Below are 144,179 nucleotides of genomic sequence, written 5' to 3' on the forward strand. Positions count from 1 at the left end.
TCACTTTATCAGCGTTTTTTTCCTTTATTTAATGGATTGAATTTCTTTTACTTGAGTGAAAACTCTAGTTTCACTTAAGTATACTAGATCTTGATTTGACACTCCAAATTGAGAAACTTCCTGCTAGTATTGATGAAAAAGTTTTTTATAAAACTTGGGCAAAATCAAACAAATTAAGTTTAATATTTATATGAATGACAACTTGAAGTCAACTTTTCCTAAATTTGATGATGCTAAGGAATTTAAGAAATTTGTTGAAGAATGTGTTCTTGGGATGACAAAATTAGTAGCAAAATTAAAGAATTTGGGAATAAATGCGCATGATTACTTCTTAGTATAATTCATGTACCATGCATTAGGAGCCAAACAATGATAATCCAATTGTTTAAGGGATAGAATGCAATTTGTGGAAGGTAGATTTGGGTCTAATTGCACATAGAGTGAATACCTCGAGATATATGTGATATATCAAATATCTTAAGTTTAGATATTTGAAAAATGAGGATAGTTAAAGCTCAGTTAATATTTATTAAATAATTATGCCTAATGTGTAATTAGATTAGCCCATGGGCTCAACTATATAAAGAGTTGGATTAGTATTTTGATTTGTCTCTTATAAATAGACATTTATCATAATCCACATAACATAACACAATACAACAATTAGAGAGTTTGTGAAACCCTAGCCGCCTAACCTAAAGAGAATGACTTCCCTCAAACCTTTCATTATTCATTCATCAATCTTCGGTGATCTAGCAATTACTTATGCCGCAAACAAACCTTTATATTGTCGTATGTTTGTGGTTGTGGTTGCTTTCATGTGGATGAGTAGAGATAGAGGTGTACAAAACTAGTTAATTGGTTTTGTAAATTGAACTGAATTTTTAGTTTCATCAAAGTTTCGAATCGAAATTGAACTAATTTATACATTAATCAATTTATAAGTGAAACAAATTTATCGAATAACCAAACTAAATTTTCAGTTACCTAATTTTGAATCGAATTTTAATATTAATATTTCAAATTTTCAATTAAGTTTCTAATATTCAATAACTTCGCAATGTTGTTACAAGAATAAAGAAGAGAAGATTAAAAACCAAAGAAGAGGAAAAACTAGAGAAGAGAAGATGAAGTTTGCTGCGGTGAACGTTGTTACAAGAATAGAGAAGGGAAGATGAAAAACCACATGTTGAGTGTAGGTATGACAATTTCGACACAAATTTAGAGCCCCCAACCCCGACGAGGAAAAGGAATGGAACAAAAAAAATGCCCACAATTAGGGACGAGGATATATGTGTTCTCTCGTTGTCCCGCCTAGCCTCGTCACCATTCTCATCCTTTTTTATTAATATATTTATTTAAAATACTAACATATTTTTATGATTTTAGATTATTTATGTTTTTCAAATTTATTTAGGTTTTTATTATGTATATTAAAGTGGTTAATATATTATATTTGTAACATTTAAAATAGTAAGTTGCTTTTAATTTTACTTAATTTTGTTATTTAATATATTTATGTTGAATTTAGAGAGTATAGGAAGGAGATTTTTTCCCACGGGTATGGGAAGGAGATTTTTCCCCAAAAGGATAGGGAAAAAATTTTTCCCCAAAGGGATAGGGAAAAAATTTTTCTTTACCATATTGGACAAAAAATCTTTCTCATTCCCGTAATGGGGATAGAGATTGATATCCCCTACAGGGATAGAGATAAGGATTGAGATCCCCTCCCCACCTTTCCCTGTTGCCATCCTTAGTTAAGTGTTAGTTGCTTACTGCAAGTTTGTTGTAGCAACACTGTAATGTTCAATCTATACATTAGGCTGGCTAAAGGCATATAAAGGAAGGAAAAAAGAAAAAACATGTTTTCGTAAATAATCAGTTGACTTTTATGTTAACATTAAAAGACATGCTTTAATTTTTATTATAATTTTTTAATTATTTTTTAATTTGAAAACCAAACTGGTTATTGGGCAACCAATTTTCAAATTTTAAGTAAACCGAATCAAATTTTTTATTTTCATAATATTCTAACCTAGTAACCGAACCGATTTTATAGGTATCATATTTTTTAGTTCAGATATAGATTCAGATATTAGTTTGGATACTGGTTCAGATATCGATTAAGTTTGGTTTTTGAAAAATTTTAAACACCCCTAAGTAGAGGCCTTACTATGTTGTAAGAAGTAATGAAAGTGTTGGGGTAGATTTCGATTTGAAGGATCCATCAAACACAGTTTGCAATCCGAAACTCTCTTTTTATATGTATAAGAACCCAACCCCTAGATCTTGAGAATAAGGTTTAGTGGTACAAAAGTTTTATTTTTCATCTTAGGTCACAACCAATATAAATTATAATTTGGAGTGAAGTTTTGTTTTTGCTTAATTTCATGTATTTTGAGTGAGAATTTGATAATGAAACTGTTGAGATTGGAAGTTTTTTTGTTAGAGTTTTCGTAAATATTGAAAGTTTTGGGTTGAAGAAAACTTGTTCTTAACTTATTATTTGAGATATTTGACTATACCTAAATAACCCGAAGTGTTAGTTAAAATCGTCTCTACCTCTCAAATATAATTATTTTAACTTATTACCCTTATAAACAATACTTTATAACAATCTTTACAAGACCAATTGAAGCGAATTTTTTTATTATGTTCTATGAGACAATCAAACCATAATATATATATATATATATATATATATATATATATATATATATTGTGGAGTTTTGATGAAGTCTATTTTTTAAGTTGTCATACTTGATTTTAAAAATCAACGTGTGTTTGATGCTTTAAACATATGTTGTATTTATTTTTCTAAATGGACTATAGTCTAATTACGGTCGACATGTTTAAGGGGTTGGGTCAAGAATATGACCTATAAAAAATATAAAATAATTAAAATATAATAAGAAATAAAGTATATATAATATAATATATAGACCCATTAAATACTCATGTAGGCATGACCTAGGAGGCTTGAATTTTGTTTCGAGTCTTGTCATATTGTGGGTTGGTTCACTTGACAAAATTTGTCCTTTGATAGACCATGATACGACACAACTCATGGATACAATGGACCACATCGAATATAACCCATCATGACCACTCTAAATTAGGGTTAAAAGTAAATTTCTAAACTAGGGTTAAAAGTAATTTATGGTTAAAATTTTCTGTTATTTTATTAAAAAAATGTTGACCTCGCCAGATATCAAGCCATATCAATGTTGAATTAAATATTCAATCTCAGCATATGTAACACAAGGGGATTTTATGAATACAAGTATAATTTGGTTGGACAACAGTCACACCCACAAATTAAATGATACAAAAATAAAAGATTTTAAAATCCTCGTAATCATAAACTTTTAAGTGAGGGAAGCTCCCATTTTTTCCGTTCAAGTATGTGATTACTAATTAAATCCTCACTTTGGTAGTGGAAATATCATAAGCAAATGATACAAAAAATTTAAAACATGGAATTGAAAAATAAAACTAATTGATACACAATAAAACTCTTTTCCTTAAAAAGATTTTATAGAGAAAAGCTACAATGACAATGAATAGGTATGCTATTTATTTGTAAGTCAAATTAAAAGATAGATAGAAGACAGAAAGTCGACTTCTCATCTTCTATAAAATTATTTTTATATAATAATAGTAATTATTATTATTACTATTATTATTATAATTTTACAATTCAAATATGAACTATTTATATAGATCAACATAAAGATAAGTGTGATAACGAAAAGACATCCTAAGAGACTTTGGAATTTCATTAAAGATCTTAAATTTATAATATATTTTTTGTAATCATTATCAATACTCTACTTAGTTATTTTCACGTAGATAAATATTATAATTGTAGACATAGACTCCTGAATAGGGATTTGAATCACATTAAAAACGTTGTTATCATTACTATTTGCCCATGTGACATCTCATATATAATCATATATCTCATACATAATTATTATTTATGATAAATAACAAAATTATTCCGTATCATTATTTTTCTTGCACAAGACTAACATATTACGTATTGTGCAAAAAATCACATTAACATTGAGTAACAATACACAATGATAATTATAGGCCACCAAGGTTTTAATGAGAGAGTTTAAACACATCTAATCCCACTTTACAGAATATTAAATAATTATGTTTTTTCACTTTGGTCTTTTCTGTTAAGTTTTTTCTTAATGGTTAATGTAATTATTAGTAAATGATTATTACGTAATTAGATTTCCCTACCCATGAAGCTATCTGTTTTGGGTGGAAAATTTGAGAGGCCATTAATAATGGGCGGTGAGATTTTCCCTATATAAAGGCTCCACCCATCTTGCAATTGGACACACAGTCATCAATTTCATGTAATTATGTAATTAGATTTCCCGACCCATGTAGCTATCTGTTTTGGGTGGAAAATTTGAGAGGCCATTAATTATGGGCGGTGAGATTTTCCCTATGTAAAGGCTCCACCCATCTTGCATTTGGACACACACAGTCATCAATTTCATCTTGCTACCATATTGATTCACTTTGTTATTATATTAATCTTAGTTCTCCTTATTCTATTCTCGCAAGGTTTCTATTTTATTTATAGTACATTATTAGCACAATTCGCTTAGGTATCTCTTAATATCACTAATATTTCAATTATGTTGTTATCTTATTTATGTGACATAAATATAAATATTTCAATTAAGATATTATCTTATCTACAAAATATAAACCATAGATTTTTTTTAATTATTATTATGTTAATTAATTTTTATTTTCCCTTTTGCAAAAGCAAATGATGGTTGTCATCGTTGGTTCGCTAAAGTAAATTGTAGTTGCATGTTTACGTTTATGTTGTTATTATTATCCTTTTTAATTTCTATTTTTCCCATTTGCAAAAACAAATAATGGTTGTTATCGCTAGTTTGCTAAAGCAAATTGTGATTGCATGTTTACATTTATATTGTTATTATTATCATGTTTAATTTCTATTTTCCCATTTACAAAAGCAAAAAAACAGTTGTCATCGCTGGTTTGCAATAGCAAATTGTGGTTACATGTTTACCTTTATGTTGTTATTATTATCCTACTTAATTTTTATTTTCCCGTTTGCAAAAGCAAACAATAGTTGTCATTGCCACCTGTTTGTTAAAGTAAATTATGGTTGCATGTTTACATTTATGTTATTATTATTATCCTACTTAATTTCCATTTTCCTGTCGCAAAAGCAAACAATGATTGTCATTGCTGGTATGCTTAAACAAATTGTGGTTACATGTTTACATTTATGTTGTTATTATTATCTCGTTTAATTTCTATTTTTGTCGTCACCGGTTTGCTAAAGCAAATTGTCGTTGTTTATAATTATGTTAATTTTTAAAATTATTTCTCACGTATAAGTGTAATTTATGATTGTATCTTATTTGAATTCCAAAGTTTACAAAAAACATGAAAAATATGGATTCGAAAATCCCAAATATAATCGGAACTAAAAATTTAAATATTTTAATTTAAAACTTAATATTCTGAATGTTAATTACGAAACTAGAAATTCTGTGAACATGGACAAATATGAACCTAAAGTTTTGATACAATTTTTCTTCATTATATCACTAATATTTGTTACTTTCATCAACCTATAATTGGTGAAAATGTCAAATCTTGTAAAACTTTAATATGTTGCCTTACAATTGGATGGGGAAAACTATATTGAATAGGCTCTTGATATAGTTCTCCATTTAGAATTTATGAACCTGGGAGAAATAATTAAAGAAGAAAATAAAGCGTCCTAGTAGGACAAATCAAAGGCTACTATTTTTCTCCAATACCACATTCACAAATGATTGCGAGCCAAATATATGGATATTAGAATTATGGAGAAACCAGAAAGAAAGATTTGAACATTCAAGGTCAATAACATTACTAATGGCCTAATACCAATAGACTTACTTACGCTTACAAGATTATAAATTTATAAGTGAGTATAGCTCTACTCTATTCTAAATAGCCTCTCGATTGAGGTTATGTGGGAAAAAAAAATCCAAAAAAAAAATGTTAGAAACAACTTTCTCCACATTTCATTGCTTAAATATGTTCATGTGGTAACAATATCAAAAAAGAAACTTTAAGAAATATTCTGAATTAATATTTTGTTTGTTGGTGGTTGAACAAAATAATTAATTATTATTAAGAAACCATCAAACATGCCTCACTGGCACTGCGTCGTTCCTTGAAGTGAATGTAATTACTAGTAATAGTTCTTATCAACGTAGACAAGGTCCTAGACAAAATCAATGTTGATCCAAAGGTAGTCAAAATAGAAAATCTCACTACCATAAATGGACTAGAGATGAAACAAAACTAGACAAAAGATAGATGATGTAGAGTAAACAACAAAATTATGAAAGCAAATGTTATAGATATGGTTTTAAAGGCTATTAGTCATATACTTGTCGTACGCCTATACATTTGATGGATCTACATCAAGCATCCATTAAAAGTAATGAGAAAAAGATATAATCAAATTTTGTTGATGGTTTAGATCTTATAGATCCAACCAAACTTGATGATTCAAATTTCTTTGAAGAATAAAATGCCCAAAATCCAAATATCAGTATTGAATTTTCCCCCTCAGTTTAAAAATCTAACAATTTTCCCCCACCTAAAGTTTGAAAAATGGTAATTTCCCCCTAGGATTTTGAAACCGTTGCCAGAGATAACGAAGTTTGTTGTCTTCAGCTATGTTGACTCTCCCTCATAGCTTATCTCTATCTACCAACTTGTTACTACCTACCAATGATAGTGATTTCCTCTGACGAATATGAAATCATCTTCGTTGGAGTGTCTTTGTCTTAAATGAAGATGTCATCTTCATCTGAAATCGTCTTCATCTCAAATAAAGATAAAATCGTCTTCATCTGAGATAAAGACACTCCAACAACGACAATTTCATTTTTGTCAGAAATAATTAAGCATATACTTCATTACTTATATGAGACTAGAGATTTAAATTATTTTATTTAGTTAAATCCCTTAAAAATCTTAATTTGGTTAGATATGCAGACGTCAACTATCTTTTTAACCCTCATAAAGCCCACTTGTAGATGGAATATGTTTTCACTTATAATGATATAACAATATCATAGCGCTTCACCAAACAGACTTTTGTTGCAATATCTTCAAATCATTTAGATATTTTAGCTCTTCACGAAGCCAATAGAGAATATCTATGGTTAAGATCTGTCATCCATCACGTTTGAAATACATGCAATCTTTCTTTTACAACAGACACTTCTTCCATGTTATATGAAGAAAATGCAACTTTATTGCCCAGATTCAAAGTGGATACATTTAAAGAGACAGAACCAAATATATCTCATGAAGTTCTTTTACACTCATGAGTTCTAATAGAGCAGAAAAATTGATATCAAACAAATATGATCTAATGACAATCTTGTAGATTTGTTCACTAAGACATTACCGATATCAATATTTGAAGAGATATTGCATAATATCGGTATGTTATAGCTCAGTAAGCAACTAAATTAATCTTATTACAAGGAGGGGGAACATTCATTAGGAGGAGCAATAACACATTAGAGAAAATGTGCATCGTACTCTTTTTTCCTTGACTAGGTTTTGTTCCACTAGGTTTTCTTAACAAAGTTTTTAATGAGATAGTTTAAGCATGTTTAATCCTATTTTATAGGATATAAAATAATTATATTCTTTTGTTTTGATTTTTATCCCATTGATTTTTTTTTAGCATTGTTAATATAATTATTAGTAAATGATGAAACTCTAAAAGGGAAAATTATGTACTTAGATTTTCCCACCCCCGAAGCGATTTGTTTTTGATGGAGAATTTGGGCGGCCATTAATTACGGGGGGTGAGATTTTCCCTACATAAAGGTTCCACCCACCTTGCATTCAGACACACACAATTATCAATTTCATCTTACAGCTATATTGATTCACTTTGCTATTATATTAATCTTAATTCTCCTTATTCTACTCTCGCAAGTAGGCACGTCAATTGGGCCGGGTCGAATGGAGGCCCGGCCCGAAGCACGAAAAAAAGCCCAGGCACGACAAAGCCCGGTTCAGTACTGTAGCGTGCCGGGCCAAGCCCATGGGCTTATCAGGCCGGGCCTTGGGCTTTAATATTAAACCCATGGGTTGGCCCGGCCCGGCCCGACACGACACTGTTTATATATATATATATATATATATATATATATATATATATATATATATATATTAATTTTTTTCGCGTATCAGGCCGCATGGCCGAAGCTAATTCTGCCAAATGGCAGAATCAAGCTTCTGCCTGGTAGAAGCCCAGGCAGAACGGCTTCTGCCTGGCAGAAGCCGTTGGCAACGGCTACTAGCGCCAGTAGCCGTTGCCAAACTTTTTAAAAAAAATTTTTTTAATTAATTTATTTTTTCCTATAAAAACCTATTCAATTTTTCATTTTCACTCTCAATTACAATTACAAATTTCTCAACCTCTCAAACTCTCAATCTCTCAAACTCCCAATCTCTCAAACTCTCAATCTCAACTATTTATTATATTTTTAATCTCATTTTATTTTAATTTTATCATTACAAAATATTACAAATGGATCCAATGTCAAATGAATTCAATCCATTTGAATATTATCATGTTGGCGCTGATGATATTATTGATGATGCACAAGGTGGAATAGGTGGAGCACCAACAGGTGAAAGTGGTACGGGTGCATGTTCGCATTATTCGACAGACAGAAAAAGAAAACAAACGTCAATGGTATGGGAACACTTTGATAGAATAGAGGAAACAATAGAGGGGAAATTAATTCGTCGAGCAGTATGCAAACATTGCGGTTCTTGTTTAACATGTGCAAGTACAAGTGGGACGGGACATCTTTGCCGACATGTTACTGATTACTGTAAAAAAATTCCACATGAACTTAGAGGACAAAAACAAATTGCATTCACCAGATCGCGATCTGTTGGTCCAGGTGCCACTTCAGCAGGAGGTTCGAGCGGTTCTGGACATATGGGAGAAATGTCGACTTTTACGTACGATCAAATGAAGGTGCGAGATTACATGGCCAAGTATGTCGTTGCTTTTGATCAACCTTTTAGTTATGCAGAAGATGAAATTTTAGAATGGATGATGCAAAATAGTATTCAACCAACATTTAGAAGAATTCCTAGGTCAACTCTTAGGTCATATATATTGAGAAATTATGAATTAATGAAAATAAAAATTATTGGAGAATTAAGTAATTTTAATGGTGTTATTTCAATAACTTCTGACTTATGGACTGCTACAAATCAACATATAGGGTATCTTTGGGCAACTGCTCATTATATTAATTCTGATTGGCAATTATACAAAAAAGTTATTGCATTTAGAAATTTAGAATATCCACATAGTGGTCTTGCAATTTATCGTATATTAGCAAATATTTTTGAGGAATATAAAATTAATAATTCTATTTTTTCAATTACTTTTGATAATGTTAAAAATAATAATAAAGTTATTGAATATATGTATAATCATTTATCTCCTCCATTTAATGGAAAATTATTTCATGTTAGATGTGCATGTCATATTATTAATTTAATCGCTCAAGATGGCTTGAGTTTGGCAAAAAAACATTTAGAAGTAATTAGACATGTCATTGCATATATTTCATCATCCCCATCACGGATACAAGCATATCATCAGTTATGTAGATCAATGGGGTTAAGAAGGAAAAAATTAAAAATAGATATTAGCACTAGGTGGAATTCAACATATCTCATGTTAAAAGTATGCAAAGGGTATGAAGTTCCTATAACACGATACTTCAATACCCAACCAATGGATTCGCAAGATCCTATTTTTTTGACAGATCAAGATTGGGAAATAGCTATGGCTTTAATGAACTTGTTAGAGCCATTGAAAACAGTCACAGATCATTGCTCAGGTGTGTATTATCCAACAACTTGTTCTATAATATATAATATGGTAGAAATAAGTGATATTTTTAAAGAACATAGGTATCGTCACTCTCATAATGCTTTTCAAAATATATGTATGCAAATGGAACAAAAATTTAAAAAATATTGGAGTGAAATTCCTTTATTTATTCTGCAGCTACTATTTTAGATCCTAGGGCAAAAACTAATGGATTGCAAAATTTATTTGATATTATTAATGAAAATTTGTCAATTAATAGCAATGTAAATTCTGTTGAATATGTTTAAGAATTTTTATTTGATATGTATAGTATTTATGAACAAAAATATGGAAAAACTGGACAAAGTTCTGCACTAGAGGTAAGTTCTGGTAGTTCAGGTAAAAAAAAGTCACGCATATGGTCTTTATTGCGCAAAGGTAAACAAACTATTAGTCAAAGTACAAATTATAGTCAATTTTACAATTATATAAATATTGACCATTATCCTGAAATTGTTCAAAGATATAATGCTGAAAAACTAGATGTTTTGACATGGTGGAAAGACAAGACAGAAACTTTTCCTGTGCTTGCAGCCATGGCTCGAGATCTACTAACACCTCCGGTGTCAACTGTAGCATCGGAATCCGCTTTTAGTGCAGGGGGATGCGTGTTGGATGATAGACAATCCAATTTACATCCAAATATGGTCGAAGCTATAATGTGCATGAAAGATTGGATCAAAGCTGATTTTAAATTATAGAATCGTGTGACAGAAGATGTCTTTGAAGAATTCAAAGATTTGGATGTAGAAGATGAATAGATAAATATTATATAGTAGATAAATTTTATTTATGTTTTGTAATTTATACAATATGTAAATTAATTTATTTGTATTTTATTAACAATTTATAATATTTTTTATCATGTAACCACGGTATTCCTCCGCCATAAGTGAGGGATTATAAATAAAATATTCGGGGTACTGTCCTCGATTTTAATAATTGAAAAATAATTTGTGTTTAAAAATTTTAATTAAAACTTTTTTTTAAATATTTAATAAGGCCCAGCCCGACCCATTTAATAAAACCCGGCCCGGCCCATTTAATAAGGCCCGACCCGACCCATTTAAAGTCCGTTAGTATATGGGCCAGGCTTTGGGCCTTTATATTTTAAAGGGCCCGGCCCATTACTGTTTGGGCCTCGGGCCCGACCCGACCCATTAGCCCAACGGGCCGAGCTGGAGTCGGCCCAGCCCGGCCCATTGACGTCTCTGCTCGCAAGGTTTCCATTTTATTTATAACAAATTGCAACAAAGATTATCTTTGTAAACAAAGCTACAAAGATAAACATAATGGATCAAAGGTGCCTATCAACCTAACTTATCAAATAGCCCTTTAAATTCATCGATATTACAGCAGTAGCCACTCCATTTATTAGAATTAAGGCAAATATATCATTTTAACTTAAGATATGATATAATAATAAAAATAATTTTATAGCTTCTGAAATAACAAAAATACTTTTACCCTTGACGAACCGTTAGTAATTCATTAAAATATTTATTAATATATTCTCAAATTATTCTCTACCACTTAAAATTTAACGATAGGTCATTCTTCTTAACAATAAAATCTTCGAATTTTTTCATTATTTTATCATATTAAATAGGAATGACCGTATTTACCTTTTTAACTATCAAAACCCTCATTTTCCTCCAATTTTTATATACTGTTTAGAGGGAAATCCTTGGACAATGATTCATCGTAATATAACTTTAAAATAATTAAGATATCTCTCTAAGCTGCTCAAGACTAGAAGAAAATGATAGTAAAAGACTAGGGAAGTCTCCAATTCTCTTCAGAATTCTAATTAAAATTAGTATCAAAATAAATTAAGTATGGCGACAGCTGCTCACAAGCGCATAGTTAGGAGACTCGAGTTGCATATATGCATAACCATGATTAGCATAAATGTTTTTAAAATCGAATCAAATATCGATCTAACAGAGGAGATGATCTTATAGTGATTGAATCGGTTGAATGATGATCAAATTAGTTAATTGTTGAAAAAATAATATTCAAACAAATTTTGTATAATTTATGATTAGATATATAATTTGACTAATTTAACATTAAAATAAATTTACTTTAACAATATATATATTCAAATATATTAAATAAGGCCTTGGTTGAAGTTTTTATGATGAATTTTTCAAAAAAAATTCAATTTTTTATATTGACCAATTCAAACTTGATTTTATACATTGTCCATCGATTTAGTTAGTGATTAACAGTACAATCAGTTGGACTAATTGGTTTGATTCGGTTTTCAAACCCATGACTCGTATGAAAATAAACAATAAAATTATGTGTACACAAAATAGATACTGATATGATGTTGTATTATGTTATTAGATAATTTCAAATTACAAATAAATTAACATCTAATCATATGAAAATATGTTATCTGTATACACAATTGTATACTAAAAAATGTATATACATAACACTACTTATTCTAAACTTAGGGCAAGAAAGTCTTTTTTAATATTTAACATATTTTTTTAAAGATATATAAAAAAATAATTCATGCTTAATAAGTACAAATAATAATACAAATATGGGTCAGTTGTGATTGTAGTTAGTTAGTGATGAAGGCAGCCCAACTAATCTAAAGTTATTAATTACAATTTGCAAAAATTATTTCAGAGAGAAGTAATATTAATATGCTATTGTTATATATATATTTTAACAATAAGTTGACAATTAAAAAAGAGAATTTAAATAATAATTTATATAATAATCTTTTAAATAATTTAAATTTATAATAATATTTTATTTTTAATAATAAATTATTATCCAAACCAAATACAACAAACATAATGTGGTCCATTATTTAGTTTTAACTTAGTGACATTCGAGATACTGTAATATTATAAATATGTCCTTTGGATTGTTAGGGCTAAAAGAGTCATCATCTTTTAATGACTTTGTATTTTTCCCTCTTATATTTTGGTTAATCTAGTGTTTGAAATAATTTAAAATCACTTCCATTAATAGCATAACGCTGATGAATAAAGTTTTTCTTTTAATTAGCACATTTTTCATTTATAAAGAGCAAATTTTCAAAAAGAAATCGTTAACATCAAGTTTTTTTAATGAGAAATCTTATTTGGATCAAACCTCTCCTTCAAGAGAGAGCGTGCTAATAGCATTTGAGTTACCTTTGGGAGCATCGTTAACATCAAGTTTATATATCATTTCTGACTAAATTTTGACACAAGGTTTAAGGAGTATGGATAAATTTGTTTGTTTGTAGATGCTTTGACAACAAGACAGAAAGTCGCTAAAAATCAAAACTTATGTGCTTAGTGGAGACCCTTTTCCAAGTACCCTAATCCCTGTAAGGTATAAATTTTTGCATTCAAATTCACCAACTTCAATTAAATTTTCCAAGTGTATTTAGCTTGTAGGTAATGGTAAACAGTTGTAGCATAAATATATAGAAGAGTTTATGTAACTCAACATAATGAATATTCATTTAATACGAGCAAATGGTATAATAATACAGGAATTGTGGCACATCAGTTTATATACTTAATTTGTACATGTCGCATGTTGATTAATATTTTTATCATAGGTCAAACTGATTAATTAAATACAAAAATAAGTGGGGGAGTGAATTACATAAGTCAACTTGATTAATTAAATATGAACAAGTTGTCATTTAAGAAACACTCAAATTGACCACCAACTTTTACATCTGAACGTACAAGTAAAATAATTGATAAAGTTAAATTCAATTAAAAACATATGTTGGGTAATTTAGTCGCTGTGGAAGTAATACTTGAAACGCAATGGGGAAACCTAATAAATTATGCTGCTCTTGTATCTTTGGATTGTACATCTTCTTTCTCTATAATTTTTTAACATCTTATGTTGTAATATACAGTACATATTTTATGATACATGATATAGATAAAAAATAATACGTATCATAAAATATATCAAATTGATACAATATGATAAGTGCATCGTATAATAAGATGTATATGATACGATAAGATATATATTATAAATACAATATATATTACTGATATATATGAATATACTTTTTTGAAAAAGTAATGACATGGTAAGAGTGTATTTGAGAAACTTTAAAATTTTAAGATATGTTTATAATATTTTATAAAATAATGACATTGTATTTAGAATTTTTTTTATAATTTAATTATTATTATTATTTAAAAAAATATACCACATAATAAGATACGATACAAAATACAAAAAAATTATGATTTCAATACACCTTATTCCTAGTTTCATGTATAATTCCTCTTTTTCAAGTATTATCTATACTTTCAAGTATACTAAATTCAATCATAACATCATTGATATCAAGTTCCTTGAATTATAAATTCAACATTTATAATTTGAAGTTTTATGTTATAAATTTCAATAGCTTTTTGTGTGTGTGTGTTTGTTTAAAGTGTTTTCTTGTTTAGGCTTCAAATCTATATTAAGGGTTTTTAAATCCAAATTTGATAGCTTCAAATCAAACCTTCTCGGGATCAAGTCATTTTGGTTTGAAGTTCAATGTTAATAATTGCAAGTTTTATATTGTCGAGGATTGTGCTCGTTTCTTCTTTCGATTTCTTTGTGAAATTTGAGTTTGTATTTCTTCAGGAAAACATGATATAATATAAATAAAATTACACAATAAATTACAATTCTTACAAGAATTGGAAAAGTAATTTTTAGTAGCAATTGTGTATCTCCATTTGCTTATAAATATGGGATATTGAGAACAGACTGGTTAATGGAAGAGAACTTTGGTTAATCAGTTTTATGACACCATTGGTTCGGGGTTTTTTATATAACAAAACTATGCGTACTTATTTTAAGTATACAAATAGATACATATTTGATATTTGTTATTATGTAATTGAGTGATTTTAAATTAAAAATAAAATAACATTAAATTATATGATGACTTATATAAGAGTTTACATATTTATATACTTAAAATGGGTGTGCATAATATTACTCTTTTTCATAGGTATCATATTTTGGTTAGCCTAATATACTAGTATTAGGAGATTGTTGTTGCTCCTTGAGAGATCAGATAGTATGTTGTACTCTTATATCTTTATGATAATAATATATTTTTCTCTCATTTGTGGATGTATGCAAGTTTTGTCGAACTATGTTAAATATTATGTTTTTTATGTGATTGATGATTTGTTTCACAAATTGTTAATCTTGAAATTTATTATGCTTCATCGGATTCCTAGCATATATCAGAATATTTGATTTTTATTTATATGTCTCAATATCAAACCATATGTTTCAAATTTATTGTTATTGGTATACAATTTTTTTTTTCTTCATGTTTTACTTATCATATTTCAATTAAGTTGTTTCAAGTTTCAAATCTATTTTTTAAACACAATCACAATTTCTATTTTTGCACTAATTTTCACAACTTCTATAACTATAATATTTATTCTGTTAATAAAAATGGTATATGATGATGTAAAATATAAATAAGATTATACAATTAATTTGCTCTTTGGATGACATTAATTAACGTTAAAAATACAAGAAAAATTAATTAAAATATGTAAATAATTTGCCGCCTATAATAATTTAGGCCAAAAATTTCGAGTTATACTTTTTTAAGCAAAACTCATAATTTGTATAAAAAATACCATTTCCACTATATTACCTTCTCTTTCACCATTTTCTTTTCAACCCACAACACAAACGATAATCACATTTGAAATAGACAGTGTTGCTTCTCCAACAAGATCATCACACTTCAAGTAAGCATCTTGACTCATATCTATATTAAGGAATAATTTTTATTTGTCTTTGTTAGTATTGTTAATTTCAAGCATTTGAGAATAAAGATCAAAGCATATTGATTTTTGAAAGAATGTGATGCTTTTTTTTGTTTTTTGAAACTTTAAACAATTATATAACTTGAGTATAAGCAATATTTGTTGCTTTTGTCAAAGTAGAATAATTATTGGTATCCAAATCAAAAGAAAACCAAAACTGCAATTTTCTCAATAAATGCAATGCGCGTGTGCATATGTGTGTGCACGCTTTGGACTGCAATAAAAATTTTCAAAATGTTTGTGGGTTAATAGGAAGAAATTGGCACTTAATTAATGTCTTTCATACGTGAAAAAGGTTGAGGTAATATATATATTCGGATATGATAGACAATGGATTGCTAGAGTTGATAACACTTTAAAATTCATTGGTGGGAATCAATTAACGAAAAAATAAATTATGATAGATTTATAAAAATAGTTTATTCTCGTTTAGATATTAACCAAAATTGCAATAATATAAAAATTTATACACAAAACTAAACACTTCTAATGATTTATTGTATCCAATGAAATTTATATATCAAAACCTAACCACTTTTAATGATTTGTTGTATCTAATGAAAGATGACTGCATTGTTCGATTTGTCATGAGGTTATCCAAAGTAAGAATTTGTTACTTCTTAATGTGGTTACAAGTCCTAAAAAAGTCAGAACTAACTACGAACTCTTTTATAAAACCAATTAATACTTTATACTAAACTTTGAACCTATGTGGAGTAAGTTTTAACTTGAAAATTTGTGAATTTTAATTTTAAACATGTGTGCCACTGTTTAAAATGCTAATACTTAGGGGTTAATTGATATTTTATAATAAACTAGAGGAGGGCTTTATAATTGTTTATCTGAAACTAATGTGTAGAGATCAATTGATATTTTTTATTTTTTGGATATTTTAAAATTTGAGTTGGAATATGAAGGATTTCGTTTAATTAACCAAATTTCTTTTATTTTCCTTCCTGTATAAATCAACATCCAAACGGAAAAGGGAAAAAGCCTCTGCTAAGGATATAAAAGGAAAAATATATTAATTTAGATATCAGGATCCACACAGCTAAAATTATTTTAGGCAATATCTCACTAAATTCTTTTCGAATTTAATTACTTAAATTTAGAAATTCATTTATTTTTTAATTTTCTATATTTGGAATGGCGGTAATCAATGTAACATATCTTACTTTTTCTGTTTATATCTTGATTTCCAAGTTCATAGGAGAAAATTTTTTCTATTTATTATTTTAATTTTAAATTTTATGTTAAAACAAAATCTTTTTTGTTTTTTGATGATGATGAAGATAAGATCAGAATACCATAAGTCAAAGTAAAGTAAATAATTTGACTCATTGCTCATATAAAATATTCAATTCACCTTATCATGAAAAAAATATATATATATATATTTATATAGAGTAGAACTCTTCTTTAAGAAACGAATTTTTAGTGGAAAGCTAAAAAGATAATGGCTGAAAGACTTATTCCCATCCAAGGATTAGTCAATTGTTAAAGTGATATTTGTAATTTTTTAAAATTTAAATATTTATTTGTTATTTTATTTCTATTAACATTTTTAATTAGTTATAAAAATAAAAATATTATTTAATTAATAATATTAAAAAATTATTTTATTTTTCTACACCCAACATAAGTTTTAAAAACTTATATTTTCGCCCCTTTCTTCTAGGGTTTATTCTTTTCTCTTCCTTCTTCGACCACCTCCCATACCTTCTTCTCTGTCAGTGTTCTCTCTTGCCTGCTTGTTAAAGACAAATCGAAAATGAAAGCCATGACCGAAGACAAATCAAAATATGGGTTGTGCACTTTGTCGATTCGTCAACCCATGCTTCGTTTGGGATTTTGATTTGACAAATGCTTTAAACAATGACATACTTTCATAGTTTGGAAGTCAATGAAGATAGGCGATGGCAGTCGAAGACAAATAAGAGGAAATCAGATTCGATTGAGTTTATCTCACTTGATTTTAGCCAGAAATCAACTAGTTTTTGCACCAAAAATATACTAGGAAGGGACAACGTGTTGACAATTGCTGCAAAGAGAGAATGTATTTTGTGAGGGTGTAATTACAATGTTTTGTAATATGAGGGGGTCGGCTGTTATTAACAAAATAATAAAATCCTAGAAAGTAAGGGGAAAATGTAAGTTTTCAAAAATGTTAGATGGGGAAAATTACTAATTTTTTAAAACTAAGGTAAAAAAATGAGATAAAATTTTATTTCTTTTAATATTACCAGTTAAATGATATTTTTATCTTTATAATTAATTAAAAATTTTAACAAAAGTTAGATAATAGATAAATATTTAGATTTTTAAAAATTAGCGAATATCACTATATCAATGGACTAAACGTCATTGGTAGGGCTGGACTCGAGTCGAGCCAGCTCGAGCTCGGCTTGGCTCGAGCCCGAAACGAGCCGGGCTCTACTCGGCTCGATCGAGCTCGAGCTAGCTCGGATTGGCTCAGTAGATTTTTTTTTAAATTTTTTATATAAAACGACGTCGTTTTGATCCATATATATATACAAAACGATGTCGTTTTGATATGAAAAACGAGCCGAGCCGAACTCGAGCCGACTATAAATAAATCGAGCCGAGCCTGAGCTGGCTGCGAGCCGAGCTCAGCTCCGCTCGAATCCAGCCCTAGTCACTGGGTGGGAATAAGTCTTTCGGCCGTTTATAAAACTCTTTTTCTATTAAATTAGATAACATAAACCATGTAATTATTACTATTATTTTACAATTAGAATATGATACCAACACAAACATAAAGGGCAAAAAGAAAAAGCATCCTAAGAGACCGGACCCGAAAAGATATCAAAAAGGAATCTTGTTAATCATAAATTCTTGGAACATATATATTATTTTTACCATATCTAAAAGGAATTACTGTATTTACCTTTTTTAAACTATCAAGCCCTCATTTTCCTCCAATTTTTTAAATAAATTACGACACAGATAGATGATATTTTTTGGATAAGGTAAATACGAGATCTCACCTCTACATAGTCATTAGTCTCATATAAAAATATCTAGGATATGTTTTCATGAAGACTATGTACATGCATTTGAATCCTTAATCATGCAACTTAGCTCACATCTCGCTTTCACCCTTTAAATCATGTCTTATTTATGCCTAACTCATATATATGATTTTGATATAATTTGATATTACTGTATACTTTATATGTCCCTAAATATAGATAGAATAACTTTACAAATGATTGTTAATCTTTTATGAATTCTTATTTGAAACTTTATTATATATGATCATCCGTCTTCTATAAATAAATGTTCACTTCTGACTTAATATGAATGATCTTTTCATTCATTCATGATCGTTCATGTCCTATCTAGTATGCACGAATTTATGTATCTTTAAATGGTTGTTTATGCTTGTGTCATGAATGTCCTCCAATCTCTTGTTCACAAACTTGCATTGCTTTAGGGTTAGTTTTCATCTTTTTACTCTCATGAATGGTTGTCACTATTTTACGCAAGTGTTCATCGTATTTTATCCTATGTGTCACAAACATTTGCACATGTCCTTTATACATTTTTTTGTCACAAATTGGTATTGCTATCTTAATTAATGAACGATTATATATATCCTCTATACAGCCGTTTTTATAGATATAAAACTCTAAATTATAGTATTACACAACCATTCCTATCCTTACAGTAGTCGTTCTCATGTGTCTAGAATGAAAAATCACAACTAACCCTGCCAAATTTTGCACCAAATCACCCATAAACAAATTCCGGCCTAACAAAATTTCAATATCAGGTCAAAATTCTACACCGTCCGTACATATATACCGATTTACAGATTATATACCACATGAAACCATCATTATTCTTACCAATAAGTCAAACCAAATTCCCATCTCCTGCTATCGATAGCATACAATCATGTGTATGTATGTATATATATATATATACAAACATATAAAGAATTCATTCTCTTGCCTGGATTCCGCTTGATGAGTTTGATGATCCTTTGTCATCGTCCAAGTTGCGTCAAATCGTTACAAAATAAAAAGAATTCAAGTCGTACACTTAAAGTGAACAGTTATTCATCAATTTAAAATAATATTAGGCGCCACGTTACTGAGGACGATATGAACTGGTGTAGTCTTTTTTTATGTATTAGTGTTCAACAGCTTTAGATTCTCATATTTAAAGAGTTAACCATTTTTCTTTTAATCAAAATGTCAACATAGAACATAAAAAGACATAATTAACCTTGTTTAGAAAAAATAATTAAGTGAGCTGGATGGCGTTCTTGTCATTCTCCCCACAAACCTATCTCGAAGACGGAAATCAAGTCATGATAGATAACAAAATGGATGAAGATGACACTAAACCTCTTCTCCTCAACATCAAGTGCTGAAGAATAAATTGCAAACTCCATAGGGAACAATCTTTCCATAGATTATTATTTGCTTATCAAAATATTTATGTTTCAGATCTATTGTGAGCTGTGTTCTAAATAATTAATTAGTAAATGTCTCTGTTGGTTACTGTATTTGATTCTACTTCAAAGTGCTCAGTAAAACGACATAACACATATCAAAATAAAACAATTTTTTTGTTTTTCTTTCATATATCTTCGATAAGAATCTCTTTGTTTAGCATGAAATAAAAGTGTCCTTTGTAGCATAAAAAGTTCTTTGCATTTAGTCAGTACAGTAGCCAACAATAACCCCGTGGCAAATTGAGAAGAGAATACGATTTGAAAGCAATGAGAGAGAAGTTGGGTGCTTAGTTGCGAATCGGATTAGATTCGATCCAAATTGAGTTCAAAATGGTTGTAGCTAAACTCAAATTCAATTTGAATTTGACTCGATTCATTTTGAACTTAAATTTTTAAATAATTTGTTATTAAACGACGTCTTTATATTGATCAAAATGATATTATTTTGTATTAAAATTTTTAATTTATAAATTTAACGAGTAGCTTAAACTCAAAAACTATTAGCTCGAGCTTGTCTAAGTATAACTTGTTTCGAGCTTGTTTTAACAAAACTCAAACTTAAACTTAAATGAACTTAATTCAAATCTAACCTTGAGAGATGCAAGGATAGACTCCTCCCAACTTAATTCGGAGGCTATTTTTGACAATTCGAATTCGTTAATTGTCTCCATCGGGCGAAATTTATAATTAATTAAACGAATGGATGTCAACTGCAGCAGGGGTTAATGAAAAAAGCAAAAACTTTGTAAGCTCTTAGCATGGAGAGCTTGACGGAGGAGTTCTTTCCTTATAGAATATTAGACGAACAAAGCGGCAGCCATTCTAGTTCTAACGAGAGTGGTAGTGCAACAGACGCCGTCATTTTTTTTGGTATAAGTTTGGTGCTTGGAATTGCTTCTAGGCATTTACTGCGTGGAACTAGAGTTCCTTATACTGTCGCTCTTCTCACCATTGGAATTGCTCTGGGCTCTCTTGGTCATATTCTTTCTATTTTTTTCTTCAGTTCCTTTTGTATTTTCTATTTTTCTTTATTTAAAATTCAACGATGATTTGTTTTTTTGTTTTTGTTCAGAATATGGAACAAGTCATAAATTGGGGAAGATTGGAAATGGAATTCGTCTTTGTAAGTTGTTCACTAATTTTATTGATAATAATCACTTGAAAGTTGTTTGTAGTTTCCTCTGTAGTGGAGTTGTTTTTGTTGTTAATATGCAGGGGCAAATATTGATCCTAATCTTCTGTTGGCCGTTTTTCTTCCTGCTCTTCTTTTTGAGAGTTCATTCGCTATGGAGTTGCACCAAATTAAGGTTTCTATCTACCTACTTACTTCGCTATTCTATATGATTATGGCATGCGTTTGATTTTGTGGAAGCTATTTTGTTTTCTTTTTTTCTTTCTTTTGTTTTGTTTTGTATTTTACTAAAATAAGAACTTTATTAATTATAGACTTTTTTTTTTTTTTGAAAACAATGAAATAGTTGGCTTTTAGACCCTCCCAAAATAGGCCTAATCAAATAAGAATACTGAGTTTTGACAACGAAATATTTTCTAACCTGTTTATGTAGATGCAAAAGAATTGAACTTCCGTTAATTAACGAGCTTGATGAGGGTGGTTGCAGTTCATTTCTATCCTTCTACAAGTAAACTCAGCTCTAGCTTGATAGATTAGTCCCATGATCATAGTGTTGCTAAAGACACTAGAATGAGAAATATAAGCCCTTGAATGATAGAAAATGTGTATACAAGATCCCTTGATTTAGTGTAAGTTCCATAATACATGGATCACAAAGTTCTCATAGATGATGTTTTGCAGATAACTAAGTAGCTCAGAATGTGTTTTGTAGATAACTAACTTTTTTAGAATGTTCTTTGACCCCTTCTCAATATTTATGCATTTTGAGCAATCTTGACAGTTGACATTCCATTTTAATACGTGAGAGTTGGAACTGTTCCAGTTAGAACACTTGTTGCCAACACTTTGTGATCATATAAATCACAATGCCCAAGCAATTACACATTCAAGCTTTGAGATTAATTTCACTTCAACATTGTTGCAACCTGTTTGACCAAGATTTTTATCAAATCCTAAAAACAAATCATTTTGTATCAAAATTACAACTATGTGTTTGTGCCACAGAGCCCCATATGCGTGTTTGTGTTATGGCCTACACCATGAACCCATTGAATCTTGGCCATACATGATACATGTGAGTGGCATGTTAGACTTTAACATAACCATCAGGCCCTTGTCCATTAGGCTTTAACCATATGGATAATTGAAAACTTTTGAGCTATCTGTAATTCATATTCTATAAGGAGCTTTCTCTGCTGGAGTAAGATCAGCCTTTTGCAAGTCATTAGTTATATGATTTGAAGTTTCTGAACTTGACATGAATCAACTGCCTTTTATTTATATATTTTTTCACTGTACAGAGGTGTATGGCACAAATGCTTCTCCTAGCAGGTCCAGGGGTTCTGATCTCAACCTTCTTTATTGGATCTGCTTTAAAGGTATCCTGCATCCCACAAACTATAAAGCTTCTTCTTCTCCCTTTTCTAGTATTTTTTTGGTTTAGATATAATACACAAATGCCACACTGCAGCTCACTTTTCCATATAACTGGAGTTGGAAAACATCATTGTTGCTTGGGGGACTTCTGAGTGCTACCGATCCTGTGGCTGTTGTTGCTTTACTGAAAGAGCTTGGTGCTAGCAAAAAACTGAATACAATAATTGAAGGGGAATCCTTGATGAATGATGGGTATTTTCTATTGTTGAGTTTTTGATATATATGTGTGTGTGTGTGTGTGTGTTGTCGAACTTGATGGTGGACATGATGCATTTTCATTTTAAATCAGCATGTTGCTATATACATTGATGTAGTTTTGTTGTACTGGACATATACTGTTATGACTTCTCTGTATTTGATGTTCTTTAAAGTACGCTTACTTTCCATTGTTCAGGACAGCGATTGTGGTTTATCAGCTGTTCTATCAAATGGTCATTGGAAAGAGCTTTAGTTGGGAGGCCATAATCAAATTTCTTGCTCAGGTCTCACTTGGAGCGTATGTATCTCTGACCTTGTTTGTGCATTTGTGACAGTCTTTACTCTTCTCATGAGACCTTTTTCTTGGTTCAGTGTAGCCATGGGTCTTGCTTTTGGGGCTGTATCTGTTTTGTGGCTTGGATTTATCTTCAATGACACAGTGATAGAGATTACATTGACACTTGCAGTGAGCTACATTGCTTTCTACACTGTAAGTTCCTTCTGAATTTTGGGATACACAATCATCGATTAATCCTGTTTTATTGATATGTTTAATATGTCAAATTCTCACATTTATGGAAATTATCAAGAAACATTTGTTTCCTTCAATAAAATTTATAAACAATTGTGAGTCTCAGCTTCTTGTCGATAGGGTTCAACTGAGAATATTTCCCTGGAAGAAAGTAAATGCTGGCTTGTGTCCTGGAATTTAAAATATTGAATTTAAGGCATCATGATTTACTGTTTGCAATGAGAACTTTTCACTAGGTTTTTAATGTTTATGCTTTTTTCAGACCATGCTAGATTTTCTAAATCTAGATGTATGCGTTGCTTTTTACCTTGGCAGTTTATTATTTGAAGGCATCAGCAAAGGAAATTAAATTTATATGATTTTTTTGTATCCAAGTGAAATCAATACTCTTTAGAGCATTTTTTTTTTGTCTAGAACAATTCCAAGTAAATAAACTTTCTTCTGCTATGCATGAAAAGCCTGACTAGTATTTTCGTATGGTAGGCTCAGGAAGGTGTTGATATATCTGGCGTGCTGACAGTAATGACTCTAGGAATGTAAGTAGAATTTACTTTAGTATTTTCCATGAAACTTGTGGGAAGGATATCTCTTGATATTATCTGTAAACAGGTTTTATGCTGCAGTTGGCAGAACAGCTTTCAAGGGTGAAAGTCAACAAAGCTTGCATTATTTTTGGTAAGCCAAGCTTTTTTTTTTTTTTTCTTTTTCCAATTCACATAACATTTTGTTTAATGACTTCAAAGATGAAAAACAGAGTTCTTTTATATCACATCTAACTAATCTGATTGAAAATTATAATCAAAGGAAATTCTAGACTAGCAGAGGATCAGAAGCTGGTGGACAGAAGTTATATAAAAATGTGTGATGTAGATCTTGAGATTTACTTGCTTGATTCTGGGTGTTAATGAGGATTGAAAGGTGGAAAAGACTTAGAATAAGGCACACATTTGAAATTCAGAAAGGTTCATCTTTTGCATCATATAAAGATGATGCAGGTAGGGAGAAAGTAGAAAATAATTAATGCTGAAACTAATTCTTGGGCAGAATCATTGACTTTGGACTTCTTGGTCGCATATGATTATGTAATATGATCAAGTATAAAAATTTTATCATATTTTCTTATTTTTTTATGAAGAAACTTATATTTTGGATATGAGTATTTGTTTAGCTAGCTTGCCATTCAAAAAGCAGTTTTATTACAAAAAATTGTTTGCTATTAGTGGTCCTTGTAGATTTTAAAATTGTTTCCTATTATATCAAATTGTGAATTAATGGAGAGTCATAATGGAGTCAGTTAGGCCCTAAGGTAATTTAGGCTCCCTGGGTAATTTAGGAATTTATTAAAATTAGGAATATTGTAATAGGAGTCCAATTAAGATTTAAATTGAATAAATAATATTGCCAATTATGATTAAGAGTTCAATTAGGGTTAGGTTTTTAATTCAATAAATAGTAGATTTTTTAAAGAAAAAAGGCATTAACTTTTGTGATGAAATATGAGATAAAAAATAATTCTGAATTTTTTATTCTGATTTTTGAATTGATATTACATAGTATTATATAGTAGATTACAAGAGAAAAAATAAGAAACTAAATCACTCCCAAATCTGAAAAATTGTTTAATCGTTCTATTCAAGGGATTTTAATTTGGGTACTTCCTATTCTAACTTAATCCCTCTATTTAAGGGATTTCAAATTAAACTTCCTAATCTTATTTACAACTCATTACTTCCTAATCTATTTACAACTCAACAACTTTTGATAAATTAATTTCATAGTAGCTTTGTAGTTTGAGGTGGAGCACCATCAGTAATTTCTTGGCAAAGTGTTGGAGATATTAGGTTTTCTATTGTAATGCTATCCTCAGCCAATAAAGTACTCAATTTATTTGCAATGATTATTTCAGTTGGTTCAAATTCAATTAATAAATACAAGCATGGGTTGCATCATTTGGTATTAGAGTTTCAGTTGCATATCCATGGCCAATACGAAAACGGAAAACAAAGTTGAATTGGTTGGGAAGGAAATCAAAGAATTGAAGGAACAATTCCAAAAAGTAGAGGAAAAACTCTTTGAACTTTAATTTCATAAGTTGGAGGAGAAAATTTTTGAGATTTTGATGTTGTGGGACATGTTGGCAACACTGGTTGAAAAATTGGCTGTTACTACTAAACAAGCAATAACCGATTCGGATCAAAGTCACATCAATCAAGTATCAAGCCAATTTAACTGACCTCAATTCAACCCACAAGTAACACCACACACATATCAAGCATCCAATCCATCCAAGCAACAACAAAATTTTGTTAACAATCCAATATCTAATCAACCGAAACCATATGTTCCATAAATCAATTGCCAATATATTTTTAACCTTCTTTTTGACCAAACCAAGCCACTTTAATGTTACCAACTTATTGAATTTATGAGAATCTATATTGTTCTCTCTAGCCTCAAGAATACATGAAAACATATATAAGTTGCTGGTTGAACCAATTTGTAATAAAATCCGTTTTCTATCTATACATCTAGATATTCACCCTAAAAAGAAAAGAAAAATCTTCTAAACTAGGAAAAACCCTTAAGATAAGGGAATTCCAATCAACCAAATTTCCTAAATAATATACAAGGAATAGAGAAAAATCTTCTAAAATCACGAGATAAAGAAAAAAATTCGGAAATCATGGGATTCGGCACTCCCTTTTGAGCTAGGGATATATGTCATCCCAAACTTGTTTTTTAGATTTTCAAAGGTAATCCGCGGTAAAGCCTTCGTGAGAATGTCTACAGTTTGTAGGTATGTAAACGTGTAATGTTCATGATCGCTTTGTTATCACTATATAACTTCACTAAACCTTTTTTTTCCACCCCTAATTCTTTTGTAACCAAATTCCTTCATAGATACCATGAGCCATTGCTTTGTATGCAACCTCTACACTGCTCCTTGCAACTACAGATTGTTTCTTATTATGCCATGTCACTGGGTTCCCCTACAAATAAGTACAGTAGCCAGTAGTTGATCGACATTTTGTTATTGAATCTGCCTAGTCCGCATCTGTGAAAGCCTTAACTTCTCTAGTTTGCCTGATTTTGAAATATAATCCTTCACCTGGCCTGCTCTTCAAATATTGTAATGTTTTATAGGTAGCATTCAAATGTTGTTGAGTAGGGTTATTCATAAATCTACTCATCATACTCATTGCAAAACCAATATCAGGCCGGGTATGAGAAAGATAAATTAGTTTTCCAACTAACCATCGATACCTCTCTTTGTCTACTAGAGTGTTTCTTTCTTTCCCTTGTTTATTTAAATGATCCATTGAGGTTTTAGTTGGTTTGTGCCCAAACATATCGGTCTCTTTTAATAGATCAAGAACATGTTCTCGGTGGGAAATAGAAATACCAGCTTTTGACCTAGCGACCTTTATTTCCAAGAAATACCTAAGATTTCCTAGGTCTTTAATTTCAAACTCTCTGGCAAGAAGTTTCTTAAGATCCTCCTTTCCTTTGTGCTCATCTCTGGTGATAATGATATCATCCACATAAACTATGAGAATAGTTATTTTTTTCATCTAAAAAGTGTTTAACAAATAGTGTATGATCTGTTTGGCACTGCTGAAACTTATGCTTTTTAACCACCTGTGTCAATCTATCAAACCAAGCCTGTAGAAATTACTTTAGCCTATACAACGACTTGTGAAGTTTGCACACTTTCCTAGTATTGAATGCTAATTCTAATTTAGGAGGAATATCCACATAGACTTCTTCCTCTAAGTCATTTAGGAAGTCATTTTTATTGTTAAGTTGATGAAGGGACCAATTCATATTAGTTGCTAGAGATAGAAGTACATGAATAGAGTTTGGCAACAAGGGCAAACGTCTCCATATAATCCACTCCATATGATTGAGTAAACCCCTTTGTAATGAGGCGAGCCTTGAATATGTTTATGATTCCGTCAGCATTGTGTTTGACAGTAAATATCCACTTACAGTCAACATAATGTTTCCCATTTAGAAGCTCTTGTATTTCCCATATACCATTCTTTTCTAAGGTCTGAACTTCTTCAAGGATTGTTGCTTTCCACTTGGGATGGCTTAAAGCCTTTTGTACATTGTTGGAAATTTTAATGTCTGTCAAGGTAGAGATAAAGGCTTGAAAACTTGAAGATAATCCTTCACAAGAGACAAAGTTATAGATAAGGTGTTGGGTGCTAGATTTTGCCCTTTTTTTTTGGGTTAACCTGGGGAACCTTTGCAGTAAACCTCAGGGGTCTATAGCTATGTAGACCTACAATTACGAACCGGGCAAATCAAGTGTAAATTTTATTGTGCTACATCAAGGTGGGGCACTAGAACCCTAAACGTTACAAATGACCCTTGACTCTTCACCATTTAAGCCCATCCTAAAGGTCAAATCTCAGCTTTTTTTCTCAAAACAATAGGTAGATCTAACTCATTAGAAAAATCAGATTAAGTGAGAGTGTTACTTATGTTAGGATCTAGCGTATTTGGATTCGATTCAGACTTTTGGTTATGTTCCAAATGTGTTTGATTTTTACTTCCCTTTGAATTGTCTTTCTCCTAAAATAAACAATCAAGTCTCTTGCGGGATTGTCTCGTACATCTTTCAAAAAATGAGAGATAGGTTCGGTTTGGGACAAATTTTCTTGAACAAGTTTAACTAGTTGGTTAGGTTTAGTTTGGACAGGTTGGTTAAGTTCAAATTAGTAGACAAGTTGGCCAGGTTCAAAATGGATAGGCTAGTCAGATTTTGATAAGATAAGTTTAGAATTTTAATGGGCATTTTAGATAGGGACAATTTCTCTTCCTTCAATATTTACAGGTTCCAAAATTGATATTCTTTTGTGATTGGATTCTCCTTCTAAATGTCAGCTTGGGTATAATAGAATTGATTTTCAAAGAATGTGACATCTATAGAATGGTTAAATTTTTGAGTAAATGGAGAGTAACACTTGTACCCTTTTTATCAAAAGAATAACCAAGAAATATACACTTGATTGACTTGAGCTAAAGGTTACTATGGTATTATGATGATATATGAACAAATACAGTGCATCCAAATACTTTATAGGAATAAGTAATAGTGTTCAAATAGAAGGATACGCATTTAGGAGTGTTTGAACGGGAGTTTTGTACTTTAAAATTCATGATGACATTCAATTAATAAGATATGTCGTGGTAAGGACATCTCCCCAAAACTATTTTGATACATTTGTTGCTTGCATGAGTGATCTTGTAATCTCCATTAAGTGTTGATTTTTCCTTTCGGTGACTTCGTTTTGTTGTGGAGTATCAACGCATGAACTTTAGTGTATGATACCTTGCTTTAAAAAATATAAGCCCAAATTGGAGTGAAAGTATTCACATCTATTGTCTGTTCAGAGACTTTGGATTTTTGCATTGAATTGAATTTGGATCATAAGATCGGAATTTTGCAATATTTTGTCCACTTTAAATTTATATTTCATGAGAAATATCCAAGTTATCCTTGTGTGATAATCAATGAATGTAACAAACACCTTAAACCTGAAATGTTAGTGAGTCTAGAAGGTCCCCAAATGTATTATATATCATAGAGAAGGGATTTGATGGTTTATATAATTGTAAAGGATAAGAAGTACGAGTATGTTTTAATAGCTGACAAACTTCACATTGAAACATATTCGGATTTTTTTGGAATAATGAAGGGATCAATTTTTCAAGATACATAAAGTTTGACTGTCCTAAGCAATAGTGCTATAACATAATTTCTTTATCTTATTACCAAAGAAAAAACTTGCACAAGTGTTCTTTTAAGATTGTTTAACAAGATCATTAGCTCTAAAAGAGTAAGGTCTCGCACACATCTTAGTATTGCCAATCATCCTTTTTAAATCCAAATTCTGAAATTCACATGAAAGAGAAAAGAATTTAGTATCATTTTTTAAGTCTCTTGTAAGTTTACTGATGGACAGAAGGTTGCAATCAAGATTAGGAACAAATAGCACAGGATCCAAGTGTATATCTTTTGAAATTCTAACAATTATTATACTGGCCATTTTGGAAAGTGACCTATCAGCTATTCGGATAGTGAGATTAGTAGTACACGGGGCTATATTGAGTGAACATAGAAGCTTCCCTAGTCATGTGATTAGACACACCAGAATCCACAATCCACGATCTTGAGTTTTCATGAGCAACATTCAAAGGATGTAAAAAATTACCTTATGTGTCAAAGTTCCAATACCAATCTGACTGACTGTGTTTTGGATGGTTTGCTGGAGCATTTTTTCCAATAACTTTATTTGCTCTTTGTTAAACGAGATTGTCTCAGTTGTTGTTGAAGTGTTGGCAATAGTGTTAACAATAGTGGTGTTCCCTTGGCTTTCCCTATCTTTGAATGAGTGTAGTTTCCAATCTGTAGGTTTATCATGTATAGCCTAGCAGACCTTTATCGTTTGTCCTGTTTTCCTACAATGAACTCACTAGGGCTAGTTCTTCTTTTGGTGATTATCACTTTGTTGGTTTCCTTTGCTACCTCATGAGACTAGTGCAACACCTTCAATGTTTTGAGAATTTTGATTTCCCAACATCACTTTTCTTTGACTCTCCTCCATTCTCACTTTAGAAAAAGTCTCCTTGACACTGGGTAAAGGTTTTGTACTTAAAATTCTGCCTTTGATTAGGTTTTTATTCAGGCCTAGAAGAAACTTATGGACCCATTCCTTTCCTACAATCTTTTGATAGTACTTGTTGTCTTTTGGACAATGCCAATTTTGCCCTTCTAAGGCATCGAGTTTCAACCATTTTGGGTTAGCAGATTGTAATACTCTATGACTGTTGATTCTCCTTGATGTAACCGACGTAAAATATCTTTGATTTTAAAGATTTCAAACGTGTTGTTTTTGTTTGAATAGGCTTCTTCTGCCAAGTCCTAAAATTCTTTAGCAGATTAGTAATATATGAAGTTTGTCCCTGTTGTATTAGTCATGAAATTGGTAAGTTATGATATAACCATATTATTCTGTGATTTCTAGATTTTGTATTTAGAATCTTTTTTCATCTGTAATGACTCTCTCCAGTGAGATAATCTTTCTTCTCCTTACCCTAGACGAAAAGCATAATGAACTGAGACCATAAAGAAAAATTATGGCCATTAAGGTTATGCCTAGTAATGGGTATGACAGGGCCTTCAGCTCCACCATTGTTGGCAATGAGAATACCTTCTAGGTTAGAGGTAACTCCCGTTGCAAAACTCATTCTTTCATTTGTCATAATAAAATTTTAAGGTTTATATCTTATGCTCCAATACTAAGTTGAATTTATGAAAAATAAAATTCTCTGTATTGTTCTCTCTAGCATCAAGAATACATGAAAACATATACAAGTTGAGGTACCAATTTGTCACAAAATTCGGTTTCTATCTATTCATTTGGATATTTAGTGTAAAAAGAAAAGAAAAATCCTAAATCAGGAAAAATGCCTAAGATAAAGGAATTCTAGTCAACAACCAAATCTCTTAAATAATATGTACAAAGGGTAAAGAAAAATCTTCTGAAATCACAGGATAAAGAGAAATTTTCAAAAATTATAGGATTCGACAAACCCCAAGAATGCCTCTACTTCCTCATCCATTGTGCTAGCCACCCAAATGTAGACACCTCAATTTTACTCACACAAATGTCATTTAACAATTTGGCAGCATGACAACCCATAACCACACATCAGTTTCACCCATAATCAATTTCTCCAATTCAATCCCACATCAACAAAACAACTCAACATTATGCCACCCATCCTTGCAATGAATGCCAATTTTACTTCACAATTTAAATCTTGTGAAGACAATCAACAACCAACCTTCAAGAAGGTTGAATTACCCAAGTTTGATAACCAAGATTTGGCAGGGTGGCTAGACTGCGCAAAGCAATATTTTGAGGTGTATAATATTTTGCCTGGAGCAAAAGGTTCAACCTGTATTCATCACTGTGTATTGACTGTGATAGATGAGGGTCAGATCATCGATGATGGACTGGGAAGCTCTTTCGGTTGAGTTGATGTAACAATGTGAAAGGGATTAGGCTGGAAATCCATACGAGAAGATGGCAACTATTTGGCAGACGCCCGTGGCGAAGAAGTATCTTAAGCAAATTGAGATGGTTTTCGGAATGGTGTTGGAATTGTTAGAACAAGCTTACTTGGGACTCTTTGTAAATGGGCTCATGGATGAGGTGAAGTGGCAACTGTGTTTTCACGAACTGATAGAGCTTGGATGTGTGATGGTAATAGCTTGAAATATTGGGGAAGAAATAAGAGGTGAGTTGGATCAGGTCACCACTCAACTGCTCAACCTGCAACCCACAGCCTGATGCCAATAGGCCTTAGGCCTTTCCAAAATTTCTCACATACCTAGGCCAATTTTACCAAACTTTCGCAACTATACAACCAACTTCACTTAAAATTATTCTCTTGTTAATTATAAAATGCATGATAATTAACAAGGACATATGTGTCAAAATACTAATTTACAGATGATTAGCTTCTATAAAAATAAATAATGTTACACTTATAATCAAATGTTGAAATTAAAAGAACAAACATATCTTTCAGACCTATGCTTAGAAGATCAATTCAACTTTCATTCTAATTCAGACCTATTCATGTTACATGAGAACATATGCAACCTATCTTTGGAAACACATTTGACATTAGAATCTATAATAAATAAAGTTAAAAGGCATAATATATGTTTATATGAAAACTAGGCATAACATCAACGTGCAAAAATTTTTTGGCAAATGAGGCTTTGATATCATGTAAAAATTAAGTGTTATATCTTTTTTTTTTTTTTTAAATTAATTAAGGGAGCAGAGTTGCTACCATGATGAATATTCCTTAGTCCCCTGTTGATGGGACTCCTTTGTTTTGTTTGGAAAGCAGAAGGCAGAAGAATAGAGAACAGTAACAAAGAATTATAACAAAAGATAAATGAAAACTAATTGGTTGGCTGTATTTGAGAACTGTTCCAGCTATTTTTACTTGAGCCAACCAATTTGGGGGGAGACAAAAATTTTGGATTTGAAACATTGAAAGTTTATGCTAGATTACTTTTGCTGTAAGCTTTTAGCCTTAAGTTAATTTTGAAGAGTAAATGAAAGTCTGTGAAAAGAATTAAGATATCTTAGTATGAACAAAGAAAATAAAATTGGTAGGGGTTTTGCTACTCATGTATTGTAAAAAGAGCTATTAAGGACATCTTAAAGGCACCACCATAACTTAATTGTTTAATATGTAATCAGAATAAAGTGGCTAACACCAGGCCTTGAGCACCATGGTCATCTAGTTATGTGTGAGACATTTAATTAGAATTTTTTATGAATAAAATATGTGCATGTCATTGAATTAGCTTTGTATGTAAACTTCATTGTAATCTATGTACTGATTTAATTCTTTTCAGGGAAATGGTTGCTTATATTGCTAATACGCTAATTTTCATCTTGAGGTAAGAGCATAGAATTCTTAATCATCTTTCATTTATTGTTGTTAAGTTAGAATTCTTAAACCGTTTAATGTTTGTATTGATAAGAAAGTCAAAATGAAATACATGTTCCATTGACTCTTCAACACACATGTAATATATATGGCTTTCTCTCTCTCTCTCTCTCTCTCTCTCTCTCTCTCTCGGTTTCATGCCATTCTTTCATTGAGTGTATAAGGCTTCATGTTATTACCAGAAACCTTGTATATGAAACCAGGTTTGAATTTTTGCTAATTCATTGTGATGATAAATGTCACATAGTGATGTTTTGTGCTTGTATTATGTATAGATATTTCTTTTTTCCAGCGCTTATATAAATATGCTTCAGATACTGTTCCATACTATTTTGTCCACTTTTTATTGGAGTTTTAATTCAGCCAACCTGGAAACTCTGGAGTTTGAATAATGGGTGAGGCCTTTTGTTTGAACCTAGGGGTCAGGGCTCCAATTTCCCTTGCGGCCATCTGCCTTAGAGATAATATATCCTGCAAGTTTCCCAAACATCAAGATTGTGGGGTTTAGAAGTGATTCCCAGTTCAGATTTCGATTACTACATATGAAAAGTCATTGGATTTTGCAGTTTTCTTAAAAAAGTAACTGGAAAAGCAGCAAATAACTTGTATGATAATTGCAGTACAACCATCAGAAGTCTCAGATGAGCAATAATTTCTTACCCCACTACCAACTGTAATTTGATTGTAAGGTTGCTTAGTTTTTTCTATCAGACTGATAGCAGTCAAAAGATCATGATGCCCACAAGTGCATAAAGGCGGCTTTGTTACAGTAAAATAAACACCAGTCCTTGCATTCTATTATCCTCAGGAGGCTGAAGGAAGTTTTCTTTCTCATATTTTATTGTATAGGAAGCAGCATCCAGCATTCTACTAATTTATATGGTTCCTTCAATCCTAAATCGACATGTTGCTACCAAGATATTTTTCCATTGGTCGATTGCATTGTCATCAACATTTTTTGCTACGACTTGGAAACCTCAGTGTGTGATCAAATTAATTTTAATGTAATAAAATACTATCGTTTTCAAACCTTAAACATGGCTTGTGGCAGTCAGGTATTATTTTGTTTTGTACTATCTTTTTGGATTAGGGTAGTTATTGTGGTTGGTTGGGTTTTGGTTGACAAGGGAATTGATAAAATAAGGATTCAAAATAAGATTAAGGTTACATGGGTAGTTTTGAAGGTCTACTATGCGGTTTTCCTTTGAACAAGATAGACAATGCTAATTTGAGAGACATTAAGAAAAATTAATGAAGGGATAAAAGGAGAGATGGTAAACAGTGAAATAAATTATGAAGCACTTAGAATAAATTGATGTTCACAATTATCATTTGTTTAGTTGGCTGATTGGTCATGTCATTTGTTTTACTGAAATGCATTACAATTGATTTTAGCAATTATCTCCTTTGTCTCAATTAGAATCACCAAAATCCTTTCTCAACCATTTTCTGCTTGTATAAACAAAACAGCCTGTTTAATACCTTCTAACTGATAATGTACAGCCTGCAATCAAACAAACCACTTGCTGGTTAACCAACTTATTTATTCCACTAACTCCAAGTTGTCTTGAGTTAAAAGGGGGCAGCCATTGAATATTATGTTGTCAAGACTTTAAACAGTGAACAAATGGATGTCAGAATTTAATTCTCTGACTTATTTGGAATGAGTCATAGAGCACTGCCAATAAGATGTGTCAAGAGCATGCCTCCAAACTTTGGTCACTAAACCCCCAAAAGAAGCCAAGAAACTATAACATTTTCCTCATATTCTCCTAGTACAAAGAAAATCATAATCGTCTCATCTGTTTTTGTTCCTGTTCTTTTCCTAATTTTTAATTTAGCTCTTTCCTCTTGGAAGTAATAATTAAAGACTAAGTTTCTGTGTTTGTATTCTTAGTTTGCGTAAATTTTACTGGGTGACTTTTAAATTTCCTTTTTCTTTTGCAGTGGTGCTGTTATTGCTGAAGGAATTCTAGGCAGTGACAGTGTCTTTGAGCACCACGGTAATATTTATTTCAGATTGAATTTGCTTTGAACCTTTGTATATAAGAAATTCTTTTATGTTCTGGATTTAAACTTTATAAAATTTTCAAAACATGCCTTCATCTGCAAGAAAGAAATATTTGCACCGTGAATCACTATTTTCAGTTATTTATCCTTTTTCATCAATTATTGATGTTTTTGTTTCAGGAGATTCATGGGGCTATTTAATTCTTCTATATGTTTTTGTGCAAGTTTCACGGTTTTTTGTTGTCGGAATACTATATCCTTTTTTGCGATATTTTGGCTATGGTTTGGATTGGAAAGAAGCTACTATCCTCATATGGTCAGGACTGAGAGGGGCTGTTGCGTTGTCACTTTCACTATCAGTTAAGGCAAGTTTCTGTGAATTAGGCTATGATAATTTATCAATTAATTGACCAAGGGTTAACTAAAAATGATTCAGAACAGTGTCCCTGCATACAATCGTGAATTCATATGTGCATATCTTAAAACAAAAATCTATTTGTATATATACTTTTTGTGTTTGAGTCTGTTGTGTTGGATCCTAATTACATATTTTGACTCTTTTTCTTATTGGCCATGAAATTATGAATGGTTTAAGCTATGTCAAATTATACTTTTAAACCTACTTTTGTATAATGCTGACTCTATATCTTGAAACAATAGTTAAAAGACGATAATGAACGATTGATGAATTGTTATTTGATTTTATTAACAGGGAATAGTTGACTTTATACATATTTTACAAAAAACCAAACTAAGAAAGCAATCAACCTAATCTAGGAGACACAATCAAATCAGCCTCAACTTGGGAAAAGAAAAACAGAATATATAGTGATTAAATTGGAATTTTAGTCCCTAAAGTTTAGGGATTTATTCTCAGTTTCCTACATATCTGTTTAGCAATTTGTAGTGCATACCTTTTGGGTTTGTCTTTCAAGAGATGGATGTATAATACATAAGAAACTTGTTCAATTTTTCTATCTTATCTAGTACCTATGCAACATATAACTTTCTATTCTAGAACGTCTAATGGCCAAATGTTAAAGCTTATCTATTTCAAGCATATTAAATCTCTATGTCCATTTAACCTGAGAGAACCATAGGCTCCTTTATAACTAGTTTCATCCTATACATATCACAGAAATGTATTTTTGGTGCTTTAAAATTTTTGTTGCTAATTTTATTTCTTGGTTGTTTAGCGTTCTAGTGACAGCTTACCACTTATCACACCTGAAACGGGAATCTTGGTGAGTTTTTTTTTTCATTTTTGATATTATTTTTAAGTCTTTAGCTTGAAACATGCATATTGATTTTATAATTAGTTAACATATACATAGAAAAGAGCATATATGAGTACTTTTCCATTCAAGTGTATTTACATGACATTGGTGTCATGTTTTTGTTTATTTTATGTATTTTCTAATCTTTGACCTTTGCAGTTCGTCTTCTTTACTGGTGGAATTGTATTTTTGACACTAATCATCAATGGATCATCTACACAATATATTTTACATCTTTTAGAGATGGATAAGCTATCATCTGCAAAGGTGAGATTTAACTTGATCTTTAGGATATTGTATGTCTTATTTTAAGTTGAAAGAAATTTGCTTCTATTATGTCCTTTTTTAATGGATAGTAACTAGGTGAATGATAGTACAATATATAAGCGAAGACAACTCTTGTTAAAATTTTGTGCTTTAGCCTTAGGGACAAGGTTATTGCTGAGGGGGAAGGAATTGTTAGGCCCCTATCATAGACAGTGATTTGGATGAATAAAGGAATTCTAAGAATTACCCAATTCGGATTAGAATTATATTAGGATTAGAATGTCTGTTTGATTGTGATTATGATAAGATTGGATTAGCATTAACATTACCAAATTAAATTAAGGTTAGAAGAATTAGGGAAGGAAACCACCTATTCAAACTAGGAAGGTTTGGATGAAAGGGCAGTGAGTGTGCATGGTTAATAGTAGCCGAGTAGCTTGATTGAATCAGGTGTAGCTTTTTTACCTCAATCAAGTGTAGCATCTAATTGAATCTCATATTACATAGTTGAGTCTCTCATCGATATTCAATAAAAAGCTTTTCTCTATATTCTATAATTCCACTCAATAATCTACATTACAATATCATGATTCTAACTTTTCAATCATAACAATGTGCAACCATTGAACCTAAACTCTTATATTAAAAGGTGTCAAGAGTAAAATGACATGAATGTTCTAATGTGTTGAATTGCTCATTGACAATATACTAGTGTAGGAGTTAAAGATAATTCCATTAAATTATTTTATCAACTGTTATTCTTGACATTGAGTTTTCAAATGCATGGCTTTGAATGTAAAATCAAGTATGGTTTAATTTCTTCCAAAAATGAAATGAGCACTGTTGATGCAAGAAATTGCACCAATGTAATTACATAACTATCCAAAGATATTACGTGAAAGTAGTTATAAGAGTGTAATGGAGATTGTCCATGTAATTAGCAAAATTAATAAGACAATAGAAGAGTTTTTAAGGTGATTCAATTTCCTAAGTAAAACCCACACCCATTGTAGTGTTATTTTCTCTTTTATATTGTGTTCATTGGGAACAATTACAAACAATGGTGCTTTAGAAGAGAATTAAGAGAATGTCTTTTGTTTTGGCTTAGAAAGATGGAGATGAGACAACAAGAAATACTCACAGTAAAAGCCAAATGATCCAAAAGATCCATTTGTTATGGTTTTTCTTTAGTTTTTATGCTTGGAATGAGAGAATGTTGTCATCACTTAGGGGCACATGGTGCCCAGAGGTTTCACTAAACTTGCATGCATTAAAGGAGGTAGGCATAGTGTCACCGCTTTTCATTAAATGTGATGCGTTTTTTCTGGTTAGCTTAGTCACTTATTTAATTTGCCACTGAAACAATACCTCTCATTTGCATTAAATGCAGCACACTAACTCTGCTGGCATGGTGGTGATTATACCTAGTTGTCTACTCTGGCAATCTAAATACCTTGTTAGAGCTTTCAAGCCAACTCTTTTTGAAATCACTGAAAACATCCCTGTAATGCACTTACAAGTTCTACCTTAAAAGCTTCAAATTGTGATTCCAGTAGTAATTTCATGGAGTTATCAATAGCCATTGTGTAAGATTGTGAAACCCTAGGAAAACCGTTGTGATACCAACTGATAAAATCCTAGGTTTTATCAAAAAAAAATTGAAAAGAAAGTGAGGGATTTGATCCTCTCGAAATGATCAAATTGGACATTGATCCCCTCGAAATGATCAAATCTCTAACTTTCTTTTCAATTCTTCTTTAATTTTTTTTGATAAAACCCGATGGTTTTATCAAAAATGTTTGTTTTTATCTATTTTTTATAAGTTGGTAACTTGCTAAAATTAAAAAAGGAAAATAGATGAAAGGGCTCTACTCTGGCGGTGAGGAAGAATTGATGAGACCTTAGAATACAAAATGACTGCTAAAAGATAGGAGGAAGAGTTTGAAAGCAGGATTCTTTAAGGAGTCTGTTTATTTTAACATTTATGTAACTCTAAAATGGAAAAAAAAATATGATCTATTATGGCCCAAAAATATGTAAACAAGTGCTATGAATGTAGTTGACAAAAAAATTTCCCATATACTCATAACTGGAACACTGGGTTTAGGCTTTTGTTTAAACTTTGGCAGCTGTGTTATTGTATATATATTTTTACTTATAACCTCTATGCATTAATTTTATTATGAACAGTAAGTTTCAAAATACCTCATTATTTTATTTCTTTTTGTTACCAATATTCACAATGTGATTACCTCTATATGATACAGAAGCGTATACTTGACTACACAAAGTATGAAATGCTGAACAAAGCTGTACAGGCATTCAGTGATCTTGGAGAGGATGAGGAATTGGGACCTACCGACTGGCCTACTGTTAAAAGATATATTACAAGCTTAAATAATTTGGATGAGCAGCAAGTTCACCCTCACAGTCCATCTGAGAGTGATGGTCGTCTAGACCCCACAAATTTGAAAGATATACGCATACGTTTTTTGAATGGTATGTACTTTATTGTTTTTGCTTTCTCTCCTGCTACTCTGTTTCTTTTCCAGAGAATTTGTGTGTTGTTTCTTCTCAAATAGCAGGTTTCTGGGTAGCCATAACCTCAGTATGTCCCTGTCTTTTTCTGTCTTGTTCTTTGTGTCTATCTGTGTATGAATGTATCTTCCTTCATGTACTTCAAGGGAATATAACTTCTTAGTGCAATCATGATTTGTCTAGTATGGCATCATAAACGAGTTGCAATTTCTACGCTTGATTATTCTCCCCTAGGTTTAGTTTGTGGTGCCCTTGCTAGATTCATTTGAAGTAGATGTTGGTTGGGTTTCATTTGAGGGAGTTTGTTAGTCTCATACATGAAAGATGTAAGATTGGAGTTACCAATCAATGTTGATCTGGAAGATATTAAAATGAGAGAAAAAGAGGAGAAACGAAAGGAAAAAGGGAAGATGAAAGAATAATGAGACAAGAAAAAGGTAGGAGAGATTAATTCCATTGTTATGGGTGTACCATTTTATGCTTAATGCTTATTTCAAGTATACCAGAATTAAATCTTCCTTCATCTATAGGAAGACCATGTTAATCTGAGAAATTGTTTTTTATAACAGGTGTCCAAGCTGCTTACTGGGAAATGCTTGACGAGGGAAGAATAACGCAATCTGCTGCTAATGTTTTGATGCAATCAGTCGATGAAGCAATTGATTTGACATCTAATGAGTGTTTGTGTGATTGGAATGGGTTGAAAGCTAATGTTCACTTCCCAAATTATTACAAGGTCCTACAATCAAGAATTTTTCCACAAAAAGTGGTTACATATTTCACTGTGGAAAGGTTGGAATTTGCCTGTTACATCTGTGCTGCATTTCTTCGCGCTCATAGAATAGCGAGGCAGCAATTGCATGACTTTATAGGTAAAATTTCCTTTGCTTCATTTATTTTTAGCAAATGGCTTCTTGACCAGAAATTCATTCTACTAGTTTATTTTCTTTTAAGTCTCTTTGCACCAACCAAATACACTCCATAAATCCCTGTGTACCTCCCATGCATCCAATTTTTATTGGAGACAACTTAAACAAGGGGCACTTACATGCACATTACCATTAGATTAAGCATGTAATTCTTCCAACTGTTAAGAATGCATTAAGGACTCTGCTCAGCACAGATTCTGTATCTTTGTTCAATTTTTAAATCTTGACTTAGAAACAATATTCAGAAGAATTTGTCAAAAAATCCTTTGATCAGAATTTCTCAAAGAGTATTTTGAGATTCATCATAGAATAGCAAGCTAGAGCACATAGTACAGGCCCAATATTGATGGTCAATTGAGAATAAGGTGTTCAAAAGAGGATTATCCAAGTCTGAGGTCGAAATTCAGGATCGATGATTCAAAAACTGTCAGTAAATTCCCAAAGCTTTTAGAAATTGAAGCAGGGAAAGATTAGTACTAGAAATACTCCTATATGAAGATGAGTTAACTGTATGCTCAAGGAAATAAGTGGGGACAGAAGATGTTCCAAAGAAGAATATCATTCTGTTGGAGTGTGCTGAGGACATGTTTTAGAGAAAGATCATAGCATTCTGTTGGAATGTCCTGAGGATAAGTTTGGAAAAGATTACAGGGTTTTACTGTTCCAATCACTGTTATTAGAAGGCTGGCTTGACAACTCAAAGAATCCAGAGTTCACATATGAAGCATCTAGTATAGGCCCTGAATCTGTAAGTCTATGTACCGTTGAAGGAAAAGATATATAAGTATTTTCTAAAGTATTTTTATTTAAAAATTTTAGGATTGGCGTTGTGGTTTGAGACTCAATAGTATTATGAATCATCCAAAGTATTGTACCTCTTACCTAAGTAGCAGAACACTCTTTCAACGTGCTGACGATGAGAGCTTTACACGATTTTGTAGATTAGACAGTACAATCCCTAGGGATGACTCCTACAATCTCTAAATTAGTTTGCATACGCATGAAGCTTCCATTAGTTTTCCCCTAGTATGAATTGTGTTTCCACCATAATCACACTTCAAGTTCTCTCTCATCCAGGATTCATCTTTACATAGATTTCCACCCATTTAAAAACAATTTGAGGCCTTGCCTCTCCCAAGTAGAATATAGACAGCCTTAGTACTATGATACTCCTTTTGAACATATTCATGTACTTTGAAGAATAGGGAAAGGATCTTTCCTTAATGCTTGTCCACATCTAATGGCACTGAAGAGTGAAATCTATCATGAAAGTCAGTTAGGCATTCTTATTATTCCATTTAAAATCTGACAACATGGGATTGCCTACAATTCTACCGTGATTAGTCCTTTTGTGATGTGACAAACTTAATTTACAGCTTTGAATTCTGATGGAAAGAGACTACAAAGCAATCCTGATAGTGCCAAATGAAATTCTAGCTCAGGCACTTAACAAAAAGGTAAATTATGTGCACTAACAATAAATACTAATTTGTATACTGATGATGACATGTCATCATGTGATTGAGTATTACTTTATCTTTAATACAAAATCATATAATTACATAGTGACATATCATCATTAGTTACAAATTAGTACTCATTGTTAGTGCATATAGTTTTACTACTTGAAATTAGAAAAACTAGTTTGGGAGTATTTTGAATAAGCAGTTTTTAAACTTATTGCCAGAATTAGGATTATAAATGCATTTGACATATAACAAGCACAAAATATGACATATTCTGAGATGTTTCTAATTTTCTTGGATTTCCATGATCAATCATATTACTGCTCTTAATACATCAAAGTTGCTTATCTAGGTGACAGTGATATTGCTTCTGAAGTCATTGAGGAAAGCAAGTTAGAAGGGGAAGAAGCAAAAAAGTTCTTGGAAGTTGTCCATGTGACGTTTCCTCAGGTTTGATTAGTTAATGGTTTTGGATGATCAGTCTTACTGTACTTAAGTTGGAAATTGTCATTTGAGCAGCTTTTTTTTCCTCCTAGTTTCTTTTTGGAGATCGCTAAGATGAATGTACAATTAATACGTTCTCTATCATAGATGATGTTGTATGATGAATTAATATATATTGGAAAAAAAATTTAGGTTTTGCACGTTGTAAAGACCAGACAAGTGACATATTCAGTGTTGAAACATTTAATTGAGTATGTCCAAAATCTTGAGAAGGTTGGATTGTTAGAAGAAAAAGAGATGCTTCATCTTCATGATGCTCTCCAGGTATCTTTTTGTTGTGTTTTTGGCAAGTAGGCTTCCTAACTTTTTCAGTTCTGCAGACACCTTATTTGATTGTTTGTAAATTGTACTATTATATATCTTGCAGACTGACTTGAAAAGGCTTCTAAGGAATCCACCTTTGGTGAAGTTCCCAAAAATAAGTGATTTGATTAGTGCCCATCCTTTACTGGGCGCTCTTTCTTCTAATGTCCGTGAACCATTTGAACTTTCCACCAAAGAAATCATGAGATACCGTGGTGTAACACTTTATAAGGAGGGTTCCCGGCCAAATGGTGTCTGGCTTATCTCTAATGGTGTTGTTAAGGTAAACAATACAGTCCCATGGGCAAGTTAGGTCTTTCAGTACAAAATATATTGCTAATTCTGCTTGATGCAAACCAATCTTTTTTTTTTTTTTGGGCAGTGGACAAGTAAGAGCATTGGAAACAAGCATTCATTGCATCCAGTATTTACTCACGGGAGTACTTTGGGCCTGTATGAAATACTAATTGGAAAGCCTTACATATGTGACATGGTCACAGATTCAGTTGTACTCTGTTTCTTTATTGAAAGTGAAAAAATACTTTCAGTACTGAGGTCAGATCCTGCAGTAGAAGTTTTCCTGTGGCAGGTATGATTTTACTATATAATTATGTTGTTTTATTCTCTGTACATTAACTTTTTGAAGGCATTAGGTGAAGAAAGCATAAAAGTCTTTTCTGTTTACATGTGTGTGTGTGTGTTGATGATTCAAAGCTTTGCTTAACTTAGACATGAACTTTGTCAGGCATTCGCCGTACCTTATTTGATTAGATCAGATAATTCTATTTGTATAATCATCTTGAAGAGGGCAAATGAAAGAAATATATCTTTGATTAATTGTAATATGGATATTTTTATATTGTCTCTTCAGGAAGTGCTATAATTCTTGCCAGGTGCTTGCTCTGTGTGTGTGTGTGTGTGTAATGATTCAAAGCTTTACTTAACTTAGACATGAACTTTGTCAAGCATTTGTCTGTACCTTATTTGATCAGATCAGATAATTCTATTTGTATAATCATCTTGAAGAGGGCAAATGAAAGAAATATATCTTTGATTAATTGTAATATGGATATTTTTACATTGTCTCTTCAGGAAAGTGCCATAATTCTTGCCAGGCTCTTGCTTCCACAAATATTTGAAAAGCTGACACTGCAAGACTTGAGAGCTCTTGTTGTAGAAAGGTCGTCTATGGCTACATACATTAGTGGGGAAATTATAGAAATACCTTACCGATCCATTGGGTTCTTGTTGGAAGGATTCATAAACACTGATGGTGTCCAAGAAGAACTTATTTCATCACCTGCAGCTCTGTTTCCTTCACAAGAAATTCAAAGCTTTCTGAGTGTAGAAACATCTGGTAATTTTAGCTGTCCTCTTATGACTAGATAATGTCTTAAAATCTTTTCTAGTTACAAGTATACGATGGGTCTGCAATTTGAATGCTCGGATTGTGAGACATTTTGGACATTTTGGTGTTTGCACCACCTGCTGATGCTTATTGAGCATTACTAAAATTAATGATACCTATAAAGGTAGAAAAAGGTTGCTGCCACCTGCCAGCAAGTTTCTCCTATCTTGTTCCTTTTCTAATATGGTTGACCCCAGAAAAGATAGGGTTTCTCCCTTGTTTCTTTTCATAAACTCTCTGCACTTTATAGATTCCTCTTACATGAAATTTATTTCAATGGCTTTTTCTTTTACTCTTATAATTTCCTCCTTTCTGTGTGATGTGGATTTTTCCCTTTTTTTTAGTAATTTTCTGTGCTTGGTGGACTTATTTGAGGATTAGATTCTGTTTTGTTTTAGAAAGACTTTAAAAGTTGTACACTGAAAATCTGTTAAATATAAGGATTGGATTTTGTAGATGCAAGAAACGAAATAAATTTTGGAAGAAATAGAAATGGGAGAAAAAAATCAACCGAGCAAAATATGAATTGTAAGAAAGCCACTATTATTAATTAATTCATTTTAGATCTCATGTCTATGCACAGTGAGTTATTATGACCTCTGCAGTCCATGAAATACCATTGGATTGCTATAATGACTAATGCCTCATTACAATTGCTGACTGGGAAATGCAGGTCATCAAATGCATTTTCACCAAATAAGAGACAAAACTTTCTGCTATATTTTGATAAGATGGGGCAAAAGAAACACGTTGGTTGAATTATTTCAGCCATTCCTGCTTATTTGTATTATCCATATAGTTGGTAGTGGCTAACTGATATTGGAATCAGATAACTGACACATTGATCAATGCAGGTAACAAGCTGGGCAGTTTTTCTCATCAAGGATCTTGCTATCAAGTCAAGACAAGATCAAGAGTTATTATTTTTGACATTGCAGCATTTGAAACAGATAGAGTTCCCCTTAGAAGGAAATCCTCATTGTTATCGCGTTCAAGTGATCAACCTCATACATCCTCAAGTCGAGAATGCAGTGGTCTAATGAGATTTCCTGAAAATTTATGGCAACTCAAGCCAAACTCCAGAGACACTGGTTGTAGTGCGAGCAGCTTTTCAGAAAAAGCAAGGGATATTAGCATCTTTGGCAGCATGGTACGGTGAAATATATTTTTATAAGCTTGTTAATACCTCTATGAAAGAATTGTTTAGTAGCACAACAGGGTTATTACACCAATACATTGGTGTGTTGCATGCTGTTCTTTTATGGTGTTTTAATTCCTTAAAAGGTAAGTTTCTTCAGAAAGCTAGTTTACAATAGCTGTGGTGAAGGCTTTTCTTTGTTATAATTGATATGATATGCATGATGCATCCATCAACTAATTTTTCGATGCGTCCTTTTTGTCGATATCTTTCTTGGAAGGAAGGAAGAGTGGCCATCAGAAATCTTAAATCCAAATGTCTTGGTTTAGTGCAGTTGATTATTATCTTATACTAATTTCTCCATTGTTTTATTGTTAAGGCTGGCATCCCAAGCAAAGATCGAGGTTTTTCAAGTGCTAGCAGGGTGAAGCCATCACATAGCCTGTCCTATCCTAGAGTTCCATCATATCGTCCCTATCAATTACCTTCTGTTAGATCAGAAGGGCCTGCTACTGCAAGAAAGAAACTGAAACTGAGGAAGTCCACTGGGGAAGTATCTGCAGATCCAGGCCAAAATGCAGACACAAATGAGAGTCGCGCAATGGATTGTTCCAGTGATGACTCGGGCGCAGAAGATGAAGTGATAGTAACAATCCATTCACCGAGTAGGCTGTCTTTTCAGCATGACTCATGAAAGCTTGGTTTGTTTATAGATGAAAAAAAGGAGCAAATAGCTTAATAAAGTGGGTTAGCTGCTTTGGAGAGTAAATCTCCACCGTTGGTTTATTAATAAGGAGATTTTCAATATGGATTGGATGTCTCTAAATTGCTACAAGATTAAAGGAGAAGAAGAATCTTGAGCTATATTTTTATGATTATTATTAATTCAATAATCAAGAAAGTTGAAAGAAAAAAGAGAAGGATTTGTTGTGTAAGATTTTCTATCACTTTTTATAGCTTTAAATAAAGTTATATTACTTGCAAATTATTATCTTTCTTCTCTCACAGAAATCTTACTTTGATTAGCAAAAATAATTTCCTTATTACCTTCCAAAATCAAAAGCAACAAGTACTGTAAATGGAGAAGCCATCACATCATCTACAATATGAAAGCATGCTTTGTATCTAAAAACTTGCCAAAAAGACTATTTTCCACCCGAGCTTTGTTCAAACGAAAATTTTCATCTTTTAAATTTCAAAAGGGTTAAATTTTCATATGTTATCGACTTTCGATAGTAAATTTTGCATAGATTTTTTTCTATTTTATTTTTTCTTCTCAAAATGATTTATATTTGAAGATCGAACTATAGTTTTTTAAAATATAGAATGTTAATTTGAAAAAATTTTAGGGTATTGGGTATTTTTAAAATTATTAAAATTTAATATATTTCTGAATAGTTTCAAAAATAATAATTACATTCGTAAATAAATATACAAAACATAACATCATAATGTTGATTGAGTTTTGATATTTTAAAAAGATTAAATGATAATTTGTCAAAAGAGTAAAAATATATTGATAAATTTAAATTTATATTAAATATTAATATCAATTTTATAATTTAAAAAAAATATAAAATAATCATTTAAAAAAAAACAAAATCCAATGACTAATTTAAATTACCAGTGAAAATTAAACTTTTTAATTATTAAAGAAAAATAATTTGTCTTCTCATTAATCCTTGGGTGGAAAATGGTCATTTTCCATAAAAATTAAAAAAATAACAAATGGAGGGAACAGAGAATAGAAACAAAACAAATTTAAAAAAGAATAGAAAAAGTTAGAGGAGAGGGTTTAATGCCAAAATTCTTTAAACGCTGAAAACACGCTATAACTTGCACTTTTTATAATAGAATTGCCATTAACATTAAAAAAAAAAAAAACCCATAAACTCTTTTTATCTTTCAATTGTAAATTATAAATTATTTTTCTAATTCTAAAAATAAATAAAAAGTATTATAAAATTGTAATTCGAAATCACTAAAATTTGTAATGCGAAATTGGTCAATTAAGCCATTCCCCCCCAGCGCCACCAGTTGAGACTGCCAACATTCGCCAGCTAGGCCAATACTAAACCGTGTGTGTGACACAAAATCTGACCTACTTTCAGAATGACCCAATCATCACTTGCCAATAAGCATACCGTACGTTTTCTCAACCCTGGCTAGGACGTTGAACAAGTCTTGGGAATTTCAGACTAAAGGGACTAAAAGTCTCTCAGAAGAAGGAAGACTTAGCCATGGTTAGAAATGTTATATAGTTTGGTTTTCAAGAGGCAAACGCGGCTTTTCACACGGCTTACGCGGTACTGACACTTGGATTATTTGTACACAAGTCGGCACATTGCTCCAACTCCATCGCCAGCACAAAAATCCCCCCTCAAGCTTTCTTTTTCACGTCTAGAGAATTTGCCGGCTAAAATGGCTGCTGTGCCAACTCAAACTCGAAAGCCAACATCAGCTTCTTCTTCTTCTTCTAGAGCTCCTCGTTGGATCCCAAAACGAGGCCGCGTTCTTAAGAATTCTCTCAAACTCATGTTCTCTTGTTGCTGTCCTTTACGATCGTCAAAACCCACGACAACAAACCCATCCGCGGCTTTCACTTCGTGAACAGCTGCAAAGAGCATTGTTCATGCTTATGCTAATTAAACTTCACTAATTATCAATCTACTCCTAGAGTTCTTTACGGTGAATCCGGTTCTTTGTTGGGTCAGTGGGCAAAAGGCTTTCAGAATTCTGCGACCAAATGATAGCGTTTGGAAGTTCGAATTGTGCCTCTAGTCTTTTTGCTGTTTTCGTTTTTTTCTTTTGAATTTTGATGGAGAGTTAATAATTTAAGCAAGCACTTTGAAGTCCAAACTAAATTTAGATTAGTTTTTGTAACCAGTTGTCATGAAAGTGTTGAATTTGTATGTTTAGTGTTGAGGAAGACGATAAGTGTTCAAAATTTTCTTGTTTATGGATGAATCGATTTTGATCAAATGAGGCTGCCATCTGCCGCCGCTACGCTGTTCTATTTCTCTGTTTGAATAAAACGTTCAGCAGAGTTACCGACGGCGACGGCGCCGACGGATAGTGATAGCATAGAAATTGCAAGCAACTACAATTTGACACGTGCAAACTTCTGATTCTGCATTCATGGTTCTGCTAACTAAACCAACTAACAGACAAATTAAAAAATTAATTAAACAAGAGTAATTTTAAAGTCACATGCAAATCCCTCACAAACGCTGTTCTGAGATTATGTGACGTGGATTTACGATCGAAATCCACGTCCGTCGTTCTTCATAAATTAACTTGCGATTTTTACAAGTTACTTTGTATTTAAATTTACATTTTTTGACATCATCTATGGTCAAAATAAATATTTAAAAAATTACAAATTTTACTTTTACTTTTTAACAATTCAGCTGCCAGATCAGCAGATTAAATTTGATTGAAGGCCGCAAAGTGAATGACTCAGACTCAGTAGTAGTTTGAAAAGGACAAAAAGGTCAAAGGTCAAAAGATCGAGGTGGACCAGAGGTGACGTAACTTTGACCAAAAAAGCTAACGTAATATACGAATTATTAACTGCAATTAAATTATTTTAATATTTTTAATTATATTTATATTAATAGAAGAAAGATTCTCATATACGCGTATATCCAAATATTTTATTTCCATAAAAAAATGAAACTGACCTTTTTATTTTCCAAATCCAAGTTGCAGCCACCCCTCGTTGAATTGATTTTTATTCTTTTTCTTTTTCTTTTTTAGGAGATAAAATGCTTATGGTGGTGCTGATATTTGTGAGATTGAGGTCGGCCGAGTTGGTGACGACTTACCAATGATGTGAGATTAGTACTTTACCCATATAAAGTTAACATAAGTATGGATGGAATCCCATTGAGATAGATTAGGTTCGAAAACTAATTTCGACTTGTTTTGGTTTAGTTTGGATAGATTTTTTTAATTTAAATTTAAATCAAATTTGAGTTAAAAAGTTTAATTCGTTTTTTAAATTGAGTTAAATTTAAGATAAAGAAAGTTTAATTCGATTTGATTTATGAGTTAATAGATGATTCAATTTAATTTAAACTTGATTTGTGATTCGTTTGGAATTATATTAATCAATTGTTAAAATAAGATGGTTTTGTTTATTATTAGATAAAATAATATCGTTTTATCAATAAATTAAGAATTCAAATCATGAGTTTGAACAGTAGATTTAAACCATAAATTTGAATTAAATTAAATTATTTTTATTTGAACTAAACTCAAATCACCCTTAATTTTAACTCAATAAGCTCAAACCGAACTAAAGTTAGACTATTTTTATTTAAATTAAACTTGAGCTAAAAAATATTTGAAATCAGTTCAGATTGTATCCTTCCCTAAATGCAATGCAATGGTATTGGGATAGATAGGAATCAAAGGACAATTTAAAACTTTGAAAGTTCATTTGAATGAAAAAAAAATGCAATAAGCATCCATGAAAAGAATTTTGAAAATCTTTGGGATAATTTTATGATATTCCCTCAATTTTATATTAATAAAGGTAAAATTAGTATATGGGAAATTTATTAAAATAAGCAAAATTTTAAGCGTTTATACGTTTTTAGGCCATCCTAGAAAAGTTTTACCAAAATAAACAAATCGTATATTTTTTACCCTTTTTACCTTTATGTTAAAAACCAAATAAAAATATTTTTTCTGAGAATGTGCGTCGGTTTATGGTGGTTACGATGGTGGCTAGGGATTTTACACTGAAACCCTAAATATATCGAATTATATATATGGATGTTTTTGAATGTTTCGAACGCTTAAAATGATGTAGTTTCGATGTTAATGGATGTCTGAAAGTGTAGCTGTTGAGAGACAAAAGTGCAAAAAGTGAACAGTGTCGCGCAAACTGCGCAAATCACGCAAATACTGTTCACACCGCACAATACTGTTCACATCATGCAAAAGTAAATATCATAGTTTGTGAATAGGATTTTTGCGCGATTTTGCAAGCGGTTTGTGTAGTTGAACAGTGTTTGCACGACACTGTTCACTTTTTGCGCTTTTGTCTCTCAACGACTACACTTTCAGACATCCATTAACATCGAAACTACATTATTTTAAACGTTCAAAATATTCAAAAACATCCATATACATAATTCAACATATTTAGGGTTTCAGTGTAAAATCTCTACCCACCATCGTAACCACCATAAACTGACGCACATTTTCAGAAAAAATATTTTTATTTGGTTTTTCAACATAAGGGTAAAAAGGGTAAAAAAAATACGGTTTGCTTATTTTGATAAAACTTTTCTAGAGTGGCTTAAAAACGTATAAACGCTTAAAATTTTGCTTATTTTAATTAATTATCCTTAGTATATTTTAGCAAAATTTTAAAAATCGGATAAGATTATAAATCGTTTTGAGGTCTGATTTTGGTTAAATCGATCAGGCCGATTAGACTAACTAATCTAATTGAATTTTCAATTTTATATAAAAAATAATGTTTTTTAGAAGGTAAAAACAAATCTTGATATGTGATTAGGTTTCTCAGCAATGAAGACTGGCTAGAAGCATCAATTACTACAACTATAAGACCCCGAATTGCCACGATTATAAGACCCTAAATTAGGGTTTTATTATTATTATTTTTAATTTTGACTCTAATTTGTTTCATAGAAAAAGCAAAAGGACATTACAGTGCCACGTGGGCTTAGCACATCTTGCTTTACTGTATGGCTTTCGGCTATATCGACCAAGTGCGTTGGTCACTCAGTCTTTCTCTAAAAGACTTTTCATTCTGAACGGTCAACGTCATCTGAAGCAACAATCGCCTCAGAAGCAACACGTTGAAAGAGCTGGAAAAGTGGTGTTTCCTCTGCTTTTTTTAATATTTTAATGAAAATTGGTCTGTTGTGAATCGGTTTGAACCGCCGGTCCGCCTGCAGTTCAATCCAAAAATATATAAGAAACGCTTCTGCTTACAACAGAAACCATTTGAGAGGCTATTTTGTAATTTTCAAAAGAGTTATTAATAGGTTAAATGATTTTAAAATAAAAATAAAATAATATCAATTATATACTGATATATTTATTATATATATATATATCATTTTATTCTTAATATTTATTATATTTAAATACATAATTTTAACCTAACAGTTTTATCCTACTTTTGTCAAAGCAACAACATAAAATCAGAAAAACATAAAATCAAGAAAAGGAACATAACACACCTTGTTCAATCGCGAATGAACTCTTAGGCAATTTTAATGAAAGAAAAATGATCCTTTCGTTGCTGAATTCATTCCGTTAAAATGAATTGTCTACCACAATTACACAATAATCTATACAATGCATCTTTACTCAATCCATTTATTCAAATCTCACCTATATTGTAATCAAGAGATCTTAAAGGTAGTTTGAGTAACAAAAAAATTAATTTTAATTTCGATAGTAAAGATTCAAATCTCACATATAATATTTCAGGATTAAACTCTTAACTTACTTAGTATAATGGTTGTAAAGTCGTTCACTAATCCCAAATTTTACTTATTTGGTATAGTTGATTCAATATTAAAAAATGATTTAACTTAAATAAAATTTATTCATTATCAAAAAAAAAAATGTTGTAATCGGTAAAATTATTAAAATTGTTAAATTAAATAAATAAATAAATAAAAATGTTGGCCATGTTTAGGGGTCACTTTCTAGATTAATATGGACTCTTCAGAAGAGGCCCATATATTCATCACAACTGGCCCAGAAATAATTCAAAACCGGCATTGGATGTTGGCCTTATTGACATCATTATTAGCACAGTGATTTATTATTTAATTAAATAATCTTATGTTTATTATAATAAATAGAAGGGGAAAAATAAAATAAAATAAAAATCAGACACAGAATCTTACTCAAAACCACAGCCATTTGGGATTTGAAAAAAAGCAAAAAGATATTCTCACGGATATCTATGATTTTCTTTTCCTATTTTTATATTTCTTTTCAATAAATAAAGAATAAGAAGAAGAAGGTAAAGTAGTATATTAATTATGATTAACAATATGGGGCGTTTGGTTTAGGTTTTTTAAAATTATCTTGGTAATCTATCTTTAATTCTCTTGTTTGATTTGTCGGTAATAAAATATTACAGTAATCTTCTATTACCAATGCTAACGTGATAGGTAATATAGGTGATAATCTGATTATCACTTTCACTTTAAGTATTTAAAGATTATCAAAGAAATCTTGATTTTATTATAATTATATTATTATTTATTAATTTTTTGAGATAAAAATAAATTTATTTTTAATTAATATGACTAATAATATAAAAAATATTTAAAAATAATTATATTCAAGGACATGTAAGTAAAATAATTTACTAGTAATTTTTTATTACCTTTAACCAAATACAATAATTATTTATACATACCAAATTTTATCAAACATAATAATCATTTATACCCAGTAATATTATAAGTAATTTATCTTCAAGGTAATCTTTCTATTTTGGTAATAAAACATTATCCAAATCAAACGCTCCCTAAATATTTAATGATATAGATACCAAATATCTATTTTAGGATCAAAATTTTACAAATTAAACAATATAGAAAAAAAAAAGTTGGTTTGACCTATAATCTTGAGCATTTAAATACCATCGAATTTCTGAATTGGATGAAAGAAAAGCAAAAAACAAAAAAAAAACTATGAAACATGAACAAAATTGTATGCAGCGAAAAAAAAAAGCTGATATGCTAAAGTTCCTAAAGGTGTTTGGATGGATAGTCATGAGGCATACATTTCACACAAGAAGAAGAAGGCTCAAGATGGTAGCATATCTAGTAGCACTAAAATCAATACACTTGGCGGCTTGAAGTTGAAATAGGTGGCATATTCATATTGGCTTGTGCAACAAAAGGGAGAGGAGGTACATGACACTCAAGGGAGAGACTTGGTTGTTAGAGACAACAAAAAGGAGGTGCCATGTGTGCAAGAGGACATCAAGAAATTTGAAGGAAAAATAGTGGGATAGAGAGAGAGAGATTAGGCCTCTTGAACCGCATAGAGTTTCTATTATCTTTCATTTGTATCTTATAATTTTGGGATTTGTGATTTTGAATGTTAATTGTTAGACCAAAAACTTGATGATACTCATGATTGGGATCAACTAAAGAGAGAGATGTTGCTTCGGTTTCATCCGACATAAGAAGGTTACTTGTAGGATCTCATAGCTATGTGACAGATAAGATTGGTGGAGGAATTTCGCATTGACTTTGAATCCATTTCGACACTGTTGAAGGATGCTTCGGAGGAAATACTAATGTTAGCGTTTATGAACAAATTGAAGAAAATTGTGAGCGTTAAGGTAAAGCCTTTTCGATAGATAACGTTAAAGGAAACTATGATTAAAGAGTAGGAGATTGAGAAGAAGAACCTGGTTATAGATGCCTAACCCAATACTTTCTTTGGTCACCCAAAACTAAAAACCCAAATTACAACCCACCCCACTCACACCATAGCCACACTTGGACCAGCCATCCACAAAGCCACAACCTTAGCCTAATCTAATAACGCAAACACACATCCCACTTAATCCACCGATTGGGCTAATGCATTCTTAGCCAACTCAACCCAAATCAACCAAAACCACTCCTAAATTAATCCCTAAAACAATCAATCCCTAAGCCATGAATCTTTATTTTACTCAACCACCCTAATAAGGAATAAAGGGGCTAGTAGTTTTGGGACTATGGTGATGAAACCACAATGAGATAGAAACTACTACTGTCTCTTTGACAAAGAATTATGATCTAAATTAGAGAAAATATTATCTTTCAAATGTGATTAAAAGTACTACCTCAACCACAAATGTCAATTATGGCAATTTTGAGTGATTATAGCATCTTAAGAAGATTACGAGGGTAAGGAGGTTCAAGTCAACCATAAGGCCATTATAGAAGAAAGAGATATGGAATTATCCTTAATCTTTGGCTCTGTGGTGGGATTAGATACACCCAAAACCATGAAATTTACGAGAACTGTAAATAAGAAGAACATAGTAATCTAATTTGATAGTGGGATAACCCACAATTTCATTTTCAGAAAGTTAACAGAAAAGTTGAAACTGGCAACCAAGCTGACTCGTTTCGCCATCACCTTGGGAGATGAAAGAAAGGTAAAGGGGAAAAGAGACATTAGTGAAGAAGAAGTCATTTTTGAGTCGTCTTGAATCATTATTAAGGACTATTATGCATGCAGTAAAGGAATGAGGAGAGGGATTTTAGCTAGAAATTTATGAGATAATTTAAATAGAGGAGACAATTCTTCTGAAGCTAGAGGAAAATTTGGAAGAACTATTAGAAGAATACCAAGCCCTCTTCCATGAGCCTATAAAACTATCACCTAAACAACTATAGGACCATGCTATTAGATTGGTCCTCTCAACCCAACCCTCATCCTACGCCCATATTGTTATTGTCATTGTCCAAAGAATGAAATTGTGAGGATTTTGAAAAAGATAATGGTGACAAAAGTCAACCATACTAGTATGAGTTCATTTGCCGATCTAGTGCTATTAGTGAGGAAAAAAGATAGGTGATAGAGATATAGATTATCATGCTCTAAATCGAATTATGATACCTGTCATAAATGAATTACTTGATGAGTTGTTAAGGGTTGTTGTGTTTAGCAAGTTTGATTTGAAGTTCAACTACCACCGGATTCAAGTAAAGAGGGAAAATATGGAGAAAACTGTTTTTCGAACATATGATGACCACTATGAATTCTTAGTAATGTTATTCAGACTGTCAAATGCATTGAAAACCTTTCAAAGCTTAATGAATGAAATATTTTAGTTGTATTTAAAAAGATTCATTTTCGCTTTTTTTGATGACATCTTAGTATACAATAAGCAATTTGAAGAGTATTTGAAATATCTCAAGGTGACACTAGTTGTTAAAATATCATAGGCTGATTGTAAACATAAAAAAAAAAATGCATTCAGACAATGACACCTAGAGTATTTGGGGCATATAATGTCAGCAAATAGGGTGGAACAGACTCAAAAAAATACAAGCAATAGAAAAATGGCTTGTACCAAGAGATTTAAGGGAGTTAAAGGGGTTTTTTGGGACTAACAAACTATTACAAAAGATTTGTAAGAGGTTATGGAAAATTGCCAAACCCCTCAAGAAAAACTCCTTCGTATAAGGCGAAGAGGCCATACTAGTCTTTGAAAAATTAAAGAAAGTGATGACCACTATTCCAATACTTGTGATGTTGCATTTTTCTAAAGAATTTGTACTGAAGACAAATGCTTCGGGCTTAGGTTTAGGTGCTATATTGATGTAAGAGGGAAGACTAATTGCCTATATCAATAAAGCACTTTCAGTTCATAATCAGTGTAAATCAGTTTATAAGAGGGAGTTGATGGCAATCATGATGGGTTTCTAGAAGTGGAGACATTATTTATTAGATAGACACTTCAAAGTTAGGATAGATTATAGGAGTTTGAAATTCTTAACAGATTAGAAGGTTATTAGAAATGACCAACAAAAATGGCTCGTAAAAAGGATAAGGTATGATTTTGAAATACAATATCAACCGAGGTGTGAAAATAAAGTCACTGAAACCTTGTCTCGCTATTCAAAATTTGAAGGAGAAATGAAAATAGTATCGACAGTGCATATAATGGGGCTAGAGGACATTGATTGAGAAATTTCTGAAGATAATCAACTTCAAAATATAATGTAGGATTTGTTGTCTAATCCTGTATCACATGTTGGTTATGAATTGAAATAGGGCAAGTTGTTTTATAAAGTTAGGTTAGTACCCTCAAGAAACTTCACCCACTTCTTTATATTTCTAATTGAATTTCATGTGACTTCTTATGAGGGACATTCTGGTTTTTTATGTATAAACGAATTGCTGCAATATTGTTTTGGGAAGGCATAAAAGTTTATGCAATGAGATATGTTGTTGAATGTGAAATCTGTCAAAAAATGAAGTATGAAACCACCTCCCCAACTAGACTACTACAACAATTGTTGGTGCCATCTATTGTATGGGAAAATGTTTTGATGGACTTCAGAGTGGATTACCAAAGGCAGTCAACTTTGATATTATTTTGGTGGTAGTCGATAGATTAAGAAAGTACAACCATTTCCTAACATTGCAACTTCCATTTACAATGAAAAAGGTAGCCCAAAAATTCATCCAAAAGATTGTTAAGCTACATGGTTTCACACGCTCTATCATCACAGATAGAGACAAATTATTCTTGAGCTAATTATGGAGAGAAATATTCAAAGTTGTTGACACCACTTTAAAATTTGGTTGAACCTACCATCTTCAAATATCTCTTCTTTAAGAATGCACCATTATACAAACCACAAGATGAATATGAGTTTGAAAGGTTCTTGTAGAACATCCTAACAATATGAGAAAGCACTTGTTTTGCATTCGTCTCAATTTTTATAACAGTCTTTGGATTATATAGCTTTTAATTATATATAGTAGAACTTTGGTAATAACATGAAAGGCTTTTTCAGTGAACCTTTCAATGTATTTGGTGCCCAATCTTTAGCTTGCCATTCTTGCATATAAGATATATCTATCTTTGTATCTTTCATGACGTTGACCATGGTTTCTTTCAACCTGTAGTTTATTGGATTAATTATGACACATTACTTTTAAAAGTTTCCTAATAGAAATGGGATTTATTGTTTATAATGGGGCATAATTTGATCTTTAGGACATGATATGCAAAAAAAAAAATTAGAAAAACTTGGAACCTTCCAACCTTGGTGCCTTTGCATGTTATCCACATAATTTATGAAGAAATTTAATCTCCCATCTATACTTTCTTGACTTATAAACTTTAAATTAAAAACTTGACTCCAAAGTTGTCTCTTTTAATGCATTTTGCAAGATATTTTTATTATTAGAAAATTAATAACTTGTAGTCGATTGATTCCTCTTGTCGTCCCATCCATAATCAGCATTCTTAGTTGGTTAGGGGAAAAAGGTGGTCAATGCATTAAATCACGATCTATCTGTGTCACTGTGTCATCAAGTTATGGTACTATATTCACAAAATGGGTGTCGCAAGCAATGTAATTACACTTAGTAACTAAGAACATCTGATACCATCTACGTTTTAATTAACATTCATTATCTCATTGATCCCAAGTTCATCAATTGGAACATAATTTATTTCATCATCAGGTTATATAGGATCTTCAACATATTTATTATTTCCCTTTTCTTGGTCATCTAAAATGGTTTTATTACCATCCGTTACCTCATTTTGAATGAAACTTGAACATTATTCCATTCATGAAAATTTATATTGTCCTTTATATATTAGATTAGGGGGTTCATTGGTCATATGAATTAAGTTGTTACACAAGTTACTATAACTTCCAAAATTTTGAGCTTTGAAACCAAGTATTATAGATGATGTTCTTGAATTTGGAATAATTATCACAAACAGAAAAATAAATAAACTGATGTTGTTTTGACAAAATGTATAGTAACATGCAACATCTATCATTATCATTCTCATTGTCGTAATGTATCTCATTGATTGCATCTTTGTGTCTCGTAACTATATTTGGATAGTATTTTGCCCATAGTCAATACCTAGATGATGACTGAACAGTCAAACAATCCCTCATGCATCATATCAAGTTAGATTTTAACTTTTTTTTTTAACTTTCTCCAACACAATATATTGTGATATCGTTTGTCATTGTTAGGTAACCAGATGTTATTTTGATCAATTCTACAACGGCTATAATGATGTACCTTCGAGAGATTTTTTTTTTTAAATCAAAATTAAACAACCCTTGTTACGTAAAAATTAATGAATGCCTATAATTGCATAAAAATGTTACAAATCCCCCTAGAGATAGTGATAAAACATTACATAAACCCTCTTATCGCTTAAAAACCTGACATAAACTCCCTATCATGGAGATTGCATAAAAATTACATAAACCCCTCTGATTGCTTAAAAAAGTTACATTGGGGTGGGTGGGGTGCGTGGTGGTGTGGGTAGATTGTGTAAGAAGTAATGCAAAATAGGGAATTTCATAAAGTTTCTTTGTTGTCATGATTTTTGCCCGATTTATGCATTCTTAAATCTAGTAAACCATATACTAACTTAGAATAGCAACAGTAAGTATCATAACACAGTACATTAAACAATAAACTAACACAATATAATCTTTACAATGTTGGAGATCAACACAATTTAAAGTTAAGATTTGTTTTTCTCAACTTGATTTTCTATTTGAAGTGTGAGATATTGAAATAATAAAGCAACTTTAAAATTGTAAATGAATAAGAAAACGATACTGTCTTTCAGCTTCTGTATTAATTAGATGTATTAAATTAAATTGCATGTAATCAATAGAATTTGTGTTTGAAATTTATAATAGAATGATCAAACTCTAGATAATCATCGGTAATAATTGAACCATAACTTGTTTTAGAATCCCGAAACAATGCTATATCTTTTTCTTTCTTTCCTCTTCATGCATTTTTTATTAATCCATTTTAACTTTCACTAATACATGTGATACCTGCCACTATAAAGCCATGATACCGCTGTTTTCTTTATAATCTTTTGCCTTGATACAAAGATTAATAATTTAAACTTCAAATTAAGAAGAATCAACTATATATCTGCAATGGGGTCTACATGATCAGATTTTATACATAAAATCATGCCTCCACATAATTGTCAATGACTTGCTCACCTAATAAACAATAATAATATAAAATCATTGTACTATGGGGACAAAACCCTAATCTCAATCACTCAATTTCGTCACTTCTGCACATGCTGCCTATAATTTTGCCATACAGCTGTGACTTTTGTTTCTTGTCCAGCAGTGTGTCTGCCTTGAATCACAGCCGTCTCATGTGTATGAAAATTTTGATCACACAGAAGTCAAAGAGCATAAAGGGTTGTGACGAGAATTTTAGAACAAGGTGGTTGGTTGGGGTCCCTCATGTGATGGATATTGCCTTGACATTAGCGAGGATTTGAACTTGGTGGGTGTTGACTCATGAACAAATAAACGACACTCCACTTTGAAGAATTTTGCTAACAAACACAATTATCATATAAGACAATGATTGGAGACCTCCGTGAAATTTATAAGATTATGATATTAAATAATAATGGAAGCTTATTTGGATTTTAATGGCAGTGAGAGAAGCTCGAGGTGGCTTAATTAATTGAAGAAGTGAAATCTCTTGAACCAACCTAAAAGTTTCCACTCCGTGGAGCACTTCTTATCTGTCTGTGTCTATTGGATACAAGAAACTAACCTTGTTCTTTCTTTTGAGGAGGAATTTTACTTGAGTTAGATTGTTTTTCAAAACTGAACAAACTAATTTGAGCAAATAAAATATATCGCTTGAGGATTATGAGTGTTTCTTTTCTATTGTGCATGTGAAACGTTTGACTAATGAGTAGAATTAGTTACTTAACAATTGGAAAATGTAGATCATCCACCAATGTTGGATAAATGTAAGTCAAGGTCAGTCTATACTAAGAAATAATTCCTTACCGAATATGATTTGATTAATGTGGCCGTTGGAACTTGCAATTAATTTCAAATTAAGTTTGAATTTTTGAAGTAATTAAACAACTCAAAGAGGTTAATAATCAGTATTTAATATTGTCAGTTTAAATAATAATGGTGAAGGCAATAAGAAGATCGAGTTGATGAAGAAAGACATGACAAGAGTAGAAGTTATGTTGGGTTGGATTTTGAAGAGAAATGAACCCCACTTCAAGCTGTTAATGCCCTCTATCATAAATTATGGCAGCCTTTCCAAAACAAATAAAAACATCCTTAGATCCTTATAACGTCATCTCCAACATTTCTTCAAAACTATTGTCTTCTCTTCAACTAAATATTTGACCCTTTATTCTGGAATATCACTTTCTTTAATTTTCTTCTTCCCTTTACCCTTTATCATCTTTCACATTTTTCTTTGTTACTTTTTTTCCTCTTCACACTTCATCAAGATTCGAGTTCACATTAATCAATATAAAGCATCTTCTTCAATAAGAAAAAGCTGTAACTATCATAATATGTAAAAGTAGTGAACCATACAGACCCTCTTCTTTAACTTGTATATATACATTACAACATTAACTGAATAATTATATTTAACCTTTGGTTCTAATGATGGTAATTGTGCCTCTTCCTTGAGTATGGATTCTTGTAAGGGCTACCACAGTTTTCCCAGAAAGGCCTGGACCGTCAGCAGATACACATGGCCTGCAGGCAAAATCCCCAACAGGGTGCCTCACTGGCCTTGTTGGCCGCATCAAAATCCTCTCATTAATATCGTTTAGAGTCACATCGCCTTCGGTTCCTCCTGGCTTCACCAATGCAAATGGATGCACGACTCTTGTTACATTGACTCTCTTCTTTCTCCTCTCATCATCAACTGCAAACGAAGGAATCTTTGAAAATGGGGCGTCTCCATGATCAAAAAGGGACTTCGTTTTGACTGAGTCTTTGTAGGAGGAAGATGTTGAGTCGAGAGCTTCAAAGGAGGATGTTGCCTCTTCCGGAGTTTTGATTTCTGAGATCATGTTGGCTTCCTCGTTACTGATTCCACTCATTGTGCTCATCAGTTCATCTACAACAAAAAGTATAATTTAATTAAACAAAAAGTTGATAAACTAAACTGGGTCAACGGCGTAACATGGAAAGTTGATTATACCATGTTCAAAATGATTTATTCAAGAAACAATTAACCTGAAACTCCGTTAATGCTAGTTATTTGGCTCATGCAATTACTATAATCCTCAGAATGATGGAGGCCCCAGTTGCAGTTCCAGTAGGACTGTAAAATTATCAAAACTATGAGCCTTCATCATATTATATAAAAGATAAATTTGTTGTATAAAGTGAAACTGAGGAATTCCGTACCATTTCAAAGTCCTTTGAGCCATTGGTTTCATCTTCATCATTAAACAAAAGCAATTTTCTTCTTTTGGATCGCTCACTGAATTCGACCAAGGCATCTTCCAAATACCCAGTTGAGAAATCCGTAGAGTGATGAAGAGGAGAGAAGAATGAAGCAGCTTCATGATCCATCACTGCACACACAGTATCAATGAAGTTATAAAGAACAAGAACAGTAATAAAAGCAAGAGAACATACAAAAAGGAAGAATGAAAATAAATAGTGATAACCTAAAGTCGACATGTCTGCATTGAAAACTCCAAGAGTTTGAAGATCCCAACTCAGAGAATTAGAGTTAGCAAAAGCCATGGAGTGAACCTCACACTCACTAGTACTGATGATATGAAGAAGAATGAAGGAAAATGGTTGTATTTATGTAGAAGTTTACATGGGAAAAAAGGGAAGGAATTAAAGAGAAGTAGATTCAGTCAACGGCAAGAAGGGGGCAAAAGTTCAAAAAAAAAAAATGTTCATTGGGATATGGAAAAATCGCCATTGGCATCAATTGTATATAAAAATGAATGTGGGGTTTGGTAAATGGGGTGCTAAATAATGGCGATAGAAATGATTCCATGTTTGGTGGTGGTGCTGCTGCATGTAAAGTAGGTTTTGAGAGAAAAACATGTTATACGACTCAATTCAAATTTCAGCTTTTTCTTTTTCTTCCTTCTCGTTCTGTTACCAACCATTCTTCCTTTTACAACTTTTTCTTACTATTGTGGGGTCTTATTACTTTTTTTTTTTTCACCTTTTTTATTTTTATTTTTTTTATTTATAGGTTGAAATTTTTTTAATATAGATTTTAAACTTATAATAAAATTATCTACACTCAGTTTTAAATATATAATATATTTAGAAGATATATTATTATATAATTATATGATTTTAAATTAAAGATAAAATAATATTTAATTATATAATAATATATTAAATATTTAAACTAGATATATAGAAGATTATTATCTTAATCATGAAAGAACAATTTGGTTAATTCACATGGTTTATATAATATTATGCAAACTAACTATTTTTCTTCTACGTATGAATTAAGGGTGAAATTAAAATTTTAGTTGTTAATGATGGTTAAATAGAAAATGAGATGGGCATAGCATAAAATTGGGGGTAATATGGGTGTTTCTGAAACTGAAACGGGGCAAATTTATTCGCAATCGTTTGGGGGTCAAAGTGTTAAATTCCACTTCATAAATTCAGGTGTTATTTTAAATTTTGCACCTTAAAAATTAGCCCATCATGATTCTTTTACCTGGCAGAATTCAGAAACAATTCTGAGGTCACAGTAAAGTTTGTCAAACTTCTCCCCATGGGACATTGGATAAATGGAATGGATTTTTTTTTTTTAATTTGAGGAATCTCATTCTAGATCAAATTATTTTTTTAAATTCAAATTAATTATATTAAATAAGTTAAATTTTAAATTTAATGATTAATTTTATAATTATTAAATTAAATAAATTAAGAGTTTAATTTTAAAATATTTTTAAAAAAATTTAAACTTTTTTTTTTTTTATGTAAGAAACATTTTTTTTCTTTTTTAATATTAATTTCAATTTATTTATCCCGTGCTGGCTTTCATATGTTAATTAGGTGACAAATCCCATTTACTATTTCAGTTTTATGACAATTATTTATATATGGCAATTGACAAATTTCAATGGCAACAAGACTAATGGGTTTCTTTTTTGCTCCCATGACTGTTTCTCACCTAATGTTTGATCCAACTAACAAATTTTTATTCATTAAATTTTAAAAAATGATAATTGTATTTTTTAATAAAATTATTTTTATGATTTAATATGAATATAAAATTATCAATATATTTTTATTGATTTAAAATTATAAAATAAATAGTTTAATTTTCTTTAATAAGCCTTTGAGAATTTTTAATTTAATTTAAATTTGGTGCATTAATATATTTTTTTTTAAGCTTTCATATGGTACTGCGTTGATGGGCCCACTTCAAGGCATGCTGGCTGGATTCACCAGTTGAAGAAAGTTGGAGAAGAATTTGTAAATGGGAAAGTGGGACCACTTCTTTTTTATGGGTTTTGAATTCTCCAAACTTTGTCACGATATGTGAAAAATATATTCTTTCCTTGTGTGGGATTTTGATTTATGCTTAATCGGACGGCTGTCAAAAAGTTTGTGTGACGTGGCTTATTGTGGGGTTTTGTGCCAAAATTGTATGATTGATGTGTAAATCGTACGGTGGAAATGAAGAATGGCCCGGGCTGAGCTGGAAGTTTTTCCATATTTGTCCACCCAAGTCCAATCAACTATCACTGAAAGATGGATTTTACTAAAATAATCACCTCTAGTCATTAAAAAATCACCAACATGCAACATATTATGGGATAAAACTTGGGGATCAGCTCCGGCAGGTCGACCGGGCCCACTATGTCTAAGGGCCGTGTTGGGCTCTATGTTTGTGAACCTTCTGATCAGATTGATTCTATAAACATACAAGACTTATGACCCCACCTTATGTAAATAGGGTAGGTTTGTTTAATATTAATTTTAAAAAATTAGATAAATATTTAAATTTATAAATATAAATTTTATTCCAAATTAATATAATCGAGAATCATAAATTATAAGTCGATTTCACAAATCACATTTTATTTATATTTTCAAATAATATTAAATCATTTTGTATTATTAATTGTCATATTTAATTAAACAAAACTCTTTATTTTATCGGTGATGTTAAAATAGATTTGTTTTCTCTAATTACATCTTTTTTTATTTACCAAACATTTGAGTCAGGGCAACTATTTTTTAATACACTCAACCATCAAGAAAAACCAAATAACTCGTGTGAGTAGTCGTATAACAGTGTCCCTTGTATTTTTTCTATACCTATTACTGTTACCATTCCGTTAATGTCTATTAATAGTTTAGTTTTTATTTTTATTTTTATAATTTTATAAATTATTTTTTAAAATATTTTAATAATAAAAATATTTAATATATTCTAAATAAAAAATGTGTTCAAACGATTAGAATGACTTTACTTTGTAGAATCAACTTATAAAAAATGGGTGGAACATAAATACTGTAGCATAGACCTTACACCTATTCTCAATAAATTGAGTATTCAAAAGTTAAATTGTCTCAATTATTTGCACATATTTTTCCGTTTAGAGTAGATTAAATTTTTTTTATTATGATAATATTTTAAAAAAAAATAATACTCAACAAATTTGCAAAAATAAAAAAGAAATTATATTTTTAATAAACGTTAAGAGAATGGTAACAATAACAAGTATAGCAAAAATTACAAGTGATATTATCTGAAGGCCAAACATCTGAGTTAGTTAGTTCTTCTTGCTAACAAAGCGCATGAAATATAATTGTTCCGGCTCAAATATAGTGCATGCCACAAAGACATTGTTACAAAAAGCATGTTTATCATGGCGACATCGACAAATTAAAGAATTTCATTTAATTAGATATGAAAATTAATAATATAAAATAATTTTACATAATTTGAAAATATAAATAAAATATTTTTATATAATTTGAAAATATAAATAAAAAATTTTATAAAGTGAGGCCTCCAACCAAATTGAGTTTGAACACCTATTAACTCAAGTTCAGTTTAAAATAATTTGATTTGAGTTTAATTTGAGTTTGTTAAGACAATTGTGGTACGTACTGTTTCTTTCTTAACCATCTTTAACAATTTGAAAACTGTTATGTAAATTTCTCCTTCCATCTTGCAAATTTTTATATTTAGTAAGTAATGCTTATTCTTCTACTTGTTCTAATCTAATACCAAAAACAATTTTAATATTGTTAGATTCAGTTTATTTGAAACTGTGACTTTCGGGTTTTATTAAGAATTTCTTTTTCTTTTTTCTGAAGATGGGAAATTTGAGAGAAATTTTACAAGTATTTCCATTAATTTACAAAAGTCAAATGGTTTCCTTTTATATTGAAATTAGTTGAGGGGTCGAGTCGAGGGTTGACAATAACAATAATATAAACAAACTGTCATAGAATAATAATACAATCACAATTATTTCCTCTTCATTTTAACAAATTGCAATCCATGATTGTAGCAAAATTCTGTAGGGGCGTTTGATTAAGGGGATTACAACTTATTCTAATAATTTATTATTTTTTATTATTTTATTAAATTTATATATAATAAAAAATTCTAATAATATAATTATCACATACACCTTAATTATTAAAATAATTTTAATTTTTTATAATCATAATTATATTTATTAATTTTTTTAAAAAAAATAACCCTTTTTTTAATTAATATAAATCGGTTTCTTGCATTGTTCGACGTTTCTCCACTGTCTCAGCAAGTATAAATATATATATTTTGGTGTATGACTGAAAGTTTCTGACAAATTATAAATTTTACGCTCACGTCTAGTTTTGATTTCTGTGTATATATTTTTTTCATGGATTAATTATTTTAATAAAACTATGTGTATTTATTTTGGGTACATAAATATATACACATTTATATATGTCATCATGTGATTGGATGATTTTAAATTAAAAATAAAACAATAATCAATCATATAATAATATATATAAGTGTGTATATATTTGTGTATCCAAAATAAATTCATATAATATTACTCTAATTATTTAGCTTTTAGTTGAAGACATATTAATTATGTCACCCTAGTCTAAAGTTTGAAATATAAGCCCAACCTGGAGTCCAAAATTTAGGCCTAATTCAAAAGCCCTAACTCGGCACTATAAAGTATTAGACTTGACCAATGGGCCTTTCACATCAGATTATAAGCTTTAATATTAGACTTGTACGCTAACTTGACCCAATTTAATATTATTTAAAAATTAAAAATAAAAAATAAAATGACAAAAGCAAGGCTCCTGCCACAAGCAGAAGCCTTCAACAACCACTGCATCACTGTTTTTTTTTTTTTAATTTTTGTATTTTGTATATAAACCAATCTAAATTTTTTTTACTTTCAATTTTATTTACAAATTTTTCAATCTTTTAGTTTCATTTCTTTCATTATATTCTTAATCTCAGTTTCTCTCATCAACTCTTTTCTAAAAACTGTCTAAATTCGTAAATAATAATTCTTTGTGTTTATAATTTCATTTTAATTTTAATTTTATCATTTTAAACTTATAATATTTTTTATCATATAACAATGGTATTCCTCTGCCTCAAGTGATGTATTATAAATAAAAATGTTTGGATATTGTTCTTAGTTTTACTAATTAAAAAATAATTTATATTTAAAATTTTAATTAAAAAAGGCCCAACTTGGCCTATCCTTATATATAAGGTCAGGTCTTGGGCTTTAAAAATTATATGGGTTGACCTAACCTAAATATTTATTACTGTGCAGGTTTAAGACCCAATCCGACTTATTGACCTATCTAGTTAAAATATATAAAATTCGTATTTTTGCCCACACTAGGCATTTATAACCTTCTCTTATTCCTTTCTTTTGTTTTTTCACTTTACGGTATTAACTTCGTGATTTAGGTCATAAGATACAATCAAAGAGATTTTAAAACCATGACTAAATGGATTTCAACTAACTATACAAGTTGAGTTTGCCTAAGTCAAGTGAGATATTAATTCAAATCAATATAATTTAAGGGATTTTGGATCTTAAACAAATCCAATAGGACAATTAATTATTTGAAATTTAAGCACGGCATTTGAGCAAAATAAAAGTTTGGCAACTCATTTTGTAAATAGGGAGCGTCAACATTGTATATTTAATTTTGTATTTATAATTGACCATCGGTTATTTACTTCAATAATTTGATTTGAATTAAAATTAATACCGTAATACAACCTAACTAGATATGACTTAATTATGTAAAAATTATAATCCCGGTATCATTGAATGGGTGATAATTTCTTTATTTGGTCAAATCATATCACAAATTTCCATACCATATTTACCTTTTTCTACAATGACTGACGGGTTTGGGAGGCATCGGAATGCCAAAAAAATTGTAAAAAAGAGAAAGGTGAAAAACAAGAGCAATGTTAAATTAACCACGTATAAACTGCCAATCAGTTGACAACTAAATGGGCCAAATGGGAGATCAAATGACCTTTATGATAATTTATTTATGACTTGCTATCACCACCTCGTAGCTATTTTAGTTCTCCTCTCTCATGGGATGGTGTACTCTGCAAAACAAAATATTCAAAATTAATTATGTAATTAGAAAAAGTAACACGAACTAGGGCAATTGGGCTAAAATAAAAAATGAAAACATGAAATGGGAAAGCTTATTTTGGACTTACTTCCGCACTTCTTTCCGGCTTGCCTGTTCTTAATGTTGCAACGTTTGGGGATGGTAACAGCAATGGCAGGGTTGATTCCACCCAGCTTAGCCAAAGGCGACAACAGAACGGCACAAAGACATTTTGGTGAACTCTTGATTAATGCATTCACTTTTGAGCAACAAAGGCGTGGAACCTTAACTTTCACATTCCGTGCTGCACTCAAACATGGAAGCAAACTACTTGCCGCCGATCCAATTGGAGTCTTCCCACACTCTCCGGCCCCATCAACGAATGCCTTTGAACCCACCAACACCACCAAGAACAAAGCCACAATGGACACTCGCGCGTTAGACTTCATGATTGATAATGCCAATTTCAGATCAAATAAATTGAATAATTATTAATTTTATTGTAAATTAAATGAATATTATTGACAAATATATAGTATCATACTGTAATCTGAAATGAAATTCTAATATTATAAAATGGGAAAAATAATAAATAATAAATCAGAATTATCAAATCAGAATCAAATCAAATTACATCATATCAAAATCCAATATATTCAAATCAAAACATATTTCATTTAACATAAATAATGCAATTTTGAGAGAGAAAATCATGCAGGATGCTTCTGGGTGGCTAGTGGGGTAGTAGTTGTGGTGGAATGGAAATGTGGAGGAATTTCTGGTGGAGTTACTATGTGTTTTTGCAATAATATATTTTAAAGATAAGTTAGAGCTTGAAGGACAAGGTGAAGATTTGAAAATCTTTTTAATATATTCTCACTAAATTAGATGACTATGGATAGACAATGAAAAATAAATGAGAACAATTCAGATAATATTATGTCCACTGATTGAATATCAAGCCGAGCACAATTCATATATCTGTTCACAGTTTCACTCTTCCTTTAATAGACACTTGCTGTGGTGGTAAAACATTTTAGAAATAGTAGTCACAATTTGATATATTGTCACTCTTAATGTATTTTTTTTAAAATTTTTGTCCATTCAAAAAATATTATATATATAAATGATACATATTAAAAAATATAAATAAACTAACTTATTTTAATGCAATGTACAAAAAAGTTTATTTTTGGGTTTGGGCTTAGTATGCAAAATAAGCATTTGGGTTTGCGCTTGGTATAAAAGGTTTATTTTAATGCAATATACAAAATAAGCATTAAACTTTGGGCTTGTTATTAAAAAACTAATTTTAAATCATTTTGAAAAAAAAAAATTTGCTTGAAAAGGGATTTTGGATTTCGTTTGTTGTGATAGTGAGGGTTTAAAAAAAAGCAAAAAGCAAGTGTGTTTTTATCTTTCTTCTATCTTTTGTTTTTTTAAAATTTTTTAATCATGTGGCTTTTATGTTTCTTGTTAGAATATGGTGTGTTACTATTATTTGCTTGTGATTTAGTATTTTAGAATACATTCCTGATTTTTATTAAAACATGTGAGTTTGTTTTCATTTTGCGTTTTATGAGAAAGTAGAAAATAGTGAAAGTAAATTCGAATAATGTATTTTAACTATTTGTGCAAACATTTAATATCATTGTCCTACAACAGTATTTGAGAATGAAAAAAAAAAGAGAATCCAAAGAACTTCATTGTTTGAAAATAGTATTTTGAAAATAAAAATAGTAAAATGCATTTAGCATCAATTTCGTGAAAACATTATTTCTAGTGAAACCTTGAACATTAGTTGTGTCCTCATAATGTTTTGGTGTCTTGTATGTCTCATCAATTCCATTGTGTTTTTGCTCAGTTACTTATAAAGTTTTTTATTTTTGGGTAAGTAAATTTTATCAACCAAAAAGACCTTAGCATGGGACAAGTCCCCAGGTTAAGGAAAATAGGCCTACCATAGGAGAACCCTTAGAGAAAGGCAAATACACATCAATCAATTGTGGTTCACTTAGGATAACCCTTAAGCAAAACCTAAGACATCAAGTATCAAACATGAGAAACCAAGATGATACAAGGAATAGGAGCTTTCCTAGGACAATCCCCTAGATAAAGCCCCAAGACACTGAGAGTAGCCGTACAAATAAATTATGCCCATGTACAATCAAAAAAACTAACCACCATTCACGAATTATCTTTGAAGATGCACCTACGGAGATGCCAAGTAGAGTCAAGCCGATGGTTCTCTCTTGAAAGGGCTACCTTAGTTATTTCTGACGCTTTGTCTTTGATGTCCCTTCTAGCTCTAGCCACAAGCACTTCTTTGGAATTTGTTACACGGGAAAAGACTTTATCATTTCTTTCCTTCCACAAGTGGTATATCATACTTGCCAAGCTCATTTTACACAAAGAATTCCTCAATGTCTTTGCCGTCCATTATTAGGAAATCTCTCCACATAGTCCGCCCACATTTGCTTGGTATAAGTTCGGCCATTATCCTCAATGATGATGTTCTACACCGTGCAACTACAATCACACTTGAAGAAGAGATGGTCCAGATTTTCATCCTTCACATTGCATAAAACACACATAACATTATCTAGCTTACCCCAACTCATTAGCCTATCTTTGGTAATCAGTCTTCTTTTAACCGCCATCTAAGTGATTAGTGCTTGTCTAGGAATTATAAAGTTATTACAACTTAGAATAGGTGGTTATTTTAATAGCAAATACATTTTTGGCTTTTATATTTCTTGTTAGAATAGGTGGCTATTTTAAACATCTACATAAAAAAAATATCTTAAGAAAGCAGTGAATTTTTTGTTGTTTCTTTGCCACATGTCAAAGTTATTGTTATTAATGTTTATGTAGATGTTTAATGATAAATTTGTTTTCTTTGTATATTGAATATATGTTTCTGTAGAAGATGAAATAAAATTTTTAATACTATATATTTTATTATTATTATTGCTAATATGTTTTCTTTGTCATAAATTAAATAGCTATGATATCCAATTATTTTAAGAGATTAAAAAAAAATCCAATGGAGAGTGTTGACAGAGGCTTTATTGATAGAAAGGTTAATCAAATCTCATTAGAAGAAGAAGAGGTTTCACAACAATTACAATAACACCAAATACATGAAACTCAACCTTCAAACAAAATGTTCAATTTAGATGAGCTTGAAGCTAATCTAGGATTAAAGATCCCAATTAATGAGATTTGTTATACCAACAAACAAAAAGAGGAAGTTCAAAAAGCATACTTGCTTAAAAGTCTTTGCTAACCTAAATATTATAGTTTTCTTTTCATTTTTTTTGGAGACAAAAAAAGTAGGTTTACATCAGAGTCGAAGAAAGTACCAATAGGATGGAATATAATGTAGCAAAAGATGCAATATTTTGTTTGCATTATTATTTTTTCAAAGGTGAAATAGTCGATTTTCATGACCAAGCAAGTGGTAAAACATTTGTGGGCAAGGGATTAAATAACTGGAAAGATAAAACAAAAGTTCAAAAACATGTTGGAGGTCATTCTAATACTCATAATTGATGTCATGTCAAGTGTGTTGATTTGATGACACAAAAACAACATATCGATGTAAATTTTGCTTGTGTTAAGGAAAAAGTCAAATTGGATTATCGAATTCGCTTGAATGCATCAATTGATTATATTAGATTTCTTTTACAATAAGGATTGACATTTCGTGGTCATGATAAGTAGATTGAATCTAAAAATCAAAATAACTTTATTAAACTATTAAAGTTTTCATCTAATCATAGTGATGACGTCAAGAAAGTTGTACTTGGAAATGCTTTTGAAAATCATAAAATAACATCCTTCATGATTTAGAGATAATTGACTAATGTTTGTGCTTATTTGATACCCTTGAAAGTTATTGAAGAAATTAAGAGAGATAAACAACCGTTTTTATTACTAGTTAATGAATGTTATGATGTGACAATGAAGGAACAAATGACTATTGTTTTTTGGTATGCGAACAAAGTAGGTTACATTATTGAATGTTTTATGAGAATCGTGCGTGTTAAAAATACTTTTACACACTTTTTCAAAACTACGATAAATGTTTTTTTTTTTGTAAAACATGGGTTGAGTTTAACAAGTTTAAGGGGCAAGGGTATGATGGAGCAAACAATATGAAGGGTGAATTTAATGGCTTGAAGAGTTTGATATTGATAGAAAATAAATTAGTTTTCTACATTTATTGTTTTTCTATCAACTCCAACTAGCAATAATCAAAGTTTTGAGTAACCATTCAACATTGGGTCAATTTTTCCAATCTCTCTCAGTATTATCAAACACCATAGTGGCATCTTGCAAGCATAGAGATCTTCCACTAAATAAAGAATATGAATATGTGATATCTTTCAAATCTAATAGTGAAATGAGGTTTGAATCAAGAATGTCCTATTAAATAACTAGGAGACATATGTTGGGATTCACACATAAAGACAATTCATAGTGCTATAAACTTATTTTCTTATGTTGTTGACATACTCAGGGTGATTGAAATTGAAGTAGACAATTGGCAAAACAAAAATCAAGCAAGAAGTCTATTACGAATCATGGAGAATTTTGAATTTGTTCTTTTTTTGTTATTTTTATGAAAATTTATTGGAAATCACAAATAAACTATCACAAGCATTATAAAAAAAAATCAATATTTTCTTAATATTATACAACTTGTACAAATTTCAAAAGGTTGGTTGTATAAAATGAGAAAAGAAGACACTTGTTTAGACATCTTGGTGAAAAAAAACTTTGATTTGTGCAAAAATAATGACATAGCAATCCCAGAAAATATGAAAGATAACTTTGGGAGGACAACACAAGGGATTGCATAAGTTACAAATAAACATCATTATAAGATAAAGTTGATGTATACATTTTAGATAATATTCAAGAAGAACTCAATAATTATTTTGATGAAGTAAATGTGAGGTTGCTTCAGTATATGACATCTCTTGATTTAAGTAACTCTTTTACTATATTTAACAAAGACAAATTACTTGAATTTGCAATGTTCTATCTTGTCGATTTTCCTCAACATCATATTTGATTACTTGATGATCAACTTGAAAACTATTATGAGGATGATAACACCAATGCCAATTTCAGTCATTTTGATAATATTGTCAACCTTGTGAAAAAAAATCTTTGAGTTTAAGAATAATATTGCCTACGATAAAATTTTCTTACTTAAAAAATTAGCAATGGTTTTGTCTGTTGCTATTGCAATAATTAAAAGAAATATAATAAATTTTATGAAGAATAGTTTGTGTTATCGAATGAGTGACAAGTGGATGATCAATTGTTTGGTGGTTTACATTGAAAATGAAGTTTTTGCTACAATTAACAATGAAAATTTTATTGAACGCTTTTAGAATACGTCAAAGTAAAAAATAGTGTTAAAATCAACATCTTTAGGTATATCATTTCATCTTGTTGTTATCTTTAAACAATTAATATTAAAATATTCAAAACTTTAAGTTTATTGTTCTAACTCAATTATTTGATTAGTACACAACCAGATGAGTGAACCTTTAATTTGGATGATTGAGTTTTGATTTTGATGGTTAAATTTGGAATTATAAATCTTGCAAATTGACAAATTCTTGTAATTTTAATTCAAATACCTTTATGTATTTTATTTGTATTAGAATTGTGATTAAACTCTAAATTTTTATAAATTTTTTTTTTTTCAGATTATGACTAATATAAACAATATTGATTATATTTAATTTAAACGGGATATTAGATCTTGTATTTTTTTCCTCTCTTTACTTTGGAAGTTGTGAAGACGCCCTTGAAAAAAAATCTTGAGTCCACCACCATATATATATATATAGAGAGGGAGAGAGAGAGATCAAATTGTTTATGCTTGTATTGTGTACAGTGTACACCAAATTTATCGAAATGAAAAAAAGAATTGTAAAAAAGAAGAAAGATGAGAAGAAGACGAAGCACTAAGAACATAAGTAAGTTAACTACTTATAAAGTCCCAATCAATTTAACAAAAAACACGAAACAACTGAAGGGGCCAAATGGGTCATCAAATGACCTTCATGGCTATTTATTTATCACTTGCTATCGCCACCTCATATCATAACAATATTTCTTATTCTTTTTTTCTACCGTTCGATTATTTTATTTTTGTTCTCATCTCTCATGGGACGGTGTACTCTGCAAAACAAAACATTCAAACTTAATTAAGTAATTTGGTAATCATTGTCTTAGAAATTAGAAATAGTTTCATTTTAAGAATAAATATGGGAAGTCACTAGTGCATTTGGAACATAGATTTTATTCAATTGGGTATTCGAGAAAAAATGACCAATGGCATTATGGCAATGTCCTATACAAAAAGTAAGAAAGATCAGAAGATATGCAGCATTGAGAAGACCAACATTTAAATAACAAATGAATAGATATATACAATAATTAATCAATTAGGTAGGTGCAGCCTAAATAATGCTTGTTTAACTTTCCACCATGCAAATGAAAAATGAAAACATAAAATGGGAAAGTTTATTTTGGACTTACTTCCACACTTCTTTCCAGCTGACCTATTCTTAATGTTGCAACGTTTGGGGATAGTAATAGCAATGGCAGGGTTGATTCCAGCCTGCTTTGTCAAAGGAGACAGCAAAACTGCGCAAAGACATTTTGGTGCAGTCTTGATCAAGGCACCCACTTTTGAGCAACAAAGGGGTGGAACCCTAGCCTTTGCATTCCCGGCCGCACTCAAACATGGACTCAAACTAGTCGCCGCCGACCTAATCGGAGTCCTGCCACACTCTCCAGCCCCATCAACGAACCCCTTTGAACCCACCAACACCACCAAGAACAAAGCCACAATGGACACTCGCATGTCAGAGCTCATGATTGATAATGCCAATTTCACTCTCGACTTCAAATCACTAGAGCACTGATCGGCACTAAATTCTCGCAGCCAAAGCACAGGAGTATAAATAATGCAACTTTGGGAGAGAGAATTTTGTCGGGTGCTTCTGGTCGGCTAGTGTGGTGGTTGAGGAATGGAGCGTGGAGGAATTTTATGGGTTGTGGGTTTGTTTATTCAAGAGGTTATTATTACATTCATTTTAGATTCGTTGTTTTTAGCTTGAACTTGGGCAATTGATTTGTTTGTGGTGAGAAAAATTGGTGTGAACACGTAACTATAAATTGAGGCATGCAAAGGTTTCAATTATTCTACTTGAGAGTCTTGTCTCAATGTCCGTTCCACTAAGCTTGTAGTGTCACATATTGCGTATGGCTTATGCAATATATTTGCTTAAAGAACTATAGGTTATAGAGGTAAATATAAAAAGACTATTAGAAATAAATGTTTTCTAATTGGTATAATGAGATTAATGGAGGATTTATCATAGAGAAAATGAAAATAAAAGAGAATAATCTAGATGATATTGCGTCTGTTGATTGAATAACAACCGAACATGATTCATATTCACAATTCACCCTTTTTTCAATAGACAAGTTTGCTTTGGCGATATAAATCTTATAAATAATAGTTATAATTCGATATTTTTTAACTTTTTTATGTATTTTTTATCTTTGTAAATTCGAGTAATATTATATGTACAACCGATAGATATTAACATCTATAAACAAACTATATAATTTAATTATTTATTTTATATTTATTTTAAAATCATTTAAACAAATATTAATATATATCAGTTTATTTATATTTATTAATATCTTTTATTTGTACGTAAAATATTATTCTATCATCTCTTCAACAATTTTACTTTCTTCAAATCATAACAGAGTAGGTGAGACACAATCATAAAAAATTATCATTTCATGAATTTTTTATTAAAATGTTATGATTTGTTGATATTTGAGCAAAAAAAATTAAACACATATGAAATATCTATGAGACACCTTTATAATGTTGTTGAAAATGCAAAATACGCGTTAAAAATTTGAATGATAAAAAATTGAATTTTTTGTTTTGTATAAGGCCAAAGGACTTATGCCCACCCAAAGTTTGATGCTATCTCAAATTTCTATCTGATAACTTTTGAAAACAGAAAATTCCCCCCATCAGGTGTTAACTTAAACAGATTCTTTTAATCTATGATTTAAATGACTATTTTACCTTGAATCAATTGAATAACCAAAATACCCTTCAATTTAAATAACAATTTTGCGGTTATCAAATATTAATTTGTATCAGTTAACTAATTCAACTGAAATTATCAATTTACCCTTTGCCATAAAATAGCCAAATCAATCCTCAAATTGTTATATTCAGTGCGAACTCATCATGGAAATACAAGATAAGATTTTTACACATAATAGTAAGACTATTACACAGAACAAAAAGAAAAATATCTTACAATATATCTAAAACAAGAGAAATATATAACTTTTCTGAGTAAAATTTGTGCTTCTACAACCCACACGATATAGCCTAAATCGTAAAAAACTTGATGAAACTGCTACTGTGGTTGGTGTAGTCCTCGTCATCGTTGTTACTAAAACCAACACGATGAAATCACTATCATTGTTGTTGGTGTTTTTGAAGTTATTGTAAGTTGTCCAAGAACAAGAAGTGAACAAAACACACTAGAAAGTTCTTTTACATTATCTGAGTTATTGTCGTCGTCGTAACGGTCACCGCAAACTGTTTAGTAATTGTTTCACAATTGAAAATTTTCAGAGCATGTCTCGCAAGACTATCGAAAGGAAAATGAAAAGCCAAAAGACTTGATTTTGTCCTTCTAACTTTCGTTTAAATTTTAAAACACGTGGTGTTTCCTCATTCGCAATCAAACGAATAAAAAATTTTTTATTCGTCCACATTTTTCAACTTTCGGAGTAAACTGACAAAAAAAACCCTCCAAGTGTCTCAATTTTATTGGATAAAGCAATTAAAATGATCCATCAGCTGTTGATTTTTGTCCAAAAATTTCCAGCCATCGACCTGAGATGTTTTGCTCGTTAATACTACCTAACCGGAACTACATTTTATTTACTTGTATTGCGCCGCCGATTTTTAAAAAAAGTGGCTGTTTTTGGGTCTGTAAGACACGTGTTCAACACAAGTTTCACCAGACCAACTCGTTTCCATAAAATTACTGATTCAATTCGTCCAACATGCCAAAATTTCAACTGACACAGACTAAATGTCCACGTGTCACAATGGAAGGAGTTAACTTAAACATAAAATCTGAAAACCTGCTGCCTCATTAAATTCTTTGCAGTAACTTTTTAACAAATAAACAAATATTTTATTATATTTTTATAAGTACGAATTTTGTATTCGTTTAAAGTTTTATCCAACTCAGTTTGCATTTACTTTATTACCCTTCACACTAACAATTTCTGTCAATTTTAACGTTTGATGGTGGGATTTTGGGTTTTGTAAAGTTAACGGGTATTATTGTGAGAGAATACCAAATCTAGTGTGGGAATAAGTCCTTTGGCCTTTGTATAATTATGGTATTATGATAATTAATTGAAAATGTAAAAAATATTTTCGTATTTGAAAAATTCATAAAAACGAAAAACGTATAAAATGACAAAAATATGTGTTTAATACGGGAATATATAAAATATGTGTTTAATATTTTTTAGATTTAAAAATTCAAAACTGCATGTTTAATACATGAATTAAACATGAATATAAATTAAACATGAATAATATACGTTTTTAGTAAGGATATTGAATCATATCCAACCTGAAAATTTGACAGAAGTAAAAAAATTTTGACAAAAATTAATTTTTTCACATTAAAACTTCCTCGTAATGGGTTCAAAGTTATTATAAAATATTTATTGGTTGTATTTTCAATTTTTTTTTTGTGAATTTTAAATGTTTATGAATTAGGGTTGTGTTTTTTGTTTGGGGTATAGGTTTAGGAATTTAATCTATTCATGTTGTGTTTTGTGCATGAAAACTGATTAGTGTTGACAGATTGGCGATTTAGGAGGTTATGATACTTTTATTTAAAGTATAAAACAATAGTTTTGGCATAGAATTTATGAAAATTTTGTCTCTAGATATTATCCTAATAGACTTGTAACACCCCTTTCTAGAGGACTACCATATGAATGGACTATTTATACTTATTAACTAATAAGCATGCATAATAACTTATTCAAGCGGAAATAAATGGCTTCAAAGCAACATCTTTCTATAAAAATCCATTATAATAATAACAATAATAATCCAACATAATTCATAAACTGTGCATGCAAAAGATGTCCATGAACAATCATAAACAATAAACCATATCATACTTTGTGGTAAAACATAACAAAGAAAATTATTAAGGAAATAACAACTTTAAGTATATTCCCTCGTTACATTATTAGTTGACATGATCTACATCTCAACAACCACTAATAATATGTTAGCTACAAAATAAATAAGAAAGAGATACGTGTTAAACACTTAGTAGGTAAGAGATCACTAATTACTAATTACTTTCTTTTCTCTATTTTTACCTTAATTAGCATCTTATATATGCTATGTCATAAACTTATTATCTAAGGTACATATGTTATCTCTATCTATGATAACATAAGATATAATGCATAAAGTAAAACATTTTTTAAATATGGCGAAAACATTTTTATAAAACATTTTCTAAATTTATAACTGTTTATGTTGATCAGACTAGGTTGAAACATGAATTTGGTACGATGACTACATGAGTAATATCAACTCTCCTAATCCTATATGCTATACACACCAAACATGAGTGGACTATCATAACACTTCTATTGCAGGTGTCCTACTGCGGGCGTGTATGTAAAGAATCTCACATGTGTCCTCTCATAACAACCTTCTAAAAAACATATTGTAAGATTCATGAAAAAATATATTTTAACGGGTGTTTATAAAAATTGTAAAACTGATAGGATTGTGTCCTACACACATGAGTACGAGAATAAGTTCTTCATAAACTCTAACACCCTAATAATCTTAGAAACATGTTGAATGTACATTATATCTTATCTCATGCATGGAAACTTGATACACTTTCATGTATCTTAAACTCATGCTTAAGCCTTTATTAACCATCTCATATGGCTAGTCTATGCTTTCGTCTCATGTATACTTAAGTCATGGATCACACAACGTATGACTTTCTTACTTATAACTCATGTCTTTACTTCATATATTAACTTGGCATGCATCACCACTCAAGTAGTCATAACGTCTCCTTAAACTCATGGAAAAAACCTGTTGGAACTGGTGTTCATGAGTTTAAGGATAATATAATCTTTCAACTAACTTTAGTCAATACCATTAAATTTCAATTCTAATATATCATTAAATGATTCAACACGTTTACAGTAAATGGAAAATTTTCCAAGTGTAGAAGAATACTATCATGTAACAACAATCTCCTAAAATGAATACATGAGTACTTTTTTATTTCTAGACTGATATAACAAAAGGGTAACTGGACTTATTTAGACTTAGTTGAAACTATTAAAACTTCACTCTAATAATCTTACTAAAAAACTTTCATGATAATTTCACATCTAATCTTTCAACTATTGTTTACAGAATAATCATATACTTTCGGTTTATCCATGGAAACTTAGTATTCCATTAGATCAAAGCATTAAATTTACATATCCTAACTCATAACGGTCATGATTTTATCTATATCAATTTCACAATGTCATCATGCATGATCTATTATAAATCATAACATGTCTAATGAAAACCATCCAATGAATCATTAATAAAGCATTATCAAGTTCCATAAATCTCTATGCATTTATATATTAACACATATCATCCAAGTCAAAGTCTATTAAAATAAAAAGATTCCTACTTACCTCTAATTTGTTAAAGAAACAATTATTTGGCCATGAATCTCCTTGAATCTAACCTTGGAGGGTTGTTACTGAAGTTATGAATGGTTAGGATTTGAGTTTGATTGTGAGATAATAATAAAGTCAGATAATGGTCTCCTTTTATGAAATTTTGGACTAGATAACCATCATAATATCCATAAAATAGTTGGTTGATGCCATGTTTAGAGGTTGTGCTAACCAATTGGTTGATTATTGAGAGGGAAAAGTTGTCTTTAGGATATGCCTTGTTTAGGTTTGTGAAGTTGACTCATGTCATCCACTTGTTGTCAGGCTTTGGAACTAGGATGTGATTGGCTAGCAAAGACAAGTAATGAGATTCTCAAATGAAGCCAATCGAACAAAAGTTTATCTATTTCCTTTGTTAGTGGTTAGCCAGTTACGCATAACTAAATATAAAGTAAGAAACATGTTTTTTCATATCTTAATAGAAAAGGTTAAGAAAGATAAGCGAGAAAGATATGTATCTACCAAGTTGATTGTAGGTATAGAGTATATCTTAAGTTAAAAGTAATTGATACCCTACTGAGTGTTTGACACTCAAATTTTGTCCTTTCATTGTTTTACAGGCAACAAACAGAATATGGTTCATGCGAAGGGTTTGGACTTGATAAGAGGAGAAGACAAGATAATAAAGCTTAAATGTTTAAGTTTAAGTTTTTTATAAGCCCGTAATTGTTACATGATGTTGTTTTTATATTATTATAATTAAACAAAAAATGGTTTGCATGCTTTCGCCATATGAATGTTAAATGTCTTAAGAATTAATTGATGATTTTATAATAAAATCTCAATTTGTGTATGCACATATATTGAGTACAAGTAATCAAGTCTTTATACAACTATTTGTAAGTAATGTTTTAAAAGAAATTATAGATGTTCCAACTACTTGTTTTAAGCAAGAGCATAGTTATTTGTCATTGCACACCATCCAAGCATGAATTCTTTGAGTTCGTAGTAGGAGGATATTCAAAGGGTATTGGACTATAAAAGGTGTTATAGTTGTGCTCTAGTTATCCAATATTTGTACATCAGTTGATATGATATTTCACCCTTTGAAATAGTTCTGTCAAGATTTCACCTAAGTTTGTTTGAATACAAAGTGACTACACTTAATATACCTCTAACTAGGCTGATTTACAGTAAATGATTTTTGCACAAATCTCTCAAAGAATATAAGTTTGAAAACAAGATAGACTAATGGTTAGAGACATTGTATAATCTTGAGTGCATGAACTTAGAGTTTCTTTCTTATCTTTCTCATAAGCATCTCTAACGTTGAATATGTCTTAAATGTTTACTTTTATATTTGAAAAATTGTTGAATAATGCAAGCTATTCATTATAAGTGAGAATAGATATGTTGACTTTAAAAAGATTTCTGAATTTGTTTTATAAAGTCTGTGGAATGAGTGTTCCTTCCCTTGCAATAGTTACTTGTCTTTGACTCTTTGAAAAGTTCTTTGACTTTTTTTTATCTTCACGAGCTATATTTGTTATCTTCTTGCACTTGGAACTGGTGTTTGGATCTTTGAAACTAACTCTCCTTGATTAGTTGAAATTGTTTGATGTTTGATGACTTTTAAGAACAAGCATTCTAAGCTTTGAGGTTCTTCTTGATACTCTTGGAATGGAATGGCTGTTTGTTGTAAGGAATGGGCTCGATCTTGGTAAACAACTTTAAATCTTTTAGAAAGATAAATCCTTTGCAAATGAAATTGTGCTCGTTCTTTGACCTCAATTTATATGGAATAGACATTCCATCTTCCTTCAATTGAGGAAAAAAAGTTGTTAAAGAGCATTTATATCTTTAATGCACTATAGTTTATACCAAATGTGTAAAATATGTTCCATTTGTTAAAAAAAAAACACATAAAACAATAGTTTACAATTTGATCGGGTTTGGAAACCACTCAAATCTTAACTTAAACTATAAACCATTTTTAAAATTTTTTTTCAACTCAAACAAAATTGTTTTTCAACTCAAACAAAATTGTTTTTGAATACAAACCAGATTAAATTATAAGATTCAAATTATTCAGTCTGATTTTATAGTTTAAATTGTTGTTGCATCGATTAGCGAGGCTTAATTGATGATGGCCTGTCTAATCTAAATATAATTAAAAATGGGCCTCGGAAGCCCAAAATACGTGAGCTCCCTCAGGCCCAGATTTGACGATTCGGTGATTGCCGAACTCAGTATTACATCCCTTTTCTCCATCAAAAACCCTAACATTGCTGTTGCTGCCTTCTTCTTCTCTTTGGCTTCGCGTTGAGTGAGATCGATATTTAACATCAAAATCAGGGCTGAAGCGAAGTAAAAGAAAGAAGAAGAAACATGAGGCCAATTTTGATGAAAGGTCATGAAAGGCCTTTAACTTATCTTAAATACAACAAAGACGGTGATCTCCTTTTCTCTTGCGCCAAGGATCACAATCCCACCGTCTGGTTCGCCGACAATGGCGAACGTCTCGGCACCTACCGCGGCCACAACGGCGCCGTTTGGTGCTGCGATATCACAAGCAAGTCTTCTCTCTAGTTTCTTCTAAAATGAATTGGTGGTGTTTTTGTTGGATTAATGTTGTAATGTTTCGTCGCCAATTAAACTGCAGGAGATTCGATGCGGCTTATTACAGGGAGTGCTGACCAGACGGCGAAGCTGTGGAATGTGCAAACAGGAGCTCAGTTGTTCACTTTTAATTTCGATTCTCCGGCGAGGTCTGTGGACTTTGCTGTTGGTGATAAGCTTGCTGTCATCACCACTGATCCTTTCATGGAATTGACCTCCGCTATTCATGTCAAACGCATTGCCAGAGACCCCTCTGAGCGTACGTTTATTGCTTAGCTTTTTTTCCTGTTGGGTTGTTCATTGAATTATATTTTCAGCATCTTTCTATCTGTTCAATAATATGCACAATGTTGGGAGATCATAGTAATCAGAGAAATTTGTTTCACTGTGTAGAAAGCATTTAATAGTTGTTTAGTATTAGGAATTTTTATATGAACATGCCAAGGCCGGAGGCTCAGTCTGGCTTTTTATTATTGATTGGATGTATCATTTTCTGTGGTATGATAATATTATTATTTTTGAAAGTTGAAGCCTTACTGCTTATTATCTTATTTTAATCAACTAGGGTCAACCGTCTACTTTTGATTATAGCGCCTAGTTGATTATTATTATTTTCCAAGTGCTTGATCTGTCAGTGTTTTGATGGTGTGATATGAAGCTTATTAGGTTCATCAAATATGTACTCAGGCATTTTATTAGAAGGATGCTTTTAATGTTACAATTGAGCATTGTGTAAAGTTAATTCTGCCTATCTTGTTGTTTTACAGAGACTGGGGAATCTGTACTCGTTTTAAAAGGCCCTCAAGGGAGAATCAATAGAGCTGTTTGGGGACCACTAAACAAGACTATCATAAGTTGTGGAGAAGATGCTATAATTCGTATTTGGGATTCTGAGGTACTTGCTACATTATATACAGAATCGATTTGGCTAATTCTTGTTCAAAAGTGTTGCATTTGTAGCATGATTGGAACTGAGCTTTGCAAAATAGGTGTCATAGCTTTGAGTTCTTGTTGAAAAACATTTACTTTAGTTAATGAGTTGTCATTGCAACTGTTTCTCATAGTTTTGTGCTTCATTTTTCAATTCCATTGATCAATTGAGTTGATGTTTAAGTTTTAGCCATTCATTCTCTTTCAAACTGGCAGACAGGAAAACTGCTTAAAGAGTCGGACAAGGAATCTGGTCATAAGAAGACAATAACATCTCTTTGTAAAGCTGCAGATGGATCACATTTTCTCACTGGTTCCCTTGATAAGTCTGCTAAGGTAATCTTTGGTGTGAATGCATGCAGGGCTAAGGAATTCCTTTATTTATTATTATTATTTTTTTGAGATTATTTCTTCAATTGATCTCAGTTAACTAGTCACATCATTTGACATGAGCTTTTCTTTTGTTTTTAGCTTTGGGATTCAAGAACATTGACTCTAATCAAGACCTATGTGACAGTGCGTCCAGTCAATGCTGTTGCTATGTCTCCACTTCTTGATCATGTATGTATTAACGGAATACTAATTACTAAACTCATGCTATTAGTCTGTAGTCTTAGCTTTGCTAGTTATGTTGCAATTTCTTTACAAGCAAAAAGGAATTTGTGCAATTTCTTGAATCACTATGCTCATCCTTCCTTTTTTCCTTTGGCTAGGAAAAGATTGTATATTTAACCAAGAAACTAAAAGGTATATATGAAGTATTGTCCAGGAAAGGATGAATGAGAAAAAGTGTAGCCTACCAAAGACCCTAGGAACAAAATGGCTTAACTAGAGGCTGGAGAACTAATTACAAAAGCAGCCCCCTAAGAGTCATCCCCAATGAAAAGAGAGCTGTAGATTTAGGGGATTGCTGATTCTCGACTAAAATTAATGAAGGAATATCTCAAAATTCTATAGAAACAGTAGCCGATAGGGTGTCCAAATATTAACTTTTTTCCCATATTAGATGAGGATCTTTAAGTGGTAATTTAATCTTTGAGCAACTAGAAGTCAGCTTTGGTATATAGATTAGAGATTTTACTTTACTGAGTGCTTGAATGGAACATTCAATGCCAAATATATTTTACATTAACTGCTGCTTATTTAGGGAGGCCAACCCACTCACTATGTGTGTGCTTGTATTTTTGCAATGCAATCTTCGTATTTACAAATTTCTTGTCGCAATGCTCTTGGACTTTTGTGTTGTGTGCATGTTACTATTTTACATCAATTTGTATTTGCTGCTCATTTAGTCTAGTCACTGTGGGTTGCTTGTATGCTGGCATCATGCTTTAAGTATGATTGATAGATTCTGTTCTATATCTGTTCTTTCCATGAGTTTACATGTTTCTTATTGCCAAAATTGAAATTACTATAAGATCAATGGTACATAAAAGTTAAAATAAAGAATATAACACAAAATTTTTAATCCAACAGAGCTTAAAGGAAACAGATTTTTTAGTAATGGTGATTCAGAGCCTTTTCATTATGCTACGAATTTTAACCTGCCTTGTTACTGAAATTTTGGTGTGCTCTATTCCGTAAAATGAATGTTTTCAACTGATGATCAAGTCCACTTTTCCATTGTTGTACTTCCAGGTGGTGCTTGGAGGTGGTCAGGATGCTTCGGCTGTCACGACAACTGATCATCGTGCTGGGAAGTTTGAAGCCAAATTCTATGACAAGGTTAATATGTGTTTCATTGTAGCTTAGCCTGTTGACAGTACTACAATAAATATTACTTCCGTTGATGATTACTTGTTTTGAACTGTGGTGTTGACATTGTCAGTTTTTTATTTGCTTTGATTTTGCATTTGTAGATTCTTCTGGAAGAAATTGGAGGTGTGAAAGGGCACTTTGGACCCATAAATGCTCTAGCTTTCAATCCTGATGGTAAAAGGTATAGCTTTCATTTGTTGCAGTTAATTATTTTTCAAATTGGTTTTGGAAAGGCTTGTAAACTTTGCAGTTCTGCTCATTTCTTATATTACTTTTGAAGCTTGAATGCTCACCAAGATTTTTTTTTTTTGGGTGTGTGTGTAAAGTATATCCTTTGTAGAGTTAACATGGTTGTTCATGATATGTGCATAGGTTAAGTTAGAAAATTGGTTTCTCAAATAAAATCTCTGATTTGTGTACTAAGAAGGGATTGTTTAGGTTTTGGTTTAATTTAAATCTGTTATGGACATAAATTACTGCATGCTCGCTTCCTCAATCAACCCACCTTAACTTCAGTGTAATTTATGTGTTTGATCTCATTTTGCTAGTTGCTATTTTGGATGAATATAGTATTCGACAATATTGTCCTCATTTCCCATGAAGAAATTCCGATGCATGAAATATTGAACTGCTGAGCTGGCATCTGATCACTAACTACATTCTTTGACATTAGTGAAATCATTAAAATGAAGTTTTAATAGTTTCAACTAAGTCAAAACAAGTCCAGTTACCCTTTTGTTACATCAGTCTAGAAATAAAAAAGTACTCCTGTATTCATTTTAGGAGATTGTTGTTACATGACAGTATTCTTCTACACTTGGAAAATTTTCCAGTTATTGTAAACATGTTGAATCATTTAGTGACAGATTAGAATTGAAATTTAATGGTACTGATTGAAGTTTGTTTTATAATTCAGTTTTTCGAGTGGAGGTGAAGATGGTTATGTTAGGTTACATCACTTCGACCCAGATTATTTCAACATCAAGATCTAAATTTCGGAGCATTTATATAAGAATCAAGCCTTGCAACAACTGGAAGAAATATTGTTGTTTGTCCGTAGGAAGAAGCACAGTTTTGTAGAAGTTTACATTAATGCACATAAATCTGGGTTTTAATGTTGCATGTTTTGAGAACTGCATTTGGAATTCAGTATATGAATAATTTACTGCTATTAGTTTACTTTTTTAATCTCAATTTGATGTGAAAGTTGACACGGGAAATGTTTCTCATTTGTTTAACAGTTTACTGTCTTCCATTTGAACTCTTTACTATCTTTTTATGCTCTTCTGGCCTTTACAAAACCTTATCAACATCTGAATCTTGACAAATTTGATCATTGATGATAGAGTTAGCAGTGTCAAAAATCTATTAGGCTCAGGAGGATCTGGGGAACACAGAGGATTCAGGTCTGGAATGTCTGAACCAGGATTTCCATCCCAAGGTATAGAGGAAGATTGTGTAATAAGTCAAAGGTTATATGTCAGCTATGTGGTAAACCTGGACATGTTATTCTGCGGTGTTACTACATGTTTGATGTCACTTATTTGGGTTATGCAGTCTTATGCTTGGCAGTCAACTAATCACAGTCCCACTACTCATGTTAACACCCAGCTTCTTACCACATAATATAGCCATGCTATGCTACAGCCACAACCTTTTACATATACTCGGAACCGTCAGGTGTATTCTGCACCTCAGACTCATCTAACTAATTCATTTTATAAAATTTATCAAAATGCAATATCTCTCACACAATCTACTGCTCAGCTAGCTAGTCACATTTGTTTACAATGATCAGTTATTAGGAGCTAGTCTGTAAACATTGGTGACTGCTCCTCACAAAGTAGATGACATAAGCTGGTATATGGACTCAGGAGCCTTAGATCATGTTACTTCCAAGATGGAGCAGCTTGTTATCAAAGAGGACTAAACAGGTTGTCAACAACTTCATATTGGAAGTGGCGAGTATTTTAAAATTTCCCACAAAGGTTCCATTTTCTTACCCACTGCCCTCTCTAACATTTTAAAATTCCCGAAAAATCTCTTAAGTAGTTCTAAGTTTACAGATGATAATAATGTCACTGTTGAGTTTCTAAGTAATTGTTGTTTTGTTAAGGACAAGGACACCAAAGAGGTGTTACTGCAAGGGACACTTAAAGATAGTTTATATTAGCTCCAGTACCTCTGTGCAGTTCCTCATTCTGTTGGTTATAATACAAACACTGTTTTTGATTTTTCTTCCTGTACTGATTCTAATTTTACTACAAATAAAACTATGCATGTCGATGAATCCTCTGTTTGTAATGTTTTTGGGTTGCAAGTGAATAAAACTGAGATTTCTCTTCGGCATTAGAGGCTGGGTCATCCCAGTAAAAAAGTTATGAGGAATGTTTTCAATTCCATGCAAGTTAGTGCAGATTTTGCAAATTTTCAGTTTCGTGAAGATTGTCATTTTGGAAAATACAAGAAAAGTCAATTTTCTAGCTCTAATTCTAAAGCTTCTAAAGTATTAGAGTTGATTTATAGTGATTTATAGGACCTTGCTCTTGTGGCTTTTAAAAAAGTTTTTAAATATTATCTTCATTTTTAAGATGACTATACCAAGTTTACTTGGTTGTTTCCTTTGAAAACTAAGGTTGAAGTCAGTCAGATTTTTTAGAATTTTCACATCTTTGTTGAAAAATAGTTTGGTCAACCTTTCAAAAGTGTGCAAATTGATTAGGGAGAAGAGTTTAGAATAGTGCCTTATTTTCAGGAACATGGTATTCATTATAGAGTGTTTTGTTCTCATACCCACCAATAAAATGGAAAGGCCAAACATAAACATAGACATATAGTGGAGTTGGGCTTAGCAATGTTGTCTCAAGCTGGGTTACCTCTTTGTTTTTGGTAAGATGCCTTCCAAACTGTAGTTTACTTAATAAATAGGATGCCAATTCCCATCTTTGACAACAAAAATCCCTACCAACTTTTATTTCTGAAAGCTTTATATTATTTAGTGTTAAAAGTGTTTAGGTGTGTCTGTTATCCCTACTTTAGACCCTTCAATAAACATAAATTCAATTTTTATACCCAAAAGTGTGTGTTCTTGGTTATAGTACGTATCACAAGGGATACATAAGCCTAAGTAAATCTAGAAAAGTCTTCATTTCTACTTTTTTTAAATTCAATGAAAATGATTTTTCTTTTAAAACTGATAAAACTTTTACTGAGTTGATTTTCCCAAGTTCTAAACCTACTTCACAACTTTCTATTCTTAATTTTTACCTACCAAATGCATCACAAGGGTTTAGAAATAATTCAGGTGTTCTTACTCCTATTAACACAGTTACTGATAGTTCTTACAGTGCTCTTACCACTTGTGTAAACAAATCTCAACTCTTGCACTCCTTTGACTCAATATGCTCTGTGGATTTACCATTTTTTAATCTACTTTTACAAACCTCAGCCAAAACACCTTCCACATAACCTTTATCTTCACATTTGCCTATGTCTCTTATTAACTTCAACTTAAAACCTAAGACTGCACGCATAGATACCATTTCACCTTCATCTAAACAAGTTTTAAACACTCATAACCAAGAACCAGAAGTTATAGCTCTTGTTATGCCAAATTGCACAGCTACAAAGTTTGGAAATGTTTCATTGCATCCCATGTTGACAAGAACAAAGAGAAGACATCTTCTAGCCCTTAGAAAATTATGTTTTTTGTCTGAAGTAGTGCCAAAGGAACCTATTTTAGTTCATGAAGCTCTCAATGACCCAAGATGGTTTAAAGCTATAGAGGTTAAGTTTGATGCCTTTATTAAAAATTAAACATGGGAGGTGGTTCCACCCAATAAAGACTAATATTTGGTAGGCCAGAAGTGGGTGTACAAGACAAAAGTAAATGCAAATGGGTCCTTGTAGAAATCAAAAGCAAGATTGGTAGTCAAATGCTTCTAACAGACTATTGGTATTTACTATCTTGATACCTTCAGTTTAGAAGTCAAAACAATCACTATTCAAGTAGTTCTCACCCTAGTAGTGTCCTATCAGTGGCCTATATATTAAATTGATGTAAACAATACATTCCTCAATGGAGATTTGCAAGAGAAAGTATATATAAGCTAGCCTTAGGGATTCATTGATTAATCTAGACCTCATTTTGTAGGTAAGCTGAAGAAGGCCTTATATGGCCTTAAATAAACACCCAAAGCTTGGTTTGACAAATTAAAGGAAGCTTTACTTGATAAAGGCTTTGTTAACACCATGTCTAACTCAAGTCTTTTTATTTTAAGCACATACCAAGTCATTATGTTCATTCTAATATACGTGAATGACATTTTATTAACAGGTTTAGACAGGGCGTGTATTTCAGTCTCAAATTCGAGACTTCAACAATCAGTTTTCACTTAAAGATTTAGGAGAATTGAATTTCTTTCTTGGGATTAAAACACATAGAAGTGAAAATGGCTTGCATTTATGTCCGGCTAAGTATGCAACTGACTTGCTGATAAAGACACAAATGTTGAAGTCCAAAGCATGTCAAACACCCATGATTACTAGGATGAAGCTACATGTGGGAGATAGTGAGTCCTATGGCAATCCTACATTGTTTAGAAGTACAATTGGGGCACTTTCGTATTTTTGACACTCACAAGGCCATATTTGTCCTCTGCTATCAACAAATCAAGCCAATATATGAAGGATCCATCAATCATGCGATAACAAACATGCAAGAGCGTTCTTAGATACATCAAGGGCAATCAAAATTAAAGGTTACTACTGAAACTGGCTTCTATATTTTCAATTGAAGCTTATGCAGATGTAGAATAGTTAAGAAGCCTAGAAGACAGGAGGATTACCTGTAGGATTTTGGTAAGAAAATTAATGGTTTTTAGATCATATTCACATCATATGTAATAATGGTAATATAAAATTTACATACTGTTTCAAGAAATAAAACATAGAAACATGTAAACTACCTTGTACCTTGTAATTTGATTTGAAGTTAGAAAGCTTGAATCACTAAAATAAGTGATCTCTTGACTTACACCCTTCAAGGAAGAAAAAAGGAAGCTTTTCCGACAAAAGAAGAAGAAGAAGAAAAATGTATATTATTTTTTACATTTCTCTCTCATTTATTAAATTAAAACTTGATATTTATCAAGTTAAATCATGTGTCTAATTCTCATTGGTTGATAATTAAGAGTAAGTCATAATTTGACACATGTTGAATAATTTGTGCCAAAATTATTCATGCAACTTTCTAAATAATTTAAAAAGTGCAAAATGATAATTTTGCCCATTTTTCGAATCTTATTCGAAAAACACAATTTTTATCTTTGGAAAGTGATAGCCAACCATAGATAAATATTTTCAGCTTCATAACACCATTTTCTTTTTTGAAATATGAGTGTGACCTTCAAGGTTCATAGTGACGTAATCGTTAGGGGTGTTCAAAACCGGTTAACCGAACCGTTTTGCCCGTTTTTTGAATCGAACCGAATTTTCGGTTTGAAAAAAATCATGAACCGAAACCGAACCGATTTAAAAATTAACCGATTTTGAACCGAACCGAAAATATCAATTAACCGAACCGAATTTTCGGTTAACCAATTTTTGAACCGAATTTTAAAAATTATCATATTTTATTATTTTTTTCTAATTTTTTGAAAATTTATTCAATATTCTATTAATAATTTATTAAATTTTTATTCGATTTTTTAAAAACAGGTTCGATTCGGTTAACCGGTTTTGAAAATTTGGCAAACCAGTAACCGAACCGAAAATTCGGTTTTTATATATTTTTGAACTGATATCCGAACCGATTTTTTGAATAACCTATTTTTCGGTTAGGGTTTCGGTTTAAAAATCGGTTCGATTCGGTTATCGGATAATTTTGAACACCCCTAGTAACCGTGAGCTCCATATCGAATGATACGTTTTATTATATTACTGTATAACTTAAAACTGTCGTTAACCGATATACTTCATTTTCCGTTACAAAATGAAGCTCCCACTGATCATGTGGTGTCATCTACCAATGTCCTATGAGCCCTACATCACAATGAAGTACAAAATTCACATAATGCCAAATGAACCTTTCTTACCCACATTTACCACGTAGTCTAATCTCTCCGTCGATTAAACTTGGATTCATGAAATGTCAAAATTTAATATTTAATCTTTTCGAATATCAAGTAATACATCATAACGTGCCACATCGAAACTCTTTTCATGTGGTCTTTTATCTACACTAGCCAATGTTTTATATTTTCATATTTCTCGATATTCGTATGAGAACTTTAGAGCAGTCGAGCTGACGAATCCCTGTATGATCATCACTTGTCCTTTTGCTCAAGCAACATATGATTAAAGTGACTTTTGAACGAGACATGATTAGTCTCGTGGTATACACCGTATGAACCATACATTCCGGAATGAAGCACAACTGTGATATCTCAAGTCAAAGGATCTATACACTAGTATGATTTACGATGTATCATTGACTATATATTAATATCCATGTGATCATCATTCAACGGTCATGTTCGATAAACAATATAATATAATAACCTTTGACCAATTCTCTAATCATCAAACGGTTCTTTTATTTACCCATGTGTATATCCACCATGTTTAATATCATCCACTGATATACTATGGTGATATAACACACACCCACTATGCAATATTATTGCCCGAACAGATTGCTTATGTAGGGAACGATTTGATGACGTTTATTAAAACTCATCGGGACTTTTCACATGTCATATGCATGTAGCTAATATGGATGTAATATACAACTGCAACATATATATAAAAATAACATAGAAAACATGTGAAGTATGACAGAACTCTTCTTTTATTAATAATATATATGCAAGATATATAACCCTTGAAACCAACAAAACGATTGGTTTTTAGGGCATATTCTAACACTACCAGTGGTTATGTAGTTTATTTTGGCTCAAATTTAGTTCAATTAATCTTCAAAAAGAAAAAAGTGGTCACATTCTCCTTAACAGAGGTTGAGTATAGAGTAGTTAGCCTGGTTGCCACAAAATTAGCTTGGTTAAAAAGTTTATTACTAGAGATCAAGGTAACTTGGTTTTCCACACCTATTGTATGGTGTGATAACACTAGTGTAGGACATTTGGCTTCAAATACAGTATTTCATAGCAGGAAAAAACATATAGAGATAAATATTCATTTTGTTTGAAAACAAGTTGTTGAAAGTACAATATGTTTCTACTTAGCATCAGCTTGCAGAAATCCTCACTAAATCACTGTTTGTGACTAGATTTTAGGAGTTAAAGAGTAAGCTGAGTGTGATAAGCTAGATGGTTGCTTCTTTAACTACATTAGGTGATAGTGCTGATGAATTGATGAATTCAAAAGAACAACCTGAAAATAAGGAGTTGATAAAGCAAACTTCACAAACCATGATGTGTTAGATAGTTGATGAGGATTAGTTGCGTCAGGGAGGAATTTAAATGATTCTTGCAATTTGGTTTCAAGGAGGAATTCAAGAATTGAGATAATTTGTATGACTTGGTTTAAGGGAGGAATTTAGAATGCAAAGTGTTTCTTGTGTCTAGTTTTAGGGAGGAATTCAGTTGTATTTTGTTCTTCTTCGTCTTCTGTTCTCTGTTTTATTAAGACTATACATTGGTGTTTCTAATATAGTAATTAAATGTTCTTAGTGAATAGTACTAGTTACTATTCATGGAGAAATAGTAGGAAAATGAAAATACTGAGTGATCTAGTGGTTGTAGTGATATTGATGAGTTAATGTTGTATTAGGTATTAATGTATAGAATTTTGTAATGGTACTGATGAGTTAATGCTGCACTAGGTATTAATGTGTAGAATTTTGTAGTGTTGTTGTTGAAAGACTGATGTACTAGGGTTGATGGAAGAATTTTTGTAATACTGGCTATCGAGTGTGCTAATTTTATGGGTGTTAATATGCAGGAGATTGTGTAGATTGCTACTGAATTGCAGTTGTGATTGTTATGGTTGTAAGCAAGCTAAATACTCTACACATAGAGTATTGGGCTTGAGGGAGGATGTTAGGAAGAGAGTGAAATGTTGCATTTTGTTAAATCAAAACACACCATTTCACTGTAATTACTAATCTTTCCAATTTAGCCTACAAATGCGCACAAACTATAGTCAATGCCTTAGTTCACTTTCCATTTGTTTTATGCAAGAAGAAGAGTATACAGTTGCAATTGAAGATTTGATGGCTAGGAATTAGTAGGGTGGTTAGAAATCGATGATTGTAGTTAGCTTTGTAGTTATCTCTTAGCTAGCAGTTGTGATTCTTGTGTAAGAAGTGTGTAATCCCTAATTTTCAGGTAATGAGAAAAATCTGAGGTATTACTCAGTAAATCTTGGTTCTTTTCGTTCGATTTGTGATTAGAGAACTTGGTTGCTCGTTTCTTTCAAGTATGAAGACCCATCAAGTAGTGGGCCATGACCCTTTGGCATGTGTCTGACCCAATTCAATGCCACCTCTATATAGAATTCTTAAAAGAGCACACCCAATATTATTTTATTTTTATGTGACAAACGTTTTGGGCATATGTTATGTAAATATAATGTTATTATAAAAGAAAAAGTGAAACAGAATTAGAATTGTGGATACCTTGTTTTTGGTTTTGGTTTTTACCTAAAATCAATCTATCTAAGGTAAGTTTTGATTCTAATTTTATAAAACTAGTCGGTTCCAATTCTGATTTCCATTTCATCTTGTAAAGGATCAAAACTTGAACTGGAATCTATATATAAAAGGGGCTGTGGATCTCAATGATTTTTTCTCTATTAACTAAAACAAAATCGATGCCAAAACAAAGGAGAGGCTTAATTGAGTTCAAGGACTTGCAATGCCCTAATTACAGGCAACTACAAAACCCACAAGGAGATGAATTGGACAAAGATAATAAACTTCAGATATGCTCTACATTCAAACCGACTCCTCTGCCAAGCTTTTATCATGATAGAATTCCTCTCCCCAAACTTGCATAAGGTCAGTTCCTCAGCTTTAGTTCCAATAAAGTCATAACAAATCAATTACAGGCGATAGTAAGAAGGATGCAAAAGATAATGAAAATTTATTACTGTATTTTAATACTATTTTTATTTACAAATGAACTCTTGGGTTTGACACTACCAAGGAAAGAAAATAAATTAAGTTTTGTGCATTTTTCAACTAAAGAATTTGATCCTCAAATATAGAGCAAATTTTGTTTAGATGTTGATTTATTTTTGTTGTTTTGTTGCATTACAAATTCACAATATTATAGTTGTGTGATATATAATATAGGTTTCGGGTGAGAACCAAACCTTGTAGATTTTAAGTTTTGATTCTTATTTTAAGAATCGATCAGTTTAAATTTCATTTTAATTCCTTAAATTTTCATCAAAAAAATCTCAACCACTCATCCTTAAGCTTTATTATTTTTATAAAACAAGGGTGGAGCTTGGTCACAAGTATATTATTATTATTATTATAGAACTATACATCATAGAGGACAATGATGAGAAACAAGGGAAGACATGGAAATTGGAAATAATCTTTGATGACTTTAGAGTAGGATGAACTACTGTTGTTAATTTGAATAATAATACTGTAATTATGCTTCTGACTATTTTATAAATACATTTTTTTTTTTCAATATTAAAAATTAGGTACAAAGAGCCTTCTATATTCTCACAAATTAGTCTTAAAAAAATGGATGAGCACTATGAATCAGAATTTGCATGGATGGAATGAAACATTTTAGTCAACATAATAAAAATAATAATATGTTTCTATCAGGGCAAAATAAGACGATAACACATTTTTATTCTAATAAAATGACTTATAAAACCCCTAAAATAAATACTGAATTTCTTAATAACGTTTTCTCTTTTGGGGTTTTATAACATTATCGACCCAAACAACGTTTGTTTGGTCTGGGAGATTCCAAACCTTGTAAATCAAATTCTAGACTAACACAAGAAGACATAAATTTGGATAAAATATTTTAGTCCTGTTGATGTCTAACTAAATAAAATAATTTTCTTTTAAGATTTGAAATGAGTGTAAATTCCCTATGCAATCAAATATATTTCATAACTAAGATTGAAATAAGGAGTCTTTATGCTGTCAAGTATGACTTAAAATACCATGGACTATTCAACCAAAAAGTTGGCCTTTCCATGCATAGATTAAGCGATGACATGTAATATACTAAACAGTCATACATAAGTTTGGACTGTCTAGACATTTTGCGGGCGTGAATAAGAAATTAGCAAAGAGGTGACAATGAGGTGGGGCGGGCTAAATTTTCCATTCATTGATCTTGTTAAAGCATATTTTTATGTCAATTCTTCATTTTAATTAAGGATTATTGTTAATTTGGGTTAAAAGTGTAATTTTTTTACCTTATTTTTGCATCAATTCTCAATTTTTATGAACCGATGTTGTGAAATTGAATTACATTTAATTTGAAACTTTGGATAGGTGTTTCATAGACGTGATTTGCTTTTAATAGAGTTAAGTCTAATATTGATCTATTTTTTTTTATGCCAATTTTCCTTTATTAAGAATTGTTGTGAGTTTAAGTTAAGGAGAACCTTATTTTTAAGTAGATTGTCAATTTTTATCAAAGATTGATGTGAATTTGAGTAAGATTTTCATGAATTTCTAAGAAACTATTGATTTGGTGTAGAAGGTGTGACCTTGAGTAGTAGGCGTAATTCTATCTAGTGGGTTTAAGTAGTTGTTTTAACTTGTGAGGGCTATATGATATTTTTCAATATAACAGTGTATTTTATATTTTAGGATGGGGGTTTTTCGCATTTTATATTTAAGGAATTATATGGTATTTAATGCTTAGAGTTGTATGAACATGTAGAAATTTTTTTTTTACAAATGTAATAACCGATTTTTTCTCCTTATAAAATTTATCAAAACATTTTTATGATTGAATACGAAGGGTAATAGCGTTTAACAAATAACAATATGATAATTCACATTGACAGGAATAAAAAATTATTAATTATTAAACAATATAAGTCATATCAATGATTTGTTGAGGATTGAACTCTTGTTTAGGAATAAACTTTAGACTAAAGTGCATCCTCGTAACTATAACAAATTGAAAACTCATATTAATGCATTGTTCTATCATATTTAAGATGATTATGATGTTTAATATATTATATCGTTAGCTAAGAAGATGACACAAGTGATACATTTTTATGTAACAGTTATTTGTAGGAAAAAACGAGTTAAATTTTAAAAATAGGGTTTCAAATAGTAATATACTATTGGATATTTCATTGTATCTTTAATGGATTAATATTGTTCGTTGTTTCTAGTTAATACGAAAGTTTTACAATAGTAGTATGATCTAGAAAAAATGTGGTTATTGCCCCAATACGAATGAAAAGCAATAGTGTATTGTGAACATTGCTATTGATTTGGAAGATTTTGACGAAGTTCTTGATATTGAGTTGTTGTCCACTATAAAGAATGAGTTCAATGACAAAATGATGATATTTTAACTTAGGGTGTTTTTGACCAAAGGACAGAGATCAATGATATTTCGATCGAAGATTCTAATTTCAATGACATAATTAACATTGAAACAAGCATATATAAAATCAATATGGAACAAAGGGGGAAAGATGGGTGTACTACATAGCGTCAACCAACTCTATTCCATAACTATTTTTTGTGCACTTATTCATCACACCCCAAACTATCCAAAAATAATTTTTCATTAACTAACAATCAATTTCAACTTAAAAACATGACATTTATTGAAAAACTTAAAACAAAAATACAAAAAATCACGATAACTCTAAAGTAAATGATGAAAACACTTAATAATAACCCTATAATCCATTTTATATGAAATTTGAAAAAAAAAAGTTAGAATGAATTTTAATTGAAAATCACAAGAGTTAATTGGTAGGTAAACAGATTATCGGAAAGCACAATTTAAATTAAGTTAATAATGGTCAAAACTTTTTTATAATTAGAACAAATTACATTTTCTAGATTATATTTATATGATTTTTGGAGTGTTGACTAGAGTTGCACAAATGAAATTGTTTTGTTTTTTTAAATAATAAGGAAATATTTTATTTTTTTCGCCAGCTAAACTAAGTGGCGGAAGCCTAAAACCATTTGGCTATCTTTTTTGAGTCGATATCTAACGTCCAAAAATTATCCACGTGTAACAAAATTAGTGGTTCATGTGATAGTCATAACCAAAAGAAAATCCTGTAGGGATAAGGTATATATGTAAATAATAACATAAGGCTCCCTCAATGTTCATCATTAATTCAACATCTTATCTACCTGTAGTGGCCATGGCCATTTCCACTTATTCAGAATGCTCATTTCCTTCGATGAACTCTTCCATCAAATCTTGCAAAATTTCCCTCTTTTCATCATGCAAGAACCTTCCCTTTTTTATTCTTCCAACCTCTAATCTCTCTCTTTCTCTTGTAAATTCTTCTGGCTCTCAGTCTCCAATCCTAGAAGATTCTTCCACAAATTTGCCTCATCCCATGAATGAACTGGATCAACAATTTTCATCCAATAGTTTTGATAGTTTTTTGAATGGTTTGTTACAAGATCCTCGAACACAACACCTAGCTTATGAGTACTACAATAAAGCTAAAGAAAATCCAGAATTTAGACCAGAAAAACCAACTCTAAAGCTTCTCATCAGGTACTTGATAAAATCTAAGAAATGGGGTCTCATTATCTCACTTTCTGAAGATTTTAAGCTTTACAACATTTTTCCTGATGCCTATACTTGTTCAACATTGATTACTACTTGCATTACCTCCAGAAAACTCAAAGTTTTAAACAGTTTGCTTCAAGTTTTTAAAACAGATGGTGAAATTGCTTTATTGGCTTTTGATTCTGCAATGAGAGGTTATAACAAACTTCATATGTATAGTAGCACAATTATGGTGTATGACACAATGAAATCTGCTGAAATTGAACTTGATTCTAGTTGTTATTGTCAGATTATGGAAGCTTATAACAAAATTGGTGATACAGAGAAAGTAGTTAGCTTGTTTCATGAATTTGAAGCTAGGAAATTAGATGCAACACCATTTACCAACATTTATAGACTTGTATGCGATTCATTAGGGAAATGTGGTCGTGCTTTTGAAGCTCTTAAAATCTTCAGACATATGAGAAGGAAAGGTGTACCGGAGGACTCTTTTATATACTCCTCTTTGATATGTTCTTTTGCCAGCATTGGAGAAGTTAAGTTAGCCGAAGAGCTATTCAAAGAAGCAGAAGGGAAGAGAATGTTGAGGGACCCAGAAGTGTTTTTAAAGCTTGTGTTGATGTATGTTGAACAAAATTCTATGGAAAAGACTCTTGACATTGTTGTGTCATTAAAGAATAATACAAAAATGAAGGTTTCTGATTGTATATTATGTGCCATTGTGAATGGCTTCTGTAAAAAAAGAGGATATTGGGCTGCCATAAAGGTTTATGAACAACTCATCTCACAAGGCTGCAATCCGGGACAAGTAACATATGCTTCAATCATAAATGCATATTGCCGAATTGGGTTGTATTCGAAAGCAGAAATGGTGTTCTCAGAAATGCAAGAAAAGGGTTTTGATAAATGTGTTGTTGCATATTCAAGCATGGTGGCAATGTATGGGAAGACAGGAAGAATAAGAGATGCAATGAGACTTGTAGCTAAAATGAAAGCAAGAGGTTGTCAGCCAAATGTGTGGATATACAATTCCCTAATAGACATGCATGGAAGGGCTAGGAATTTGAGGCAAGTGGAGAAATTATGGAAGGAAATGAAGAGAAGAAAAGTTGCAGCTGATAAGGTGAGTTACACAAGTGTGATAAGTGCATACAATAAGGCAAGAGAATATGAGAAGTGTGTGAATTTTTACAACGAGTATAGGATGAATGGTGGGTTGATTGATAGAGTAATGGGTGGGATAATGGTTGGTGTTTTCTCTAAATTGAGTAGGATTGAAGAGTTGCTGAAACTTTTAGGGGATATGAAATCTGAAGGAACAAGGCTTGATGAAAGACTTTACCATTCAGCTTTGAATGCTTTGAGGGATGCTGGACTTCAAATGCAAGCCCAATGGTTGCAACGAAACTTTCAGGGGACCTAGCTACTTAATATCTTTTTTTGTAAGCATCAGTTAAATTATTAGAACTTCTTCAATTTCTATCATCTCTTGCTTTATCCAAATTTTGATATAGAGAGTTTATACGTGTTTACAGAGTTTATATTCCAGATCCTATAGTTAAGGAGATGTTAGCAAGCAAATTACTACAAGGGTGGGGTACAAATTTGAAATCCCAACTTTATATGCATATAGCATTATTGGATTTTGACATATTTGCTAGCCATTAGATCAATCTAAATGGGAAATTTTGAGGTGTGGACATTTTGAAGTTCTTAACATACAAAGTAAAACTGAGTGATTAGTTACTAACTTATGATTTTGTATTTTTATTTTGTAAAAATAGGAGTTAGACATGACAGTAGCCTGTATTGGCTTCGATGTGGTCCATTGTATCTACGGGTCATGTTAGGACTAGACTTATATAGTAATAAGTCTTTTGTATCGGACTGGCCTATATAAAAGTGAAAACCTATGACACAACCCTATATAGATAGGGCGTGTTGTGTCGGACCCTATATTAATAAAATAATTTTAAAATATAATTATTAAATTTTACTAATTTATATTACTTTTTAAATTAATAGAATTGAGCATCGTAAATAATATATCAATCCTCCTAATCACATGTTATATATATTTTTATATGATGTAAAAACATTTTTTTGTATTACTTATTGTCGTATCTTTATTAAAGGAAACTCTTTATTTTATTGGTAATACCGCATTAGGACTTGCTTTCTCTAACTATGTCTTATTGGCTAACCTAACGCTTAAACCGAGACAACTGTTGTTCATACCCTTCACCAATAAGAATAATCAAGTAACTCACATGTATGGTTGTTATATAGTGTCACTTTTTGTATTTTTGTTTTATTTACTACTTCTATCAATTATTTAACGTCTAATAACTTAGTTTCCATTTTTTAAAATTTTGTTAATTATTATTTTTCTTTAAAATATATCTTTTGGTAATGAAAAAATTGAAATTGCTTTTTCAATTTTGTCAATTATTTTTCTTATTTGTTTTTACAAGGTTTCTCTTACAATATTTACATTACACCCATTTTTGGTCATTGAAGTGTATAGAGTCTCTTCACTGGAGAAAGCCAGAGAGAATGTTGAAAGAATGTCGGAAGCTAAAGTTGAAGAGTGGGGATAAAACTGCTATTTTTGAAGGTTTTGGGGGACATTTGCGATTTGAAAATATGGACCCCCAAGGTTTGGGGGTGAAAAATTTATTTTTCAAAATTTTTAAACCTTAGATAAGAATGAAATTATTAACTTTTTAAATTTGAAGAGAAAAAAAAAAAATTTTATATCTTTTTAATATTAATAGTAAAATGTTAGCATGGTGAAAACCGTGGATCACACAAAGAAGAAATTTATTATCAATTTTTTTAGTAGTGTTAAAGGAAAGTTGGTTATAGAAGGTGTGAAAGTTGGCTAATTGTCGTAACAATTAAATTATGAGTGAATTACATTTTCCCACCCAAGGTTTAGCTCAAAAACAGTTTTCCACTTTTAGATTACATAAGTAACACTTGATTACCTAAAACATAATACCGTTAACTGAAAAAAACTTTATCATAACATCAAACACATAAAATTACTAAATTATCTTCGATAATTTAATTTAATATAAAATTATCATTCTCTCTCTCTCTCTCTCTTCTTTGCTTTTTCTTCCTCTCCCCAACCTTTTTCTCTCTCTCTCTCTCTTCTTTGTTTCTCCTTCCTTTTTCCTAGCCATTTTCTCACTTCCTCTTTTTTTTTATTTCTTCTTCCTTTTTGCCAAGCCATTTTCTCTGCCCCTCTTTTTTGTTTCCTTTGCATTTTTGCCTAGCCATTTCTCTTACTAATGGATTGTTTATAACTATCCATAGCTTCTCCATCTCAACCAACTAATAAAAAAAGGAGCAGAAGCTACAGATCTGTGTAATTGAAATTTTATATGTAATATTTATCGACAGTTTATAAGGCAACGGAAAAAAAGGTGCATAATAATAAATCTCAACTAAATCTCTCTAGCCACCAAGAGAATTTATATCTTTGTCTTCGTTTAACATTTTTAAAAATGACAGTATATCCCCTTAACTTTGCAATATATATATATATATATATATAGATTAAAAGGGAAAATATTAAAAAGTGAGGAAAATAAATAGGAAAATATATGTAAATTTATTTTATTATTTTTTTAACTTAACAAAACTCATTAATAAAAATAGATAATGAGTGAGAATCCGATTAGTTAAAATTAAAAAAAAAAATTATTATTTTAACAAACCTTAAATGAAAAATAATCTTTTCAGAAAAAGAAAAAAACAAATTGACATTAAAGTATCATGTACTTGGGCCCAAGAAGGGTCAAGTGCCTAAGCCTCAGGCTCTCAGATCAGGCCAAGGGACTATTCTCAAGCACCAACACTAGGGCTCGAACATTAAAATATTAAAAATATATTAAAATTTTCAATTTAAAAAAAAAAAAAATTTCAACACTCAATTTGAATGCTGACTGGTACCCTGAAACCCTCTTATTTTTTCACAAAACATTCTAATCTCTTGTTTTCTACTACATTCTTATTCTTAACTTTCAAATTTTCTCTAATTTCATCAATTTTCTCACAATTTATTTATTAACTCATTTCTTTATCATTTTATTCATATAAGTATTTGTTTAATTTTTATAAATTTTATAGTATTTTATATTTTGGCTCAAATTCATGACAAATTTCTCAAAATTTTGAGTTGAAGGATTATCTTTTTTATAATTTGATTATAGTGAGTATTATGTTCCTCTTTCTCCAACGACCCAAGAAATAGAGTTCGAAGATTTCTATAGATGTTGATTATGATCTCCAAATATTTTATGTAGATGTTTCAAGTCTTCGATGGTTCCAATTGATCACGAGAGCATCTTGACACAAATAAGCGTAGTTTGATGCTATTTAACATAGCTTTGAATGTATGGTTGCAAGTATAGGTATTAATTGTCTACATTGAGAACTACATTAAAGTTATGTATAAATTAACAAAAAATTTATAGATCTCAATTATAAGAGAAGATATGTCAATGCACAAACTACACTTATTTGGATAATTGAGAGTCCTAATTGCATTAAGAGTCTAAGAGTCCCTATTGGGTTAAGACACTAAATAATCCTATCGTGATTAGGATTCATCAGGTGTTTTAGAAATTATAATTTAATCTCTATTGATGAGCCATTTAGATAAATTCTTTTATCGTGGATTTGAGACTTGTTTCTTTATAGTTTATGTGAGGTTATCAGTCTCATGGCCATTCATACTCGACCAACTCATGTGGGTGCTCATCGTTGGACTTAAGTGAATTGCTAAGTTCACCAAATCCCAATTCTAAGTTTCTAAGGTTTGGTTTTAATGAGGGGTAAATTAGGTTTTTCAAGGCTAATTAAGTCTGCGTATAAGCATACTTATACTGTCCTAATTCACATCAGTTTTTTAACTTCTTAATATGTATGTTCATGCATTATATTCCTTAACCCTTGATATTGGATGGATTTTGGGGAATTTTAAATTGTATTTTGCTGCACTTTCACATCATTTTATGCTTGTTTTTTTTTTTTCCTCAAAATCCCTTTTGTTATTTTTAGACGAAAAAGCAACAATTAAATTGTCACAATAGTTTTCAATGGCTTTGTAATGGAATCCACAACTTTAAGCCCATACATTAAACTATTCAATCATACACCATGCGAAGTAGCTTCAAAATAAGAGATGAATTTAACCTATACGGTAGAAGTAGCGGTGAATGACTGTTTGATATTCTTTTAAGATATAGTTAACATACCAAAATGTTTTTTGTGAATTAACAAAACTAGCAAAGTTTGAATCTAAGTAACCAACTACCCTCAAGTTTTTAGTTCTTCTATTCTCTCCAATGGTCTATGTCATGATTAATCTGATATCTCCTTGATATTATAATAGCATATACAATTTAAAACCTTATGCTAACTTGAACATACCTTAGACTTCCAATAGTAGAAACATATGAATTGTTTTGCATTCCTTTTCAAATTTATTTTTTGGGCATTGGAAAAATTAAACTTGTGAATAATCTTAGTGAATAATCTTTTATTTAAAATCTCTTTTCACAATAGGTGTTATACTTAGTGAATAATCTTTTATTTAAAATCTCTTTAGAATTTTATTGATATAAGCTTTTTGAGAAATACCTAGAATTTGTTTCTACGGAGCTCAGTGCTAATTACATAAGATGTTTCACCCATATCTTTCATATCAGATTTTTCGAAATATTTCATCTAATGTAACAATCTCTTATCATTGGTTGCAAGTAAAATATCATTCACATATTGAACAATGAAACAAATTTTGCTTCCACTGATATTTTAAAATATGCATTGATCCATAATATTTTCTACAAAACCAAATGAAGAGATAACATAATGAAACTTCAAATTTCATTGATGAGAGACTTGTTTCAATCTATATATGAGCTTCTTGAACTTGCAACCAAATGTTCACCGTCACTAGAGAAGAATAATTTTAGTTGGTTCATATAAATCTCTTTCTCTATATCTTCATTAAGGAATATTGTTTTTACATTCATTTGATGCAAATATAAGTTAAAATGGGTAATCAACACTATAATAACAAGAAAAAAATCTTTCTTAGATACATAAAAGTAAGCCTCCATAGAATTAGTTCCCTTTTTTAAGTGAAACAGTTAACTAGAGTTTTATCTTATATCTCTTAGGGGGCATTTGGTTTGGGTAATGTTTGATTACTAAAATAGAAAGATTACCTTGAAGATAAATTACTTAGAAGATTACTAGGTATAAATGATTACTATATTTGATAAAATTTGATAGGTATAAATAATTATTGTGTTTGGTTAAAGGTAATAAAAGATTACTAATAAATTATTTTACTTAAATGCCTTTGAATATAATTATTTTTAAATATTTTTTTATATTATTTGTCATATTAATTAAAAATAAATTTATTTTTATCTCAAAAAATTAATAAAAATAATATAATTATAATAAACTCAAAATTACCTTAGTAATCTTTAAATACCTAAGATGAAGGTGGTAATCAGATTACCACCTATATTACCTGTCACGTCAGCATTGGTAATAGAATATTACTGTAATATTTTATTACTGACAAACCAAACAAAGGAATAAAAGATAGATTACCAAGGTAATCATAAAATCCCTCAACCAAATGCACTTTTAGTGTTACTTAACAAATATTTCTTTATTTACAAAATTCATTTACATCTAATGACTTGTGCTCCTATTAGGTAACTGGAGAAGATCTTAAACTCTTTTATTTTTTATATAGGCCAAACGACTATTTCCCACTCAAGGTATGCTGTAATGACAAGTTTCCACCCTTTAACTATGGAAACACTAAATACCCACCAATGACTGATTAAATTTAACAGAATCCTAACGCCTACAAATTTTATCTCTTTTTGCCCTCCTAAACTTTAAAAACTAAAATTTTCCCTTAGCCTAAGTTTTAAAAAATGATAGTTTCACCCTAGGGTTTGGTTTTGAAATCTCCGGCGACATTGCTGACGACCTCTCCCTCCTGAGACATCCTCGCCTTCCGACGATCTCTTTCCTCTTATTTGGAGGGCCGATCGACGTCGAAGACGCCTTGGGTTCGTCTTCCCAAACGAAGACGAAGCCGTCGTCTTCGTCTGGGAAGATGGTCGTCTTCCCAGAGGTGTCTTCTTCTCCCAAGGCGTCTCCAACGCCGATCGGCTATCCAAATAGGAGAAAAGAGATCACCAGAAGGAGAAGATGTCTCGGGAGGGAGAGGCCGTCGACAATATCGTCGGAGATTTCAAAACCAAACCTTAGGGTGAAACTGCCATTTTTTAAAACTTAGACTGAGGGAAAATTTTAGTTTTCAAAGTTTAGGAGGGTAAAAATAGATTATATTTTAGTTTATTTTTTAATATTATAGAGAAAATGATGATTTTACCCTTATCACCGTTATTTTTAACTTGCCATAGGTGGATATTTGATATTTTCATAGTTAAAAGGTGAAAACTTATCATTACAACATACCTTGGGTGGGAAATAGTCGTTTGGCCTTTTATATATATATATATGAGTTTAGGTGGAGGGGATGAAAAGAGATAAGATATCATTGACTAAAGGTTGAATTTTCTTTAAAAAAAGGCAAAATCTTTCCCTAGTCTAGAGCTACCATTTGTTCATGTAAAACATCAACATTGGGCAACTCACATGTTGCCACATGTTCACTTGGGTGGCTTAAATCATTTGAGTTCGCTTTTAAATAAGTCATAACTTGGAGTCCAAACACATTTCATTTATGCATAATAATAACAAAAATAATAACATCCTTTTTGTAAAATTATGTTATATAAAAAAAATAACAAATGGTTACTTTTACCGGAAACCCCTTTTTTCATTTCTATTCGCTGAATTCGAAGGAAAAATAAGCAAAACTAAGAAAGCAAGCTCAGCTTTGTTTGTTATAGTCAAAAATACCAAATCCAGACTTGTCCTTACAGTAAACCCTTGGTGAGGTAGATGAAATATTAAAAGTAAAAACAAATCCACATTAGCCAAATTATAAAATAACATTCGATTTATAGCATAAACTAGTGATTGTTGCCCCATATGTTAACTGTATATACATATCAAAAAAAGCTTGATTCATGCTCCTGGTACAACAAAAGTATATCAAAAACACAAAAAACATGAAGACCAAAGGTCTTAATTTAGGAAACTGGTTATATGGTGCCCAACAAGACAAGTTTTTCATTCCCAAGTAACAGATATCATAGAGTTGGCAAGCCCTGACTCCTCGAAAGTTAATTTTGTCTCGTAATCCAAACTCTTTGAAGCCCCTGGGATTGCATGTGTCAAACGAAATGGCTTTGCCTCAGCCCCCTCTAATTTAGAATAGCAAAAGGACCATAGCAGCTGCACAACAAGAAAATCAAATTAGGAAGGAGACTACTTCAATCTCACAATCTTAACAATAAACTATGAAGCAAATTATGTCAATAAAATTATTGGTAAGTGATTCAAACTGGATTCATAAGAATCCCAATATATTGTTAATTCAATTCACCAGAGTGAGCTGCTAATGAGCCAAACTATAAGCCATAACTATCGCATCATTTCAAAATCATACTCAAGAGCAGTCTCAACTTAACAGTCTATGGTGAGGTTAGGCTAAGTTACTAGGGCCTTCATTTTCGACGAAGTGGCATGGGGTTGCAACTTCCCTTCAGGCCACCTACTCGGGTGACAATTGTAGGAAAGTCAAGGTTCAGTTATCAGAAAAAGTTGTATCAATAATCATGGTATATCATTCATCCTTTTGTATATCTGCATCATCCAATGAGATCCATAATCAAACCAATAATTCAAAGAGGGCACATAAGTTGGGTATTAAATCATATATCAGCAGAATACATGAACCTCTAAAATTATTCAAACCTGTATTGGATCTGTACGTAAGAAATTTCTCTGCATTCTCCGTCCATCAGGAAGACGGACACCAACCCTGCAAAGAAGGCTCCTATCACCCTTGGGTTCTTCAGGAAGAGGTGGATATGTAGGTTTCTTAGTAGTACATGTTTCCTCCTTGTCAGTAATAGTTACATCTGTATTACTAGGTATCACTGTAGTTGAGTCCTTTATGTTCTCCATAGAAGCTGCCAATGCTTGCAGCACTTCCTCATCCTCTTCACCAACTTCCTCTGTGGACACTATATCATATGAACTCTAATTTATATTGTATTCATATCATAATAAATTAAAAAAATGGTAGACAGCTACATAATCTAGTGTTTTTGTATGGATTCTAAATAAACATAAAGATATGTACAAAACAACATTTTATCTCTGCTCAGTTTTTTTAAAAAAAAAAAGATTACAGAACCTATCATTTCTCCCATTGTCTATAAATATTAAAAAGTATAATCAAAGTAGTAAGAAACACTTTCAGAAACCTCCCACATAAAAAACACAGCAATATGACAACAATAATAAAAAGAAGAAAAGGAAGAGAGAGAGAAGAGTTAAATAAAATTATTGAGCGCACATTGTTGTTGGCTAACATCAAGACCAGGTCAAAAATGGTCCAAAACATTTTTGCAACTAAGGAGTTGAGTGCAAGAGAAAAATAGTCCATAACATACTTTACAACTTATAGAGCCTAATGTGAGGGATAATCTAGGACGATTCCCAATTGGCACTCATGAAATGTTTGCATAGCTTTGAGCTGGAAGGATTTAAGCAATGCATGCTAGAATGCAAAAGTCACAGTCAAGAAAAAAATACTTTATAACACTTGAAAGAACAAGTTCAAAGGGTGTTTTTAAAAGGAAAAAAAATTCCATTAGAAGACAGAAATAACTTAAGTGCGAAAAGAATATGTGTGGAGTTTTTGACAAACAAATAAATCAAATGACTTTTAGTAATATAAATCCCAATACATGAAACCTTATAACCATGCACTAGTAAGCAGTAAAGGTTGCAAAAAAGGTTCATCTAATGGAGATGCTCAACTCCATTAACAAATACGACCAAAAATATTATACATTTTTCCCTAGGCAATTTGCAATTTTTAAATATAACTTCACTTGAACTAAAATTCCAATTGTCAGATTCCACATAAGACTCCATTGCCAACACCATAACATCTCATATTAAGAGACAATGAATGCAATTCAATCTCGCATAATATTAGCCCACAAACTCTAGCAGGTTTTGCCAAATAAAATGCAAAAATGACTAAACTAACTGCAAAATTTAGACAGAATATTAAAATACTCACAAATGAAACTTCAAACAATTCTCTACTTGAACTTGCACACAGACACTATAACAAGGCAGAAACAAATAGAGAACATGAATTCACCTTTGATTTTTTGTTGAGGAGTCATAGAACTTCCTCTTGGGCGTTTATGAGACAAAGTTGCATGTTGATCCTTGGGACCACCATCCATGAAAGGAACTAGATCCTAAAAATTATAAATATGTTTAATGAGAACAGCAAGTCAATGCAATAAAAATCATCATTGAGCAAAAAATTGTTAATAAACAAATATTACGAAGAACTTCCCAATCCTTAAATTATAATTATAAGCTGCTTTGAATGTACCTCTAGCAAGCTCTCAGGTTGGACCATTCCACACCACGAGCGCATCTTCTGTCCTGTGATTGGGTCAATGACAAGAACTACTGGAATGGAATCCAATTTGTAATATGTGCAAACTTTCCTGCCTTCACTTGTATCATCATACACCTATATGCAAAACCCAAGATCAGTCAGATGAAGTAAAGGATTCTAATAAAACCTGTCCCTATTCACATCGACCAGCACCAAAGTAATTATTCATAATTTCATTAACAGTGTAAGTGTAAGAGGGTCAACTGCTGCAGTTGAGATTCAAATGAGGGAGTAGACTTTGTATTATAGTGAGCTGATGGCTGGAAATGAAGAAACTGGTAGTGTACTTGGCTATTTAAAATGATATTTAATTTGTTTCAGGTGTTATTTCATGCTGTATTATGGATCATGGATTTTGGCATTTATTATAGAGGCTGACCAGGCAAAGTAACACCAAAAATTTTGAGAGAGACGAAAAAACAAGAAAGACAAAAACAACAGGAATACTGAATGAGAATGTGGCAGAAAAATAATTGTAAACTGTTGGCTAAGAATTGCAAAACAAAATTAGATCTAAGTGGTAAACTCTTGCAATTACAGAAGAGCACAGTTACACAATTGTGTCCATCAACCAACTTAGGCTAAATGTGCAATTCTGTGGATTCTTCATATAGCTTAATAAAGAAGATAAAAATTATCCAAAATGCTCACATGACACAACTTTAGGATTAGCAATTGACAAACATGAAAACTTTCATTCAGATTAAGTTCTTCATACAAGTTGAGTGGGCGCCAGTTTTAGCTTTCAGCTTCCACCAGCATTTCTAATATAAATATGCCTGAATTCCACAACATGATTCAAAAGGATAAGAAAATACAAATGATTTCGTGAATACATGTGGCTACGTATCTCCTTCCTATTGTGGACAGTTAAAGGCAACATTAGTTGATTTTCAGCTACCAATCTCACTATAGATTTTCTAACTTATCCATATCATGAGAAAAATTTACTAATTCTTGACTCCAAATATTAATCAGTAGAATTTTTCAACTTCTGCCTTCGATATTTTGTGATGTGTCGATAAATGTAAGTTTGAACCTTTCAAATCTGTTAAGTATAGACAAATACAACATGAAGACCAAAGCTTTATACGTACCTGCCAAAAGATAAAGTTTGTACTAATAGTTTGAGAAACAGCTTCATTTGCCCATGTATCCCTATTAAGCTTCACATAGCAGATAAAGAACACAGGAAGTGAGTAAACATAAATACAAATTTAAACACAGAAGGTGAGATATAATTACCATATGAGAACTAAACTCCTTTGTAGATTGCAAGTTCACTAGGAGCCATTTGTCCTGAACAGAGGCAGCATCTTTGGCCTGAATTTACAAATGGAGTTTCAAATTGAATTTGGTTGAATAAAACAGATAGACAAGTGCAACATACTAGTATCTAGCAATCAGGCAAATCAAGATTCAGCATGAAGTTTCTTACAACTCTGTATAACAGTAGATCAACTAAATCATCACTAAAACAACCCCACATTCACTGGTGCTCCAAATTATTATTTTATTCAGGCACTAAATAATCCAAAATTATAAATTATGAACAACACACAAAGATGTTTAAAGCCATCAGATTCAGAAGCAAACTATCCAAAATTCTAAGAAAGACCCAGACCATCCAATGCACAAAGTCTTAATCCCACTAGGATCTTCTAGCAAGAGGCAAAAATGAAGATGAGGCACTGTTACTTTCAGATTTATAACCTTTGTTGCTTAAGCCAGCCATTGGAAAGCATAATCACGAAGGTGTGAACAGTTATAAACAAAGTTTTCACAAATCTCTAGTCAAAGAGAATTAGAAGTTTAAAATTCCCAATATATCAACATGTGGTGTTATGAGATATTCCACAACTTATTGTGTTGGAAAGAAGAAAAAAAAAAAGAATTGAGCTTGTACTACAGTGTTTGAAAAAATAGTAAGCCATAACCGCAAAAAAAGAGGAAAACAGAGAAACATCCATTTCACAGTTCAATCACAATAAAAGCTTGAAAATATTTTCAAGTTATATAGATGCACTATCCCAGTTTCTCTTGAACATTATCATCATCTAAGTTGAATAGAATTGGAAATGCGGAAATGCAGAAACAAAAATGTTGAAATGTATTTGCTCAAAAATATAGGAAACAGAAACGTGAGTGATATGGAGCAGTTGGAAACGCATCAGTGGAGAAACGTGTAAATATGGAAAATATAGGAGTTTTATTATACATACCAAAATTTCATTTAAAAAAATACAACCACCTTTATTATTTCTTTAAAAGTGTGCAAAATTTTTGGCATAATATAAGGACAACTAACCTTTATTATTTTTGTCCCTTCATTTACAAGTCTGCAAAATTTTTATCTTTTAAACTATTTAAAAGTGTGCATCAAAGAAATGCCTACTGAAACAACCTTTTACAGCTGTAAACCTGTAAATATGAACTGTTCCCACCAATATAAACCAAAGTCTACATATAAAGTATTAACTAAAGCTTAATGCAATTGTTTCTACTGCTGTTAGCCTTTGAGCTGACAAATATAAGTTATAACCCAAGCCTTTGATCAGTTAAAAAAAAAAAATTAATACTCCCAAAAACCCAACAATGAATAACCATGTTATTTTCTTCTCTCTATAATTTATACTTCTTAAAATACAGGAGGATTCAGTTGATGCAGCTTATTTATAGGTCATATAAGCACGTACTGTAAGGGTCTTTAATGTTTCTCAGGCTTTGAATAGATTTCTACAGACACAGAAAAAATAGAGAGAAGGAGGGAAAAACTGTGGGAAGAATGGCGAAACAGATAGTAGGAAAGGAACTCATAATGAGGAGGACGGAACAGATAGTGTGAAGGAGGCAACAAATAGCGGGAAAAAGGATGGAAGAAATAGTAACAATAAGGACAAAACAAAAGAGGAGAGATGACTTTTAACACGCAGGAGAGGAGAGAAGGTTTAGATGTTGGAATATTAAGAAGACAATGTGAAATCAGTATGAGAGGTGGGGTTTGAAATTGTTTACAAAAGTCAAAATGCAAAATCGATTTCGAAATCTGTGCTTCCTTGATCATCATCAGTCCAGTCAACTAGTTTCCTATACACAAAATTACAAGCAGGATAGGTTGAGAAAACAAAAGAAAGACTTTCTCTAGAACATAGGAACAGTAATTCCATTAGATATTATTTCTGAAAACAATTCTTAAAGTTCTAATGCTGATCATATTCCATAGATTTTAATTTATTAAACACCAAATAAAAAATTTCTTACAATAGTCATCACAGACCATCAGTTAGGGTGTGCATTAGCAAAAATCATCAAAATCCAATCTGCTAATACGACTACAATTTAATTTATTTAATTGAATATGGTCATTCATATATGGAAAAACATTTTAATTTAACATAGAAATAACACCACTAGAAACTAATTAATATTATGGCAATACCTTTTCGAAAGAGCCATTGAAAATTAGATGAAAAGGTGGGCGATATAAAGAGGCAAGATTATCACGTGAAGTGTCTGCTGTAGAAGTAGCACCTTGATCAGATTCCCAAACCCCAGGATGCTTCATTTCCTCATCAAAATTCCGGAATGCAATTAAGGAACTTGGTTCAAGTCGTCCAACCCTTGACATGCTACACAAATATAAATATTTCGCCAAATTAGAGATGAAAAATATCCATTTAAAAAATCATCTAACTGTCCTCCGTAAATAGGAATAAAATTAAAACTGCATGTTTTCTTTGAGCAATGACTGTGGCCAACAAACTAAACAAAGATGCAGATGAAATTACATAAAACCCTTTCCAATAATGAAAATTGAGAAAGATAACATACCCATAAAAGGCAGCATCATCATAAAGTGTCTCCCTAACAACAGGAAGGGGAGGGCGTACTTCATCCCCAGACTCTAGCACAGAGTTTGCAGGTCTATGACAATATATGGAAACCAAAACCAACATTATTAAACAAAAATAAACATCAAAACAAATAGTTGCCCAGAATGAAGTGTGAAACATACAGTGCATTCTCAATCGCAGTATTTGAAATAGGATTTGCCTCCGGTGAAGAGTGGGCAGTTGATAAATTTGCTCCGCCTTCATTACCCACATAGAACAGCTGAATAGCTTCGTCAAGCTTCCAACTCGTAGCCTATTGGAGCCATCAAAAAGCAATATTTACTAAACAAATTTTAATTTTCACTATTATAATTAAAGGTTTGATCTTTCGAAGTTAGATCTTTATCTGAAGGTTCAAATCACTCTAATAAATCTAGAATGCACATCGAAAAATCAACACTGAAAATTTTAAAGCAATGAAAATTACAAATAAAAAAATAAAAAAATAAAAAATAAATAAAACCTGTAAAAATTGTATAGCGGTCTCGGCGGTTTGTCCAACGGCGATCTCGAGAAATGAAGAGACCAAACTCTGCTTATCATTCTCGTTAGTTGATAATACAGATTCCATTGCTCTCTTTTTCTTCCCTTCCAAGTTCCAATTATTTCAACTCTTTCTTTTAGTCTTGAATAAATATATATATCTTTACATCCAGAAGCCTTTCAGCAATCCTACTTCGTTTCGTATCGGATTTCTGTAGGGATTTTTATTTCCTATTGGAAGTTCATTTCAGACTATTTTATTTACCACCTTAGGTTTGAAAATTTTACTTCAGACCCTTGTATGCTTAAATTTTAAATACCCACCAGAAATCTCTAGCTTCGTTAACCCAAAAAAAAATCCTAACACAATGTCAAACTGATTAATTACTATATTACCCTTAACAATTTCACTTTTGTATTTCTATTTTGACCCTGAAATAAAATAAATTTTCACTTGAGATCCAAGTCATCATCAGAAAAATCTCCTTCTTCCCGGCTGTCAATTTATCCACTCCGTGACTTTCTTAATTTTCTTGTTGGTATTAGTAAACAAGTTGAAAAAGCCTTTACTCTCTCTCTCTGTTTGACAAAATCCACTCCAAAATAATGACCAAGAAAAAGTATAGTTATAATTTGTAAGCTATTGTGACTTGATTATTATAGAGCTAAGTTCGAACAATTTTAGTATTTATTCGAGTTGAGTGTAAGTAGGTTGTTACCTGGTTTAGTGAGCTTGCAAGTTTCGACGAGTTACGAAATATATAAGTCCTTAATATTTTGAAATATTGCATATATACCCTCAAATCTTACTTTACCCCCTTAAACTTACTCCCTCCCCTCCCCTCCCCCAGTAAGGTAAAAATTTATCTTGCCCCCTCATCACTAAATTCACTAATATAACCTAATTTCAAATTTTGAATATGGATGATAACTGATAAATATATAAACTACGGTTTCATTTATGATTTTTAAAGCCAAACTCGAATTAGCAAATCCTATCTTGATCTCGAGCTCAAGCCAAAGACTCTTGAGCTCAAGCTTGAGCCTTTGTCTACTTTAAGTTCAAGCCCAACAATACTCAAATTAATTGCAACCCTAAAAAGAAATAAGGTTGAGGAATAGGTTGACTCATCAAGGCCATGATTTGAATATTGTAGGTTTGAAAGGTAATGTTTTTTCTTCCATTTATTTTAACAACCCTGCAAATATGAACCTGCTTAAGAAATGTCTATTTGATCTATATCGACCTCTTGAACTCCAAGACGACAAGAAACATCTCTTTCCCCATGAAGTTCTATAAGATTTCACATCTTTTGCCATCAAGTCATTGAGCTTGACTGAGTTTGTTGAGCCTTATAAGGTGAGATCCCCAACCCACAACTCCATCAACAGTAAAAGATTAGAAGTTTCTAAAAATTTGAATGGATGTTTTAGGCAATGGAGGATTTTTCTTTTGTGAAGGGATGCCATCCATTTTAATTTTAATTCACTTCTCTTTTCCTTTGTCCTTGGTTATTAAGGTTTATGTTTAGATAGTGTCTTCCCTTTTTCGTAGTTACATATTAGACTTTGATTAAACATATATAATTAGAGAGAAATTATTTGATTAAGAAAGAGGGTTTTCCCCTAGTTTCTTCTCTTTTTAACTTGTTAATTATGTCAGGAAAACTTAGCTTCTTCGTTTCAATTGAGTTGGTGAACTCGTTTCTTTGACCATTATTTTCTATTCATTTTATGACTTTTCCTTATATTTAACTTAAACACCCATTTTTCTTTCTATTCATTAGGATGAGAGAAGGGTTATATAGAGCTAGAGATATCATGTCTAGCTTAAGCCCAACTCCAAAGTTTATAAAAGGCCTCGTGTCAATCCAATGACTTGACCTAAACTTGACCAAGATAATGAAAGAATATATCAGAAAATTTTTTAGAAGCTTATGGAATGTCCTATCATCAAAACAAGCATATAAACTTGAGAGAGAAAATTAGAATTGTACTAAGAGTCTTACTCTTGTAAGGAAAATCCTAGTTATCCATAAAGACAAATGTGTAAAGATCTAGAGCCTCAGAACTTGTACACTTGTATAGTAGCTAGCTTTATTATATATACTTCACATTCACTCCAAACATTGAGACCAATACAATTAAGTTTTCTTTCCATGTGTGTTCTTCATGATTTTTTATATTCTTGTGTTTTGTTAGAGTTTGTGGGTTTTATTCAAGCTTACTTAGTGTAAATCTGGTGTTTGGTGCATAAAGGTCATATGATTTAAATAAGGGCATCACAAGTGGTATCAAGACATTGGTTTAGTGATCTAATCTAGAAGAAGGGAATAATGAGGGAAAATGATGGCAATGCAAGTGATGCAGGTAATGGGAAAGAAGATCTCCACAATCATGGGAAGAAACCCTAGGGTCATTCAATATCTTGCAATTTCTCATGGAGTCCCCACATTGATCAAATTTGAGTTAGCATTGGCAGATTATGACATGAAGATTGAACAATTTGATCTATTTTTGAACCATGTTTGAATTAGATCAATCATCACTTCATTTTCGATTGTAGCCCACGTGTAGAACATCTTAGACTCAAGGAGTTTACTGGAAAAAGGGATACAAAAGAGCCGGATAGTTTTCTTTGGAACATGGAGGGCTTGACGTGCTTAATATTTATACACATTATTATACATTTTAATGATTAATTTTATACTATAATCTCAACTTTCCATATGAATTAGTTTCAACTTTTATTGTTTAATGTTTTATTTAAGTTTTGAGCAAAGCAAAGAAGAAGAAGAAGAAGTAAAATAAAAAAATTAATAGGGCAACTTCAAATGTAAAACTGCACTAATTGGTTTGCAGAAAAAAAAAATCTGAAAAAATAAAATTTAAAAGCCCTATATATCTAGTTTGATACACCACAAAACGATTTCTGAATCGGAGTTTTTTTAAAAGTAACGGATGTTAATATGAAAAAAGATCAATCTATCAATGTAATCTTATAATTTTACGAAGATTAGCCCATTATAAAATAATAAGACTTTTCTATTCTTTGAAGAAGATAGCTACATAAGCAAACAGGCTGAGCTACATGAAACAAAATGACCCACATGAAAGAAAAATCACACTATGTTTCTTTGATGTTATTATTTTATGAATTCTGATTTATTTTTTTCTTTGAGCTTCGTGAGTAAATTGAATTCACTTCTGAGAAATTAAATTGTTCAGGTTAGGGTTTTTGATGTGATCTTAATCTTGACTATTTATATTTATTTGAATTGATTTTGTTTATAGATGCAAAGAGTTTATTATTGTTCTTAATACTTCTGAATATTTGGCCAATATTTTGAATGACTTGTTAATATAAGATCAGACTGAAGGAAAATTTTCATAATTTGCTCTAGGTAATAAACTACACTAGAAATTAGTTGGAACCAAAGTAAAAACTTGAACTTGTGTGGAATAACTTGAATATCCATGAATCTTAATCAATTGTTTGAGGTTGATATTATTTTTGGAAAATAAATAAGAGTAATGTTATGTGTACATACTTTTGGTACACAGATGATATGTTATCGTGTGAAATAATTATATGATGAGATATTATCTATATACCCAATTTATGGTTTAGGTGAAATCAAAATATCCCATTACTTAATTATTATTGGTTTTTCTTGCTACTCGTTGATTTGTTAAAATTAAATTGATTAATTTTATTTTTTTAGCTTTAATTTGAATTATCACATTTTTAATAGTGAAAATTGCAATCAAGTTCAATTTGGTTAAAAATTGGTCAAACAATTTTTGAATGTATATACATGCATGTATTTAGTGTGTACAGGTGTACACAACCTTAAAATTCATGGGTGTGCGCCCAAGGGGATGTACAACCACGCATTTGGAGGAAAAACCAACACATGGGCATAAAATGGCCAATGTACGCTCGGTCCAAGAGCAAGGACCGGGTGTACACAATTTTAATGCAGAGAATGCCCAGTCCAGGAGCATGGATTGGGCGCACATGCATTCTTTATTCAATGTATACCCGGTCCAGAAACAAGGACCAGGTGTGTCCTTTGGCACACGGGTGTACAGTGCTTAATGGGAAAATTTCCCGAGCATATAACACTAGTGTAGGGCGTGTGTTTCTGGCACTCTTGTATATTCTAGAATTTGTCGTGAAACAAGATTTTGAAATATTTCCCAAAATCCGATAGCCAATATTGAAATAGGAAGGAATGATAGGAAAGACAATCTTATTTCAACAACAATCCTATTGTGTGCTACAACACATAATGAGGCTGATTTTGCACAACTATGTAGAATCAGACATTAATCAAGACCCAACAAACACTACAATTTATCAACATAAATTAAGATATTTAATATCAACAAAATTAACAAATAATTTATGTTTTAATTTGCATCAATTATAAAATTACAATAACAATTTTATAACAATAATTACATATAAAACAATATATTGATATCAACAAAATTTGCAATTGAATTAAAAATAATTCACAGGCATTTATTTTGTAAATTAATCCTTCGAGGGTAGTTTTGATATCACTATAGGAAATTTATGGCCCGCAAACAATGGAATAGCAATTTAAAATTTTAATTAACTAAACAAACATACCACCAAACCCCTTTTGAATCGCCCTTATAGCAAGATTAATTCTCAATCATGACATAAAACACACAGAGGGTGTTTATTCGATACACTTGTATATATAGCTCTTTTATCTTTCTTTGATGCTAAGAAGTTACGAAGTCATGCTCTCAGAACCAAATGTAGGTTTATTCCTTGGTATCCACATGAAACAACAACTCGAATAGAGGCTAAACTGTGCTTAAGGTTTACTAGAACCTAATGATAAAGTATGTATTCATGAGAGAAGGGTGGAATATCTCTCTGTGCAGCTACGGTTATTTATATAATTCTACGTGTTGAATAATCATGAGAAAACATGTATATTTGTACACATAGGAGAGGCCCATTAGGCCTTATGCATTTCCTAAGTGGATTTGGCCATGTACACTTAGGTCACACAAGTGGCTTAGGTGTACATTGTATGGGTGGGGTAATTCCCACCCTTACAATGCATGTAGCCTAGGTGGGCTGCATATTTTCCATTGTGTACACCCGAGTGATGTAAATTACATACACCCATGCTTGCTTCCTACACCTAGTCCAAACACTTGGACCAGGTGTTCATCACCTAATTAATCCCTTATGATTGTTTATTGTCAACCTAAAATTGTAAAATGATAAAGATAAGATAAAATCCTATCCTATGTTTAATTTGAATTTCAAATTAAGTGATGTGGATTTGGATTTATTCAATTGGATAAATCCAATCCTATCAATTCTTGCATACATCCCAATTTCTTAGGATTATTACATTAAAGTCCCAAAGTACAATAAAACATACTTTCAGGCCTATAAACCTTTCCAAGGCTTTAAATCCTTTATTCAAAATTTGGATTGGATCCAACTTAGGCAATCTTATACCTCTAAAGTTTATCAACTCCTTTTGTATGTGACCTATATGCTCTCCACTAAATCAGCAGTTTTCATATTTATGTTGAGCTTTTGATTCGGTATCTATTTGGACTTAGATCAATGCTGACATCTAACAAGATATTATGACCACTCGATTGATAAAGAGTCAGTATGTGTCTTTTTAACCTGTTAGTTTTATGATTACTCATATAATTTGATCATTTTATTATATGATATCTCTTTGACGTTGAGGTATAAATAAAATGTCTCTTTTAGGGCTCATTGAATTGCATAGATTAACTTTTGTCAATGACCGAATAATATTGAATCAAACATTAACTCAATTCCATTGTAGCCACAAATTTAGTTGGTCATTGACATCCACTACTAAGCGGTAATTAAGATATCAACTCTTGTGCTTGAGAGTGATGAGTCTTTTATTAACCACTATAACTTTTATACAGATCAGAATATGATCAATCATTACCTTTTTGGTAATCTATTAACTAGACTACATAAGTTTGGTGTCAAACCAAATTGATCTTTGTATAAGTCGATCCAGTGATCTCAAGTCTAAAGATCACATGTACCTCTGTTCACTAAGAAGATATTTTTCATAAACACTAAAACAATAATTTATATAGAATCCTCTTGGTGGGTCAATCTGGTGAATATGTCTACAACATACACTTATGTATTGCACCAAGTCATTAATAAACAATTTTGACACATGAGAACTATTATCAATTTTCAATAAGACTTTCAATATTATAATAACTCTATGATTATTACCTGTGTTCTTAATCATGGATATATTAGAGTTATGAATGGTTTTAAGAATAACTACATAATATGAACATAGGAATCTCATAATTAGATGTTTAACATTAATACTCTTGTCATGGTTCAATTACTTTTAGGACAATTATCTATTTTGGATTTAATAAAGATAATATAAATGCCATATTTATTAATTAAATTTCAAAGATTATACAAATAATAATTGTGGTGATTGACTATAAGGTACTACCCAAACACTTTTAAACTATAAATCAACTTACACTATTAGAACCACTATTGATGCAACAATAGAAGAGCTCTCACAGGGATATCAATTGACGTAACATATGAGCTTCTTTAATATATTACTTCAAACAATTATTAATTGAGCCAAATCATTGATGTAACACCCTCTGGTAGATTCTAAGGGCATTAATGTCTTTTCTTTAATTTCAATTTAGAGTCGAGTCAGGTTTAAATCAAATCTAGGTTATAATTAAAAATAGAATTTCTGTCAAGCTAAAAACAAATATGGAACCTCCTTTTGTGCCTAATGGTTGACCCATGCATATGTGGCTAAAAAATAAAGAAAGAGAAAAAAAAAGAGTCTATAATAAAGTGGAATTTCCACCAAATAAACATATACCTTTCTCTTCTAATTGAATTGGGAGACTACCACAATTTTTCTTCCACTCAAACAACTAGAGAGAGAAAGTTGTAAGAGGAGAAAGAACAAAGGAATAAGAAGAGGAATTCGATAACCTTGAAGGAATTTTTGACAGTTAAGCAAGTTAAAGAAGAATGAGGAAAACAACTAGCCGACCTTTCACCATCTTTCTTTTAGATGTTGGAAGAAGAGGAGAGTAGGGGTGAAAAGTAACCACCAATAACCAAGAAGAAGGCCACTGGCGGCAACACAAAATGAGGAGAAAGAAATAGCTCACAACTGCCATTATTTGCCAAAAAAAAAATCTAAGTAAGTGTGATGATTTTTCCTTTTGGATTTTTTGAATTTTTCTGGATTCTTGGCTATGATTCCTTGTCTAAATTATTGACTTGTCGTGTTCCTGAATTCTTGCATAGTTCTTTAACAAAATTAGTGCTTGAATCTTGTTGCTAGAGGAATGTGATTTGATGTAACATTTTTGTTGGATTAACATGGTTTCCTTGAGTATTATCGTTGGAATGTAATGTGGTTTGCATGTGCTATTTTGATGAATGACTATGGTTTACATGTGATTGTTGAATCCATGACCTCCATGAGTGTTTGTTTCTTGATTCATGCAGTCAGTAAGTGCCAAGAGTTTGAGTCTTGAATTTTTCATTTGATTAATATGGTTTGCATGTGAAAGTGATGAAGTATTATAACATGCAAGTTGTTATTTAAATAAAGATACAAATTACTTTGTGTTTGGTTCTTGGTTGGAAAATTTTTGAGCTAGATGACAAGTTATGTTTGGGCTAGAAATTTTGCATACTAGGAATGTCAACAAGCTTTCAAAAGGTACCCCGTATGACCACCATACGTAATCTTGAATGTGATACATTCAAGTTGCAAATTTGATTGATTGCATTTGACAAGAAAGGAATAATATGTGTTTTGGTAAACGTAGGGATGATAAAAAGATCATTATAAAGCTTATCAAAATGATGGTTAGAGAGAAACGTTCTTCCTTTAGCAAAGTTCCTTCTTTGGCTGAGAATGATGGTCTTATAAGGATATGGGGGTTGCCAAGATGCATCTACAAGGAATGAGTGGGTTCATTGGCTTGCTTGTTGTTTTTGGTTTAGTTCTCTTATTTTGGTCTTGTATTTGATTAAACATTTATTGGAGTATTTTATTGTGTTTTTGTGTTGGTTTTTGCCTTAGCCTAGTGGCTTTGTCTTGTGGTAAGGTTGTAGTTGTCTCTTTTCCCTAACTCGGGGGACTTGTCTTATGGTAGAACGCTTTTTAGTAGTAATATATTCTTAGTTACCAAAAAAGAAAAAAACAAGTTACGAATTCGAATTAGATTTTTGGTTGAAAAATTAGACCATAAGTTGGTTGGATGATAGGCCATGTTTGGGTTAGAAAATCCACCTATCGAGGATGCCAACAAGCTTTTGAAAGATACCACATAAGACTACCACATGGACTCTTGAACATGATGTGTTCGAGTTGCAAGTTTGGATGAGATTTTTGATTGAACATTAGACCACAAATCGCCTTGACAATTAGCCTATAAATTCTTTTTTACAATTGATGATTTTAATTTTTAAGAAATTCTTTTGTTGTTTCCACAAATAGGTTTCAAAATAAAGTTTCACATACGACAAGAAAAAACATGCCAAACTTTAATTGATTTGACTATGTATGATCAAATTTTGACTGGGAAGAATCGTATGTCAACCTTTCAATTCGTACATTTAAATAAGACTAAAGATATGTTGTACTTTAAAAGAAAAATATAGACGTAAATTGATTACACATAGGCTGAATTTGACTTAGGAATTATTGGATTTGTGATATGTATTTAAGATAAAAGGCTTATTGAGGTGTCAAATGATCCCTAAGAGAAAAATTTAATACGAATACAAGAAATACGCAAGGGAAAAAGGTAGATATGATCAAAAAGAGAAAAAAATCATAGGTAGAGAATAGAGTGAATTGGAGATAAGTTTGAGAGTGTTCTAAAAGAAGGGTATTAATAAGGACTAGATACCCTACTAAGATTTGAAATTATTTGATACTTACAAGACATAGAAATTGAGATTACTAGGTTGGTAAGGGAGTACTAGTGACTTAGACATACCTATAGAGTCCATTGATTGGTGTCTTTAGATTGAGAGATACATTAGTGCTAAGACCATGAGTCTGTTGATTAACTAAGACTTCCCAGGATGTAGATAGTCTATTGATTTGAGGGTCTAGGACTTATTAGGATATAAAGAGTTTATTGATTAGGGGTCTATCAATTGATTTAGCTAAGATTGTAAGTCTATCGAATGACGATGAGTGATTGGACAACCTATACTAGAGAGAGATTGTCCAATCACTCTTAGGCATAGATAGCCATGATTATGATCTGGTATAACTCCGATGGATTTGATTTACATTCTAACTCATGGATTATGGTTTTAGAGATATTATTATTATGTTTGGGGATTATTTTGTGATTATTATATTAATAGTTTTTATTTTTACAATAAAGACTTGCAATATTATTAAGATATTAATTAAAATTATGCATGTTTGAATTGAGAAAATTTGGTTTTAAAATTGATCTATCATTCAAACTCATAAAAATTTTAGTAACACTTTATCCCAAAAGATAGAATATTCAATGTGGGGTGTTATAGTAGACCTTCAAGGAAAGTTGCAGGTGTGTATGAAGTGGATAACATAACTATCATGAATGTAAAATGGATGCTTTGACAAGATTTGTGCAATTTATTTTGCAACTAGTCATGCAATTGATATTATCTCATGAGTTTTGTGGAGCCAATCATTCTTCTAAGAAAGAGTTTGCTTTGAATAGTAATAGAAGTGGATTACTAAAAGAAAAACTTTTGCAAGTGCTTGTGAGTGTAAGGAGTTGATCCATTGGACCTTGGCAGATATCAAAGGAATAAGCCCATCTTTTTTGCATGCATAGAGTCCTTCTTAAACATGAGTACAAGCCAATGGTGGAAGCATAAAGGATACTCAATATAGTCAAGAAAAAGTGGTGAAGAAAGAGGGGATAAAAAGGCTCAATGTGGGTATTATCTACCCAATTTTAGATAGTAAAGTTCAACATGTGCCATAGAATGAAATGAGCTTATTTCCAATAGACCGATGATCAATTGGAGAGTATGCATAAGAGAAAAATGAGATGATGATTCTTTTTAAAGTAAATGTAAAAATTGAAGTTTTGTTTTTTTTTTTTTTCAGGTAATGAGAAAACCAAACTTAAGCTAGACTCCTTCAGGGCTAAACTGTATATACTAAATAAAAGAAATCTCAAATTTAATGATTGATTCTATAAGTTAAGTTAAAAGTTTAATTTGACAATATGATTGGAGAGAATTTAAACTTTACTCTTATGGTAATAATCTCACTTATTTGTCACTCAAACTATCATTGGGGCCAAGTTAAAGTTTTTATTGTATCTCTTTGCCAAAGTTTAAAAAGTTGAAATGATTCTTATTTGCAGGATATTACTTGTCCAAGAAAAACCTAGTCTTAGCCATAGTCATCCTCAAAGGAGAATCCCATGCGCTAAAAAGGAGATTTTCGGTTTCCGTGGAATAGATCAAGATTAGTCAAATTTAACAAGTTTCATAGTGTCTGTCCAAGTTTACAACACAATTTTTTTTTTTTTTTCCATAAAAAGAGAAAAGACCCAATGGAGAATTGTCGTTCTTGGAGCTTACTGGCAAACCTGCGGAAATTGTCAAACCCAGAAAGGGGGAGCCATGCTGGTGTTGACGTGCTTTCAAAATGATTCAGATTGAGAAGAATTATTTGTATATGTGATCCCATAGCCATAGGAGACACGGATGGACATCACTGGGAAATGCATATATAACTCTTAATTCTTTTTTGACGGCTGACCAGGATCAAACCAGAGAATAAATAGATGAAGAAGTTTTGGCGTTTGGGGAGAAAATGCTAATTTTCTGTATTATTAATATTCAATGAGAAGGATGCATAGTTGGAATTTATACAATGAATAATTAAGAATTCAATATTCAAAGCTAGAGACGACAGAATTCAACACTATTTGTTGAGGTTTTTTTTTTTTTTTTAATATTTGAAATTTAGTCCAGGTAAACTTAGCATGGCTCACAATTAAATCAAGTTGTTATTAGGCTAATACAAAATTAATCAGAACTTATTTGAATGTTAAGAGTATTGTTACTTTAGCACAATTAGTTAAAAAGAAGATTAAAGACATATTGAAAGACAAGTATTAGCATCAACTAAATCCTTATATATCATATATGATTATATTATATATAGTTGTATTTTCATGTATCTGTATTTAATTTGATTATTTTTTATTTTTTATTAAAACATTTATTTTATTGTTGGATGGTGAGACTGAGATTTGGTTATCAAGATTATTAATATGTATTAAGGGGTTTTGGTACGTAATTTTTTGAGTCATTTGTAAATAAAATAAAATGTTATATAGTGTGTTTTGTCAATATTAGGTTGAAATATTTGAGAAAGAAACTAAAATACTAAAAATAGTCATGAGAGTGAAAATAGTGAATGATTTTGGGGTAATATGTGATATGTTAAGTCAACTAAAAAATTGTTCAAATAGAGTTAAGATTTGAATATTTTGACATAATTATAATTTCGGTCAGGTTAGAGTTAAAAATCTTTGATTTGAAACCTAAATTAACATGATCTGATGATACAAACTATCATGTCTATTTAATAGCATCAATAACATGAATACCCCTTTGTAAAAAAAAAATATATTTTGTTAATTTAATAATAATAATAACAACACATAGCTTAAGTGTATCTACATATGCTCTATTTCTAACACTAACCTGAAATAACTAGTATTGTTATTTCAATAATAATAATTATTATAGTTATTTTAATGGTTTATACCACATAATAGTTGCTTCTAGTTATTGGAGTATGAACATAACTTTAAGAATTTCAGGAAATTTCTGTCATGTGGAGATCTCACCATATCTTTTGGATTATGTAAGTTGATTCATACATTTCGATTAGTGTATCCAGTTTATTCTTTCACTTTTGATCCTTGTGGGATACAACTAGATTTGCATTGTTTACATTTTGGAATGGTCAACATGTGTTCATGAGTCAATTAAACAATCAAGGTGAATACATTTATTAAATCTTTACTTCTCAACTATGAAGAAGAGGTTTGGATTGGATATTCCCCATAAACTTCTCGTCTTTTCTTAAAAATGTTTGGTTAGTTGTTCTTAGGATTTTCCTTCTAAATTTGATAGAAGAGAAAAGGTCTAAGTCTGAATCCTCCACGAAAGAGGCAGAGATAGAAAAGTGATATTTATAATGACTTTTCATGCTTATTGATAGGTTGTTCATGTTTGTTTATCGTTATACTTATTGTTATTATGCACTTTCCTTAGTTGGATTGGGTTGTTATTTTCTATGATAACTCTCCTTATGTGAGTGTGTCATCATTCCTTTGTGAATCTTTATAGCCATGGAGTGGCTTTTTAGATTAATTTATGTGTAAGTCTTCATTCTAACTTATTCTTGATGGGTAGCACAAGAAGAATGCTGACCCTATTGAGTCTCAAGTTAGACTAAGGGTGAAGAAATCATTTGAGCTCTCATAAGTTCGACATTTCCTTAGACTCTTACTTTACATGCAAGGGTAATAAGTTTTGTTTTTGTTTCTATGAAATTCCCTTGCTTTGCGTAACTTATGCCGAATCCTTTCTTTTTTTATTTTTTTTCTTTTTGCAGGCTTCTAGGATTTGTTCTTCCGTTGGATAAAAAAGTGGTCTAATGTAAAGAGAGGTTTGTTTCCTATTCTTTGTTCTCGTAGCTTTTGGCATATTAGTTAACTCCAAAGAAAAAGAAACTTAAGCTTCATCAAAGAAGTTTGCTGCTTAATCTTTATATTGATGGACAAAATTACCTTATTGATTATGTACTTACGGAATGAAATAATATTGTTTACATATTTTATCTCTGTATTTTTTTTGTTATCATGCCTGTATGACTTTTTCTATAAACCTTTTACGTGATAGATGAATAAATACGTGACATAAAAATATTCGACTTAGAACAAAGGCCAAAGCACTATTTCCCACCCAAGATATGCGTTTTCTGCAAATTCTTACCCGTTAACTTTGAAAAACCTATTTATCTACCCATGGGCTGTTAAAAAAAACGTCAGGTTGACCGATTCAAGGGCAAAATCGTTATTTTATCTGTAATATTAAAAATAAACTTAAATTTAATCCTCCAAACCCTAAAAACTAACACTTTCCTCCCAATCCAAGTTTTTAAAAATTGCATTTCCTCCCAATCCAAGTTTTTAAAAATTGCATTTCCTCCCAGGGTTTCCAAACTTTCGATTGAATTTTTCGGCAACTACCGACGATCTCTAGACGACGTCTCTTCCTTCCCGACGTCTCCTCTTTCCGACCATGCGTCGTCGGACGATCCTAGGAGTCGCGTCGTCTTCGTTGAGACGAATCATCTTCGTCTCTGACGAAGATGTCGTCTTCGTCTCTGAACAAAGATGATTTGTCTTCTTCAAAGACGAAGACTCGTCTTCGTCTGATGAAAACTAGGAGCGTCGAACGAAGCACGGTTAGAAAGAGGGGCTGTCAGAGAGGGACAGTAGATGCTTGGAGATCGTTGGTGGTCACCAAAAATTTGGATCTAAAGTTTGGAAACCCTAAGGGGAAAATGCAGTTTTTAAAAACTTAGGTTGAGGGGAAAATGTTAGTTTTTAAGATTTGGGGGGGGGGGGGGGGAATGATATGACCAACAGACTCAGTTACTTTTAACGGCCCATGGGTGGGTAAATGATATTTTCAAAGTTAACTGGGGGAACTTTGAGAATTCAGCATAGTTTGGGTGGGAAATAGTCCTTTGGCCTAGAACAAACTCCACGAGGCAAAGTAAAATCATAACAATTAATAAAGCTTCAGGGCGTCCTCATACTTAGGAAATGATAGCAGTGCATTGTGTTTTTAGAATCTGATTAAGGCCTAACAACTATTTCCCACCCAAACTATGATGAATTCTTAAAGTTCCCCTCATTAATTATGAAAATATCGTTTACCCACCCATGACTGGTTAAATTTAACAGAACCTTAACGCTTGAAAATTTTATCTCTTTTTGCCCCCCTAAACTTTAAAAACTAAAAGATTTCCCTAGCCTAAGTTTTAAAAAATGGCAGTTTCATCTTAAGGTTTTGTTTTGAAATCTTTGGCGACATCTCCACCTCCATTGCCGACGGCCTCTCCCTCCCGAAGCATCCTCTCCTTCCGACGATCTCTTTCCTCCCATTTGGACATTCAATCGGTGTCGGAGAAGCCTTGGGAGACAAAGAATTTTGTCGGAGAAGGTTTCTCCAACGCCGATTGAGTATCCAAATGGGAGGAAAGAGATCGTCAGAAGGAGATGATGCTTTGGGAGGGAGAGGCTATCGGCAATGGAGCCAGAGATGTCGCTAGAGATTTCAAAACGAAACTCTAGGGTGAAACTGCCATTTTTTAAAACTTAGGCTGGGGGAAACTTTTAGTTTTAAAAGTTTAACGGGAGAAAATAGATTATATTTTAGTTTATTTTTAATATTATAGAGAAAATGATGATTTTATCCTTATTACCGTTAATTTTAATTGATTATGGGTGGGTAAATGGTGTTTTCATAGTTAATGAGGAAAACATTGAGAATTCATCATAGTTTAGGTGGGACATAGTCGTTTGGCCTTTGATTAATGACAGTACCTTGTAATTCTTTTAAAATGCGGCCACTTGTTGATTAGTCATATACGGACGAATGACTGACTATTGCTTCATCAAGCTACAACCTGGCTTTTATGTTTGCTTGTCTTTGTCATTTGAACTTGTACCATTTGGTGTGCAGATACATATAGTTGATTATGGACTAATTATATTTGCCCTTGATATACTTTTGTTTTGATCAATTAATTGATTAAATGTATTCAATTTCCCAATTATATCTAATCACATAATAATATATAATTTCTTCACTCGAATTATATACCAAATATATATATATATATATATATATATATATATATATATATATATATATATATATATATATATATATATATAATTTTATTATATAATTTACTATGTAAGTTCCTAAATTAGTAATTCTGATCTATTTATTTAAATTACAATTAGAACTTTTCAATATATATATAAAAATTAAAATGAATTGACGTTTTGTTTATGGATGATAGATATTAAATAAATTAAATGTATCATATACTTCTATGATAATTTATATTAAAATAAGTGCTTTTATAATAATACAACTGAATAATCAACAAGTCAAAGGAGCATTTAAAAGCTTACAAGTAAAAACTCCACTTTCATTGGCTTTTCTTGTAATAAACTATTCTTGAAGAAGCCCAACCCAACCCAACCCAACCTAAGCAAAGAAGCCCCTAGTCTAAGTTTTATCTCTAAGCAAACATACCAGTGTCACAGAGATAATTTCTGTAGAGACAGTTTTACAGAAAAAGAAATGGGCGGTGCCCTAATTTTCCCTAGGGCAAAATATGATATAAACTAAGATATTACTTGGACACCAATTAATGAATCCTAAAGTAAAATCCAAGTCTAAATAGGAATCAAGAAAGAAATAACAAAATACAAGTGTAAATAAAGAGATCCATTTCAAAAGGAATTAAATCCTCAACTTTCCTAGAATATTGACTCTCCTTACCTTACTCATTTTTCTACTCGCCAAAAGGAAATGCTCTTCTAAAACCCTAAATTTTCTTAATCAATATATAGAGGAGATTAAAAGCATGAGATGATTATCTTATTCACCCTGGGAAAAGCCTCACACTTACCATTTCAAACTAAGCCTAATCATAGCTTATTTATCCTATTGTATTGCTGCGCAAGAATTTTATAATTTTGCAAGGGGCAATATTCCAAAATACTTTAGTCATGCAAGTTCTCATCACCTTATAGCCTGACTAATGTAGTTGGCTATAGCTGTTTAAAAATTATTAAAAAAGTGTGTATTTAACCAGAGTCAAGAAGACATAATGTTAATAAAAATTTTTAATAGTTGATAAAATGATCGAAAATATTCATATTTATTATGTTTTCACTAGTTTTGTAATTTAGTACAAAAATAATCTCAATGTTATCTTTTTTTTTATATATATATAAATTTCTGAAGAGAAAAATGTTTTTTTCCCAATTCTCTCTCCTTTCTCGTAATTTAATCTATGATTTTTAATATAAAGACATCAATATATGTTTATATTGAAGCATTAAAATTTATGAAATGTTCTTAGATGATTATTGTGACATGGGATTCGACATATAATTTTTGCTTTGTTACAAAAGAATTTGAAATTTGAAATTACTATATCATTGACCACTAATCTCTAATACTTTAACTTTGGGGATTTAAAATTGTTGTACCTCAAAGACTATTATCAAACTATTATTTTTTATCGCATGAGAGCTTCCTACACAAAAGGCTAATCTTTCGCGTAAGTGGGAAATCTTGACATCAACGAAAGTTTAAAAACTTAAAAGGCTTTTCTTTAACAGTCTCCTCTCTCTTCATTTAACACATATATACAAAATTTAAAAAAAGAGAGAAATATTATCTAATAAATTAAGTGAATATTTATTTAAATGAATTTTTAATCATACAAAAATTATCCTAAAATATGAACATATCAATAATTACAGTATACTAGTACACTTTGGTACTAAACATGCAATCATTTGTTCTCATTTGTAATTCATATAAGTAATTAATAACTTAAAATCCAATTTTTAAATATTTTGGTGTGAACAATAAATACGGATTTGAGTTGAACCCGTGTAGATTTGATTTGTTGTTTAGTTGGAACAAGCGTATTCATATATATTGAAGCAATTCCAACTTGTTAAGCTTGAGATTGATGCCAATGTCGAAGCTCATCTTATCAACAGTTATCTTTTTCTCTTATAATTTTTTTTCTTTTTCAGTATTATGCTAACTTTCTCATTTATTACTATTCACCAAGTCAAGTAGAGGTGATAAGGGATTGGGTTGATACTCTTAAAACAAGTATGACAAGAAAACACGTAAGTTAATCCGTTACAAACTCACAAAGGCACAACTTAAGAGGTTTTGGGTCATGCCCCAAATCTTGCTTTTCCAGTGGTTTGACACTACCCTTAAGACTTAGCTTTTGATGGGTTTTGACATGACACGATTTATGAGTCTAACAAATTATGTTAAAATCAAATCCATCAACACCCACAAGCATGTTTAAGCTTAAGCAAAATCGTATTCGAATTCAAACTGATCATTCTAAATTCAAAATCAATTCGAATTAACCTTTCTTCAAGTTTGGGTAGACTCAAATCCACCCCTCATAAACAAGTTATGAAAGCAAGTGTGACATATCAGGATTTCGTACCATCTTTGATTTTCTTGAGATTTTACAGTTGCGAATTTTATTAAATTAGTTTTAACAATTTCACTAGAACCATAAGTTATGATATGCATTTTCTAATGAATGAATAAAATATAGTTAACTTTAAACTGATAATGGGGTGACAGATACAGATCAATTAAAGTAGGTCACGAAGGTACCTAACAACTGCATGTATAATTCCTTTTCATTCTAAATTTTAAAGTTGAGTGATGATTTTGTTAAAGCATTCAGCTAGCTAGAATAAAACTTTCTGAGTCTATTTCCATACTTTCTTGTCTAATAATATTTACCAAACATTACAAAATCAATGTTTCTATGTTGGAATTGAAATTGTTTATGAACTAATTGACAATTTGGAAAGTTGGCAATAAAGGGGCCACCATTTCGAGTGGATTTGTATTGAATAAATCCCAAAAACATTAATTAATTAAGAAAGCCGTGCGTGATTAATCCTAACAAAAGATAGGTCAACGTGGATTAAATAATTAAATTATGTAAACATCCCAAAACCACTAAAGCGTATAAATTATTTATTTTTGTATTAGTAAAAGGTAACCATTAATATATTTCATAAAAGCAAGGTCGCGTGCAATTGCACCATCTTTAACTTGTCTCATCAATTAATTCTTTTTAATTTTAATAAAAAGTAAAACAAAACCATGCCATAACTGACACGTGTTACCATTAATGGAGCTTTCTGGTTAGAAAGGTAGAGCAATAAGGAAGAAGAAGAAGAAGAGGACAATGGCTGCCACTAAGTTAATGGATTACTTATCGTACACAATTCCACCAAACTTCATAAGGGTTTTTTATGCTTCATTTAGAAACGTTTCGAAGTTGAGGTTGTTAATTTTCTGAATACTTGGCTTCATCTTATTGGATGATTAATGTCTCAATTAATGAATGACAAGCATTTTTTAATGTTTGTGTACAAGGTCAAGGCCAATAACGATGAATTTTATATTAATTAATTTGGTTAATTATTTGGCGAAACAATTAAGGAGTTGTTGAGAAATGATATGTTCTTCATAGGTATGTAGCCATCCACATAACTCCGATGCCACTCCAATAACTCATGGAATAACTTAATATTGTTGGGTCTAAAAGTTCAAGCAAATAAAGTGATATCTATCCATACGAAAATTTAGTCTTCCTTAATAAATACTTTAAAATAAACAAAGTTCCTATTAGTAGTTGGAATAAGATCAAAAGAAAATAAAAAAAAAATTATGTATATTTAATTTTAAATATTTAAATATGTGTTATTATATAATAAAATAATTTTAAAATAAAAACAAAATAATATGTAATTATTTAATAATAAATTATCTAAATACTTAATTCAAGAAAATTAATGCTAAATATGATTGTGCAGCAGGAAATTAGAGCATAGGAAAAGAGAATAGTTTAAAGCAATTATTAAACTTGGACAATAATGTAAGAGGATATACTCATCAATGTAGTGTAGAGCCAAGGAAAAGAGCAACCATAAATAGACTTAATGACTGTTTATCCTTATATGACACATCATACTAACAGTATCTAATCCTGGCTTAATATGAAATGTTTCGCACCTACAAAAGTTTAATAGAATTTTTCCAGATATAATTTAGCAAATTGACCAATATAGATAGATTGATAGAAGATCCCGTTATCAATTGAGGTAAGTAATTAATTAACTTATATAAAATAGGCTATAATAATAATAATTATAATTTGAGAAGACTCATATTAGTCTATTATAAATGTGTACAGAAAAGTTGAAATAAATAAGAAAATAAGTGGGAAACGAGTTTTTGATATAATTCGATCCAATTATCACAATGTCTAGTTTAAGTGTAGTACAAAAATATTATAAGATAATTTATATATAATTACACTGTTTACTATGATTGTGTTCTTCTCTTTAATTTTCTCTTCTTGCTTCCCAACCTCTCTTTTTCTTCTTTTTAGAAAGAAAATTACATTTAAAACTCTCCTAAATTAGGTTCTTTATCTGTAATTTGAATTTAAATGAGAGGGAATTATGTTTGCATCAACGAAATCTTATGCGAAAGTTAGAGTCTTACTGGATGAGCAATATGGGGGTGGTGTGTTGTAGAATTTGGATGAGTCTCTTTCTTAATAGGATTGTAAGTGTGGTCTTGCCGGAAAGAGAATCCTTCACTTAACAAGTTATAAAGTTAGAGTCATCTAGTTACTAGTCACTTACAGAAATGTTTAAGATTCATATAGGATTTTATTGAGCTATAGACTTTAGGCTAAAACATTGTTTAATCACTATTTGTTAGTTGTTGCATCTAATTGCACTTTGAGGGTTGACTTTTACGGAGGATTTTCTTTTTTACCACACTACAATTGCCGTCAGTTCTAGAATGCAAAGAGGACATTAAGAAATTTGAAAATTTTGTATCATGTGGAGATCTCACCATATCTTTTAGAATAGGTAAGTTGGTGTTATCATGATTTCGCATATTTCTAACAGTGTATATTGTTTCACTTTTCTTGTGGATATAATTAGATGTTCATTGTTTGTATCACAGGATGGCTGACATGTGTTCATAAGTAGATTGAATAGTCAAGGCGAATTTTTTCTTTATTTATTTATATCTTGACTATAAAAGGAGAAAGTTGGAATGCATAATTCCTATAAGATTTTCTTTTTTAACTTCCTTTTGCAAATGTCCTATAAATTGTCTTTAGCTTTAACGCTTTTGAGTCTAATGAAGGAGAAAAGTTAGGAGTTTGAAGCTTCCATAGAAGAGGAGGAGATAGAAAATGATCCTTATGATGATTTTTCATATCGGTTGGCAAGTGATTTGTGTTTTTCTATCACTATATTTATTGTTATTATGCACCTTCCTTGTTAGGGTGGTGTTGTTTTTTGTTATGATGAGTTTTCTTTCAGGGACATGTCATCATTCCTTTGTGAATCTTTATAGTCATGAAGTGAGTTTCTATATTGATTCCCATTTCTTTGGTTTAGATTCTTCTCGATGGGCAGCAAGAGAAAAGGTTGTTCCTTACCGAGTCTCAAGTTAGACTGCTAGTTAAGAAGTCACTTGAGGTAGCTTCTAATACTTTTCTTAGGTGTTCAACATTTTTTTGGGCATGTGTCTTTCTTCAAAAGGTAACCTAACAATTTCCTTGATGGTGTAACTTTCATCAAACCTTTCTTGTTTGCGTTTGTAGGTTATTAGACTATGTTTTTCCTTTAGATGAAGTTGTGATCCAACATGAAAGAAGTCATTGACTTACTAGAAGGATTCCACTTAGAGAGGAAACCTTAATTGGTTTTGACTAGGGCTTTTGCAAATCATGCCCCATTTAGGTTGTCTCAAAAAGGATTCCAAAAGGAAATGTTGACATGTCATAGGCTTCCCTTGAGGAGCTTATTTGCCTTTATGATTTTGGTAAAAGGTTCCTATGGTTTCATGTAAAAAGTGGCTCCAAATAGAAGAGCTGAAAAACAATAGATTTACATTTCTCCCTATGATCTTATAGATTTTGTCATATTAGTTTCCTTTATAGAGAAGAAATTCAAGCCTTCTTGAAAAAACATACTAGTTAGTCTAGTAGGCTTGATTACTTTAGTCCCTTATGTACTTACTGACTAAAAGTAGTCAATTTTGTACTTGTAGACTAAATATTCTTATACTTTTACTTAAATTTAAAAAATAATATTCAATATTTTTATCTCCATTTTTTTTTTGTCACCATTATTTGTATGGCTTCATTTGTATATTTTCATTTGTATACTTTTTTAATGCAATAAATGAGCAAAACACAAGATACAAAAATAACATGGGGCAATGTAAAATCAATAATATATTTGGGCATCCCTCGACTTAGGAAAGAATAAAAATGCGCTTTTAGACCATGATTAAAGGTAGTAACTTTTTGCCAATGTGACTACTTGTTAAATATTCATATAAAAGTGACTGTTGCTTTTTAGAGTTGTAGAGCAGGCTACTTTGTTTTTTTGTTTGCTTAATGAAATTAGTACAAGATGATGCATATTACACCCTACATCATCATGGATGTTTTGTACGTTACAACTAGAATGTTATCAACATAAGTTGTTGCTAGACATCACAAGTACATAAAAATTGTGTCATACATAAAGCCAATCTACATTCAATAGCATATAAGGACACTACCCATAGGCATGAATAAGGATTAAAAGTGTCCAATGTCTTTAAGGTAAAGAGTGTTTATGCATCAAGTGAAATCCTTAGCCTCTCAATATGAGTTAGACTCATAGCATGAAAAGATACATACATAATGTCAATTATGACTTGAACATTAAACTTTGTTTGCCTTAAATACTTAGGTGCAATGTTACATGTGAACATAATGAGCTTCCAAAGCCTATACTCTAAAGGACACAACTTTTGTTGAGTCAAGTATTCTTCATGTCATGATTCCACTATATTTGGCCACATTTTCCAGAGAGGCCCTAAAAGAGCATTTAAGTGGTCATATAGATTCAACTTTTAAATTAAGTGTCTGTGGTTAGCTCATGTAAGAAGTGTACTAAAAGTGATCATGTCTCTAAATTTTAAGTATTTTTCTTATTGTTCAAGAGAACAATTTAGGTTTAAGCTTAAGGATATAGGACATCTTGCCTGTTGTAGTTGAGTATAATGTTATTATAAAATGACAACATTATATCATAGTAGGTCATTCTATCCCATTTAATGACATGAAATATATCTTGATAAGGTAAAATTGTGATATGAAAAATGATAACATGTGTACCTATTTGATTTATGGCACGTATATTAATGTTAGATGCAGGTTATAATGAAAGTGAAATTAAAGAGATAGTGATGTATAATGGATAATTCTTTACTCTAATGTATGAGAGGGTAGTTATATGTAATTTAGGACTTCTTGTGCTTTTCTCCACCCAAGACAAAATCATTGCTCTAGTGATAAAGACTCTAATGAAGTTTTTGTTATGATTGGGTAGTGAGCTAAAATTAAGAAGGATAAGTTTAGTTCATAGTTAGAAAGGTCTACTATTTTTTTGGGAGACATATCTTAGAGTCTCCAAAACATACACATATGATTCCAAAATGAAAATTGAAGGATAAAGATATGGGTCTATTGGAATGTTCTTATAAAAGATTACAAAAAGAGAAACATTCATTCTTTGTTGGTGAAAGTAGTTGTATAAGGTTGTTTTGGTTAATAGGTTGGATAATGTCACTTTTCCATCTCAATCTCTCTCTGATTAGGCTTTTAGGGATAATAAAAAGTTGGTCCTAAGTTTTTGTCTTGTAATAGATTTGATGCATGAGTGCATCTCTCTGGATGAGTGGGTAAAGTTTTGTGGTATGACAACTTCCATAAAGTTACAAAATTTGGTTGAAAACGTTATGAAGGTAATGTCCATTTTCCATTCTTGTGATTATCTTTCCTAGTTCTCTTCATTCATGATTTTATATTTGTATACAGGTCGTTAGTGTGTTGTTGCACTTTTTCAATGAGGCATGACTAACCCTATTGCATGGAGGTAACTACCTAGAGGATTTGATTAGCTTAGGGATTTGATGTTTATCTTAAAAAGAGAGATGAAAGACATAAATATATGATCTAAGGCACACATAAAGCACCTCAAAGCTAGAGAGTATCATGAATCTTTGTAGTAGTGACATGAAGAATTTATTGGCATCCAAGAGTAAAATATAGGTTTACCAATCTAAGAGAAAGCACATTGGGCAACACAAGAGCAACTTCACGAGTTTTAGAATCAAAGTCATATGGTCACTTATCGCTTGTTAAGATGTTTAAGTTTTGGATGAGATTTTATTAAGTTACAAACTTCTTGCTAAAGCATCGTTTAGTTCCTATATATTGGTTGTTACATTTGGTTGCACTTTGAAGGTTGACTTTTTAGAGAATTTTTTTTACCACACAATATAAACATGTAACACCCATTTCTAAATACATACCTTTACATAAAATATGACCCAAAAAGGTGTGCATAACTTACTTTCTTAACTCATATCAAGCATGTTATTAATTACTTAAACTTAAGGTGTGTGCAGAATAGTGCAATTAAATAACCTCATTAAAAATCCATCATAGCAAATGCATACAATGTCTAAAAATCTATACTCAACATAATTGTGCATACAATAATTACAATGTCCACATAGGAAAACTGAAAGCCATAAACTAAAAATGATGAAAATGCATTTCTACTTCATGCAACGAGTTGAGCTGGATCACTAGCTCTCTTGCATGCCATGCTATTAACCTTAACTTGAAAAATTGAAAAAAGGAACATATGAATAAAAAACACTCAATAAGTAGATAACCTTTCGGCACCTTTCATATAACATAAATCTTAAACCTAATGTTCCATAATTAGATCTAAAAATGTTTAAACATTCTCCTATGCACATCCGTCTACTCCCGACACCTTTGTGCCCAAAATACATAGGTCATTTCACACAAACTACTAAGGCCTAAGTTGATTTCAACATATTTAATGTTTTAGTAAAAGTAATTGACATCTTATTATGCCTCATACACATGACGGTCGGACTCTCAAGTTAACTAGTTATGATACTTTGGTCATATGAGTAAATTGGTCACAGTCCTTCTTACCACATATGTCTAGTGATGAGAATACTATTTGAATTACCATCCTGGGTAGCCCTTACCATAAGCCTATATGTGCATACCATTCACCACATGAGGAACTAACTAAAAAACCATAATCTCTTACTACATACACCTGAAGTGAACCATGTGGCTAATGCTCCTTGGTGTATATATCTCTTGTATAGCCCTATTGTTTTCACATATCTCGCTACTTATGCATACAACTAGTGGCTAACTAAGTGTACACCAATTTTTTTAACTTTCTCTATTTTTGACCTAAATTCGACTTGGTTTGGGTTTATGTTGTCTTTCACATTATAGCTAGTTATCTTAAATTGCTTTACCAAGCCTTTCCATTCCATTTTTTTTTCTCTTCCCCTCTTTACACATAGCTTAAAGGTAAAATTGTCTTTTGTTTTACTTAAGGTACATAGGTGTCTTCTAGCCAGTTTTTCCTCATATTAATCACATAAACCTTACATGGGCATGCATTCTATAAGGGACAAGCATCTGTCTAATTACTGACTAACAATTAACCTTACTTTGACTAAAGCCGTTAATTATCTCCTTACATGGTTGTTTTTATTACTTAACATGATTGTCTGTTTTTTATAAACTTGTGTCCTCTTCAAGATGAATGTGTTTCTATGCCAAAAACTTTCTTCTTCTTTGAAATGATAGATAGACATATATACCTACATACATAACCATGTGTCATGATTTGGAAATTATACCCTACTAGTTTTTATGAATTCTGGTTGTCCAACTAAGTTCCAATGAACAACAACACAATCGAGCAGTAATAACACATCTAAGCATCCTTTCTTGACCAATCTACACATTAATATGATATCAAAATCTTAGATCATAAGGTTTATCAATACAACTTTACAGTTTTTATCACATAGATTTATAACTACAAGTTCCTTAGGTTAAATCACATAGTTTCTAGATTCATACATCATAATTATAATCATCATATTCATCATGCTATATTCAAATGTCCAAATTATGTAACTATAGATTGTGATCATTATCTTATATTTAGAAGTTAATAGCCAAATAGAACACCAAACTTACTTGTCCTCTAAAGAGCTTGCTAATCTTGGCATAGTTGTGGTAATTCCAGTGAATCCAACCTCTTCTCACTACTTCTTTAGTCGCTTTTGTTTAGCTCTGAAAGATATAAGTACAAAATAATGCATATAAAGCTTTGTGTCCCTTTTTATTTTGTTTGCCAAACACAAATAATTAAAGAAACAATTTCAAGAATTATTAGATTATGGATTCATCCAACTGAATCACTTATATAGGAGCTAACAACCCAAAAACATCTTAATAGTGGTATCAGAGCCACCGTTTAGGCTATTATCATGAAAATTATACTTGTTCTTGATTGATTTTATATGTTGATTGCATATATTTGGTTCATTCATAAAATTTGTAAATTGATTTGTCATATGTTGATTACACAATTATTGATAATCAATATAACGTAAAATGTATGTTAAATTGTTGAGTTTTAGGTTTCAATTTTGCTTGGGATATTTGTTGATAGTTTGTGTAGGTTAAGAAATTTGGTAGATTGATATTGGTTTCAAGTTGTTACATGAAATCGCCTTTAAATCATGTTGTTATACGTTTGGAGGATTGTCGCTGGTGTGAGATAGGTTTACATGTTATGTTATCTCATCCTAACATCATCACACCAAAATTGATTTTACAGTTTTAACCCTGTTTCCTTGGATATGGACCAAACTACAAAATTCCAATACATTGGGATTGAATTACAATTATACAAAACTTGAAGGACTGAAAGGTAATTTAACATTTGGCTAAAATAATTAAAATTAATTAGTTTTCATTTTGATTATGTATGTAGATATGTTTATGTATGCATGATGTCCAGTATAAAATTAAAAGACCTATGGATGTTTATTTCAATTTTTGGAAAGAATGCTTTTAATTTATTTTTGAAAAATAGGAATTATGCGTTATGCTTTCTCTTAATTCTCTTGATGTATTTCTCTTTTCATCTAACTCTCCTTGAATGTCACTTGAGATTTCTAGGATGCAAAATTAGGTCTAGTTTTTATTTTCTTTTTAATTTAACAAGATGTAACTAAAAAACAAAGCAATATACTCTTGAAGAATGAAACATGAAGAGAAACACTGAAGATTTGAAAAGTAGGACTTAGGTTGACCATTCAAACCCCTCATAGATTGAGCGGCTTACATTAAAATAAGTTGTATTTTGGCTCAATTTACTTTACACTGTAATATGCATGCTTAGGTTTTATTTTTCACAAACAACACTTCACATGCAAACTAAAAATTGGTAAGACAAATAATTAATAAAATCTCTCAAATAAAATTAATTATAAGATTAATATTGGTGTCTTCCAATTTGACAACTCGATAAAGTCCCTGTTCATTAGACCCTTATTTATCAAAGTGAAGTGTACACTTCTATCATATGAAAAATTGACGAGGTCACATTATATCTAACTTAGCTAATGTACCTTGCTTGTTCGCCAAAACAAAGGTAAGATATTTTAAAGGTAGAGTAGGGAATGCATTTGTCGATGTAAGGTGATATATAATATCCACCCTATTGATACTAAGAATCATAATTGATATCACATAATTTGTTGGGGTAACATGGACTTTTGTGATAAATTTATTGACTTACATCATTGGGCTAGTTTCAACTAGTTCATCAAAGTGAAAGTTGGGTTGGTATGATGAGATCTCAATCTACTAAGAAGTATAACGAGACTTTTTAAGTACAACAGTGAAAACTGTTAACTTGAGGAAAATAGTGGGAGAGTATAATTTAAAAATCGTAATTAAACAAATTATTAACACAATTAAATTACTAAAGCTCTTAATTTGTATTTATAGACGAATCAAACCACCATGACAATAATGACATATCAATCAATTCTCAAAAAGGAAAATAAGTTGAATAAAGTCACCTTCACTAACTAGAATCAAAATTTTTTTATTGTCTTACGTTAGAAAAAAAGGTTGTACATCCTTGAAGGGGTTCCATCCAACAAGTCTAGTCTTGATGCCATTTAAGATCAAAATGATATTTTCAATAAGTATCTTGGTAGCTCTGTGGAGGTTTAATGCCTTATAATGTCCTATATGAAACTTGAGCTACAAAAGCAACATGAGGGAATGGATGTGCCACCCATTCTCACTCACCTTCATAAGATGTATGACACTTGTGAGATAGCTAAACGTTATGAGGTGTTGAATGAATTGTACAATTGTAATATTTCAGAGAGAGGCCAAGTTGGCCCTTATATGGTTAAGATGATTGGCTACATCGAGTGGTTGGCAAGCTAAGGTTTTATTATAAACAATGAGCTTGTCATTGACTTGATACTTAAATATTTTATTAAGTCTTTGGCTAATTTCATAATGAATTTTAACCTAAGTGATAAAGAAAAGACCTTTGAAGAGCTATTATACATGCACAAGACTATGAAGCAAGAGGTCAAAAAGGATGCTACCAACGTGTTTGTGGTTGATGTCAAGGCACCCATAGCCATGGTCAAGGGTACAAGCAAAACGAAAGCTAAGTCCAAGTTTAAGGCCCAAAAGTAGCTTGCTATTACACAACCTACTAGTCATATGAAAAAAGGAAAGGTTGTTTACTTCTTTTATGGAAAACCTGGTCATAAAAGGTGATATTGCAAGGCCTTCTTAAAAAATAAGAAGAAGAAAGTTATTGCATCTATTTTAGGTATGTTTGTTAAAGAGATAAAATATTCTCTTTGTATATCTTGGATTATAGACACATGATATGGTTATTATATTTGTCTTGATTTACAGAAGCTATGGTAGAGTAAATTGCTTACAAAAAAGAGAAGTTAACCTACATGTTGGAAATTGAGCATATATTACTATATTAGTTGTAGGATCTTATTATCTTAGGCTGCCTTTGAAATTGAATAACTGTTACTATGTACATTCGAAACAAAGCCTTTAGAGGTATTACTCCATAAAGAAAAACATCGCTAAATTGTCTACTTTGAGCATGCATTTAATTCAAACCAGTAATAGATTTATTAAATAGCTAAAGAAGGCCTCATTTATGAAAACTAGTAAAATTACTAAAATACCCTTATTGAAACAAAATTGGAAGTGTTCAAAAGATGTCAAAACATTAAAACATAAATTAAAAAAACACTACGTGTAATATGATACATTTATAAAAATCTGAATAAAATAAAAATTGAAAAGACAGAAAAGGCCTCATTGTTTTACATCTATAGATCACCAATTAACCTGCAACCATCACGAGCAGCTGTACCAACAAACAAAAAAGTAAGAAAGTGAGTGATAAAACAATTAGCAAGTAGAAGACTATAGTGATAACTTTTATTGTAATCCTTAAAATGCCCTTAAACTCGACTCATACTAACCATGTCATCCAAAGTCGACATTAAACTCTTCTATGGGCGATAACGAGTCCTATATACTGTTTTTATACTCATACTAAACTTTAGAGACTATCTAGATTGTATATCATAACTTTTGGATCGAACTATATCCTTTTTAGTCACTAGGAACCATTCATTTGGATTTCTATCTTGCATGACCTTACTACACTTAATAGAAGCATTTGAATATTAAAGTTGTGACTGAAGCTATATACTAGGTTGATCAGTTTGGATTAAGTACAGAGATTTGACACCTTAGTCGTGTAGGCTATCTCTTTATTTCACTACACCAAACTATATCTTAATTGGGCTCAACTGCTAGCATGTACCTTATTGCGAGTTTGATATCCTACTACAAATGGTATAGTGATTGCGTGCTCATGGTGCCCTTTTGTAACGATCCTATGATGTCTAAAATGCATGCATCTTAGGCCTTTACTTAATTTAGCTTGCTCTCACTTCCACCTAATAGTATATCTCATGCCCTACTATGACTAAACTTCTAGGCATGCATAGTATTATTGTGCACCCAGAGTCTCTGTAATGTTACTCAAAATAACTTTTAAATCTCTAGCCTAGTTCTCTTACTTTTTTTTTCTACCCTAAACACACAAACGTGTACATCTAGACACACGAGGGTGTGTCTTTTTATTTTATTGGACATGGCCACCTCCATACAACTTATCTTTGTATGCTATTATTGATAGTTACATATGCGTGTGTCATAACTAACACGAGTGTGTATCCTTAAGATATTTGTGTATTTTCCTTTTCTGTTCTTATCTTGATAGCTCTACTTCTTAAGGTTATTCTAATCATTTCATTGTACTCACGATTGCATTGATGCTATACACAGGGAGTCCACGTGTCCTAGTTAATTGTTTATCAATCAATGACATTGATTAATTATCGAAACACTAGAAAACATAACCTAAATTATAGGCTTCAAGCATAGGGCCTGTGTCCCATACTATACGACCGTGTGTCAAGTCTAAAATATAGAAAACACTAAGTTTGAAACCTAATTTGGTCTCTATAAGAAACCCTCTTCTCACAGCACTGATAACGCGCTGCCCTTTTGGTTTCTAATGCTCTATAGGCCATCAAAATTTTCATTCTTTTTCTATAACGCTGGCATACTTATTAACACAAGAACAATCACGTAAATATACATATTAATGGCATAAAATCAACATTCTCAATATAAGCATTAACTAACATATCATCATCAGCCAAACACATTACCATCATTACCATTGCTAAAATTGATCAAATGGCAAATTACAACAAATCATATTTAAACACATTCAAGTTCCACAAAATCTTAATGAAAACATATCCATCCACTTCTCTTATCACTTCCTCAATTCAAACATATAGGATATTTCACTATTATCACAATCAAGATTATAAAATATTAACATGAATCATAAAGGTGATGGCAAATCTTACTTACCTCGAATTTGTAGGGATCATAATACATGAACAAGCCTCATTCTCTCTAACTTTTCTTTTTCCCATTTCACCAGAATGCCACGAGAAAGCTTGAAAACTAGGCTTCAAACACTCTCACTCACTCAAAGAAATACATGTGTTTGATTAAGGTTCCAAAAATCCCTAAAAATGTAGTGAGTGTGCCTTATATAAAATTGAAACCACGTTTAACACATACAAGCATGTGTCTAAAGCACACGATCGTGTGTCACCTAAATTTAAATTTACGTGGAATTAATCTTATTCAGTTGGCTTGACATAACATACAGACATGACCTCTCCATATGTAGTCATATGTCACTCAAAACTCATATTTTAACTTTCAAATCATGCCAACTCATTAAAAAAAGACCATCTCACCCTTGAGTTGTACCTATGAGTGTTACAATTTATCCATTCTATTTTATCTCCTAGATAACATCCTTAACCTCATGATCGCTCCAAAATACCTTGACCAAGGGAATTTGTCAATTCCTCAACTTTTTGACCCTCATATCAAAGATTTGAACCAGTCTCTCATCATAACACAAGTCCTCTACCAATTGAATCTCCTCGATCCTCAATACATGAGAGGGATCACCAATATACTTATGTAATGACAAAACATGGAAAACATCATGAATATGATTTATGCTTGTCTATAACATAAGTTTATAAGCTACTTTGCTGACCTACTCCACTATCTCGTATGACCCGATATACTTAGGAGCTAACTTACTTTTTCTCCCAAACCTAATCATATGCTTAAATTGAACAACTCTGATGAAAACTTTGTCACCCACATTGAACTCCATATCTTAACGAATTTGATTGACATAGTTTTTTTATCGATCTTAGGTTTGTTTCATTTTCTGTCTAATCTATTAAACATCGTTAATCATTTTCTGAGTTGACTATAGTTTAAGAGACTAAATTAAGTTATCTTTCTCACTCAACTCATCATACTGTAAAAAGGTGTAACACCCCAGGTCCAATAGCCCAGCCCACTGTTAAGATATTGTCCACTTTAGACACACAGTCCATCATGGGTTTGCTTCTGGGCTTTGCAACCTAAAACGCGTCTTAACAGTTAAGGAGCTCACAGGCTATTTAACCAATTCAATTCTCCCACCACTAACCAATGTGGGATCCAAAGACAGAGCACACACAGACCTAACATCTTTCCCGTGCTTTGTCGATGTGGGATTCGCCTAAGGGTATCACATACACCCCCCTTTACGGGACTCAGCGTCCTCGTTGAGGTTTGCCCCACCATCGTTCAAGAGGACACGCGGAGTTGCTCTGATACCATTTGTAACACCCCAGGTCTAATAGCCCGACCCACTGTTAAGATATTGTCCACTTTGGACACACAGTCCATCATGGGTTTGCTTCTAGGCTTTGCAACCCAAAACGCGTCTTAACAGTTAAGGAGCTCACAGGCTATTTAACCAATTCAATTCTCCCATCACTAACCAATGTGGGATCCATAGACAGAGCACACACAGACCCAGTATCTCTCTCGTGCTTTGTCGATGTGGGATTCGCCTAGGGGTATCACATACACCCCCTCTTACGGGACTCAGCGTCCTCGCTGAGTTTTGCCCCACCATCGTTCAAGAGGACACGCGGAATTGCTCTGATACCATGTGTGTCCAAAGTGGACAATATCTTAACAGTGGGCCGGGTTATTGGACCTGGGGTGTTATAAAAGGCATGACACTTCTTACCATAAAATGTCTTATACAGTACTATCTGAATCATTGCTTAATAATTGTTATTATAGGCAAACTCCATTAAGGGTAACATCTCAACCCAACTCACCTTATGGTCTAAGCAACAGGCTCTCAACATATCCTCCAACACCTTATTGGTCCTCTTAGTCTATTGATGATAAGCTATATAAAATGTTAAATTAGTGACCAATGATCTATGCAAACTCCTCTAGAAGGCTAACACAAACCTTATGTCTTTATCCGATAATATAGTCTTAGGCATATTATGTAACTTGGTGATCTCTTGAACTTGTAACTTCTTTAACTGCTTTGTAGTAGTGGTGTCTTTAATAGGT

The 144,179-nt window shown here is 31.3% G+C and overlaps 7 protein-coding genes across 9 annotated transcripts; 3 read left to right on the plus strand and 4 right to left on the minus strand.

Moving 5' to 3' along the window:
* The first annotated feature begins 21,027 nt into the window (after positions 1–21,027).
* Positions 21,028–46,005, plus strand: LOC123214069 (sodium/hydrogen exchanger 8). 2 transcript variants are annotated; one of them, XM_044633777.1, is made up of 23 exons: positions 21,028–21,301; positions 21,399–21,449; positions 21,542–21,633; positions 22,760–22,837; positions 22,930–23,087; positions 23,290–23,391; positions 23,466–23,583; positions 24,109–24,161; positions 24,235–24,300; positions 33,083–33,127; positions 35,125–35,180; positions 35,368–35,552; positions 36,384–36,431; positions 36,624–36,731; positions 38,999–39,230; positions 39,839–40,141; positions 42,017–42,114; positions 42,301–42,432; positions 42,536–42,754; positions 42,854–43,060; positions 43,564–43,828; positions 44,734–45,029; positions 45,397–46,005. In XM_044633777.1, the coding sequence occupies exons 1-23, from the start codon at positions 21,085–21,087 to the stop codon at positions 45,709–45,711; spliced, it is 3,444 nt and encodes a 1,147-aa protein (XP_044489712.1). In that variant the 5' UTR covers positions 21,028–21,084; the 3' UTR covers positions 45,712–46,005. The 2 variants fall into 2 exon arrangements, with proteins under 2 accessions (XP_044489712.1, XP_044489713.1); XM_044633778.1 differs by lacking the exon at positions 33,083–33,127.
* Positions 46,006–60,092: 14,087 nt separating this feature from the next.
* Positions 60,093–61,627, minus strand: LOC123213436 (protein XRI1-like). The gene is made up of 4 exons (XM_044632870.1): positions 61,240–61,627; positions 60,974–61,143; positions 60,800–60,887; positions 60,093–60,680 (listed from the first exon to the last, which is right to left on the minus strand). Exons 1-4 carry the CDS (start codon positions 61,316–61,318, stop codon positions 60,202–60,204), a joined length of 816 nt encoding a protein of 271 aa, XP_044488805.1. The 5' UTR covers positions 61,319–61,627; the 3' UTR covers positions 60,093–60,201.
* A 5,537-nt stretch (positions 61,628–67,164) lies between these two features.
* Positions 67,165–67,638, minus strand: LOC123213675 (non-specific lipid transfer protein GPI-anchored 15-like). Its single transcript, XM_044633142.1, has 2 exons — positions 67,299–67,638; positions 67,165–67,181 (listed from the first exon to the last, which is right to left on the minus strand). Exons 1-2 carry the CDS (start codon positions 67,636–67,638, stop codon positions 67,165–67,167), a joined length of 357 nt encoding a protein of 118 aa, XP_044489077.1.
* A 5,542-nt stretch (positions 67,639–73,180) lies between these two features.
* Positions 73,181–74,182, minus strand: LOC123213443 (non-specific lipid transfer protein GPI-anchored 15-like). Its single transcript, XM_044632881.1, has 2 exons — positions 73,757–74,182; positions 73,181–73,396 (listed from the first exon to the last, which is right to left on the minus strand). The coding sequence occupies exons 1-2, from the start codon at positions 74,094–74,096 to the stop codon at positions 73,380–73,382; spliced, it is 357 nt and encodes a 118-aa protein (XP_044488816.1). The 5' UTR covers positions 74,097–74,182; the 3' UTR covers positions 73,181–73,379.
* Positions 74,183–81,294: 7,112 nt separating this feature from the next.
* On the plus strand, positions 81,295–85,554 carry LOC123213385 (eukaryotic translation initiation factor 3 subunit I-like). The gene is made up of 8 exons (XM_044632811.1): positions 81,295–81,599; positions 81,690–81,905; positions 82,414–82,541; positions 82,793–82,912; positions 83,048–83,137; positions 84,215–84,301; positions 84,436–84,515; positions 85,251–85,554. The coding sequence occupies exons 1-8, from the start codon at positions 81,416–81,418 to the stop codon at positions 85,324–85,326; spliced, it is 981 nt and encodes a 326-aa protein (XP_044488746.1). The 5' UTR covers positions 81,295–81,415; the 3' UTR covers positions 85,327–85,554.
* An 11,114-nt stretch (positions 85,555–96,668) lies between these two features.
* Positions 96,669–98,773, plus strand: LOC123213386 (pentatricopeptide repeat-containing protein At5g13770, chloroplastic). Its single transcript, XM_044632812.1, has 2 exons — positions 96,669–98,513; positions 98,607–98,773. The coding sequence occupies exon 1, from the start codon at positions 96,692–96,694 to the stop codon at positions 98,492–98,494; it is 1,803 nt and encodes a 600-aa protein (XP_044488747.1). The 5' UTR covers positions 96,669–96,691; the 3' UTR covers positions 98,495–98,513; positions 98,607–98,773.
* A 6,354-nt stretch (positions 98,774–105,127) lies between these two features.
* Positions 105,128–112,363, minus strand: LOC123213387 (plant UBX domain-containing protein 7). Of its 2 annotated transcripts, none has more exons than XM_044632815.1 (10): positions 112,100–112,363; positions 111,759–111,889; positions 111,575–111,667; positions 111,183–111,372; positions 108,989–109,066; positions 108,841–108,909; positions 107,675–107,818; positions 107,432–107,534; positions 106,006–106,268; positions 105,128–105,483 (listed from the first exon to the last, which is right to left on the minus strand). In XM_044632815.1, exons 1-10 carry the CDS (start codon positions 112,205–112,207, stop codon positions 105,319–105,321), a joined length of 1,344 nt encoding a protein of 447 aa, XP_044488750.1. In that variant the 5' UTR covers positions 112,208–112,363; the 3' UTR covers positions 105,128–105,318. The 2 variants fall into 2 exon arrangements, with proteins under 2 accessions (XP_044488750.1, XP_044488749.1); XM_044632814.1 differs by having other exon boundaries at positions 106,006–106,277; positions 112,100–112,359.
* Between the last annotated feature and the right edge of the window lie 31,816 nt (positions 112,364–144,179).

Source organism: Mangifera indica, chromosome 4 (genome assembly GCF_011075055.1).
Source record: "Mangifera indica cultivar Alphonso chromosome 4, CATAS_Mindica_2.1, whole genome shotgun sequence".
NCBI classification, from domain to species: domain Eukaryota; kingdom Viridiplantae; phylum Streptophyta; class Magnoliopsida; order Sapindales; family Anacardiaceae; genus Mangifera; species Mangifera indica.

Bases quoted from the DNA above. Each gene is read 5' to 3' on its own strand.
- LOC123214069 (XM_044633777.1), top strand. From the start codon at position 21,085: ATGGAGAGCTTGACGGAGGAGTTCTTTCCTTATAGAATATTAGACGAA. The intron at 23,088-23,289 runs GTATTTTCTATT...TCCATTGTTCAG, and splicing joins GAATCCTTGATGAATGATGG to GACAGCGATTGTGGTTTATC. The intron at 23,392-23,465 runs GTATGTATCTCT...TTCTTGGTTCAG, and splicing joins GCTCAGGTCTCACTTGGAGC to TGTAGCCATGGGTCTTGCTT.
- LOC123213387 (XM_044632814.1), bottom strand. From the start codon at position 112,207: ATGGAATCTGTATTATCAACTAACGAGAATGATAAGCAGAGTTTGGTC. The intron at 107,535-107,674 runs GTACATTCAAAG...TATAATTTTTAG, and splicing joins AACCTGAGAGCTTGCTAGAG to GATCTAGTTCCTTTCATGGA. The intron at 106,278-107,431 runs GTGAATTCATGT...CATATGATATAG, and splicing joins TCCTCAACAAAAAATCAAAG to TGTCCACAGAGGAAGTTGGT.
- LOC123213675 (XM_044633142.1), bottom strand. From the start codon at position 67,638: ATGAAGTCTAACGCGCGAGTGTCCATTGTGGCTTTGTTCTTGGTGGTG.
- LOC123213436 (XM_044632870.1), bottom strand. From the start codon at position 61,318: ATGGCTTTTGCTAACTCTAATTCTCTGAGTTGGGATCTTCAAACTCTT. The intron at 60,888-60,973 runs GTACGGAATTCC...ATAATTTTACAG, and splicing joins GCTCAAAGGACTTTGAAATG to TCCTACTGGAACTGCAACTG. The intron at 60,681-60,799 runs GTTAATTGTTTC...TTTTTGTTGTAG, and splicing joins TAGCATTAACGGAGTTTCAG to ATGAACTGATGAGCACAATG.
- LOC123213386 (XM_044632812.1), top strand. From the start codon at position 96,692: ATGGCCATTTCCACTTATTCAGAATGCTCATTTCCTTCGATGAACTCT.
- LOC123213385 (XM_044632811.1), top strand. From the start codon at position 81,416: ATGAGGCCAATTTTGATGAAAGGTCATGAAAGGCCTTTAACTTATCTT. The intron at 81,906-82,413 runs GTACGTTTATTG...GTTGTTTTACAG, and splicing joins TGCCAGAGACCCCTCTGAGC to AGACTGGGGAATCTGTACTC. The intron at 82,542-82,792 runs GTACTTGCTACA...TCAAACTGGCAG, and splicing joins TTCGTATTTGGGATTCTGAG to ACAGGAAAACTGCTTAAAGA.
- LOC123213443 (XM_044632881.1), bottom strand. From the start codon at position 74,096: ATGAGCTCTGACATGCGAGTGTCCATTGTGGCTTTGTTCTTGGTGGTG.